The sequence below is a fragment of the Hylobates moloch genome, unplaced genomic scaffold (assembly GCF_009828535.3).
Source record: "Hylobates moloch isolate HMO894 unplaced genomic scaffold, HMol_V3 SCAFFOLD_19, whole genome shotgun sequence".
NCBI classification, from domain to species: Eukaryota; Metazoa; Chordata; class Mammalia; order Primates; family Hylobatidae; genus Hylobates; species Hylobates moloch.
Window position 1 is genome coordinate 33,562,014 of NW_026652294.1, and position 129,939 is coordinate 33,691,952.

The window sequence follows — 129,939 nt, forward strand, 5'->3', positions numbered from 1 at the left end:
AAAGACTAATTCGATTTTAAATCTCAAGCCCTAAGATTCAAGGACTCCAGAGATCTGGGGGTCTCTCCTGACGGCTCCCCTCTCCCTCTCCCAACGCCTCCAGGGAAGGCCGTCAGGGATTAGGTTCTGGACTCTGCCTCCCAGGGAGGCACATTTGCTCCCCTCGCCCTTCACCAGGGCCTCAGCCCTCTGTCCAGCCCCAGCAACTCCTGCTCCACACACGGCCCCCAGACCCAGCATAGCCTCACCCAGAGCCTTCTCAGAGGCAGAGGAAGGAACTCCTGGGGCGGGGCGGGGGGGTCTCAGCACAAGCCAGAGGGGCCACTGACAGCCCCTATTGACACATCCCCAACTCCCTGCTAGCTGCCCCAGAGGTGCCAGCGGGAGGAAGGGGATAGAAGGTGCCACCCCACTCCCAGACACCAGCGTCGTCTCTGTACAGCCCCTGAGTGCGGCTTGGGCCCGTCCATCAAAAGCCTCTCCCGTGGTGGCTGGAGAGGGGTGTCCTGACATACCCACAGGTCTGCAGTGTGTAGACAAGAAGCACCAGGGGTGCACAATCTGGGGAGGCAGAAGTCTTTCTCCAGAGCCCAGTGGGAGCAATTCTTCCCCGGCCTTGGCCAAATCCAGCTCCCAGCAAGCCGGGCAAGAGGCCCTCTGGCCTCTTCCACAGGACCGTGAGCCTTCCCATCCAGGCTCTGGGCCTGGGGAGACCAGCAACGAAGCCCAAGTGCATGGCCACAGGCCCGGGGGTTCATGAGGACCCGGGGAGCTGAGTGGGGTGAGGGGAGCCTCCAGGGCTGGTTGGGTCTCGGCTAGCGGGCCACAGGCCACCCCATCCACATTTTCCCCTCCGGCGTCCTTGCCCTTACTCTCACACTAACACGGTTAGCCCTGTCCATGGGGCCCACAAGGACCATGCCACACCACTAACCACATGGAAAACACCCTCACGGCCTCCGTGAATAGGCAAAGCCCCTCCTGCCCCTGTCCCACACCCATCTCAGAAGAGCCCCAATTCCTAGTCCTACTGGCCAGGGCTGCCAGCCGGCTCCCTTCCTGCCCATCAGCAGATACCCACAAGACCTGGCCAAGTCCGGGGAGCTGTTTGTCCAATGAGAAACCAGAACGGGGACTCACCAGGGCTTCCTGGGCATGGCAGGGACTGGCCAGGAGGAGGGCCAGGAGCACATGGGTCTTGGAGTCTGCAGACCTTGCCGCCTGGCAGATGGTACCTCCAGGAGCAGCCCCAGTGCCTGGCAATGAAATCAAGCCACAGCCAACCGCCGGCTAAGCGCTCGCCTTCCCTGCTTCTCCCTGCAGCCACTCACGCCCCGAGACTCCAGATCCCAAAACAGGCATGTTCATGGTTACCATAGGAACTCGCTAAAGCCAAAAAAGGTACCACATAGGCACCCACATGGGCCCTCAGCGCTCATGTCCACCTGCATGGGCGAGCGTGCATACACGCCTACACGTGTCTGCACACACCCACACGCACCCACACACGCCAACACTGTCCTCAGGCACAGGGCCCATCCTGAAGAAATCAATGAACCAGAGTCTGCCACTCGAGACAGAAATGGGCACGTTCTCCTCGATCCACCTGGAGGGTATCTAACAATGGGTTCTGTGGTGTGGCCAGCTGTCAGTCACGGGGCGGCCACACCGGCCAGTGCTCACCCAGAACTCACCTGCCAAAGGCACCCAGGAGCCAAGCCGGGCCAGCGAGGGGACGCCGTGCAGCTGCTTCCCCGGCTGCAGACCAGCCCCCACGGCCCTCGGGATGCTGCTGTCTCCTCTGCCCCCTTCCACAGGGCAGGAGGTATAAGGTGGGTCTCAGACAGACCGAACAGGAGAGTGGAAAGTGGAGGGAAGATTTTACATTCAGAGCCTTACTCCCTCCTGTAGGGACCAGCCCCACAGGGTCGGTGGGTCTCTCCCTGTGTGCGGCGACGAGAGAGTGTAGAAATAAAGACACAAGACAAAGGGATAAAAGAAAAGGCAGCTGGGCCTGGGGGACCACTACCACCAATGCACGGAGACCGGTAGTGGCCCCGAATGTCTGGCTGCGCTGTTATTTATTGTATACAAAGCAAAAGGGGCAGGGTAAAGAATGTGAGTCTTCTCCAATGATAGGTAAGGTCACGTGGGTCACGTGTCCACTGGACAGGGGGCCCTTCCCTGCCTGGCAGCCAAGGCAGAGAGAGAGAGAAGACAGAGAGAAAGACAGCTTACGCCATTATTTCTACATATCAGAGACTATTAGTACTTTCACTAATTTACTACTGCTATCTAGAAGGCAGAGCCAGGTGTGCAGGATGGAACATGAAGGTGGACCAGGAGCATGACCACTGAAGCACAGCATCACAGGGAGACAGGCCTCCGGATAACTGTGGGAAAGCCTGACTGATGTCAGGCCCTCCACAAGAGGTGGAGGAGCAGAGTCTTCTCTAAACTCCCCGGGGGGAAAGGAGACTCCCTTTCCCGGTCCGCTAAGTAGCGGGTGTTGTTCCTTGACACCTTTTGCTACCGCTAGACCACGGTCCGCCTGGCAATGGGCATCTTCCCAGACGCTGGCGTCACCGCTAGACCAAGGAGCCCTCTGGTGGCCCTGTCCGGGCATAACAGAAGGCTCGCACTCCTGGTCACACCTCACTATGTCCCCTCAGCTCCTATCCCTGTATGGCCTGGTTTTTCCTAGGTTATGATTATAGAGCGGAGATTATTATAATATTGGGATAAAGAGTAATTACTACCAACTAATGATTAATGATATTCATATATAATCATATCTAAGATCTATATCTGGTATGACTATTCTTGTTTTATATTTTATTATACTGGAACAGCTCGTGTCCTCGATCTCTTGCCTCGGCGCCTGGGTGGCTTGCCGCCCACACCCTCCTTCCCCGCCCAAACTGCCCAAACTCGCTAGTTCTCCGTCTCCATGAATGGGACCAGCATCCACCCAGCGCTCACAGGAAGCCTTCTGAGAGTCCTCCCCTGACCCTTCTTCTCACCTTCACCCACACCTCCCAAACCAGCCCCAGGCAGGGAAGGCCACTCCCTCCAGCCCCAGGCTATTGTAGGACTTTCTCCTGAGTTCAGCTCAAAACGGGGTCTGTGTCACATCACCAGGAAAGATTAGGCTCTTCGACACAACAGAAGGGTGAGAACAATGGGATTTATTGGGCGAAAGGAAAAAAACTCAGCAAAGCAAGAGAGGTTCCTGTTAACAGGCCCCCATCTCACAGGTTGGATCCCCAGGTTACCACCTCCAAACAGGAATGGCCAGGATCCTCCCGGATGCAAACAGCGCGAACTTCCCGAGGCCTCACCCCAGGGCACAGGCCAGCGGAGGGTCTCCGGGGACCTCTTTACGTGGCTGTCTCAATATCCCCTCCTAGCCTCCCTGCCTCCTCTCTAACCCTTCCAGTCAGCCAGAGGGGCCCTCAGACTGGAGCTCACCATAGCATTCCCCTAGCCCAAAGCCCTTTGATCCAGCCCAGCTTCCGGCACAGCTCACCTACCCTCCTAGACGTGGCCCGCCTTCCCCGAGCCCTCCGCACTCCCACCCTCGCTTCTGTCTGGTAATAGTAACTGCTCCCAGGTCCCGCCTGCTGAAGCTGCTTCACGCCCCACTGTCTTCATGAGGGTCGGGCTGCCTGGAGTGCATTGTCTCCTCCCTGCTGACCTTACACACCCCTGGAGACAGCTCAGGCATCACCAGGTCTCCAGGAGGCCCCCCTCCATCCTTTCTGTGGGCATCGCAGCCCTTGTCCTGTGCCATGGCAACTGTCTCCCTGCAGAGTGTAGGTGCCCAGTAAATGTAGGCTGAACTGACTCAGCTGTCTACCCCCAAAAACCTCAAGCTCCCCCTGACAACCCCAGCAAACTCTCAGCAGATGCCCTAGGTGTGTAGGAGAAGAGCAGACTAAGATGAGTTGGCCCCAGAGGGTTCTAGAACATCCTCGTGGTGCCTCAAGGATTCTTGTAATCTACAGTAAACAAAGACCCAGTGGCCAAAGGTGGGGAAATGAATTGGTAGGTGTGGCCTTCAACTGGTGAATGAAAAAAGTCATTAAATCGGAATCAACGGCCGGAGGCGGTGGCTCAAGCCTGTAATCCCAGCACTTTGAGAGGCCGAGGCAGGTGGATCACCTGAGGTCGGGAGTTTGAGACCAACCTGGCCAACACGGTGAAACCCCGTCTCTACTAAAAATACAAAAATTAGCCACAAAAATGTGCCCCGTGTTGTGCATAATTCTCACAGAATGGGGAGGGAAGCCTGAGTTTAAAGGGGTTGTGGCAGACCAGGCACAGTGGCTCATGCCTGTAATCACAGCACTTTGGGAGGCCGAGGCAGGTGGATCACTTGAGGCTAGGAGTTTGAGACCAGCCTGGCCAACATGGAAAAACTCCGTCTGTACTAAAAATACAAAAAAAAATAGTTGGGTATGGTGGTGCACACCTGTAGTCCTGAGGCAGGAGGATCACTTGAACCCAGGAGGCAGAGGTGTCACAGTGAGCCAAGATCATGCCACTGCACTCCAGCCTGAGAGAGAGTGAGACTCTGTATCAAAAATAATAATAATAAATAAAAATAATAATAATAGACCAGGCACGGTGGCTCACACCTGTAATCCCAGCACTTTGGGAGGCCAAGAAAAGTGGATCATCTGAGGTCACGAGTTCAAGACCAGCCTGGCCAACATGGCGAAACCCCATCTCTACTAAAAAAAAAAGTAGCCAGGCATGGTGGGGCGCGCCTGTAATCCCAGCTACTCGGGAGGCTGAGGCAGGAGAATCGCTTGAACCCAGGAGGTGGAGGTTGCAGTGAGCCAAGATTTCACCACTGCACTCCAGCCTGGGTGACAGAGCGAGACTCCCTCTCAAAAATAATAATAATAATAGTAATAATAATAATAATAAAAGGGTTGTGGCAGAGAAGAAATCAAGCTTCCTGGCTGTGGCAAGCCCCTGCTCTCATGGACAATGTCTCCAGCAGCTGACACTGGAGTCTCCAGGGACCTGGGAAAGCTGCCGGAAACGCACTGAACTCCCGTCCTTCAGGGCCCCTTCATTTCTAGCCGGATTTTCAATTCTTAGCTGGATAAATCTGAAACTTAGAATAGCGGTGGCTCTGTGGTATCTTCTGGCCAAACCACAGTAGAACTGACATGCTGGCCCAGCCAAGCAGGAGCTCCTCCAGGCCCTCCCCATCTTTCTCCTAAGGAAGAAATCACAGAGCACAGCCACACCCAGGTCCCATCACGGGCTTCATCCCTCTCCAGAGGTGCCACTTCTGGGGACCAAGGGCTGGAGCCACCCACTTAAAAGCTGGATTTTTTTCCTACAAGGCAATGGATTTTAGACTTCCCCACCCCTCAGGAGTGTGCAAGAGAGTGTGCTCCAGCACCAACTCTTGGTCCAGCATGAACCATCCACATGCTTACTCCAGGCCACCGCAGCCAGCCCCTGTGCATGACGGTCACCTCAGGTAGCTGGAGCCCATGCAGCAGACAGACAGACACACACACACACACACACACACACACACACATACGCGCGTGCACGCGTCTCTTTCTTTAGCAAAGATGCAAGGGTCTCTGTGGAGGGAGCGCAGGGGGCAGCAAAAAGGAGCAGAGGTTTTGGCCATGTGCAGTGGCTCATGCCTGTAATCCCAACACTTTGGGAGGCTGAGGTGGGTGGATCACCTGAGGTCGGGAGTTCGAGACCAGCCTGGCCAACATAGTGAAACTCCATCTCTACTAAAAATACAAAAAAAAAAAAAAAATAGCTGGGCGTGGTGGTGCACACCTGTAATCCTAGCTACTTGGGAAGCTGAGGTGGCAGAATCGCTTGAACCCGGGAGAAGGAGGTTGCAGTGAGCCAAGATTGCGCCACTGCACTCCAGCCTGGGCAACAGACCAAGATGCTGTCTCAAAAAAGAAATAAAGGACAAGAGGAGTGTCTCGGAGGCTCCCAGCTCAGATCCTCCCGCTCCGGCTGCTCCTTCAAGGAGCTCCACAAGAAAACCCCAGGCACCAGCCCGACAGGGACCTCACGCCCAGCTGGCCCCCAGAGCGGACTGGAGAAGAGGGATCCCCACATGCTGAGCCTGCCTCTTTCTCTCCTTCCTTCCACCTGCATGTGATGGGCCAACCATCACGACCCATCGTTGATTCCTTCAGCAAATACAGACTGAAAACCTGCTTTGTGCCAGGCACTGGGTAGGCCCTAAGGAGTCAGGGATGAAACGTACAGAGCCCCTGCTCTCAGAGACTTCCGTTCACACAGCCATGCATTCACTCACTCAACAGCGAGCCCCTACCATCACCAAGGTCCTGAGAAAAATACGAAAGGACCCAAGGCATGAATGCAAGATCCTAGAATGTCAAGGCTGGAGGAGAGCAGGCTGGACCTAATCCAACCCTCCCACTTTACAGACGGGGAAACTGACCCAGAGAGGTTAACGATCTGCCCTCCCCTCCAGTGTTCCAGCGTGGCTCTATAGCCCCTGTACCCCTGCACTGCAGTTAAGTAAATCCTTGCTTCTGAGTGTCCAACTCATCCAGGCACCACAGACCCCATTCAGTCCGGGCCTCCAGCAAGGGGATGGGCCCCAGCAAACCAGAGGCCTTCTCACCCACGGTGTTGCGGAGACGGAGGTGCATTCTGCGGCCACGGATTCTATATACACAGCCCCTGAGAACATCAGGGAAAGAAAATGGGAAAGTAGGGCGGGAGGCAGGTGTGAGCACCACTCAGCTCCACACACAAAGCACAGACCCAGATTCAAATCCCAACTCCGTGACTTCCTCCCTGAGGACCTTGAACGAGTTTCCTAAACTCTGTCTCCACTTTCTCATCTGCAAAATGCAGAGAGGACTGGTACCTGCTTCATGAGGTGGGTGCAAAGCCTCAGGAAAACAGTGCAATGAAGCCTTAGCACACAGTGAATGCTTCATAATGGTGAGGCCAGACCCCTGTCGTCAGAGCTGCAGGCCTCAGGGACGCCTGGGGAGGCGTCAAGGACACCAGGTCCTTGGGGAGGGGGCCAAGGCAACCAGGGAGCATGGGCTGCAGCCCAGCAGTATCCGCTACGTGGCGGGGAATGCAGTGAGCTGCTGTAGAAGGAGAGATGCCTCACCCAGCAGAGGCAGAGAGAGGAGGCATCTTGGTGACTCAGGAGCCTCAACAGTGGGCATTTGGCTGCCTCATCAATTCACCAGAAATGCAAGGGCTTATTTCTGAACTCTGAATTCTACTGGATCCATCTGTCTGTCCATCTTTATGTCCGTACCACACTGTCTTAATAACCATAGATTTGCAATACTTTTGTTTTGTTTTGTTTTGTTTTGAGACAGAGTCTCACTCTGGCACCCAGGCTGCAGTGTAATAGTGTGATCTCAGCTCACGGTAACCTCCACCTCCTGGGTTCAAGCAACTCTCCTGCCTCAGCCTCCCAAGTAGCTGAGGCTACAGGCGCACACCACCACACCTGGCTAATTTTTGTATTTTCAGTAGAGACGGGGTTTTACCATGTTGGTCAGGCTGGTCGCACACTCCTGACCTCAAATGATCCACTCGCCTTGGCCTCCGAAAGTGCTGGGATTACAGGCATGAGCCACTGCGCCTGGCCGCAATACGTTTTGAAATCAGGAAGAATGAGTCCACCAACTTTGTTCTTCTTTTTCAAGATTATCTTTGAACTTCTATGTGAATCTCAGGATCAGCTTATCAATGTCTGCAAAGAAGCTAGCTGGATTCTGATGGCAACGGGTTTCCAGTTCCTGGTTCAACCACTCCTGAACTCCGGCTCTGCTTCCTCCCCTTCAGTTCCCTGGGGCACCCTGCTTTCTTTCCCATAAATTCCATCTTTTGCTTAACCAGATGACACTGGGTTTTTGTTTCTTGCAATCAAAGGAATCTTAATCAATAAAACTCGGAACACAGTGCTACACACTGTCCCAAGCCATCATCCCAATATCACCTTCCCAGATAATCACTCAGAGACCCCACTGGGGTCCCAATCTCAACCTTGGCCCACGCCTCCAGCTTTTCACTCTAACCTATAACTGGTGCACTTCCAGGTTACAGATATTACATTTACAAACAGGCCCTCCCTGGATAAATGCGTGTGAAATTGAACTAGATGTCCCAAAACAGCACCAAAAGAACACTCTGACCACTGTACACCCCTTAGCAGCTCTGCTTCATGCCTGGCGTCTCACTCAGTATGCAAATATGCTCTAGAAAGCTCTAGGAAAATCAGACATTATTGTGTCCACTGGACAAAAGATATGGAAACTAAAACCCAGAGAAGGGAAGCGTCTTGTCCTGGGTGACTTGCCCTGACACCTCCAGATTGAATGGTGTCTGCATTGATGCACATACCATGCGAAGCCAGCACAGGCATGGGGGTCCTACTATCCTGCCTCATCTTTAAGAGCTGCTTTAGAGGCCACCTCCTCCAGGCAGTCTTTCGGGACTACTCCATGGCACTCTTGGCATCAGCTCTAGACTTTTTTTTTTTGAGACGGCATTTCACTCTTGTCTCCCAGGCTGTGGCGTGATCTCGCCTCACTGCAACCTCCACCTCCCAGGTTCAAGCAATTCTCCTGCCTCAGTCTGCAGAGTAGCTGGGATTACAGGTGCCCGCCACCGCGCCTGGCTAATTTTTTTTATTTTTAGCAGAGTTAGGGTTTCACCATGTTGACCAGGCTGGTCTCGAACTCCTGATCTCAGGTGATCCACCCGCCTCAGCCTCCCAAAGTGCTGGCAATACAGGCGTGAGCCACCGCATCTGGCCTCCTGGCATCAGCTCAACAGCAAAACTGAAAGCTCTTGAAGGGCAGAAACAGTCTGTCCTCCATCCCGGCCCTGCTAACTTCCCAGCCTCACCTTTCTGAGCAAAACCAACCAAAGCGGGAAGCCTCTTATTTTGACCCTCTTTTATGCCAACCCTCAAGACTGGCCGTACTTTGCCCAGGGACCTGCATCCAGGGGATACACAACCAGGGCTGGCAACTGAATGGCATGACAGAGGGAGACTAGGCAGGAAAAACCTTCTGCCGAGATGGGGGAGTGACAACCCAGAGAAGCTGCCTCGGAAGGAGGGCGACTCATTGGAGGAATTTTCCATGCAACAGCGAATTCACATGTGCCGGGAGAATATTTTGAGCTAGAGGCCAATGCTTTTTTCCGCCTAGAATTTCCCTCCTTTTCAATTCATTCCACTGGAGCAGATGGTTAGTCAGTACTCATTGCCCCACCGGAGGCGTGCAGCTGGAAGCAGGCTACACTTTGGTTAAGTCTCAAAGGAAAAAGGGGATCAGGATGCAGACAAAATGGTTTGGCCAGAAACATAAGAGGAAAAAGGAATGAACGTGGTGAGGAAAGAGAGGTCAGAGGTTCAAGGATAGGGCTGTGCCTGCTTAGGACCTCAGCAGACGGACCAAGAGACACACGGTAAACTGAGGCAGGCAATTCCCACACCCTAAGTCTGGCGTGGGAGCCTCAGAAAGCCCCAGGGCCAGGCTGCCCATGCTGACATACCTGGCAACAAATGACTTGATGAGCAGCTGACATCACACACATACACACACACACACACACACACATACACATACACACACACCCTGGAGTGTTTAGTCAGGTCCTAGTAGCTGCGGAATGTCAGAAAGTCACTGACAGGATTGGGAGTTCACATAAAAATTAAAGTGATAAAAAATATAATTTTCTTTTTTTTTTTTTTTTTTTGAGACAGAGTCTCGCTCTGTCTCCCAGGCTGGTGTGCAGTGGCACGATCTCGGCTCACTGCAACCTCCACCTCCTGGGTTCAAGTGATTCTCCTGCCTCAGCCTCCCAAGTAGCTGGGATTACAGGCACGTGCCACCACACCCAGCTAATTTTTGTATTTTTAGTAGAGATGGGGTTACACCATGTTGGCCAGGCTGGTCTCGAACTCCTGACCTCAGGTGACCCACCCATCTTGGCCTCCCAAAGTGCTGGGATTACAGTTGTAAGCCACCATGCCCGGCCCAATATATATCTAAAAATTAAAGTGACAGGAAGATAACGGGCCTGGGCTGGGTGCGGTGGCTCACACCTGTAATCCCAGCACTTTGGGAGGCCTCGGTGGGCAGACCACGAGGTCAAGAGAGCAAGACCAGCCTGGCCAACATGGTGAAACTCCATCTCTACTAAAAATACAAAAATTAGCCGAGCGTGGTGGCAGGTGCCTGTAATCCCAGCTACTCAGGAGGCTGAGGCAGGAGAATCACTTGAACCCGGGAGGTGGAGGTTGCAATGAGCAGAGATCACACCATTGCACTCCAGCCTGGCAACAGAGCAAGACTCTGTCCCAAAAAAAAAAGAAAAAGAAAAAGAAAAAAAAGAAAGATAATGGGCCTGAATGTTACACCTGCTACACACACTCCTACCCTTCTGGCCCCTGATGATTCCATTCCCACCTCTGCCTCTCCCTGAACACCCCAGGAATAAGAGTTTGCCCAGCCTCCTCCGATCTGGAAGCACCATGGACCCGGACTGGAATCTGACAAACACGACAGCCCCTCTTGTGTCTCCCACAACCTGGGGGGAGCGAGGGCCCAAAGGCGCTCCGATCCGCGTCATCTCTGACCTTTACAGAACAGGAAATTGCTACTTACTTGACCTTCAGACTTGCCAGCATGGTCTTGTCAATCCTGCCAAGATAAAAGCAAGGGCTCCAGTCAGTGCCGAGGCCGAAGGCTCCCACATAGCATCTGCATGGAAGGGGGCCCCGGGGCAGCCCACACCACCAGACAGCAGGGCTCTGTCGGGGACCGGCGAAAGGGGCCAGTTCTCCGCTAGCAGAGGAAGAGAGGCCTCTGAGTGCCGGGAGGGCTGGGGCCACACCCCACCCTATCACATGTGTATTATTATTCTCCCCATTTCAGACATGAGGAAACTGAGGCTCAGAAAGGTAAAATCACTGGCCCAGTCTGAATTCAGGTATCTCACGTCAGGCCCAGGGATGGTAAGCACTTCGTATGCAGCCTCTCCCTTTATTACGGCTACCCTCACAAGAGGACCCGGCAACCCAGCTTCATGGGTCAGCATGGATGTGGACATCCATATTTCCCAGGCATCTGCTTTGGGAAGACGCAAGCCTCACTCCTGCCCCAGGCAGACCCCGCTCCTGGGGCAGAGCCTGGTGGGTTGTATCAGGCACAGAGGTTCAGAGCGGGGAAGATCATGTTTGCTGCAGAACACCCTCACAGCCAGCTCCTCCACCCCCAGCCTGCGCCCGCCCTCACTGGAAGGGGAGGCAGCGCCGCCGAGCTTCTATTTTTACCCCCTGCATATGCCAGCCCTTATGGCTGGCAAGAAGAGGCCCCCTCCCTCTCCAGAGGCAGAAAGGTGGACAGGGTTCCCACTGTCAGTATCTCCTCTTGTAGAAGGGTCATGACCACCACTGTCACCAGCACTGCCACCAGCACCAATGCTGCCTTTGCAACATCACGATTCGTGTCACCATCACTGTCCATGTCACCACATGTCATCAACACTGTCATCAGTGTCACCATCACTATCAGCTGCACTAAAACTGCCACTGGCTCCAGGATGCCGGAAACACCTGGAAGCTCCAGCACCCTTGTCTGGCCGGCTCAGCTCTGCCTCAGGCTTCCCACAGTCACAACTCCAGGGAATAGGAGAGGACACGGGCTGAGCCAGCCCACAAGTCGCCCTCAGGCCTGGAGCTAGAGGCGGGGCCGTTTCACTCTGAGTAAACTCCCAGCACCTTCTGATCTCAGCTCCAACAGCAAAGCAAGCGGCACCCCGAGGGGCCTGGCGCACGTCTCTCCCAGTTTCTTCCCCACACGTCCTCTTGAGTCCCTTCCTTAGGGCTTCCACTACTGGTCCCTGAGGGTCTCACCCTGGAATCCCCACCCGTTCCGGGATGCAGACCCTCCTCTTACCCCATTCAATGCACAGACACCCAGATCCGAGCAGGACTCAGAGCCCCACACTCTGCTGTGACGCGTGCAACCCAGAGCTGCCGGATGGCAGCCCCTCACAGCAGGTGCTTAGGTTTTACATTTTCTCAAGGAATCTCTTAATTCTTATGACAGCCCTGTGTTGTGGGTAAGGCAGAAATCCCCCACTAACACATGGGGAAACTGAGACCCAGAGAGAGGAAGTGTCCCATTCGAGTTCCTCAATGGTCAAGGTGGAGTCAGCGCTGGAACCGGGGCTCCTGGTGCGTGCACCTCTGACCGCTGTCGGGTCAGCCCCGCCCACCGCACCGCCTACAGGCACCATGGTCACAGCAGCCCCGGTACAAACCACGCCTACACAGCAGCCAGCCCACCAGGGTTCCCACACCAGGGTGTGGCCTCAGGAGGGCGGGGCTCTGGTTTTGGAGAGGCTGAGACGGGAGATGGAGAGGACCGTGAGGCTGGGCCTTTCCCTTTCAGGAAGCCAAGGCTCCTGGGCACTCCTCCCTCCCCCATTCCATCCCACCCACCCTCATCACCTTGTCTGCCTCTGGTGCCCGAGGTTATCCACCCTGCATCCAATGGAGCTTGGAAAACACCGGCCCCAGAGATTCTGTTCACTGTCTGGAGGGACCAGGGCTCCAGGCATCCGTGACATCCCCTCCCAGCTGACAGCCATCCCAGATGAGGAGGCCCAAACCCCAGTCTCGCCCCCTTTCTTGCTGCCCTAACCTTCCAAGCCCAGAAGGCCCCGCCATCCCCTCAACCTCAAGGGGCCCCAAGCAGACACCTGCTGTGTGCAAAAGACCTCGGTGAGTCCACAAGCATTGACTGAGCCTGTGTGACACGCCAGGCTTCTGCGTGAACGCGACGGGGCAGGGCCTGCCCTCCTGGAACCCACAGCCCAGCGGACACTGAGTCAGCACACGGGGGCATCTGGGACATCCTAGGGCTCTTCCTCCACCTTCGGCTCTGCCTCGAAGGCAGCCCTGGGCAGCCACGCTCCTGTCTTCCCCCTCACCTGCCCAGATTCAAACCTCAGGCCTGGCTTTGCCTTGTGCTCTGGAGCTGTGGGTCTCAACACAGAGGGCTTCATATGGAATGAAGCTAGGCTGAGACCGGGACCTGTGCACCCAGAGCTTTCTGGCAACCAGCCTTCCATCTGCTCCACACCTCCCAGAGAGAGGCGGGCCATGGAGGAAACAATCTCATTGCCGGGCCCTGCCCTGCAAGGCCCACAGCCAAGACACACACACCCCTCCCAACCAGAAGCCAAGTCCTCTGCTGCCTCCCGGACACTGGCACCTACCCTCGGGGCGGCAGCTCCCAGACCCAGGCGTCAGGGAGGGCCCGAGAGCAGACATAGGCGATGCTGTGCCATCTTCTCATCTGCACCGTCCCATCTGCCAAACATGGAGTTGCCCACGGTCCCTCCCTGCCAGAGGATGGATGGCAAAGTGCTTTTGAAGAGGAGGAAGGGGGTAATAAGCCACACACACGGAAGCGAAAAATTACCGAGGAACACAGCCCCTCTCCCCCTCGCCCTTCGTGCCACCCCCATTAGCCCACCATTTTCCACACCGGGACACCCCCTGGCCACCTCCCTCGGGGTCCTCTCCCAGTCTGACAATGCCCCCAGCCCAGGCGCTGAAAGGAAACCGATCATGAAAACCACCAGACTCTGTTCCCCAGCTGCAGAGAAGCTGCCAGCACTGGGAACCAGAGACAAGCCTTTGGCCTTCGTGTGCCTACCTTCTGCCCCCCGCTGGGAAGAAAGAGCACATCCCTCGTCCCAGACAGAAGCTTAGAGGCAAGAGTGGCCAGAGGGCCAGGCAGGAGGCTGGGGACAGACGCAGCTGCTCAGGCTAGGACAGAGCTAGGGGGGGCTGCTTGGGGTGCAGGTGGGAGACCTTCTCTCACAACCCACCCCCAAGACAGCAGGCAGCCCAGAGGTCCAGCAGGTACGGACTCCCCTGCCACAAGGCCACACCAACAGCACAGACAGGAGCGTCACACACACAGACACACAGACACAAGCACACACAGACACAGAAGGCCAGAGGTGCAGACAGGCAGCTGCCCACATGCACAGGCACACACCTCACACACGGTCACACGGACTGGCAGTCACAGCCACACACACACGCCTGCACACACAGGCTCAAACGCGCACACACACACTTACACATAATCCCAGACACGCACACACACACACGGGAATCTGCGGACACAGACACACACATTCAACTGCAGTCACACACACTCATGCTATCCACCTCCCCACGGGCAGCCGGCGCAGACCTCAGGATTCGCCAGCAGATTGTGCCCAGGGACAGTGGGGAAGGCTCACAGTCTCTGATGTCCCCACCAGGATCCTGCATCGCGAACTGCCAGGGCGTCATCAGACCCAGCTCTCAGGCACAGCCCAAGCCCCTCTGTTCCCACGGCCGCCGATGCACTTAACAAGACTTCACTTCTAAGTTCTCTCCCATCGTTCCACCACCCTCCCACCTGTCACCCACCATCCGAAGCCCCCAAAGGAGACACTGCGCTTCCGGCCAAACATGGTTGTGGCTGCAGAGCCCGGTGTCCCAGCGATGTCCCAACGATGTCCCCGGGGCTGTCCGCAAGAGGGCCGTGGTACAGCGGGGTCAGTGCCGGCACAGGGCGGGGAGCCCAGTGTGGCACCTCCCTCTTCGCCTGCCCCCAACCCGAGCTTCCTGTGGGTGAGGCTGCAGAGCTGGGAGGTGTGTCCTGCACTCCAGGAGGCACCAAGATAGGCCGAGGAGGTTGTGGAGGGCAGCTTCCCCACACCCAGAGGAACCCACAGCTCCGGAAGGGGCTCGGCTGGCAGATTGCTCCACAGCCCCAGTTAGCAGCCCGGCCCACACGGCCCCAGCTTCCTGGAACCCAAAAGCGCCCCAAGGATTCCCACAGCCACGCCTAGGAGAGACAGAAAGATTCAGCTGGAAGCCTCAGGGACGCCTGAGCAATGGGGACCTTCACACCCTCTCCCGAGGGCTGCCTGAGACAGGGACCTTTGCCCGCCTGCCCCACCATGGCTCGGCACACGCCAGAGGAACCTGCCACACACGTCATTCCACTAGCACACGTGGATGTAAGTATACATGCACATGCATGGGCACAGGGGCACGTGGGATGCACACATGGACACACACCCACTTAGGATACCCAGGTACACACAGATACATGCACGCAGACATACGTATCATTAGACACCTGCACACACCTGAGCACAGCGTGGCACACACGCTCCTGTGCACAAATGCACACTCACACACCACTTCACACAGGCATCAATAGAGACACCTGCACACGCTTCTCACATACTGACAAAGCCCCACTGGACACGTGCACAGACATGAACGCATACACATGTGCCCGCAGGCACTCATCCGCATACTCAGACTACATCACACCGCAAGGGGCATTCGCATGTACACACACACGGGCACAGAGCTGTACCTGTCAGCCGCCCCCCACCCCCGCCGCCAAGTGTCTAGACAGAGGTCAGAGCAGTGGCATGCTTCACGCTGGCAGTGTGGGGTGGGTGGGCAGTACCCGTGTGCGGGTAGACTTGTCTTCCCAGCTGAACCACAGGGCTCGTCCTCATCTCTGCATGCTCAGGTGCTGGTCCTCATGCCACAGGGCTAGCGTGTCCTGCACACATGCCAGTCTGCACACCACAGGGCCAGTGCTCATCTCCGCATGCACTGGTGCTGACCACACCTGGTACACAGCAGGCACTTACTAATGGCAGACCCTCAAAGGGATGTGGCACATACACGACAACAGACACTGGGGTGAGTGGGCACAGATAGGGCCCCAGGCCCCACCCTATCCCTAAGCAGTGGAGAAAGGGAAGAAAACGTCTCAAAAAAAAAAAAAGAAGAAGAAAGGCCGGGTGCGGTGGCCCACGCCTGTAATCCCAGCACTTTGGGAGGCCAAGATGGGCAGATCACCTGAGGTCAGGAGTTTGAGACCAGCCTGGCCAACATGGTGAAACCCCATCTCTACTAAAAATACAAAAATTAGCCAGGCATGATGGTGGGCGCCTGTAATCCCAGCTACTCCAGAGGCTGAGACAGGAGAATCGTTTGAACCCGGGAGGTGGAAGTTGCAGTGAGCCGAGATCATGCCATTGCACTCCAGCCTAGGCAACAAAGAGCGAAACTCTGTCTCAAAAAAAGAAAAAAAAAAAAAAGGAAAAAAATGGCCCTAGCCAGTGCCATTGGCCTCTCTTTCCGGCCAACCCTCCCTGAAGTTTCCTCTCTGGCACCTGCTGCCACTGTGAAGGTCCTAGACTCCGTGCTGAGGTGCCAGGGGCCAACCCCAGCTTGTGGACCAAGGGCACAAGGATTTCTATTTTCTTGACTCCTTCACAGCAGGGGACACCACAGGGGCCTCAAACCCTGGGTGGGCTGGGGGCGCAGCTTCGGGGTCCTGGGCCAGAGCAGGCCTGGGGGCTGACTCTACCTCCAAGGCAGCTAGCCCCCAGCAGGAGCCCGGAGGCTTCCCCCCACCCTCACCTCTGCCCCAGGAAAGTTAGGATTGTATGGTTCATGCTCTGGGGTGGCTTCAGGCTGCTGGCTTCCCACTGGATGGCCACTGCAGAGTGCCACAAGTGCCTCTCTCCCCAGTGGCACCCACCCACACCCAGGACGTGCTCAACAGGTACCGTGGACACCTTGGGTCCTGCCTGCCCTGCCTCCGTCTGAGAAGAACCCTCTGCACTCAGTCCACCTCCAGGGTCAGGAGTGGGCACCTGACCAGGCCTGGCCAGCCAAGGCATTCGCTCCTGGCCGCAGGGACTGGTTCAGGAGACCTAAGTAAACCCAACAAGACGCCATCCCAAGAGGCTTCCCCTGCTAAAGCAGGAGATGAAAGCCTGGGGCTGTGGAGAGTGCGGGGAAAAGGAAACTGACTCATAGGGAGGCAGAGAAGAGAACTGACAGAGAAAGGGAAAGAGGAGAAAGATCATGTCTTTTTTTTTTTTTTTAAGAGTCTCGCTCTGTCACCCAGGCTGGAGTGCAGTGACAAGGCTCACTGCAACCTCCACCTCCCTGGTTCAAGTGATTCCCCTGCCTCAGCCTCCCACATACCTCAGTTTACAGGCACCCGCCACCACGCCCAGCTAATTTTTGTATTTTTAGTAGAGACAGGGTTTCACCATGTTGGCCAGGCTAGTCTCGAACTCCTGACCTCAGGTGATCCACCTGTCTCAGCCTCCCAAAGTGCTGGGATTCCAGGCGGGAGGCACCGGACCCGGCTGAAAGATTGAGTCTCAAGGGCATCATCTGAGCTCCAGGATCCAGCTGTGCCAGGAGCCAGCTGACCCCGGGTATAGGAGAGCCAGCCGTACGCCTCTTTATTCCTAAAGCCAGTATGACTTGGATTTCTTTCATTCTCCATTGATAAAGTCCCAACTAAAGAAAAGAGCTTGTCGAGTGAACAAGTGAAAGTGGCAACCGTCAGCCCACCTGGCCTCCCGCCGCTGACAGCAACGCCTGCTCTAAGCCAAGCACCACGCTGGCTGCAGAAAGCCCCAGGGTGAGCCAAGCACAGCCCACAGCCTCAGTCGGGAGGTGCTGGGGTTGGGGGGTGTTGCATAGGTCGCAAAAATTCCTGTTGCAGCCCGGGCACGGCGGTTCACGTCTGTAATCCCAACACTTTGGGAGACCGAGGCAGGGAGATCACCTGAGGTCAGGAGTTCGAGACCAGCCTGGCCAACATGGCGAAACCATGTCTTTACTAAAAGTACAAAAATTAGCCGGGCGTCGTGGCACATGCCTGTAATCCCAGCTACTCAGGAGGCTGAGGCAGGAGAATGGCTTGAACCCGGGAGGCGGAGGTTGCAGTGAGCCGAGATCGCACCACCACACTCCAGCCTGGGCGACGAGAGCGAAACTCTATCTCAAAAAAAAAAAAAAAAAAAAAAAAATCCTGTTGCAAATTACTTTTTAAAAAAATCAGTTAGAGGGAGTTAATGACAGGCCCGTCTTTGGAGTATACGTTGATGCGCTTTCATGCATGAGAGAGAAGCGGGGTGACAGTCACATCACGCTTGGGCACGCCCCACCACCCACATTGACCACATGTGAAAGCTGCCCACCGCATGCGTTCTCGGGGAAGACAAAGCTGACAGATGCTCTTATCTGGGGCCTCCGGGTCTATGGAGACAGCCAGGTAAATGCCCAGGTATGAACACCTGGATCAAGTGTTCCCAGAGCCGGGAGAGACTCCGGCCCAGGCACAGACGTCTGAACGGCAGCCTGGAGACAGGGAAGGGGTGCGTTTCGAGGCCTCCACTGCTGCCACCCTGAGGCTGGCTTCCCCCACCGGGGGGTGTGTCCTTGACAGCCACAAACAACACTCCTGAGTCAGACACCCGGCCAAGGAGCAGGACTGGCCCGGCTGCCTCCACAGGCCGGGGTGCAGAACCCACAGCAGCCTGGACTTCTTCGATGCCGCCGGGATCCAGGAAACTTGGAGAAACCAGGAGGATCCAGGGGCCCACATGTCCCCAGACCGAGGGCTGGAAAGGGGGAAGGGACTCTCCCAGATGGCTCATGGCACATCATGAGCCCTGCAGGGTGTGAGAGCCTTCCTAGGGCCTTTCCCACGCTTCCTTCCTCTCCTTCCTTGGGGCCCAGTGACCTTGGGCAAGTTACCCAACCTCTCTAGGCCTCGGTTTTCTCTTCTATAATTTGGGGAGGCTGCCACCACCTTCACGAGGCTATCAGCGAACAGAAACACTCGGCACGGGGCTCCAACGCCGTCTCGGGAGCTGCTGTCATTACTGTCGAGGACGATTCTGCCCCTGCTTCAGTCCTGCGCAGCTTCCTGAGCCCCCTGCTCTGACCCCGTGGTTCCTCTTCCATGTATAGTGCACAGCGAGGGGACTGTGGGCTCCCTGAGAAGGATTGTGAGTTAAGAGACAAGGGAAGCGGCCAGGCGCAGTGTCTCACACCTGTAATCCCAGCACTTTGGGAAGCCGAGGCGAGCGGATCACCTGAGGTCAGGAGTTCAAGACCAGCCTGGCCAACATGATGAAACCCCATCTCTACTAAAAATACAAAAATTAGCCAGGCATGGTGGCGGGCACCTGTAATCCCAGCTCCTTGGGAGGCTGAGGCAGGAGAATCGTTTGAACCCAGGAGGTAGAGGTTTCAGTGAGCCAAGACCGTGACATTGCACTCCAGTCTGGGTGACAGAGTGAGACTCCATCTCAAAAAAAAAAAAAAAAAAGAGAGAGAGAAAAGGGAAGCTCTCTGTGAAGCAGGCCCAGCCCTCCTGGCCCCATCAAGCACAGCCCAGCTTCCTCCCAGAGCTCAGCTGACTCTCAGCAGCCAGCGGGGAGAGGAGGATGAGCTGCGGGCACAAGAGAGCCAGGGCAGCACCGGCATCTGTGAGTCTCCTGTGGGCCAGCGCGGACCAAAGCGCTTAGCTTTTCAGCCTCACAGCCCCTCTGAGAGGGCGCCCTGTTATCCCATTTTACAGATAGGGACACTGAGGCTCAGGGAAGTGAAGGAATCCAACCAAATTAACCCAGCTTGATGATTATGAGCCCCGCTAATTCTGGATCCACAGAAATGCACAGTGCGTCAGTGCCCATGTTACAGACGGGAAAACTAAGGTCCTAAAGCAAAACTCAGCTCATCACTGGGGAGAGAATAATGAAGACGGAAAGAGCAAGTACCCAGCTACCCCCAATGCCTGGCTGGACGGGCTCCTTCTCTCTCAGGCTCGAAATGCTTCCCAGAGCCTGCTGTGGGTCACAGTTCACAAGGGCTGTGGGTGTTCCTCGGGGACCAGCCTGGGGCTAAGTCCCAGCCACAGTCCCAACCCCAGGGCAGAGCTCCAGGGAACCCACCCAGTTCTATGGGCATTTTTTTTTTTCTTTTTTAGAGATGGAGTCTCGCTGTGTCACCCAGGCTGGAGTGCAGTGGAATGATCTCAACTCACTGGAACCTCCGCCTCCCAGGTTCAAGTGATTCTCCTGCCTCTGCCTCCAGAGTAGCTGGGATTACAGGCACCTGCCACCACACCCGGCTAATTTTTGTACTTTTAGTGGAGACGGGGTTTTGCCATGTTGGCCTGGGTGGTCTAGAACTCATGACCTCAAAAGATCCGCCTACCTCAGCCTCCCAAAGTGCTGGGATTACAGGCGTGAGCCACGGTGCCCGCGGCGCCCGGCCTCTATGGGCTTTTGAGGCAGGTAGAACCAAGAAAGCTAGCTGGACTCAGAGGAGGGGGCAGTTCAGGCTCCTGTCAGCAGCAGTCCCTCCACTGTGTCCCCTGGCTCTCGAGGCACGACGGGAGGAAGGGACAATGTGGTTTCCTCTGCTAGGGCAGCTCAGACCTCACAGCCACCAGTGGGAGCTGAAAGATGAGACAAGCTCCTTCCCCAGGCATGGGGATGAGGCAGTTACAGGAAGCTCAGGAAACAGATGCCCCAAGTGAAGCAGGCACTAGGTGGTCTGACCCAGATCCTCCCCCATCCAGACAGTAGTACCCATCCAGCCCAGTACTAACCCCCTGGAGCTCAGCTCTCATCCCAGATCCACCTCTAAGTCACTAGGGCAGGCCACCTGCTCTTTTCAGACTTCAGCCTACTGGTCATCCAAGGGGAGACTTAGACTGGCCTCTGCTTCCTTCATAAACCACATGAAGATAAAGGGTGATGGAGAGGTCGGGCGCGGTGGCTCACACCTGTAATCCTAGCACTTTGGGAGGCCAAGACAGGAGGATCACCTGAGGTCGGGAGTTTGAGACCAGCCTAACCAACATGGAGAAACCCCGTCTCTACTAAAAATACAAAATTAGCTGGGTGTAGTGGCTCATGCCTGTAATCCCAGCTACTCGGGAGGCTGAGGCGGGAGAATTGCTTGAACCCAGGAGGCGGAGGTTGCAGTGAGCTGAGATCACGCCGCTGCACTCCAGCCTGGGTGACAGAGGGAGACTCCATCTCAAAACAAACCACCAAAAAAAAAAAAGGGATAATGGAGAAAGACGCTGGTCTCCAGGGAAACAGGGCACAGTGGGCATTCAGAGCCAGCAACCCCACATTAGTTAAGAATTCACGCCTCAGGGTCAAGATAAAAACAGCATCTAGCATCTGCATAGTGATTTACAGTCCACAGATCACTGCCCGCCTGCACTATCTCAAGGGCCAGACTAAATTTCCCATTGCACAAGTGCTGAAAAGCAAGATGATGGCAGATTGCAAAAGGAGGGGCTTGTAAAAACTCAGTTCCAAGAGCAGGGCCCAGACATATACCACGATTGCACAATTTATTTATTTACTTTTTTTTTTCTTTTTCAGATGGAGTCTCACTCTGTCGCCCAAGCTGGAGTGCACTGGTGCAATCTCGGCTCACTGCAGTCTCTGCCTCCCAGGTTCAAGCAATTCTCCTGCCTCAGCCTCCAGAGTAGCTAGGACTACCAGTACACGCCACCATGCCTGGCTAATTTGGGGTTTTTTTTGTATTTTTTAGTAGCGACTGTCTGTGAGTCATTTCGCCATGTTGGCCAGGCTGGCCTTGAACTCTTGACCTCAGGTGATCTGCCCGCCTCAGTTTCCCAAAATTATTGCAGTTTATTCTTATCTGTTCAGTAAGGTCCGTCTGCCAAGAGAGTTGCTAGCAACACATGGCTCTGAACTAAAGAAGCTACAAAGTTTACTACAGTTAAAAATTTTAAATAATAACAAGGTATCACTTTTACCCATCAGATAAAGTCTTTAAAAATTGATAATGCCGGGCACGGTGGCTCACACCTGTAATCCCAGCACTTTGGGAGGCCAAGGCGGGTGGATCACCTGAACTCAGGAGTTCGAGACCAGTGTGGGCAACATGGTGGAACCCCCATCTCTACAAAAAATACAAAAATTAGTGGGGCATGATGGCAGGCACCTGTAGTCCCAGCTACTCGGGAGGCTGAGGTGGGAGGATCACTTGAGCCCAGCAAGCAGAGGTTTCAGTGACCCATGATTGTGCCACTGCACTCCAGCCTGGGTGACAGAGCCCAGACCCCGTCTCAAAAAGAAAAAATTGATAATTGTGTAAAGGTATAAGGAAACGGGCGTCCCATTAATGTGTAGCTATTGGGCAATATCTCTGTGCTGGCTAAATTTATGTGTCAATTTGACTGGGCTAGGGGATGTCTCCATAGCTGTTAAAATATTATTTCTGGGTATGTCTGTGAGTTGTTTCTGGAAGAGATTAGCCTTTGAATTGGTAGACTAAGTAAAGAAGATGCCCTTTACCAATGTGGGCCGGCATCAACCGATCCATTGAGAGCTTGAATAGACGAAAAAGGTGGAGGAAAGGAGAGTTGATTCTCTGCCTGAGCTGAGACACCCATCTTCTCCTGCCCTGAGCTATCAACACTCCTCGTTCTTGTGCCTTAGGACTTGGACTAGCACTATACCACCAGCTTTCCTGGATCCCCAGCTAATAGACAGCAAATTGTGGGACTTCTCGGCCTCCAAAATTGCATTAACCTGGTGGGGTGCAGTGGCTCACGCCTGTCTGGGGCTCAGTAATCCCAGCACTTTGGGAGGCCGAGGCGGGTGGATCACTTGAGGTCAGGAGTTCGAGACCAGCGTGATCAACATGGTGAAACCCACGTCTCTACTAAAAATGCAAAAAAAATAGCTGGGCATGGTGGTGGGCACCTGTAATCCCAGCTACTCAGGAGGCTGAGGCAGGAGAACTGCTTGAACCAGGGAGGCAGAGGTTGCAGTGAGCTGAGATGGTGCCACTGCACTCCTGTCTGGGCGACAGAGCCAGTCTCCATCTCAAAACAAAAAAAACCCCACAAAATTGCATGAACCAATCCCTCATAATAAATCTAAACACACACATACATACACACACACACATCCATATACATATGTATATATTTCCTATTAGTTCTATTTCTCTGCAGATCCCTGACTAATACACTCTATCAAAATTGTTTAAGTGCATATTGTTTAATTGTTTAAGTGCATATTGTTTAATTGGCATACCCTTTATGCCAACAATTTTGTTTTTAGAAATTTACTGCACAGGTTAACTCATACCAGTTGACAAGATCTATGCATACAGATGTTAATCATATCATTATAATAGCAAATTCAAAAAATAATCTAAATGATCATCAACTGAGGATAACTACATTGCAGAATAAGCATACAATGGAATACTATCTAGTCACTGAAAATAACGAGGTAGCACTTAATATATGTTAATATATGAAGATATGCTAAAAATTCAAGTTTAAAAAAAACAGGCACAGGCCTGGCGCAGTGGCTCACGCCTGTAATCCCAGCACTTTGGGAGGCCAAGGCGGGCAGATCACGAGGTCAGGAGATTGAAACCATCCTGGCTAACACGGTGAAACCCCGTCTCTACTAAAAATACAAAAACTTAGCCAGGCATGGCGGCATGCGCCTGTATTCCCAGCTACTAGGGAGGCTGGGGCAGGAGAATTGCGTGAACCTGGGAGAGGCAGCTTGCAGTGAGCTGAGATGGTGCCACTGCACTCCAGCCTGGGCAACAGAGCAAGACTCCGTCTCAAAACAAACAAACAAACAAAACAAAACAAAAAAAAACAGGCTCAGTGTGCAGTGACTCACACCTGTCATCCTAGCACTTTGGGAGGCCAAGGCAGGAGGATTGCTTGAGCCCAGGAGTTTGAGACCAGTCCCGGCAACATAGTAAGACCCCATCTGTACAAAAAATTTTAATTAGCCAGGCATGGTGCTGTGCACCTGTAGTCCCAGCTACCCAGAAGGCTGATGTGGAAGGATCACTTGAGCCCAGGAGGCTGGGGCTGCAGTAAGCACCACTGCACTCCAATGTGGCCAAAAAGCAAGACTCTGTCTCAAAAAAAAAAAAAAAACAAAAAAAAAACCCAAAGCTGGGCATGATGGCTCACACCTGTAATCCCAGCACTTTGGAGGCCGTGGGGGGTGGATCACTTGAGGTCAGGAGTTCGAGACCAGCCTGGCCAACATGGTGAAACCTTGTCTCTACTAAAAACTACAAAACTCACCAGGTATGGTGGCATGCGCCTATAATCCCAGCTATTTGGGAGGCTGGGGCAGGAGAATCGCTTGAACCCGGGAAGTGGAGGTTGCAGTGAGCAGAGATCGCACCCCTGCACACCAGCCTGGGGACAGAGCGAGACTCCATCTCAAAAAAAAAAAGGGCTGGGTGCAATGGCTCACGCCTGTAATCCCAGCAGTTTGGGAAGCCAAGGTGGGTGGATCACTTGAGGTCAGGAGTTTGAGACCAGCCCTGCCAACATGGTGAAACCCCGCCTCTACTAAAAACTACAAAAATTAGCCGGGCACGGTGGCACGTGCCTGTAATCCCAGCTACTCAGGAGGCTGGGGCAGGAGATTCGCTTGAATCCAGGAGGCAGAGGTTGCAGTGAGCCGAGATCGCGCCACTGTACTCCAGCCTGGGCGACAGAGTGAGACTCTGTCTCAAAACATAAAAAAAAATAAAAATTGAAAAAAAAAAAAAGAAAAGAAAGGCTTGGACCGTGGGGGCTGTCTGAAGGAGCTTCTCACTAAAGGAGATCACACAGCAAACTCTGCCCACACCCACCCAGCTGGGTCACTCCCGCCCTCCCCTACTAAGGCAGGGCACCGGGCGCCTCCCGGGACCGGCCAGAAGGTGGGCGTTTGCGCCCTCTGCAGGCAAGCTTGGGTGGTGCGAGGAGGAAAGGGAGCGTCTTCCTGGGCTTATTTCTAGGATGGCAGCCATGTTGCCCTCTGGCGGAAGGGGTTGAAGGGAGGGGGAAATCCTCCTTGTTGCAAAAGATAAGCAACCACCACCTGGTGTCAGAACACACGGATTCCAGCCCCAGTTCTGACATTAAATGTAGCTGTGGGGAAACCACTTAAACTCCCTCTGCCTCAGGTTTTTCATCTGTGAAGAATAACTTCAGGCTGCGTGCGGTGGCTCACACCTGTCATCCCAGCGCTTTGGGAGGCCTAGGCGGGCAGATCGCCTGAGGTCAGGAGTTCGAGATCAGCCTGGCCAACATGGTGAAACCCCGTCTCTCCTCAAAATACAAAATTAGCCGGGCGTGGTGGCGCACGCCTGTAATCTCAGCTACTCAGGAGGCTGAGGCAGGAGAATCGCTTGAACCCAGGAGGTGGAGGTTGCGGTGAGCCGAGATCTCGCCACTGCACTCCAGCCTGGGCAACGAGCAAAACTCTGTCTCAAAAAAAAAAAAGAAGATGTCATACTTTTTACTTCCTTTCATCTTTACCATACCACAGCCTCTCTCCTAGTAAGTAACTGGAGCCTCAGAGAGGTTAAGAGACTTGTCCAAGGCCACAGTGTAGCAGGACGAGCCGCAGACAAAACTCTCAGACACCGGATTAAAGAAGGAAGAGGTTTTTATTCGGCCAGGAGCGTCGGCAGACTCGCGTCTTAAGAGCCGAGCTCCCCGAAAAAGAAATTCTTGGCCTTTTTAAAGGCTTGCAACTTCAAGGGGTCCACGTGAAAGGGTCGTGATACATCAAGCAAGCGTGGGAAATGTGACTGGGGGCTACATGCATCAGCTAACAGAACAAAAAGTTTTACAATGCTTTATTCATACGGTGTCCGGAATTTACAGATAACACCAGTAGTTTAGGTCAGGGGTTGATGTTATTATTATTACTTTTTTTTAACTCCTAGAGCCAGGTGGTGGTGCCAAGGTTGTCTGGCCATTTATCTTACTTTGCTTTCTCTCCTCTTTCTTTTTTTTTTTTTTTTTTTTTTTTTTGAGACGGATCTCACTCTCGCCAGGTGGATGCAATGGGTTTAGTAGAGACGGGGTTTCGCTGTGTTAGCCAGGATGGTCTCGATCTCCTGACCTCGTGATCCTCCCGCCTCGGCCTCCCAAAGTGCTGGGATTACAGGCGTGAGCCACCGCGCCCGGCCATTCTCTCCTCCTGTCTTGTGAACTAGGCAAGGTCGGGGGAGGAGGGCAGCAGGAGTAGTAGTGGTCTCCTTCCTTAACAGGGCTGGAAGGTGACAGCAGAATTCAAACCCAGAGCCCCCCTTTGAGCCCTTCTGCCATTCCCTCAGGGAAGGCTCACAGCAGAGCAGGCCCTAAATGAGGGCTACGTTAGATGGGAGACGCTGCCAGGCTGGGCTCCTGCAAACCCCCAGATTCTTCCTGGGCCCCCTGCCAATGCTCTGCTCATGAGCACCCCTAACCTGGGCCACAAGGAGCAAACCCTGAGATTCCTCCCTGAGGCTAGCAAGTGAGGCAGGGGGATGATGCCTCAGGCAGATGAACAGTGACTCAGGTGGAAGCAGGCGGCAGGGACAGGGAGAAGCGGAGAGCTCCCTCAGCTCAAACACTGCATGTTCAGGCCTCACCATCTTGATTTTTCCTAGATAAAGATGGGGGTCTGGTGGGGTTCATCCCAGCCCCAAGCCCAGAGCAATTCTGCCCGAGCCCCAGCCTCATGGTATCTCCATCAGCAACATGTGTCCCAGGCCCCTTGAAGGGAGCAGGGCTGACCTGGAATGAGATAATAAACTGGGACAGAAAAGTCCTTTTCCATTCAAGTTCCCCCTTCTCTCATTACGGGCCCCACCCTCAGCAGAGCTCTGCACAGTAAGATGCCTCCTGGACTACATGAGAGTAGGCAGGGATCTGGGGACAGACCCTGTCGTTTGGACAGACCCAAGCCTCACCTGTGGCCTGGGGACCAGTGAGCAAAACTGTAGCTGCTGCTGAAAGAATAAACTGCTGGCCAGATGCGGTGGCTCACGCCTGTAATCCCAGCACTTTGGGAGGCCGAGGAGGACAGATCACAAGGTCAGGAATTCGAGACCATCCTTGGTAACACAGTGAAACCCTCGTCTCTACTAAAAATACAAAAAATTAGCCGGGTGTGGTGGCATGGACCCGTAGTCGCAGCTACTTGGGAGGCTGAGGCGGGAGAATCGCTTGAACCCGGGAGGCAGAGGTTGCAGTGAGCCGAGATTGCGCCACTGCATTCCACCCTGGGCACCAGAGCAAGACTCCATCTCAATAAATAGATAAAATAAAAAGTGAAATAGTTTCCACCTGGCTCTCTTTCTGGGCATGCTTGTCCCTTAGCTCAGCCACCATGCTGGGAGGAAGCCCAATCTAGCATGTGGAGACAGCACATAGAGAGGCCCATGTGCAGAGGAACTGACGCAAAACCAACAGCCAGCAAGAAACGCCAGACATGTGAGCAACTGAGCCTTCAGATGGCTTCAGCCCCTAGACCTTGAACCACTCCAGACCATGCTGAGTGGAGAAGCATTATCCCCACTGAACCCTGCCCATGTTGCAGATTCATGGGCAAAATCAGTGTCACTAGTGTTTTAAGCCATAAGCTTCGGGTGGTTTGTCAAGCAGCATTAGATAACCAGAACACTGGCAGGACCAGAACTTGAACCAAGCAAGCTGGCTCCAGAGCCTGTGCTCCTGCCACTCTGCAACAGTCCCTGCTATGTAAGAGATAGTATATAGGAGGGATTTCAAGCTTAGGTCTGGAGTCAGCCCTCTCTTCATTCACTAATTCATTCATTCATCAAATGTTTATTGCATCCCTACTGTGTTCCAAGCTGTCTGCCAGTTCTAAGAATATTTTAGTAAGCAAGACAGACAGGTCCCTGCTCTAGGTGGGGAAGCGGGGTTAGGAAGTAGAGGATAAATGAGGGCTACCTTTATGCAGGTATTTACAATAGGGTGATCTGATCCAAATGGGACCAGATGGCTAGGGAGTCCTGTGTAGAGGGGATGATCTGGGATGGCCTCTCTGAGAGGGAGACTGCCAAGATGAGATGGACACAGCTTCACAGCTTAGTAAAGAGTGGAGGGAACAGCAGAACAACGGGTCTGGGTTCAGAACCCGGCTCCATCACTTATTAGCTGTGTGGTCTTGTGGAAGTCACCCAGGCTCTCTGAGCCTCTACTTCCTCATAAAATGGGAAAACTTCCCATAAAATGGGGATGGTTTGTTTGTTTGTTTGTTTTGAGACGGAGTCTTACTCCGTCACCCAGGCTGGAGCGCAGTGGTGCGATCTCGGCTCACTGCAGCCTCCACCTCCCAGGTTCAAGCGATTCTCCTGCCTCAGCCTCACAAGTAGCTGGGATTACAGGCATGTGCCACCACACCCGGCTAATTTTTTTATTTTTAGTAGAGACGGGGCTTCACCATGTTAGCCAGGCTGGTCACGAACTCCTGACCTCAGATGATCCGCCCACCTCGGCCTCCCAGAGTGCTGGGATGACAGGCGGGAGCCACCGTGCCTGGCCAGGGATGTTTTTGAACCCCCTAACAGGACCTACTACCCCTGGGATGGGACTGTTCTCAGGAGTAAATGAGCTGATGACATGTGCAGTGTGTAGTCCAGGGCCTGGTGCAGGAAGAGCTCCATTAGTACCAGTGATTATGGTGAGATCAATTATGCTAAGGCCAAGGCCCCCATTGGATGCCCAGAGCCCCAGTTCCCCATCAGAAACTGTGCCAACCAAGGCTACTGGGGAAGAGTATGAATAGCCAGGTAAGGGAGCCTCATCACAGCTGCACTGGTGCCCAAGCCACTGAGGGCGGGTCAGGTGGAGGGGGGCAAGAGCACACACTTCCCTACAGCATGCTGACACACAGGCCACTTCCACCCACCCCCTGCAGCCATCCCTGACCCATCTCCTCAACTCAGAGCTTGAGCCCATCACCCTCAGCTCAGACTCAGGGGGATGGGGCTGGAGGTTGGACTTGCCGTCTCTCTTCAGGCCATGCCCAGAAGGCAGTGGACGCCCACACAGCCAGACGGGGAGAAGCAACTTCCTCAGACAGAGGGAGAAACAGGATAAGGAAGCCTGGAGAGAGGGCAGGACGGGGCATGGCAGGAGACTCAAGGGAGCCTCCGTGGGGACAGAAAATCCTGCAGGGAAAAAGTATCACCTGCCATCCAGATGGGCACACTCTTGAGAACCCTGGAGACACCCGTTAGGTGGCTGGCACACATATCCAGAGAAAGTACCCATGAGCAACCCAGAGCACACAACAGTGCCCACACAGAGACGGGCGCACACAGAGATGGGCACACACAGAGACGTGCCCACACAGAGACGGGCACACACAGAGACCTGCACACACAGACACTACAAGGTCCACACAGAGACCTGCCAACAGAAGACAGACTAGACACACGGGATGCCCCCACAGAACTACACAGAGGAGACCTGCCCACACAGCAGAGACACACAAGACTCCCACAGAGGGTGCCCACACAGAACGGGGACACACAGACCCGACAGAGACTCCCACACAAGACTCACACACAGGACTCCCACACAATAGGGACACACAAGATGACACACAGGACCTGCCACAAGACGACACAAGAGTCAAAAGACCTGCCACACAACTCCCAGAGACCCACAGAGGTGACCACGAGGCCACCTACAGAGACGTGCACACACAGAGACCTGCCCACACAGAGACGTGCACACACAGAGACGTGCCCACACAGAGACGTGCACACACAGAGACCTGCACACACAGAGACGTGCACACACAGACGTGCCCACACAGAGACGTGCCCACACAGAGACGTGCACACACAGAGACGTGCTCAGAGACGTGCACACACAGAGATGTGCTCACACAGTGCACACACAGAGATGCGCTCAGAAGAACCACATATAGCCACCCAGAGATGTCCAGACACAGCAATCCAGCAACAAGCCCTCCAGGCCACACGTGCACACCAAGCACAGATGTGTCCACGTACACAGGCACACCTCAATGTTCCCAACTGCCTGTCACTCCCTGTCCCTCCCCTCCCACTCTTGGTCTCCACCAGCCATCTAATCGGCAGGGCCCTGACTGTACCAGTGTCCCCCAAGTGCCCATGCCTGCTGCCATCTGCTGACCCAGACCTGGCAGAGCCCAGCCAGCAGGCCCAGCATGGTCCAAGAAGGAGGCCAGTAATCCTGGATCTGAACTAGGGAAAGGAGTGGGAACCAGCTGGCCCTGAGAGCAAAAGCCGCAAGAGTCCAGAGCCAGAGCGTGGGCGGGGCCAGGGGCTCGGCAGAGCCTTGTCTCATTGGCATCACACCTGCTTGGGTGCCCCTGCGCCTGCTCCAGATCATGAGCAGGTAGACAGGAATCCCCTTAGAACCACCTGGAAGTCCTGAAGGGTTGCAACAAATAGAAAATCAGAAATACAAAACACACCCAAAAACAGTACAGCATGTCAGACTGAGATCAGACATGAGGCAGAACTTCCTACTGGACAGGCACCAAAGCACTGAAAGAGGTGTAGACAAGAACAGTACCATCCATGAGATGCCCTCTTTAAAAGGGGAGCAGATGAATAGGCTGGTATCATTGCTTTATTTTTCATTAAACTTATTAAAAACAAATTGCAGAGATCGGAGTAGACTTTAAATGACTGTAATGAAGATGGCGGCTGCTGCATCTCCCAGCGTAGGCTGGGTGTGACCTTGCCTGCAGGCAGAGGGATGAACGCAGTGACCTTTGTAAGGCCAGCCTGAGCTGGCCATGCATGAGCAAAGAGGCAGCTGGACACCTTCCCCAGTCTGTGAGCTCTCCTGGAGGGGGTGGCACATTGCTCAGAGATGGGAGAGGGTAGGGGGGCAAGGCCCACCACGGCACCATGGCAACAAGCCTTGGCAAAGGCACCTCTGGACCTTCTCCAGTCGCTGCTCATAACAGGAACTAAGTGTCTGCAAAGAGCTCCTCCCCTGTCAAAGGGGGTGGTGGCCTGGGAGGGGCAAGTGGACACCATGGAAAAAAGGATGAGGAGGCTTTGGCCAGGGGTGGTGGTTCACGCCTGTAATCCCAGCACTTTGGGAGGCCAGGGGATGCAGATCACCTGAGATCAGGAGTTCGAGACCAGCCTGACCAACATGGAGAAACCCCGTCTCTACTAAAAACACAAAAAGTAGCAGGACGTGGTGGCACACGCCTGTAATTCCAGCAACTTGGGAGGCTGAGACAGGAGAATCGCTTGAACCCAGGAGGCGGAGGTTGCGGCGAGCCAAGATTGCGCCATTGCACTCCAGCCTGGACAAAAAGAGCAAAACTCTGTCAAAAAAAAAAAAAGAATGAGGAGGCTTGTGGATGCTGAACCACGAACTATGAAGACTGCCCCAGTTTACGCCCTAGGAAGCCCCAACTAGATCTCACCTACTGCCTTCCCTTCCTTCGTACCACCCCATCACCCTCCCATTTGGTTACCACCACCCCAGATGCTGTGAATCCCCATATGCCAAGGCTGCCAAACCCACTCCCTGTCCCTGTCTCTTCCATCCTTCTTGGCCACCTTCTGCCGACCCGCTCACCTTCCTGTCCTGCCCTCCCCCAGCCCCCTGCCTTGTCCTCCCCCACTGACTATGGCCCAGACCCATGCCCGTGACCATATGCCAGCTCCCAATGCCAGAAATGCCAGCATCCACCCTCCCTCCACTCCTCCTTCAAGCACCTGCTTCAGAGCTGTCCTCTCCCCTCGCCCTCCTCTGCCCAGTGCTGGCTTCTGTGTCCTCCTGAGGCAGAGCCCAGGAAGAGGTATATCTGAGCAGCCAGCCCAGGAGCAGGACATTGCTGACTCCAATTCACAGGCTGTGAAATGGAAGCATTCAGGAGGTCTGGGAAACTGGGCCACAGCCCTAGAGGAACTGACCAGGTCAGCAGTCTGGCCCCTGAGCCCCAGGTGCTATGACCGGGAGGGGTCTTTAAAGGTCATCTTATGCGGACCCACCTCCACTTGAGCGAATGACTGTCTCAGCCACCCTGGGCATGTGGTCTTCCTGGCCACACAGAAATACCACGGGTGAAGCCCTTGCTATGGGCCCATCACCATGTTCAAAAATTCAAGAAATGCCTTATTAACACTTAAAACACCCAGCTAAGGAAACCGAGGCTCAGAGAAGTCAGGTAATTTGCCCAAGGTCACGCAGTGTTAGACACCTCAGTGTGCTGCTTCCAGCCCTCTTGGCCCCACCTCTCACTCCAAACACTTCTGCAATGACCAGGTCCCTGCAGGCTCCAAGCAGCATCTTACAGGCGCAATGGGACAGTGCTTCATGTCAGGCCACGCTGGGCCTTCTTGGAAGCTGCCGTGTGGAGTACCCACAGGGAACCACTTGAGCCCCACACACGTGCAATCTAGAAGTCCACACAGGAGTGAATGTCCACAGAGCCACCCTTGCCTGGCAAGGGATGGGGCTAATGGGTAAATGCTTCCCTGTTTCTCTCCCCAGCAGAGCGGTTCTGTCTGTAAGGCTCCTCGGGACACCGCCCAGGAGAGTGGTGGGAATAATCAAATCATTGCTTCCCCTTCCTCTCCTTCAAACCCCCTGTCCTCGTCCTTGTTTCCTGAGATCGCCTCCCAAATAAGCCACACCCTACAAGCCTTTCTCTCGGGCTCCCATTGAGGGGAATGCAGGTGCAGCCACAGCAGTATGTGATAAGCTGGGACTCACACCCAGGTCTGAGTGACAGCAGGGCCTTCAGGCTTAGCCACTATGCGACCCTGCCACCAACCCCATCCATACCAAGGTCCCTTTCCCTCAAGGCTCAAGTCATCCTGAGCCATGGTGGCTCAGCCAAAGTTGATCAGACAGGGTCATGGGAAAGAGGGTGAGGAGGGCTACAAGCGTGCCTCCAGCAGCAGGGTCCTCTTCTCTGGAGCTGAGGCCACCTCCCACCAAATCGCCTCAACATGCTGAGCTGAGCAGTCCCACTTAGACCTGCCCCGACCCTACCCAAGCTTAGCAACTGTCTCTGCCCAGTAACATCAGACACAGGGACCAAAAGTGGCTGCTGTAGCTCTTCAGCTCCAGACCCCACATCCCACCCCGCTACCAGGCCCCCCAGCCCCATTCCTCTCCAACTGCTTGACATCTGGGAAGGAAGGAGGGACCAGAGGCAGCTTCTTGATGCATGAACAGCCAGATCCAACAGATGCCCACCCCACCCTACCCCAGGACTCAGAAAACCCAGCACCACAGCTTGGAGGTGAGGGCAGAGCCTCCCCCAACTCCTGCCCAAGTCGAGAAGATGCGCCCGGACTTTCGCCTGAAAAATCGCTGCCCAAGACCTCACAGACCCTGAGTCACTCCCCGCCTCCCAGCCTCCCAGCCCCAGGCAGCTGTGCGAGCTGTTTACTCCCCACCCTGCAACAGGAAGAAGGGGGAGCGCCATGGGAAACTGAGGCCTATAGGGCTTGAGGAATGGCCCCAGGGTCACAACGCAGGCAAAGAACCCAAGAGCCCTGGCACCTGGCTCAGGACAACTCTCTCATTCCCCATGGAGGCTTCCCTGATGAGAGCCGCTCAACAGGGCACATCCCAGCAAACCCCACTGGCATATAAGTGCCCTTGAGGTTTGTTAACAAGGATGTAGGGGGAGCTATAGAAAACAAATGAGAGGAAGCAAGGGTATCCCTCAGCCAGCTCCCAGGTCCAGACACACAGCGCCTGGTGCTGGCAAAGCCAGAGGACGGTCTACACGGACCCCTGAGGTCTCCTGAACACACGCCTGCCCTGGACCCCCCACCCAGGGCCGGCACCCCCACACCCATCCAGGCCTCTGGAAATGAGGATCAGGCTGAAATCGGACCGCGCTCCCAAAGATCCCTCAAGGCCTCTCAGCCGGCACCCCACCTCCCTAGCTCCTCTTCCTGCAATAGGCACAGGCTGGAGCGAGGATGGGATGGGGGGTTTCAGCAAGCCCAGCCTAGCTCCAGGGTCCTCCTGGGGTTCCTGGCTGTTTTCCTTCCACCACCACCTGTAAACACCCTACCTCTGACCTCCATCCCGGTCAGCTTCTCTCGCCACATTCTGACAGGGGCTGCACACCTCACGCGCGCACACACACCCTATAGGTGGACGTGTGTGCAGCGCCCCGCCCGCGGGGGTTTCTGAGGACGGTCACCCCACCTCCCCAGCACAGCCCGTGACGCCGGATGGCTCCTCCGGAACGCAGTACCGGCTCGCGCTGTCCATACGTGCCGATGTCTGTCTGCAAACACACGCGTTCACACTCCACACACGCTCCGATTCCCCGTCAGTCACACCAGGACTCACGTCCCGATCCAGGCTGGCTGCGGAATCCCAGCCCCGGGGCCACTGACCTTCTGCGCTGCCTGGCGCGCGGCTGCCTCCGGACCCGGAGCGAAGGGCACCTCAGTCCCCGCGGTCGCCCCCTCCCTCGGCCCAGCCCCCTCCTCCTCCTCCTCCTCCTCCGGGGCGGCGGGGTCCCTCGCAGCAGCCCAGTCGCGCACGCGCGCACCCCGGCCCGGCCCCAGCGCACAAAGCCGCGCCCTCCGCAGCCGCCACCGCCCGCACACCTGGCGCCCCTCGCCGCCGCCGCCGCGCACGCGCAGCCGGAGCCCGCGCCGAACCAGGGTCCGAGGTCCTTGTGCTCCCGCCCTCGCCGCGCCTCCGCCACCCGGGGCGCGCCCTGGTCCCTGTGCCGCTGCCTGCGGATCGCCTGGCGCAGCCGCGGAGAGGGGGCGGAGGGGCGGGCACCGGGAGGCGGTGGCGGGGGGTACAGCGGGTCCTGAGCGCCCTGGGGGCTGCCCAAGGCGGCTCCTCCGGAACAAAGGCGCGGGGCGGGGCAGGTGCACCCAGAGGACCCGGGGAGAGAAGGAGCAGCCTGCCCGCCAGGGGTTCCTGGAAGATGCAATGGGGGCAATGGGGAACCGAGGTGCGGTGAGGCCTGGGGGCTCCTGCTCTACTGAGGAAGATACTCTGGGGCTCCTTCTAGCTCTGCGTTGCGCGGGACCTGGGACGGGGTACAGAATACTATGCTGCGAGTCCCCAGGACTGCTCAGACACCTGAAACTCCCCGCTGCCTGGGATCTGGAGGCTAGATTTTTTTGAGACAGAGTCTTGCTCTGTCGCCCAGGCTGGAGTGCAGTGGTGCGATCTCGGCTCACTGCAACCTCCGCCTCCCGGGTTCAAGCGATTCTCGTGCCTTAGCTTGTCGAGTAGCTGGGATTACAGGCACCCGCCACCATATCCGGCTACTTTTTGTATTTTTAGTAGAGACGGGGTTTCGCCATGTTGGCCAGGCTGTTCTCGAACTCCTGGCCTTAGGTGATCCACCCGCGTCGGCCTCCCGAAGTGCTGAGATGACAGGCATGAGCCACCGCGCTCGGCCTGGAACTTTCATTCATGCACTCCATAGACATCCCCCCAGCTTCCGCCAAACCAAGGATGCTCCTGAACGTGAAGGGGTTGAAGGAACGAAGGGTCCTCTAGCCAACCTTTGGGATGCTTGAGTCTCATCCTCAGTAACCTCCACGGACAGCGGCCTTTGACTATGGCTTGGTGATGGGAAGTTCTCTCCCTCGGGGCAGCCCACTCCATCCTCAGGCAGCTCTAAGTGCTAGAAAGCCACTCCTTTAATTGCACAGAAATCTTCGCTTCTGTCTGTGGGTCGTGGCCTCATGACCCTGTGGGTCATGACTCTGCTCTGGCTACAATGGCCTTCTGCTTCTAGAACAGCCTTGCACTTGCTGCTCCCCTGCAGAAGGACTCTTCCACCCCATGCCCTGTGCCCCCTCCCTACCATCCACTCAACACCTCTCACCAGCAGCTTCTTTATGTGGTCGCCCCTGTGCCCTCCAGGACTCAGCTCAAATGTCACTCTCTTGGAGAGGTCTTCCACCTCTTCCAGAGTCCCCACACATCCACTGGCTGCTCATGATCTCGATGCCCTGTGTGAGTTTCTTCAGCACGCTGGTCATACTGGGAAATTCTCTTGTCTCTGTGTTTACATGTTTATCGTCTGTCTCTCCCACTAGGATGTGTGGCCCATGGAGGGCAGTACCCTGGTCTTCCTTGAGGGCCTGACCCAGAGCAGGATCACAATAGACAGTTGTGGGAGAAAGAAAGGATAGCAGGGAGGCTGGGCGGGGTGGCTGGCTGGGCGCGGTGCCTCACACCTGTAATCCTAGCGCTTTGGGAGGCTGAGGGGGGTGGATCATTTGAGGTTGGGAGTTCAAGACCAACCTGGTCAACACGGTGAAACCCCTGTCTCTACTAAAAATACAAAAAAAAAAAAAAGCAGGGCGTATTGGCACATGCCTGTAATCCCAGCTACCCAAGAGGCTGAAGCAGGGAATTGCTTGAATCTGGGAGGCGGAGGTTGCAGTGAGCTGAGATCGCATCACTGCACTCCAGCCTGGGCAACAGACCAAGACTCCATCTTGGGGAAAAAAAAAAAAGGATAGCAGGGAGGCCAGGTATGGTGGCTGGCTGGGCGTGGTGGCTGGCTGGGCATGGTAGCTCACGCCTATAATCCCAGCACTTTGGGAGGCTAAGGTGGGTGGATCACCTGAGGTCAGGAATTCGAGACCAGCCTGGCCAACATGGTGAACCCGGTCTCTACTAAAAATACAAAAATTAGCTGGGCCTGGTGGGGGAGCACCTGTCGTCCCAGCTACTCAAGAGGCTGAGACAGAAGAATCGCTTGAACCGGGAGGTGGAGGTTGCAGTGAGCCGAGATCACACTACTGCACTCCAGCCTGGGTGACAGAGTGAGACTCCATCTCAAAAAAAAAAAAGGATAGCAGGGGTGACCAGCCCATAGTCCTATCAGCAGCCCATTCCATCACCCAGAAATACAACTGCTCAGCTGTTCAAGGGGCACATCTGGCACAACGTCTGGCAGAGGAAGAGTGTTCAATCCACGCCCACCAAATAAATGAAGAAGCAAAGGAATATTCCTCATACAGCCTTGGCCTCAGAACAGCAAGACCTTCCCTTCTCTCACTCTGGACTCTGCCCTGAGCTCTTGCAGCCTCAAAATGTAAGCATTTTCTTTGGTAGACACCTAACACATGGGGCCATACCCAAGCTTCTACTCCGTGGGAACCCTTCAGACAATTCTGATTCCTTCACCCTGCTGCCCAGGTGCAGACAGGATTAGAAACCAAAATACATTTATCCTTTACCCCTGTTAAATTGTGTCCACTACCTGGCCAGGTGTGGTGGCTCATGCCTGTAATCCCAGCACTTTGGCAGGCCAAGGCAGGCAGATCACCTGAGCGCAGGAGTTTGAGACCAGCCTAGTCAACATGGTGAAACCCCCGTCTCTACTAAAAATACAAAAATTAGCTGGGCATCTTGGCAGGCGCCTGTAATCCCAGCTACTCGGGAGGCTGAGACAGGAGAATTGCTTGAACCTGGGAGGCAGAGGTTGCAGCAAGCCGAGATGGCACCATTGCATTCCACCCTGGGCAACAAGAGCAAAACTGTCTCAAAAAAGAATAAATAGATAAATAAACAAATAAATAAATAGTGTCTACTGTGAGCATCCTTGCTAAAATGAACGAATGAATGAATGAATGAATGGTATCTACTGGACTTGGACCTGGAATTCAGCTTCCAGGGCACTTTGGGTCCCAATTCTGCCATCTTGCCTGCTGGAATGGTACCCAGGTTCCTGCCATCAGCAATGTCACCAGGACACTGGCCACACCCTCCCTCACCAAACCACCTTTCAACACACTGAGTAGAACTCAGCCGATGGCAGTCCATTCACCAACCTCCTTAGCTGTCCCATCCCCCTGCCCATGTGGCTGTGTGTCATCTGCAAGGCCCTGACCACAGGAAGAAAGAACAATTGCTTGCTGAAACTCAGAAGCAGTCTCCTGCTCCACCTCCAGGTCTAATTTTGAGTCTAGAAAACTAATCAGAAAAGCAAAAAGCTTCCCCTAGTAGGGTGAGTTCTTAGGGAACGCACTCCCCGATGTTGATCATCCATGTCTTCCTTGTCTAAGTGCCTCCAAACGTCCTCTTTAATAACTGACTCTGGAACTTGACTAGGACTGATGCTAAGTCCACCCATCTATAGTTTGTGGACACCACCTTCTTGCTCTTTGTAAAGAGGCTGGGCACAGTGGCTCACACCTGTAATCCAAGCACTTTGGGAGACCGAGGCAGGCAGATCATGAGGTCAGGAGTTCGAGACTAGCCTGGCCAACATGGTGAAACCCTGTCTCTACTAAAAATACAAGATTAGCCGGGCATAGTGATGCATGCCTGTAATCCCAGCTACTCAGGAGGCTGAGGCAGGAGAATCGTTTGAACCCAGGAAACGGAGGTTGCAGTGAGCCAAGATCGTGCCATTGCACTCCAGCCTGGGCAACAAGAGCAAAACTCCATCTCAAAAAAAAGAAGGAAAAAGAAATTACCGCCCCTTTCCCCCCACTTCAAGTACAAACCTTATTCTCTGAGAGGCAATGTGCATAGTAGTTGGGAGCACTGCCACTTACTAGCTGTAACTTAAACTCTGTGCCTCAGTTTCCTCATCTGAAAAACAAGGACAACAACAGTACCCAGATCCTAGCATTGCTATGAAGATTAAATCAATTTATTCCTGCAAAGCATTTGCATGACACGTAACGGGAACTAAAAAAATAACTATTGGCTGAGCACAGTGGCTCATGTCTGTAATCCCAGCACTTTGGGAGGCAGAGGCAGGAGAATGGCTTGAACCTAGGAGATGACCAGCTTGGGCAACATAGGAAGACCCCATCTCTACAAAAATTAGAATAAAATGAAATAAATTAGCCATGCAAGGTGGTGCATGCCACTCTGGAGGCTGAACAGGAGGATTCCTTGAGCCCAAAAGTTTGAGGCTGTAGTAAGCCATGATCATCCCATTGCAGTCCAGCCTGTGTGACAGAGTGAGACCCTGTCTCAAAATAAATTAAATAAAATAATTAGAAACTATTGTGTTCACGCCTGTAATCCCAGCACCTTGATAGGCAGAGGTTGGTGGATCATCTGAGGTCAGGCGTTCGAGACCATGGCGAAACCCCGTCTCTACTAAAAATATAAAAAATTAGCTGGGCGTGGTGCCACATGCCTGTAATTCCAGCTACTCAAGAGGCTGAAGGAGGAGAATCACTTGAACCCTGGAGGCGGTGGCTGCAGTGAGCCGAGATCGTGCCATTGCACTCCAGCCTGGGTAACAAGAGCGAAACTCCATCTCAAAAAAAAGAAAACTATTGTGGCTGAGTCAGGAGGATCACTTGAGCCCAGGGGTTCAAGGCCAGCATGGGCAACACAGTGAGACCCTATTTCTTAAAAAAAATTAATATTCTACCACAAAAATGAATTCAGTCACTTATCTCAGTGACTATATGGCAGACTCTTCTTCAAGTCCTCTGGCATGTAGCCTTCCCATGTATGAAATCTGAAGTTATGTGGCTGGGCACAGTGGCTCACGCCTGTAATCCCAGCACTTTGGGAGGCCGAGGTAGGTGGATCACCTGAGATCAGGAGTTTGAGACCAGCCTGGCCAAGATGGTGAAACCCTGACTCTACTAAAAATACAAAAATTAGCCAAGTATGGTGGCGGGCGTCGGTAATCCCAGCTACTCGGGAGGCTGAGGCAGGAGAATCGCCTCCAGGAGGCAGAGGTTGCAGTGAGCCAAGATCGCGCCATTGTACTCCAGCCTGGGCGACAAGAGCAAAACTCCATCTAAAAAAACAAAACAAAACAAAACAAACAAAAAAACGGCTTTGATGGGGAAAGTGGAAAGAAAGGCCCCAGGTTGGGTGTGGCAGAGGCCTTGGGAAGGGCTGTGGCTGCAGAAGGGTTGCCAGGATGCCTCTGTTGTGACTGCCGATGCTGGCCATACGTGTCCAGTACTGCGGGAATAGTGGGCAGGGGTCTTGGAGCAAGGATCTGGGTCAGGAAAAGCCCTCACCTCCCAGCCCCCTACCCAGACTCAGGATCCCAGCTGGAATCTCTGGCATGGGAAAGGAGGCAGACAAAGAAGGCAGGGCTGGCTGCAAGTCAAAGCAAAGGGTGCCCAGCAAATTGACCTGCCACTCTCCCTCCAGAGAGGAAAGAACCAGGGATCTCCAGTCTTTGGTCTTTTGTTTTGTTTTGTTGGTTTTTTTGTTTGTTTTATGTTTGTTTGTTTGTTTGTTTGTTTGAGACAGAGTCTCCCTCTGTTGCCCAGGCTGGAGTGCAGTGGTGCAATTGCGGCTCACTGCAACCTCTGCCTCCAGGGTTCAAGAGATTCTCCTGTTTCAGCTACTCAATCCCGAGTAGCTGAGATTACAGGCACGTGCCACCATGCTCAGCTAATTTTTGTATTTTTAGTAGAGACGAGTTTTCACCATGTTGGCCAGGCTGGTCTTGAACTCCTGATCTCAAGTGATCCACCCACCTCAGCCTCCCAAAGTGCTGGGATTACAGGCATGAGCCACTGAGCCCAACCAATCTCCAGGCTTTGTAAATCTCTGCAGTCATATTTCACTGGAGACTTATAATCTCCCAACCGAAGGCAGGGAAAGTATGATCCTATCCGTTTTATAGAGGAGAAAGCAGAGGCGGTGAGTTGCCTCAGTGCATTCGAGGTGGGACAAGCATCCAGGCCGATAAATTCTTTCCTAGAAGGCCTCCCCATCACTGAGGGCAAAGTTCCCCATGGTGGATTTGTGGACCAGCGCGGAGCTCACTTCGTAAGTACCAGCTGAGTGGCCTGGACCGAGGCCAAAGAATGTGAGGGTCAAGGCAGAAGGCCCCTTTACCTGGAGGGAGACTCGAGGTCAGCCCGGCTGAGGATGCGATGCTGCTGCGGACTGTAGAGCCACTGGAAGGCCGTCAGTGTCCTCTCCTCGATTCGGAACCGCCCTTCCTGCACGTACCTGTGGGCAGGACAGGAGAGAGTGAGGAGGTGACCGAGCTCTGCAGAGCTCCTTGGGAGAGAGTCAGCCCTGCTTGCCGGAGAGCTGCTGAGAGGCACCTGTTTACAAATATCCCTCCTGCTCATCTACCAGAAAGCCCTGTTTCCAGAGGGCCATCATTAAGATTCCCTGAAGAGGAGGCAGCTAGAAGGATCAGATTTCAACTCAATAAATGGAAAAGCTTTCTTTTCTTCTTTTTTTTTTTTTTTGTTTTTTTGTTTTGAGACTGAGTCTCTCTCTGTTGCCCAGGCTGGAACGCAGTGGTGCAATCTCGGCTCACTGCAACCTCCGCCTCCCAAGTTCAAGCAATTCTCCTGCCTCAGCCTCCCAGGTAGCTGGGATTACAGGCGCCCACCACCACACCTGGCTAATTTTTGTATTTTTAGTAGAGATGGGGTTTCACTATGTTGGCCAGGCTGGTCTCAAATTCCTGACCTCAAGTGATCCACCTGCCTCGGCCTCCCAAAGTCCTGGGATTACAGGTGTGAACCACTGCACCTGGCAGTAGATCGAAAAGCTGTCTAAAAGTTAGTTGTCTGAAGCTGAAAGAAGTCACTTGGAAGGAGTAAGTTCCCTGTCACTGGAGGTATGTAAGCAGAGGGCACGCAGGCAATTCAGGCATCAGACAAGGGGCCATCCTTTAAGCCCCCTTACAGGGCTAAGACACTGGACTTATTTTTTTCTTTTCTTTTCTTTTCTTTTTATTGTTTTTTTTGTTTGTTTTACCGATACTGGACCACAGCCCCCCACTAGTGGGATGGGCCCCCACTAATTTTTGTATTTAGTACAGATGGGGTTTCACCAAACATGGTAGAAAAAGCTGACCTCGTGATCCGCCCGCCTCGGCCTCCCAAAGTGCTGGGATTACAGGCATGAGCCACCGCGCCCGGCCCCTTTATTTTATTTATTTATTTTTTTTTAGAGAAATGGTTTCACTTTCTCATCCAGCCTAGAGTGCAGGGGCGCAATTATAGTTCACTGCAGCCTCCAACTTGTGGACTTTTTTAGAGACAGGATCTTGCTAAGTTGCCCAGGCTGGTCTTGAACTCCTGGCCTCAAGCGATCTTCCTGCCTGGGCCTCCCAAAGTGCTGGGTTTACAGGAGTGTGCCACTGAGCCTAGCCATGGACTTCTCGATTTCACAGCAGAAGGGCTGCTCTGGAGCAGGGGTCAGGAGTCAGCACTCAAGATTAGGTCTTCTAGAACCTCCATTGTCTCTCTCAGGCTCCCAGCTTCTCTATGGAAGGATCACGGAAGCTGGCCCGGCACAGTAAACACAAAAGGAAGGTGGTCTCCCTCCTACCCTGGCCAACCCCTCCTGAAAGAACCATGGATCTATTCATTAATTCAACTTTTTTTTTTTTTTTGAGACAGAGTTTCGCTCTTGTCACCCAGCCTAGAGTGCAATGGTTTGATCTCAGCTCACTGCAACCTCTGCCTCCCAGGTTCATGTGATTCTCCTCCCTCAGTCTCCTGAGTAGCTGGAATTACAGGCATCCACCACCATGCCTGGCTAATTTTTGTATTTTTAGTAGAGATGGGGTTTCACCATGTTAGCCAGGCTGGTCTGGAACTGCTGACCTCAGGTGATCCGCCCGCCTCGGCCTCCCAAAGTACTGGGATTACAGGCATGAGCCACCATGCCCAGCCTAATTCAACATTTATTGAGTGCCTATGATGATAAACAAAACTGACGTAGTCCCTGCCCTCCTGTGGGGAGAGAAACCATCCAATAATCACATGAATAAATGTATAATTACAAACAGGCACTCCGATACATTACCGGTGGGAATGTCACTTGGTACAACCGCTCTGGAAGACAACCTGACAACATCTGTCTGAATTCCAAATGCATTTCCCTTTTATCCCAATAATCCCCTTTGGGGAATTTATCCAGGGATTCCAGCAAGTGGACAATGCTTGCTGTGGGACTGTCTATAATAGGAAAAGACTGAGGGCGACCCATGCACCCTTCAGTAGGGAGCTAAATAAATTACAATAAAGAAATAAAAAGCTATAATAAATTGGCCAGGTGCAGTGGCTCACGCCTGTGATCCCAGCACTTTGGGAGGCCGAGGCGGGTGGATCACAAGGTCAGGAGATCGAGACCATCCTGGCTAACACAGTGAAACCTCATCTACTAAAAATACAAAAAAAAATTAGCCGGGCATGGTGGCAGGCGCCCGTAGTCCCAGCTACTCGGGAGGCTGAGGCAGGAGGATAGCATGAACCCAGGAGGCGGAGCTTGCAGTGAGCCAAGATCACGCCACCGCACTCCAGCCTGGGTGACAGAGCGAGACTCCGTCTCAAAAAAAAAAAAAAGTTATAATAAATTATGGTACATCCATATAGTAAAGCCATGTGTGGCCATAAAACATGTAAATGAGGGTGTTCCCATGTGCTATCCTGCCAAGATCTCCAAGGCACATTGTTCAGAGGAAAAAATCAAGTGCAGGGCCTCATGGGTGACTGAACTTAAAAAGGGAGGAGAGAGCCGGGCGCAGTGGCTCACGCTTGTAATCCCAGCACTTTGGGAGGCCGAGGCGGGCGGATCATGAGGTCAGGAGATCGAGACCACGGTGAAACCCCGTCTCTACTAAAAAAATACAAAAAAATTAGCCGGGCGTGGTGGCGGGCGCCTGTAGTCCCAGCTACTCGGAGAGGCTGAGGCAGGAGAATGGTGTGAACTCGGGAGGCGGAGCTTGCAGTGAGCCGAGATTGCGCCACTGCACTCCAGCCTGGGGGACAGAGCCAGACTCCGCCCAAAAAAAAAAAAAAAAAAAAAAAGGGAGGAGGGAATAAAGCAGGAATTCATATTCGCTTATCTTTACCTGTAGAAACTCTGGAGACACAAAAGCTAATAAAAGTCACCTCCTGAGTTCGGGGAAGAGAGAAGAGGGTGGATGAGGGCATGGGAAAGTGACCTTTTCACAACGTGTCATACAGGAAAGAGATTACCTATTCCAACATTTTTTTTTTTTTTTTTTTTGAGACAGAGTCTCACTCTGTCGCCCAGGCTGGAGTGCAGTGGCATGATCTCAACTCACTGCAACCTCTGCTGCCTGGGTTCAAGTGATTCTCCTCCCGAGCAGCTGGGATTACAGGCACCTGTCACCACACCCAGTTAATTTTTGTGTTTTTAGCGGAGACGGGGCTTCACCATGTTGCCCAGGCTGGTCTCGAACTCCTGACCTCATGATCCACCCACCTCGGCCTCCCAGAGTGCTGGGATTACAGGCGTGAGCCACCACGCCTGGCCACCGATTCCAAATCTTTAACGTGGGAGAAAACTGGGGGGGTGCCTGCCTGTCAGCCTGTATCATTACAAACTGGATAAAGTGCTATGAAAAAAAAAAAACTGTGCAGCTGCCCTGATGTTGCCCAGTGGGGCACAGGGGATTTGCTGGGGGAGGGGACTTCCCATAAGTCCTCTCCGGTGAGAGGCAGTTTGAGCTGAGCTCTAAAGGACAGATAAGGAGGACCCTGTTAGACAGTTGGGGATGCTACAATCAAATAGCATAGACTGCATGGCTTAAATGACAGAAATGTATCTCTCAGTTCTGGAGGCTGGGACGTCCTAAGATTGAGGTGCCAGTGCCTGGTGAGGGCCCTCTTCCTGGCGTGCAGACGCCCATTGCATCCTCACACGGCAGGGACACAGAGCATCCCTCTCATGCATCTTAATATACAGACACTAATCCCATTCATGAGGGCTCCACTTTTTTTTTTTTTAGACAGTCTTGCTCTGTCACCTGGGCTGGAGTGCAATGGCATGATCTCGGCTCATGGCAACCTCCACCTCCTGGATTCAAGCAATTCTCCTGCCTCGGCCTCCCGAGTAGCTGGGATTACAGGCATCCGCCTCTACGCCCAGCTAATGTTGTTGTTGTTGTTGTTGTTTAGAGACGAGTCTCGCTCTGTCGCCCAGGCTGGAGTGCAGTGGCACGATCTTGGCTCACTGCAAGCTCCGCCTCCTGGGTTCACGCCATTCTCCTGCCTCAGCCCCCCAAGTAGCTGGGACAATTTTTTGTATTTTTAGTAGAGACGGGCTTTTGCCATGTTGGCCAAGCTGGTCTCGAACTGCTGACCTGGTGATTCACCCACCTTGGCCTCCCAAAGTGCTGGGATTACAGGCGTGAGCCACTGCACCCGGCCAAGGGCTCCACTTTCAAGATCTCCCTCCCTCCCAAAGGCCCTGTCTCCTAAATCCATCACAGTTCAGGGCTAGGATTTCAACCTATGAATTTCGGGGGACACAAACATTCAGTTCGTAACAAGGACTCACTGGGAGAAAGGAGCCGTGGTAGAATGGGCCCCAGGGTGCAGAGGACGCACAGTGTCCTGGATCTAAAAGAGGTTGGGCTGCTGCAGAGCACAAGGCTGCCACCGCCCCCATGGCCGCCCAACCACAGCATCTGTCCTCGCCAGTCTCTTTCCACTCTCCTCCACATAATGCAGTGGGTGTGTTGAGAAGATCATCCTGGCTGCTGGGTGGAAAATAATAGGACGGCCAGGTTAGATGCTTTGTTTGTTTGTTTGGAGACAGGGTCTCACTCTGCCACCCAGGCTGGAGTGCAGTGGCGAGATCTCGGCTCACTGCAACCTCCACCTCCCAGGTTCAAGCAATTCTCGTGCCTCAGCCCCCCGAGTAGCTGGGATTACAGGGGCGCAGCACCATGCCTGGCTCATTTTTTTGTATTTTTAGTAGAGAGGGGGTTTCACCATGTTGGCCAGGCTGCTCTTGCTGAAACTCTTTTTTTTGAGATGGAGTCTCGCTCTGTCGCCCAGTCTGGAGTGCAGTGGCGCGATCTCGGCTCACTGCAAGCTCCACCTCCCGGGTTCACGCCATCCTCCTGCTTCAGCCTCCCAAGTAGCTGGGACTGCAGGCACCCGCCACCACGCCCGGCTAATTTTTTGTATTATTTTAGTAGAGATGGGGTTTCACCGTGTTAGCCAGGATGGTCTCGATCTCCTGACCTCAAATGATCCGCCCGCCTTGGCCTCCCAAAGTGCTGGAATTACAGGCGTGAGCCACCGTGCCCTCTCTGTTTGTTTTTTAGAAACAGGGCCTCAGTATGTTGCCCAGGCTGGTCTCCTGGGCTCAAGCAATCCTCCTGCCTCAGCTTCCTGAGTAGCTGGGATTACAGGTGTGAGCTACCACTCCTGGCTCAGGTAAGATGGGGCGACTTGAGAGTGTGCTAAGGAAGTGGTGCTGGCAGGACCTAGTGCTGGGCAGGACACAGGTGAGAAGACAGGCAGCAACATCATTCCCCCATTCCTGGTTTGTGCAGGTGGCTGGCTGCGGAGCCATCTGTACTGGATGAGGACAGCTTTGAGAGGAAAGATTACAGCTTCCATTTGGGACATGTCCCTCCTCTGTGACCTGCTTCCTGCCCCAAAGTGACTCCTCTCCTGTAAAACCTGGCTCAAAAGTAGGCTCCTCCAGGAAGCCCACCCTGATTAATCCCATCCTATTCTGAGCATAAGTAGGCTCCTCCAGGAAGCCCACCCTGATTAATCCCATCCTATTCTGAGCATAAGTAGGCTCCTCCAGGAAGCCCACCCTGATTAATCCCATCCTGTTCTGAGCATGAGTTTCCCTGTCTTCCCCCATCCTTGGGTTCCTCAGAATTCAGCCCTGGGTGACAGGCTCTTGCCATCTCTGTGGGAGAAACTGATAACACTGATGAACTGGTAAACCTGGTTGCCTCCGACGAGGGAGCTTAGTGCCTGGGGAGCCCTGTCACTGCTTTAGACCCTTTTGAATGAGAACCATGTGACTATATTGTATTTTTATGTTTTATTTTTTATTTTTTTTGAGATGGAATCTCACTCTGTTTTTATTTTTATTTTTTGAGACGGAGTCTCGCTGTGTCACCCAGGCAATGGCACAATCTAGGCTCACTGCAACCCCCACCTCCCAGATTCATGCGATTCTCCTGCCTCAGCCTCCTGAATAGCTGGGATTACAGGCGCCCGCCACCATGCCTGGCCAATTTTTGTATTTTTAGTAGAGACAGGGTTTCACCATGTTGGCCAAGCTGGTCTCGAACTCCTGACCTCAAATGATCCGCCCACCTCAGCCTCCCAAAGTGCTGGGATTACAGGCGTGAGCCACTGCGCACAGCCTATTTTATATTTTTTAAAAGGTAAATACCTTTTTTTAAAAAATTTAAGATCTCTTCTGATTATGACATCATCGTAGGTTGCTAGGGCCAGAAAAATCCCAAGAAGTCACTCATCTGGTCCAGCAGCTTTATTTCATAGATGAGGATGTGAAGCCCAGCACAGGCACAGGGTCTCTCCCGGGCTGACAGACCATACATCACATCAGGCTGTCCTTGACCCCACCGGGCACACACATGTCTCCAGGCTGAAAGAAGAGCAGGCTCACTCAGGAGCCATCCCCCACTCCAACCCCATCACTCACCCTTGCCACTGGTGGAATACAGCCTCGGCCACAGGCACAGCCTTCACCTCCTGGCCCCACCCAGCCTCCCCTCCCCTCCTCCCGCTCTCCACCCTCATCTCCCAGAGACTGCGAATGAGGGATTTTCTTTTATTCTTTTTTCTCTTTTTTTTTTTTTTTGAGACAGAGTCTCGCCGTGTCACCCAGGCTGGAGTGCAGTGGTACAATCTCGGCTCATTGCAACCTCCGCTTCCCAAGTTCAAGAGATTCTCCTGCCTCAGCCTCCCTAGTAGCTGGGATTACAGGCACCAGCCACCACGCCCAGCTAATTTGTATTTTTAGTAGAGACAGGGTTTCACCATGTTGGCCAGGCTGGTCTCGAACTCCTGACTTCAGGATCCACCTGCCTCAGACTCCCAAAGTGCTGGGATTCCAGGAGTGAGCCGCCGTGCCCAGCCTTCCTTAACCTTGATCACAGCATTTCTCTCTGCCTGCCTGGACATGAGTTATTTATGTGCCTGTCTGTCTCCCCACTGGAGTACAAAGGCTGTATCTGATCCATCTCTGAAATCCCCACAACATCCTTCCACAACCCTCTGATCTTCGAAGCCAGCCTGCTGTAAAAATCACGGCAACGACAGTGATCAACTTACTACATCCTCGGAATGCTCTGACACAGATGATCCCCACTAACGAATTCAACTTGTTAACGTAGAAAATATGTTTGCTGAACTGGATTGCATTGAATATAAGGAAAAATAAACTGCCATCCCCAACTATCTTCCCTATCACCTTGCCATGTGTCTGAACTCCCGCTGAACACTACACTGAGGGAGAGTAACTGCTACAGAGGGCAAACCTTTCCAATCACTATCAGCCACTCAAACTTCGACAAGAAGGCTGGGTGTGGTGGCTCACACCTGTAGTCCCAGTACTTTCAGAGGCTGAGGTAGGAGGATTGCTTGAGTACGGGAGTTCGAGACCAGCGTGGGTCAACGTGACAAAATCCTAGCTCTACAAAAGATAAATAATTAGCCAGGGATGGTGGCGTGCACCTATAGCCCCAGCTACCAAGGAGGCTGAGGCAGGAGGATCACTTGAAGTGAAGAGACCCAGTGCTATGGCCCAAATTTTGGTGTCCCCACGAAATTTCTATGTTGAAATCCTAACCCAAGCTGGGTGCAGTGGCTCACGCCTGTAATTCCACCACTTTGGGAGGCCGAGGTGGGTGGATCACGAGGTCAGGAGATAGAGACCATCCTGGCTAACATGGCGAAACCCCGTCTCTTCTAAAAATACAAAAAATTAGCCGGGCATGGTGGCGGGCGCCTGTAGTCCCAGCTACTCGGGAGGCTGAGGCAGGAGAATGGCGTGAACCCGGGAGGCAGAGCTTGCAGTGAGCCGAGATCACACCACTGCGCTCCAGCCTGGGTGACAGAGGGAGACTCCGTCTCAAAAAAAAAAAAAAAATATATATATAAACGGACAATAACTACATGAAAAGATGCTCAACGTCATCAGCCATCAGGGAAATGCAAACGAAAACCACAATGAGACACCATTTGGCACTCACTAGGATGGCTATAAGCAAAGATAGAGATAATAACAAGTGTTGATGGGGATGTGGAGAAACCGGAACCTTCATACACAGCTGGTACACATTACCATGCCCGGCACCAATTTATTCATTTTATTGTATTTATTTTCTCAAATAAATTCTGTGACCTGTACTTCACCATTTTACTCAAGGGACTAGAGCATCCTTGAATTCTGGTATCCCCAAGGGTGCTGAAACCAATCCCCCATGGATACAAAGGGACAACTGTATATACCTTTGATGATATGATGAAAATGGCACCCCCCTGGCGGGGTGCAGTGCCTCACACCTGTAATCCCAGCACGTTGGGAGGCCAAGGGGGGTGGATCACCTGAGCCTGGGCGTCTGAGACCAGCCTGGCCAACATGGAGAAACCCCATCTCCACTAAAAATACAAAATTAGCTGGGAGTGGTGGCACATGCCTGTAATCCCAGCTGTTTGGGAGACTGAGGCAAGAGAATCGCTTGAACCCGGTGGGCAGAGGTTGTGGTGAGCTGAGATCACGCCATTGCACTCCAGCTTGGGCAACAAGAGTGAAAATCCATCTCAAAAAAAAAAAAAAAGAAAGACCAAAAAGAGAAAATGGCACCCCACCGGCCAGGCTCAGTGGCTCACTCCAGTAATCCCAGCACTTTGGGAGGCCAAGATGGGTGGATCATTTAACGTCAGGAGTTCAAGACCAGCCTGGTCAACAAGGTGAAACCTCATCCCTAATAAAAATACAAAAATTAAATAGGCATGGTGGGTGCACACGCCTGTAATCCCAGCTACTCGGGAGGCTGAGGCAGGAGAATCACTTGACCCTGGGAGGCAGATGTCATAGTGAGCAGAGATGGTGCCACTGTACTACAGCCTGGGCAACAGAGCAGGTCACTGTCTCAAAAAAAAAAAAAAAGAAAGAAAGAAAGAAAGAAAAAAGGAAAGAAAAAAGAAAATGGGCCGGGTGGGGTGGCTCACACCTGTAATCCCAGCACTTTGGGAGGCCGAGGCGGGTGGATCACCTGAGGTCATAAGTTCAAGATCAGCCTGGACAACATGGAGAAACTAAAAATACAAAAAATTAGCCAGACGTGGTGGCGCATGCCTGTAATCCCAGATACTCGGGAGGCTGAGGCAGAAAAATCGCTTGAACCTGGGAGGCAGAGGTTGCAGTGTGCAGAGATCACACCACTGCACTCCAGCCTGGACAACAAGAGTGAAACTCTGCTCAAAAAAAAAAAAAGAAAGAAAGAAAGAAAGAAAGAAAATGGCACCCATCCCTGTGATCCTCCTCCTCAAAACTCATAACCCCAGTTTAATCATGAGAAAAACATCAGACAAATCCCAACTGAGCGAGTGGCAATCTACAAAATATGAGCAGTACTCCTCAAAAACTGTCAAGGTTATCAAAAACAAGGAAAGTCTGAAAAGCTTTCACAGCTAAGAGGAGCTCAAGGAAGCACAGGAACTAAATGTAATGTGGTATCTTGAATGGGGCCCTAGAACAGGGAAAGGACATTAGGGAAAATTAAGATTTACCGTAAGTAAAAATAAAAGTGAAAGTTGGCCAGGTGCAATGGATCACGCCTGTAATCCCAGCACTTTGGGAGGCCAAGGTGGATGGATCACCTGAGATCAGGAGTTCGAGACCAGCCTGGCCAACGTGGTGAAACCCTGCCTCTACTAAAAATACAAAAATTAGCCAGGTGTGGTGGCACACACCTGTAATCCCAGCTACTCGGGAGGCTGAGGCAGGAGAATTGCTTGAACCCAGGGAGTTTTCACCATACTCACCCTGACAAAGACAAACTCACTCAAAAAATCAATTAAGAGTCATTTTCCTTTTTTTTTTTTTTTTTGCCAGGATGGTCCAAGAGACCATTTTTCATCAGTGAGATTGGCCAAGATTTTAAAGTTTGTTAATCGCAGCATGAGCAAAATTGTGAAGAAACGCATGTCACACATCACTGGAGATAATATAAAATGGTACAACTTCTTTGGAGGTCAGGTTGGCAATATCTTTTTCAATATGCACATGTTTTTACCCTGCAATTTCACTTTGAAGAATATATCCAACCAGGCGCCAGGCGTGGTGGCTCAAATCTATCATCTCAACACTTTGGGAGTCAAATGCATCCCTTGAGCCCAGGAGTTTCAGACCAGCCTGGGCAACATGGCGAAAACCTGCTTCTATAAAAAATACAAAGAATTGTCCGGGCGCGGTGGCTCATGCCTGTAATCCCAGCATTTTGGGAGGCCAAGGTGGGTAGATCACCTGAGGTCAGGAGTTTGAGACCAGCCTGGCCAACATGGTGAAATCCCATCTCTACTAAAAATACAAAAATTAGCCAGGTGTGGTGGCAGGTGCCTGTAATCCCAGCTCCTCCTGGGGCTGAGGCAGGAGAATTGCTTGAACCTGGGAGGCGGAGGTTGCAGTGAGCCGAGGTTGCACCATTGCACTCCAGCCTGGGCGACAAGAGTGAGACTCTGTCTCAAAAAATAAAAAATAAAATACAAAAAATTAGCTGGGCTTGGTGGCACGTTGCCTGTAATCCCAGTTACTCAGGGGGCCGAGGTGGAAGGATCACCTGATCCTGGGGGTTAGAGGCTACAGTGAGCTGTGATTGAGCCACTGCACTCTATCCTGGGTGATAGAGCAAGACTCTGTCTCAAAAAATAAAAAATAATAAAGTATCCAAACACTATCTTTGCACAAGTATGCACAGATACAGATTCAAGAATGTTCATTGCCACAATGCTTGTAATATCAAAATATTCAAAATACTTGAAAGATTATCAGTAGAGGTTAGGTAAAGGAACGATGACTCAAGGCTAGGCACAGTGGCACACGCCTGTAGCCCCAGCACTTTGGGAGGCCAAGGTGGGAGGATCCCTTGAGCCCAGGAGTTTGAGACCAGCCTGGACAACATAGCAAGACCCCACCTCTGCAAAAAAAAAAAAAGATGTAAAAGTTAGCCAGACGTGGTGGCTCTCGATGGTAGCCCTCACCTGTGGCCCCAGCTACATGGGAAGCTGATGGAGGAGGATCACTCAGGCCTGGGAAGTCGAGGCTGCAGTGAGCTGTGATCGCCACTGCACTCCAGCCTCAGTGGCGTTGTTTGAGCTCCTGAATCTAGCTGTGCCTGAAACATGAAGAGCTCCTAGAGTTTTTCAGTTCAGTGAGTCAATAAATTCCCTTTTTCTTTGAAGACAGTTTCAGTTGATTTCTGCAATTTACAAGTGAAAGAATCCTGATTCATTAAAAGGGAAAGTAAACGGACTCAGTGGGAAGTCCTAGATCCAGGGGCCACGGCTGGAGCACGGCATGGATTCAGAGGGTATCTCGGCCTCAGATGTGCACCCTGCCAGGCTGCCTAACCACTCAAGTCACATCTTCAGGACCTTCTCAGAAAGATGAGCTTTTATCTGGGGTGAGGGGTGACCCCAAACCCAATTACGGCACTAAAAATGATTCATGCGGCTGGGCGTGGTGGCTCACACTTCTAATCCCAGCACTTTGGGAGGCCAAGGCAGGCGGATCACAAGGTCAGGAGATCAAGACCAGCCTGGCCAATATGGTGAAACTCTCTCTCTACTAAAATACAAAAAATTAGCCAGGCGTGGTGGTGCATGCCTGTAATCCCAGGTACTCAGGAGGCTGAGGCAGGGGAATCACTTGAACCTAGGAGGCAGAGGTTGCAGTGAGCCAAGATGGCATCACTGCACTCCAGCCTGGGCAACATAGGTAGACTCTATCTCAAAAAAAAAAAAGGGGGGGGGGACAGGCTCAGGTGCCGCCCAAGAAACAACCCAGCAGACAGTGCCAGGAGCAAGAGTTGGGAGGATGAGTCAAAACAGGCATCCAAGCTCTACACCTTAAATCTCTTCCTATTTCTTCTGTGAAGTGAGGGAACTGATGTGGAAGGTCTGGGGTGCTGGGGTGATCCTACTCTCTTTATACCTCTGCCTCCCTCTGTTCCAGTTTTAGTCCTTGTGGTGGCAAGGTGGTCATCAGTGGCCCAGATCAACACTCAATGGAGACAGAGCTTCCCTGTCTCAGTGGTTCCAGCCCAGTTCCCATGATGTCATGTCACTGGCCTGACCTAGGTCACATGCCCATCCTTGAGCCAGGCGCTGTGGTCGGGCAATGGAATGCTTTGTCATTTTGAGGAAAGGGACATTAACTGCCCACCTCCCCTGAGGTAATTCAAAAGTAGATTAACTCTGCCGGGGGCACGGTGGCTCATGACTGTAATTCCAGCACTTTGGGAGGCTGGAGTGGGTAGATTGCTTGAGCCCAGGAGTTCGAGACTAGCTATGGGCAATATGGTGAAATTCCACCTCTACAAAAAAATACAAAAATTAGCTGGGCGTGATGGCCCATGCCTGTAGTCCCAGCTACTTGGGAGGCTGAGGTGGGAGGATCACTTGAGCCTGGGAGGTGGAGGCTGCAGTGAGCCGAGATTGCACCACTGCACTCCAGCCTGGGTGACAGAGTGAGACCCTATCTCAAAAAAAAAATTAAATAAAGGAGATTAATTCTACTTTTATCTGGTTTCTCTATTGGAGCTTCACTTGAAGAGTGATTCCACTGCTAGCTAATATACTCGGAAACCCCTTGGCACCTCCTGCTCTGACACTGTGGAATTTTCTGACAATGTGAACTTGGATGTGTGGCCATGCTGGGTGGAACCATCCAGGAAATAAGCAAAACAGAGGAGCAGTTAAGCTCCTGAGCAAGAGCTGGTTCAAACCTTGCCTCTGCTATGCGCTTGTTGGGTGACCTTGAATCCTTTTCCCTCTCTGACCCTCGGCTTCCTCATCTTTAGTAAAATGGAGGTGCTAATACCTTCCTCTCAGTGTGTGCCTGAATCCTGACTTACTCCAGAGCCACGGGAGGTGCTGGGGAAGCCCACGTTGCTATTATCGATGACGTTATTGTTCATTGTATGCAGGCTACAGAACGTACCTTCAAAGGTGCTCTCTGACCCTGCTGTGAGTGGAATGATTTGGGATGGGGAGGAGTCCCAGGCGGACATTCTCTTTTGAATCTTGGAGTCCTCCGAGGTCCGGGGCGGGCTATGCAGGCTGCCCTAAGCTCCAAGTGCCGCCAAGCAGAGGTCAGGCCCCTGGCTGAAGCTGTCCTGAACATTCGGACACCTGGACCCCTGGGACGTGGGTTCGGGGGCCCAGCTCAGGTGACTCGACAGCGCTGCGTCTGAAACCTCTGAGCCTGCAGTCCGGTAACCTGACACCGCAGGCTCTGACTTCCCAGCGGTCCAGGACTGCGGAGGGGGAAAGGGCGACTGCCCCGCTACACGGGGACCCCTCTCCTGCCCTTGTCTCCTAGGCCTCCTTCTCTACGCCCCGTCCCCAGAGTGCACACCCCCAGGGGCTCCTGTGTTTTGGGGCTAAAGCACCCCTTTCCACGCGAGGGTTGGGGGCTGTGGGTGGTGCCCTCTCGGGGCCCAAGTCCAGAGCCCTGCCCCGGGCGGCAGAAGGAACGGGGGGAGGCACAAATGGGAAAGCTGAAGGGGGCGAAGGGGAAGGCGGAAGCCCCGTGCGAGTGTCAAAGCTGAAGGGCAGGGAAAGGGCGCCCCTGCGGGACGGGGACGGGGTCCCCCCGAAGCCTGACGCCTCGCACAGGGTCCCCGTCGCCCATCTCTTTGGAAAGCCGCAGAGACCCGGCGCGGGGACGCGGGGTGGTGGGGACCGGAGGGGGTGGTGGAAACCAGGCAGCCGGCGCCCCTCCGCCCACCCGGGCCCCGCAGCCGCAGCCCGGGAAGAAACTTTGGGCCCGCGCCCCGCTGCTTCCCGCGCCGGCCGGGCCTCGGGGTTCGCTCCCGCATTAGGCCCCGCGCCGTCCGGCGCCCACTCACCAGCGCACCAGCTGCCAGCGCTTCTCCCCCGGCGCCCGGCGGCCCGCCATGCCTCGCCCGGCCGCTCCCTGCCCTCCGCGGGCCGCACGGTGGAGGAAGCTCGGCTGCCGCAGGCCGGTGTCCGGGGCGCGCTCGTGGGGAGGGTGCGGCGCTCAGACCCCGCCCCTGGAGGCGGCTGGAGCCGGGTCAGCGCTGGCCCCGCAGAACGGGCGGGACAGCGGCCTCTCCCCGTCCGGGTCTCTCCCCGCCGCGCTGAGGAGCCGGGTTTCTGGGGAGCACTGGGCGAGGAGTCTGGCTCCCCGAGTCCTACTGACGCGCTGGGAGACCAGGCTGCTCATTCCCTCGTTCTGTGCCTTACTGCCTTAGGAAACCCGTTCTACCTACCCAGGAAGTGATGCGTAAAAAAGTAAACTACTCGGCCGGGCGCAGTGGCTCACGCCTGTAATCTCAGCACTTTGGGAGGCCGAGGTGGGCGGATCACGCGGTCAAGAGATCAAGACCACCCTGGCCAACATGGTGAAACCCCGTCTCTATTAAAAATAGAAAACTTAGCGGGGCGTGGTGGCGCCTGCCTGTAATCCCAGCTACTCGGGAGGCTGAGGCAGGAGAATCGCTTGAATCGGAGAAGCGGAGGTTGCAGTGAGCAGAGATCGCGCCATTGCACTCCAGCCTGGGCAACAGGGCAAGACTCTGTCTCAAAAAAAAACAAAAAAAGAAAAAAGAAAGAAAGAAAAGAAAAATATGTAGATAAGTATTGTCATTATATTAAAGTGAGAGTAGGTTTTTTTTTAAGCATGACATCAGTGGCAGAAGCCATAAAGGAAGAGATTAATGGATTTGACTAAAATAAAAATGTTTAATATCTGCACATCAAAAAACACAATAAGCAAAATTAAAAGGCAAATGTCAGCCATTTGTGGTGGTATATGCCTGTAGTCCCAGCTACTTAAGAGTCTGAGGCAGGAGGATCACTTGAGCCAGGAGTTCAAGTCTGTTGAGTGCTATAAACATACCTGGGAATAGCCACTGCCACTCCAGCCTGGGCAACATAGCAAGACCCTGTCTCTAAATATATATATATATATATATATATATAAAGTCAAATGTCAAACTGGTTTAAAAAATGTGTGCCCCATGAGGGGTGGCTCACGCCTGTAATCCCAGCACTTTGGGAGGCCAAGGCAGGCAACATGGTGAAACCCCCGCTCTACTAAAAATACAAAAAATTAGCTGTGCGTGGTGGAGGGTGCCTGTAGTCCCAGCTACTCGGGAGGCTGAGGCAGGAGAATGGTGTGAACCTGGGAGGCAGAGGGCAGAGCTTGCAGCGAGCCAAGATTGCGCCACTGCACTCCAGCCTGGGCGACAGCGCGAGACTACGTCTCAAAAAAAAAAAAAAAAAAATAGAAAGTGTGCCCCATGTTCACGGCAGCATTATTCACAATACCCAAGAGGTGGAAGCAACCTAAATGTTTATCAATGGATGAATGGATAAACAAAATGTGGTATGCATGGCCGGGCATGGTGGCTCACGCCTGTAATCCTAGCACTTTGGGAGGCTGAGGCGGGCAGATCACGAGGTCAGGAGATTGTGTCCATCCTGGCTAACATGGTGAAACCCCATCTCTACTAAAAAATACAAAAATTAGCCTCCACCTCCTGGATTCAAGCGATTCTCCTACCTCAGCCTCCCGAGTAGCTAGGATTACAAGCACCCACCACCACACCTGGCTAATTATTGTATTTTTAGTAGAGATGACATTTTGCCATGTTGGCCAGGCTGGTCTCAAACTCCTGACTGCAAGTGATCTGCCCACCTTGGCCTCCTAAAGTGCTAGGATTACAGGTGAGAGCCACTGGGCCCAGCCAAATTGTCCATTTTAAATGTGCCATCTGTTCCCTGCCAGGATGCTAACCAATACAGAACTGTTACCCAAACTAAACTGAGAAAGTCAGAATTTCTGACTGTCATGAAGAGATGGAGGAGCCTCTAGGCCTTCTCTGCCACCCAGGCCTCATTCCTCTAGCTGGCATTCCAGGCTTTGCACACTTTCGCCCTTATCTTCCCCTTAAGCTATGACCACTGTGGCTGCCACAGCTGGACTCATCTTCTCTCTGGCAGGCGTGAGGATGCAGTGGTTACAAGCTTGCCTCTGGCCCAGGCTGGGCTGGAGTTTGAATCCTGGCTCTGCCATTTCCAAGCTGTGTGACGTTAAATTCAACCTCATTTTCTCCACCTGAAAATGGGAATAAACCTTTCCAATACAATTTATCTGAAGTTTAAAAGAGATCCCATCGGTAAAGCGCTCAACTCAAAATAACCATTTCTAAACTTTAGTTTTCTTTTAGTTTGTTACAAGTTTAATTTTGGAAATGAAGCCAGGGTGTGGCACCGTGGCTCTAATCCCAGAAAAGCGCTGTAATCTCAGCACTTTGGGAGGCCAAGGCAGGTAGATCACTTGAGCCCAGGAGTTCAAGATCAGCCTGGGCAACAGGGTGAAACCCCGTCTCTACAAAAAACTACAAAAATTAGCCAGGCATGGTGGCACACGCCTGGATCCCAGCTACTTGGGAGGCTGAGATGGGAGGACCTGAGCTTGGGATGTTGAGGCTGCAGTAAGCTGTGTTTGCACGACTGCACTCCGTCCTGGAGAACAGACTGAGACCCTGTCTCAAAAATAAAAAGAAAAGAGAGCTGGGTGCAGTGGCTCACACCTGTAATCCTAGTACTTTGGGAGGCTGAGGCTGGAGGATGACTTGAGCCCAGGAGTTCAAGGCTATGGTGAGCTATGATTGCATCACTGCACTCCAGCCTGAGCAGCAGAGCTAGGGACTGTTTCTAAAAAAAAAAAAAAAAAAAAAAAAAGGAAAAGTAAAAAGAAAGAAAATAGAAAAAAAGGCCAGGTGCGGGGCGCCTGTAGTCCCAGCACTTTGGGAGACTGAGGTGGGCAGATCCACTTGAGGTCAGGAGTTCCAGACCAGCCTGGCCAATATGGCAAAACCCTATCTCTACTAAAAACACAAAAATCAGCTGGGCGTGGTGGCTATAATCCCACCTACTCGGAAGGCTGAGGTAAGAGAACTGCTTGAACCCAGGAGGGAGAGGTTTCAGTAAACTGAGATCATTCCACTGCACTCCAGCCTGGGTGACAGAGCTAGACTCCATCTCAGAAAAAAAAAAAAAAAAAAAAAGGGCCAGGCTTGGTGGCTCACGCCTGTAATCCCAGCACTTTGGGAGGCCAAGGTGGGCAGATCACTTGAGGTCGGGAGTTTGAAACCAGCCTGGCCAACATGGTGAAACTCCGTCTCTACTAGAAATACAAAAATTAGCCGGGCATGGTGGCGTGTGCCTGTAATCCTAGCTACTTGGGAGGCTGAGGCAAGAGAATCTCTTGAATCCAGGGGGCAGAAGTTGTGGTGAGCTGAGCTCGCTCCACTTCACTCCAGCCTGGGCGAAAGAGTGAGACTCCACCTTAAATGAATAAATAAATAAATAAAAGCCAGAGTTCCAGGATTCATCCTGACACAGATCAAAGAGAAGAACATTTGAGACTCGGTCATAACAATTCTATCCATGTGCACTTTATCAACCCCTTCACTTGTACCTTAAGACAGCCTCACAAGGATCCTCTTGGCAGAGTAAATGTTACTCTTCCCATTTTACTGAGAAGGAACTGGAGCTCTGAGAGGCTGAGACTTGCCCAGAATTACCCAAGTAGTAAGTAACAGAGCTGGGGCCAGAAGCCAGGTTTTCAGCCTCCTTCATATCACCTGTTTTTGGAGATACAAAACATACCTGTCATCGTTCTTACCGATATCTCATAAAATTGAGGGAATATGGATGGTTCATCAGAACTCACACTGCTGCTGGAGATACTGATATGCAGGTCCAAGGAGCACAGTCCAGGAATACTGCCCTCTAGGAAGGACAGCAAGAGACAGGAAGCGGGGTGAGGCTGGCCTTTCTGTTCCTCTCCCAAGGATCTCCTCAGACAGGATGAAGAGGGGCCACCCACAGTGCAGCTAGTAGCTAGAGTTCCTGCAGGGTGGGATTTGAGAGGCCTTTGAACAAAATTCAAACCCCACAGCCTGTCAAGCCACCTAAAAGAGTCATTCCTGCAACTCTCTGTTTGTTTGTTTGTTTGTTTGTTTGTTTTGAGATGAAGTCCCACTCTATCACCCAGGCTGGAGTGCAGTGGTGCCATCTCGGCTCACTGCAACCTCTGCCGCCCAGGTTCAAGCGATTCTCCTGCTTCAGCCTCCTGAGTAGCTGGGATTACAGGCACCTGCCACCATGCCCAACTAATTTTTGTATTTTTAGTAGAGACAGGGTTTCACCATCTTGGTCAGGCTGGTCTTGAATTCCTAACCTTGTGATCCACCCACCTCAGCCTCCCAAAATGCCAGGATTACAGGCGTGAGCCACTGAGCCTGGCCCCTGCAACTCTTTAGGATTAGGATTTTCCAGGAGCAGCTAAAGCTTTTTATTTGTTGACACCTGAGTCCAGTTAACCTTTGGAAAGCGGGGAGGACAGGGAGGAAAGGGACCCATAGAGAGACAGGGTGCACTTGAGGCTTCCCCAGGGCCTCTGTGGCAAGTGCCAGGTCTCCCAGCTCTGAAGGTACAGGGCTTCTCTGAAAATTTGGTCCAGGAGGAAAGGCCAGGGATTATTTGGCTAGCAATGGAGTGGGAAAAGTCAGGCACCAGCCCGTTAGCCTAAATCCACTCAGCCCAGTCCTCCAGGCAGGGACAGGAATGACTTACCCAGAGGAATCTCTGAGCCACCTGCCACTCACGCAATGCTACCTCATCCCTTGTCGTGAGCACAGAGGCCTAACAAGCACTCAGCAGTACTGTTCTGAGCACTTTACAGGAAGGAATTCATTTAATCCTCACAACAACCCAAAGATCACCATTATCCTCATTTACAGATGAGACCAAGCCCCCGGGAGGAGGAAGATATTAGGGCAGCCACTCTTGAGGAACACAGTGGGACTCCTGAAGCCTCCCACGTTTGGTGAAAACGGATCAACAGCAATGCCTCGCACGTGTTCTGAACTTTGGAGTGTTTTTGTTTATTTGTTTTTGACATAGAGTCTCGCTCTGTCACACAGGCTGGAGTGAGGTGGCACAATCTTGGCCACTGTAATCTCTGCCTCCCAGGTTCAAGCGATTCTCCTGCCTCAGCCTTCCGAGTAGCTGGGATTAGAGGCGCCCACCACGCCCGGCTAATTTTTGTAGTTTTAGTAGAGATCGGGATTCACCATGTTGGCCAGGCTGGTCTTGAACTCCTGACTTCAGGTGATCCGCCCGCCTCGGCCTCCCAAAGTGCTGGGATTACAGGAGTGAGCCACCGCGCCCGGCCTGAACTTTGGAGTTTATAAAGGATCTTCCCTTGGCTCTTGGGACCCTCATAGAACTTAAAGTATAATAATAATAATAAAAGAATTTTAGAAATAGGGCATCTTATCAACTGCGGCCCCGAGAGGTGATGTGACTCACCCAAGGCCACACAGCTAGTGAGAGGTCAGAGGCGGGTTTGCTGCTACCTAGACACGGGACGGATTCCCAGCCCACTGGTCAGATCGCGCTTCGCCCCAAGCCTTTCCTGCGCGGCTGCGGGCGCTGCCTCTCCTTCCTACGCCAGGGCGGGAGGGGCGGAGCGGATCGCGGCCTGGCGGCCTGGGCGCTGTCCGCGGTGCTGATCCTTCGCCGCGCCCCTGGGCGCCAAGGCACCGGCGGGTTCCCCAGGTCGCCCTTCCAACTCCCAGCCAAAGCCAGCTCCGCGAGCCCAGCGGCCCGCCGGGGGCCTCAGGCCCGGTTCCCGGGGCTCTCGGGGCTCCCGGGGTTCCCCCTCCCCCGACCGCGCGCAGCCGGCCTCCCCTCCCCCCGCCCCGCCCACGGCCCCTCCCCGCCCGTCTCAGGTCCCTCCCCTCCCCCTTTATCTCTCCCGCCCCCCGCACCCCTCCGGCTCGTTCGCCAGTTCCGGTCACGTTGCTGGGTGTTTACGCCTCGAGCCCGCCCCATACCCCCCTTCGGCGCCCCCGAGCCCCCCGGAACCCCGGCCCGACTGCCCCGCAGCCTCCCAGCAGCTGATGGCGCCGCAGCCGGGGCGGGCGCTGCAGATCCCCGGGCGCAGCTAGCGTGGGGGGAAGAGCGCCGCCCCCACCCAGCCCGGCCTGGACCCAGGGCCCCGCCGGCCGGTGACTCTCAGGTCCCGAAGGTGAGGAGGCCGGTCGGTGGGCGTGGGGGGTGTGGGCGCCGGAGCGGCCCCAGGGGGGAGCAGCGCGGCCAAGCTGCAGCTCCCCTGGGAGGGCTGGCGCGGGGCTGGGCACCGCAGCGCGCGGGAGGCGGGCAGGACTCGCGGCGGGCTGCTGGCAGAAGTTGTCCTCCACCGCCCAGACCCGGGCCCTGCCTGGCGCTGCCGGGCGTCCAGAGCGGCCCGAGGTCGAGCCCCGCCACCTCCCGCCACACACACCTTTCTTTCTGCTGCCTTTGCCCTCCTCTCTGCTACCTCGCTTCCCCGTCCTCCTTAGTCTCCACATCCCCCCCCCAACCCCTGCCTTCCCTGGGAGTCATATTGGAGGCATAATCAGGGCAGAACCTGAAGCCTGAAGGGGGTGGGGGGCTCCAGTTTCCCCGTACACCCCATTTCCTTCTGACTGGATCCTCAGCTTTGCTGAGGTGGGGGGTCCTGACCGCTTCAGTGCAGGGGGCAGCCAGAGTTGGGGGTTCGGGGGGGAGGGGCTCCGGAGTGGAGAGGACCACCACAAGGTCCTTGGGGAATGTGGCTCCACCACTGGCCAAGCGGCCCCACCTTGCAGACAGAGTCCTAGACATTTGTCAAAGGCTGAATCCTTGTTCTAAACTCCAGTCCCCAGGAAAGTCAAGGTTTTGGGGTTGGGGGACCAGCATACTTATTTTTTAATATGTGTATTTACTTGCCCTGGTGATTCCCAGTAAGACTCAATCCATTCTCCCTGTTTCAGCAACATTCATTGTGGGCCTGTTCCTTGCAAGAGATTCCCAGAGACAAAGCCTTGCCCTCAGGAAGCGTATGGCTTAGCACAGAACCCAGGTGCATTCAGGCACGTGCACACACACACACACACGATGAAGACTTATGGCTTAGCACAGAAGCCAGGTGCATGCAGGCATGCGTACACACACACACACACACACACACACACACACACAGAACAAAGAGTGATAATATGGCAGACTGTGGTGCTAGCTGCCACCCAGATTTCAACAAATTGCCTGGGGAACAGAGAGGCGGAAGAGAGTCGTTCCATCTTGGTGGGGGATCAGGGATGGCTTCATGGTAAAAGTCACATCAGAGCAAGGCCCTGAAGGATGGGTCAGGCTTCAAGAGGCAGAGATAGGGTTGATATAGTAAGTGAGGGGATGGCCTGGCTACTGGGCTACTGGAACAGTTTGTCATCAGAGCAGCAAGAGGTAGAATCCAAAAGAGGAGATCAGCCTGCAGATGTGGACTGCTAAATGCAGGCTGATCTTCTCCCCTTTGGGATTCTCTTATGAGAGGCCATAAACGCCAGGACGAGCACCCAGTGGGGTGCTTCTAGTTGCCAGGCACTGTAGTTGCATATACTGAGCAAACTGCTTTACCTTTCTAAGCCTGTCTCCTCATCGATAAAGTGGATACATTAATAGAATCTTCAACGTGGGGTTGTTGCCAAGATAAATGAGTTAATATATGTAAAATGCTAAGAACAGTACCAATTACTTATTATTATAAGTATTATTACTTATGCATTGATGCCATGTCCAAGAAAGGCTTCTTGAGTTCCTGCTCTCCTACTGCCCCAGGCCTCTTGAGTCAGGCCATGAACAGGAATAATGACTAAGAAACAAAGCTCATATTGATTATTTCTTTTGAGACAGAGTTTTGCTCTTATTGCCCAGGCTGGAGTGCAGTGGTGCGATCTCAACTCACTGCAACCTCCGCCTCCCAGGTTCAAACGACTCTCCTGGCTCAGCCTCCCGAGTAGCTGGTACTACAGGTGTGTGCCATCATGCCCTGCTAATTTTTGTATTTTTAGTAGAGACGGGCTTTTGCCATGTTGGCCAGGCTGGTCTCAAACTCCTGACCTCGGGTGATCCGCCCCGCTCGGCCTCCCAAAGTGCTGGGATAACAGGCGTGAACCACCGCACCTGACCTGATTCATTTATTTGTTCACTTATTGCCATGCCTGTCCTATCTAATATACCTGCCCTGACTATAAGAATAATAAAAATAAGTGTAACATTCTCCTTAAAACAAGAAAACATACATACTTAGGCCGGGCGTGGTGGCTCACACCTGTAATCCCAGCACTTTGGGAGGCCGAGTCGGGTGGATCACAAGGTCAGGAGATCAAGACCATCCTGGCTAACATGGTGAAACCCCCTCTCTACTAAAAATACAAAAAATTAGCCGGGCGTGGTGGTGGGTGCCTGTAGTCCCAGCTACTCCGAGAGGCTGAGGCAGGAGAATGGCGTGAACCCGGGAGGCGGAGCTTGCAGTGAGCTGAGATCGCGCCACTGCACTCCAGCCTGGACAACAGAGCAAGACTCTGTCTCAAAAAAAAAAAAAAAACATACTTAAAGAACTTTAACAAAACGTGGCTGTTGACTGTTAAGAACAGCACAAAGATATTTGTTGACTTGATAAATATTTTCAGTCCCAAACAGAAAAGAAACACTAGGAAAAGCTGAAACTGGGACAAGAGAATCCACCAGTGAGTGAGGGGTGGCAGACAATGCAAACCCCAGGCAAGCAGGTCACAAGAAGTGTGGGGTCTGGTTCCTCTCCCAGCGACCTCCTCTGCTTGAAGGAAGGAAAGAGGTGGCAGAGGCCAGGGGACCTTGAGCAGACGAAAAGGGTGTGGGGAAGATGAGATTTAGATACCCAAGGAAATACTGGACTGTAAAAGAGGTTTTCAAACTTCTGGTTAGCAGGCCAGGCGCTGTGGCTCACATCTGTAGTCCCAGCACTTTGGGAAGCCAAGGCGGGTGGATCACCTGAGGTCAGGAGTTCAAGACCAGCCTGTCCAACATGGCGAAACCCCGTCTTTACTAAAAATACAAAAAATAGCTGGGTGTGTTGGGTGGGTGCCTGTAATTCCAGCTACTCGGGAGGCTGAGGCAGGAGAATTGCTTGAACCTGGGAGGTGGAGGTTGCAGTGAGCCAAGATCGAGCCACTGCATTCCAGCCTGGGTGACAGACGAGACTCCGTCTCAAATAAACAAACAAAAACAAACAAACAAAAAACAGCTGAAGCGGGGAGAGAACTGCAGTTTCCCACTTGCCAAGTCAGTTGTAACTGGGTAGGGAAGTGGGTACCCAGAAGCTCCAAAGAGACAAGCAGGAAGAGAGGTCATTTTCAGGGATCAGGAGCCCAGACCTCAGAGTCCAAACTGTGCCAGGGTCAGAAGGTTCCTGAGCCTGACACTTTACCTGTGTTTGGGGACCTGAGCACAGAAGCCTTCTCCACCAGCTTCCCCAAAGGGAAAAGTATTTGTAACTTTCAGACACATCAGAGACATGTTAAAAGTACTTGGAATTAATCCTATAAATTGTGAACCTCGTGTTAGGGTCTTTTTAATATTTTTGGTAACAATTTTTTTAAATGAATATTTTTTCATCAAGCTAGAAAATTAACAGGAAAGGCCAGGCACAGTGGCTCACACCTGTAATCCCAGCACTTGGGGAGTCTGAGGCAAATGGATCACTTGAGGTCAGGAGTTCGAGACCAGCCTGGCCAACATGGCAAAACCCCATCTCTACTAAAAATACAAAAATTAGCCAGGCATGGTGGTGGGCACCTGTAATCCCAGCTACTTGGGAGGCTGAGACAGGAGAATTGCTTGAATCGGGGAGGCGGAGGTTGCAGTGAGCTGAGATTGTGCCATTGCACTCCAGCCTGGGCAACAAGTGCAAAACTCCATCTCGGGGGGGAAAAAAAAGAAGGAGAAGGAGAAGGACAAGGGCAAGAGAAAATTTACAGGAAAAAGAACTTGGACAACCAGAAGAAGGAGGGAAGCAGAAACAATGCAGGCTCTGAGGTGCTCAGGACAGCGGACAGAGGAGTGAGACCCTCTTCCCCGAGCATGTTAACTCAGGAGGCTGGACTAGATGTAGTGCTGTGTCGGGGGGAAAGATGGAGCTGATAGCTCCAGCCCTTCAGCTACTGTTACTAGCCTGGGCCGAGTCCTCGGGCATGAGCTTCTGAAGCCCAGATGTTCCAGGACTGCATTTCTGATGGGAAAATCAGATGTTTTCCTGGCTTGGGCCTTCTGAAGTAGTGCCTGCGACTGCCCACCCAGACAGAGAGATTTTTGTTGTCTCTAGTTCCCTTCCCCACTCTATCTCCCACCCTCCCCCAAACAAACTAAACAGTAATGTCTAAGAAAGAATATTTGCCAAGATCGTTTGTGACCCAAATTTCCGCCCTGAGAAAAGCAGCCTGCCTAGTTGGAAGCAAATACTCAAGTCGTTCTGGGAAAGCACAGAAACAGCTGGTTGGCTCCGCCTCTCACGGTGGCCAGGGTCCAGTCTCCAGAGCTGTGTGGGAAGGGTTTTTACTCTTCAGAAACATTTGCATTTCAGTGGCTGAGAACAGACGTTTTCTCTCTTTATCCTAAGCACAGGCCCACACACCGTCCTCCAGGTGTGCGCACAGCAGACACACAGCAGCGAGAGAACCGAGAAACACACACATATACTCCTTGAGGCACACACACAGGCTCAGGCACACATACAGATATGCAAGCACACAAACCCTGACACAGACTCACAGTCGCACAGACACGCAGCTCACCTGTTTCTCCTGAGTTATGCACCAGTGTATTATTATGTTTTTATTTTATCTTTTTTTTTTTTTTTTGAGACAGGGTCTCACTCTCTGTCACCCAAGCTGGAATGCAGAGGTGCAATCGTGGCTCACTGAAACCTCAAACTCCCGGGCTCAAGCAATCCTCCCACCTCAGCCTCCCGAGTAGCTGAGACCACAGGCACACGCCACCATGCCCAGCTAATTTTTGTGTCTTTACTAGAGATGGGGTTTCACCGTGTTTTCCAGGCTGGTCTCAAACTCCTGGGCACAAACAATCTGCCCACCTCTGCCTCCCAAAGTTCTGGGATTATAGGCATGAGCCACTGAGCCTGGCTGCACCAGTATATTGACCTGCCTACTTGACATCTATTTCTCCTTGTTTGAGGTGTTTTGGGCATATCACCCCTAACACATGCCCTCTTGATCTTACCTTGTGTCAATCTGCTTCTCCGTCAGTCTACCCCATCCCCACAAATTCACTCACTCTAAAGACATATACTGAGTACTTCCTGTTTGCCACATACTTTGCTAGGTACTAAGGAACAGGAGGAACCAAAGCAATGTCCTTCATCTCAGTTGCTAACAGTCTGGCAGGGGAAACAGACGATAAACAAAAACTGGGGGCTGGGAGCAGGATCTCACGCCTGTAATCCCAGCACTTTTGAGATGCCAGAGCCGGAAGATTGCTTGAGACTAGGAGTTCGAGGTCAGCCTGGGCAACATAGTGAGACTCTTGTCTCTACAAAAACAAAAATTAAAAAAAAAATTTAGGCCAGGTGCAGCGCAGTGGCTCACGCCTATAATCCCAGCACTTTTGAGATGCCAGAGAAGCTAGAGGATTGCTTGAGACCAGGAGTTCGAGGTCAGCCTGGGCAACATAGTGAGACTCTTGTCTCTACAAAAACAAAAATAAAAAAAAAAAATTTAGGCCGGGTGCAGCGCAGTGGCTCACGCCTGTGATCCCAACACTTTGGGAGGCTGAGGTGGTTGGATCACGAGGTCGGGAGTTTGAGACCAGCCTGGCCAACATGGTGAAACCCCGTCTCTGCTAAAAATACAAAAATTAGCTGGGCGTGGTGGCACGTGCCTGCAATCCCAACTACTCGGGAGGCTGAGGCAGGAGAATCACTTAAACCCGGGAGGCGGAGGTTGCAGTGAGCTGAGATTGCGCCATTGCACTCCAGCCTGGGCAACAGAGCCAGACTCCATCTCAAAAAAATAAAAAAATAAAAAATAAAAATAAAAATGTAATATATTCATGTGGTAATACATTCATGGAAGAAAAAACAATGCAGATTAAGGGAATGGAGAGTAACAAAAGCTTCTATTTTAAATTGGGTGATGAGAGCAAGTCCCTGAGGAGCTGACATTTGGAGAGTCCTGAATGAAGGAGGGGAATAGGCCTTGAGGAGATCTTGGTGAAGGGCATTTCTGGCAGAGGGGACAGCATGTACAAAGTCCCAGAGGCAAGAGTGTGCTGGGCACATTCAGGAAGCAGCAAGGTCGGAGTGGCTGGAGTGGAACCAGCAGGATGAGGACGGAGGGAGCCAGGGCAGACTGTGCAAGGGCTCATAAGAACTTTGGGTTTGTTTTAAATGTGATGGAAAGCCACACTGAGGGTTCTGAGTGGGGTTTGGGGACATATGATCAGACTTATATTTGTTTTTGGTTTTGTTTTGAGGCAGAGTCTCGCTCTGTTGCCCAGGCTGGAGTGCAGCAGTGAGATCTCGGCTCACTGCAACCTCTGCCTCCTGGGTTCAAGAGATTCTCCTGCCTCAGCCTCCCAAGTAGCTGAGACTACAGGCATGCGCCACTATGCCTGGCTAATTTTTTGTATTTTTCTTAGAGACAGGGTTTCACCATGTTGGCCAGGCTGGTCTCGAACTCCTGACCTTGGGTGATCCTCCCGCCTCAGCCTCCCAAAGTGCTGGGATGACAGGCGTGAGCCACCGTGCCCGACCCGACTTATATTTGTTAAAGGAATTCTGGCTCCTGCATGGAAAACATGGGGCAAGAATGGAAGTGAGATGACAGTCAGAAACCTACTGCAATGGTACACCAGGATGCTGCTGGCTTGGACTTGGGTGATGGCGATGGAGATAATGAGAAGTGACTGGCTTTGGGGTATGTTTTTTTGAAGGTAGAGCAAACAGGATTTGCAGATGGATTGACTATGGAATATAAAGAAAGAGAGGAATCAAAGATGACTCCCAAGTTTTTGGCCTGAGCAACAGAATGAGTGGGCAAATAGCAATGTGGTTTATCAAGATGGCAAACGGTGGTCAAGAGCTGGTTTGCAGGAGGGAATGCAAGTTCAGTATTGGGACTTGAAAGTTTGAGGGCTATCAAGGCCGGGTGCGGTGGCTCACGCTTGTAATCCCAGCACTTTGGGAGGCCGAGGCGGGCGGATCACAAGGTCAGGAGATCGAGACCACGGTGAAACCCCGTCTCTACTAAAAACACAAAAAATTAGCCGGACGTGGTGGCGGGTGCCTGTAGTCCCAGCTACTCCGAGAGGCTGAGGCAGGAGAATGGCGTGAACCCGGGAGGCGGAGCTTGCAGTGAGCCAAGATCGCGCCACTGCACTCCAGCCTGGGTGACAGAGCGAGACTCCGTCTCAAAAAAAAAAAAAGAAAGAAAGTTTGAGGGATATTCTCACTGGATATCCAAACGGAGGTGTTAGGTCATCAGTCTAGCAGCCAGGGAAGAGTTATTTTGGGGGTCAATAGCATATAAATAGTATTTACAGCCATGGGATGGGACAAGAACACCCAGAGAGTAATTATAGATAAAGAAGAGATTCATGGTGAAAGAGGAGGAAATGGGGAAAGATCTAGCGAATATGCCTTCATTCTTGAGTTGCTTAAGCTGGAAAACTGGAGATATCTTAGCCGTCCCCCTCCCTATCATCATTAATTAATCCAATCCATCTCCAAGTCCTGCCAGTCCCACCACTAAAATACAGCGGGGACCGCTCTCCGCCTTCACCTCCATCATCTCATCCAGGCCACCATCACCTGGCACCTTGACCACTGCTCTGTTCTCCCAGCTGACCTCCCCACATCCACTCTGTTGGCTCTAGACTGCTCTCCCCACAGCAGCCAGAGTGATATTTTAAAAATGCAAAGGATAGCCTGGGCAACATAGTGAGACCCCATCTCTACAAAAGTGAAAAATTAGCCGGGCATGGGGGCACGAGCCTGTGGTCCCAGCTCCTTGGGAGGCTGAGGTAGAGTCTCAGCCTGAACCTGGGAGTTTGAGGCTGCAATGAGCCATCACTGCACCACTGCACTCCAGCCTGGGTGACAGAGCGAGACCCTGTCTCAAAAAAAAAAAAAAAATTGTAAATCATATCATGTTCTTCCACTGGTTAAAATCCCTTAAGAACTTCCAAATTTACTTAATATTAAATGTTCTCTTTTTTTTTTTTTTTGAGATGGAGTCTTGCTCTGTCCCCCAGGCTGGAGGGCAGTGGCGTGATCTCGGCTCACTGCAACCTTCGCCTCCCAGTTTCAAGAGATTCTCCTGGCCGGGCGCAGTGGCTCATGCCTGTGATCCCAGTACTTTGGGAGGCTGAGGTGGGCGGATCACGAGGTCAAGAGATTGAGACCATCCTGGCTAACACGGTGAAACACCCCATCTCTACTAAAAATACAAAAAATTAGCCGGGCGCGGTGGCGGGCCCCTGTAGTCCCAGCTACTCAGGAGGCTGAGGCAGGAGAATGGCGTGAATCTGGGAGGCAGAGCTTGCAGTGAGCCGAGATCGCACCACTGCACTCCAGCCTGGGCGACAGAGCGAGACTCCATCTCAGAGGAAAAAAAAAAAAAAAGAGATTCTCCTGCCTCAGCCTCACGAGTAGCTAGGACTACAGGTGGAAGCCTCAATGCCTGGGTAGTTTTTGTATTTTTAATAGAGACAGGGTTTTGCCATGTTGGCCAGGCTGGTCTCGAACACCTGACCTCAGGTGATCTGCCCGCCTTGGCCTTCCAAAGTGCTGGGATTACAGGCGTGAGACCCTGCATCCAGCCCAAAAATTCTTTTTTTTTTTTTGTTTGTTTGAGACAGAGTTTCGCTGTCGCCCAGGCTGGAGTGCAGTGGTGTGATCTCGGCTCACTGCAGGCTCCGCCCCCCAGGGTTCACGCCATTCTCCTGCCTCAGCCTCCCGAGTAGCTGGGATTACAGGCGCCTGTCACCATGCCCAGCTAATTTTTGTATTTTTAGTAGAGACAGTATTTCACCATGTTGGCCAAGCTGGTCTCGATCTCTTGACCTCAAGTGATCAGCCTGCCTCAGCCTCCCAAAGTGCTGAGATTACAGGCATAAATCACCGTGCCCAGCCTCAGGGTTTTGCCTAATTAGGTCAGGCCCACCCAGAATAATCTCCATTTGATTAAATCAAAGTCAACTGATTGGAGGCCTTAATTACATCTGCGGAATCCCTTTACCTTTGTGTATAGCCTAATCACGGGTGAAATCCGTCATATGCACAGGCCCACCCATACTCGAGCAGAACAGCTGCATACCAGAGGCTGGGAATCTTGGGGACCGTCTTAGAACTCTGCCTGTCACAAGGCATCAGCCTAAAAGTTACTTCCTCAAAGAGAACTTTCCTCACCCCAAATCTAAAGTAGGTTCCCCTCCTTATTCTTTCACAATACCTTGCAGGTCTCTTTGATGGCCCTTATCACAGATTGTAATTCTATCCTTATTTGTATTATGTTTGACACATTATTTACGTGTTTGATTCCCTTCTCTTCACCCCGTGAGATCCATGAGAGCAGGGACTTCATTGTGTTCGTTACCGTGTTCCCCGAACCCAGGACAGTGCTTCGCAATAGCAGATCACTAAATGAGTGAATGAGAAAGTGAGCAAATCAAGACAGGAATTAACCTACTCACACATTAAATGGACAGGGAAGAAGAGGAAGAAGGGAGGTAGCATTCATTGAGCCAGGTCCTGTGCTAAGCACTTTACATTTCTTTATTCTTTTTCTCTCTCTCTCTCTCTCTATTTTTTTGAGACGAGTCTTGCTGTGTAGCCCAGGCTGGAGTGCAGTGGCGCAATCTCCGCTCACTGCAAGCTCCGCCTCCCGGGTTCACGCCATTCTCTTGCCTCAGCCTCCCGAGTAGCTGGGACTACAGGCGCCTGCCACCACGCCCAGCTAATTTTTTTGTATTTTTAGTAGAGACGGGGTTTCACTGTGTTAGCCAGGATGGTCTCGATCTCCTGACCTCGTGATCTGCCTGCCTCCACCTCCCAAACTGCTGGGATTACAGGCGTGAGCCACCACGCCCAGCCTGTTTGTTTATTTTTATTTTATTTATTTATTTTGAGATGGAGTCTCACTCTCTCGCCAGGCTGGAGTGCAATGGCGCGATCTCGGCTCACTGCAACCTCTGACTCCCTGGTTCAAACAATTCTCCTGCCTCAGCCTCCCGAGTAGTTGGGATTACAGGCGCCCACCACCACGCCCAGCTAATTTTTTGTGTTTTTAGTAGAGACGGGGTTTCGGAGCCAGGATGGTCTAGATCTCCTGACCTCGTGATCCGCCCGCCTTGGCCTCCCAAAATGCTGGGATTACATGTGTGCGTCACTGCGCTCGGCCTATTTATTTATTTTTGAGACAGTCTCGCTCTGTTGCCCAGGCTGGAGTGCAGTGGCTCGATCTCAGCTCACTGTAACCTCTGCCCCTTGAGTTCAAGCGATTCTCCTGTGTCATCCTCCTGAGTAGCTGGGACTTCAGGTGCATGCCACCATGCCCGGCTGATTTTTGTATTTTTAGTAGAGACGGGGTTTCACCATATTGGTCAGCCTGGTCTCAAACTCCTGACCTCAGGTGATCCACCTGCCTCAGCCTCCCAAAGTGCTAGGATTACAGGCGTGAGCCACTGCGCCAGGCCTTATATTTCTTATCTCATTTAATCCTTACAGCTATCCTAGGACGGTAGGATTTGCAGTCCCATCTTACAGGGGGAAGGAAAATGGCTCAGAGAGGTTAATTTTCTTGCCAGAAGTCTCACAGCAGGTAATTGAAAGGGCCATAAATCAGCTGGGTCCAGCGGCTCATGCCTGTAATCCCAGCACTTTGGGAGACCAAGGTGGGAGGATTGCTTGAGGCCAGGAGGTGGACACCAGCCTGGGTGTAGAGAACCCTGTCTCTACAAAAAATTTAAAAAATTAGCCAGGCATGGTGGCGGTCACTTGTAGACCTTAGCTACTTGGGAGGCTGAGGTGGAAGGATTGCTTGAGCCCAGGAGTTTGAGGTTGCAGTGAGCTATTATCACCCCACTGCACTCCAGCCTGGGTGACAGATTCAAACCTAGGACTGTTCCCAGTGTAAATATTCGTGCAAATATTGGGAACCTTCTCTGGATTCGAAAGACTTGGTTGGAGAATTGGCTCTGCTGCCACTTACTGAGCATGTGAAGTGGCACAAAAGCCTTTTTTTTGTGAAGTGGGGTGGTAATACCCGCTGAAGTGTGGTTGGCAGAAGTAAGATCATGTGTATAATGTTCCCTGAACATAGCAGATGGTCAGCACATGTAGCCAGCGATCCCCACAGGCCAAAGGGCCACCCCTTGCTGAAATGAAAGGCCTATTTGGATGGCCGGGCGCGGTGGCTCACGCCTGTAATCCCAATACTCTGGGAGGCCGAGGCGGGTGGATCACGAGGTCAGGAGATCGAGACCATCCTGGCTAACACGGTGAAACCCCATCTCTACTAAAAATACAAAAAATTAGCCAGGAGGCTGAGGCAGGAGAATGGCGTGAACCCGGGAGGCAGAGCTTGCAGTGAGCTGAGATCGCGCCACTGCACCCCAGCCTGGGCGACAGAGCGAGACTCCATCTCAAAAAAAAGAAAAAAGAAAGGCCTATTTGGTTGGATTAGGGGGGTCAGGGGAGTACCAGAGAAAGGGGCCCAGAGAGAGGAGTGCCCTGAGGATGGGAGTTCTCAGGGGGGACCTGCTCGATGTGACCCCACAAATGAAAATCTGGATTTTTCTGAGTCTTACACGGAAGCGAGTCTGGAAGGGACCGTTTGGTGAACAGAATTACTCCTCTTACTGGCCTGTCTCTCCCACTGCCCAGGACATTCCAGGGGCAGGTGAAGGCAGTTTCCTCAAAAGCTCAGGGAGTTCTTGGCTGAGAAAGCAGGAGCTCTAAGTCCTGGGCTCCAGTGTGTGCTGTCTGCCTCTGCTTGTCCAAGATGCTGATGATCACAGAACAGATTCATCGGGAAGGGGGCGGAGCCAGAAGAAGCAGAGCTGGAAAGCCAAGCCACCCTTAGGATTCAGGGATGCGTGCCTCTCATCCATCACTGCAACTCAAAGTTCCACCATGGGAGTCACTGCATGGGTCTCTTTTCCCCCTCTCCTATTTCTCTTTTTTATTGTATTTATTTATATGTATGTATGTATTTAATTTATTTATTTATTTTTGAGACAGAGTCTCACTCTGTTGCCCAGGCTGTGGTACAGTGGTGCAATGTTGGCTCACTGCAGCCTCCACCTCCTGGGTTCAAGCAATCCTTGTGCCTCAAGCCTCCCAAGTAGCTGAGATTACAGGCACCTGCCCCACCACGCCCAGCTAATTTTTTGTATTTTTAGTAGAGACGGGGTTTCACCATGTCGGCCAGGCTGGTCTCGAACTCCTGACCTCAAGTGATCCGCCGACGTTGGCCTCCAAAAGTGCTGGGATTACAGGCGTGAACCACCGAGTCCGGCCTATTTATATATATTTTTAGAGACGAGATCTCTCTCAGTTTGTTACCCAGGCTGATCTCAAACTCCTGGACTCAAGCAGTCTTCCCACATCGGCCTCTCAAAGTGATGGGATTACATGAGTGAGCCACCACGGCCGGCCTATTTCTCTTTAATTTAATTAATTAATTAATTTATTTATTTATTTAGAGAGAGAGTCTCACCCTGTCGCCCATGCTGGAGTGCAGTGGCATGGTCTCAGCTCACTGCAACCTCCGCCTCCCGGGTTCAAGCCATTCTCCTGCCTCAGCCCCCCGAGTAGCTGGGATTACAAGCACATGCCACCAAGCCCGGCTAATTTTTGTGTTTTGAATAGAGACAGGGTTTCACCATGTTGGAAAGGCTGGTGTTGAACTCCTGACCTTGTGATCCGCCTGCCTTGGGCTCCCAAAGTCCTGGGATTACTGCACCTGGCCCGCCTTTCTCTTTTAAAAAGGGACTCCACCACCTGCCTTCAGCCGAGTCAGTGTCAGTGAAACATTCGCCAGATCTTCCTCCACTGCCACTTGGAGGAGCCCGAAGCCCTGGACTGTGGTTAAGTTGAAGTGGAGTTGAACTAACGGAGAATAATATTCAGAACAGCCATGTAGCCCTTGGGCTGAGATATTTGTGGGATATCAGAACTGGAAGAGACTCTAGGGCTCACTCACTCCACATCTCCCTCATTTTCCCCCTGAGAAAATTGAGAGCCCACAGAGGGAAAGGGTCCACCCAGGTCACACTGGTAGGGTGGGAAGAGCAGGCTAGAACCCAGGTTCTCTGTCTCTCTGTTGACTTTGCCACTCCATTTGTTTTCCTGTTTGAGAAGTAGAAGAGGCTAAAGTTAAATGGGCCTGGGCGCAGTGGCTCACGCCTGTCATCTCAGCACTTTGGGAGGCCAAGGCGGATGGATCTCCTGAGGTTAGGAGTTGAAGACCTACCTGGCCAACATGGTGAAACCCCATCTCTACTAAAAATACAAAAATTAGCCGGGCATGGTGGCAGGCGCCTGTAATCCCAGCTACTCGGGAGGCTGAGGAAGGAGAATTGCTTAAACCCGGGAGGTGGGGGCTGCAGTGAGCCAAGATTGTGCCACTACACTCCAGCCTGTGCGACAGAGCAAGACTCCATCTCAAACAAACAAAAAAGTTACATGGGAGCAGGAGAAGGAAGCCATTGCCGTCTGGGCCTCTGGTTCTCCATCTGTTAAATGGGAGTAATGATGCTTTCCTGCCAACTCCCCTGCTTCTTCATGAAGTCTGAATGAGGGAATAGTGGGGAGGTGACAGCAGTGGCAGAATCATCTTCCTGGTGGCAACATGAGCCAGAGCGGAGGAGACGGTGCAAGAGCTGAGGGTGGGGCAGCGCAGATGGGCTCGGAAGAGGTAGGTTCACCTTGTCGTCCTCCCTAGGTGGGGCCCAGGCCTGGGTTGCCATGGATACCGTGTCCCTGGAGCATCAGATCCAGAGCGTGCAACGCCACATCAGCTTCCTGAAAAAGGAGCAGATGGCCCTGCTGCGAGACCTACACCTGGAGATCCTGAGGCTGCAGAAACGCTGCTCAGGTGAGGCCAGGAGAGGTGGCTGGACGGGTGGGGAGGGGTCGCTGTCATCATCACAACCACTGTCTCTGGGTTGTACCCACCAAGAGCCCCTGTGAGCCTCACACTGCACCAATTCCGCTGCCTCTCTTTCTGAATAAGGAAACTGGGACTTGGGGAGGTAAGATGGACAGAGAAGTTGGAAAAGTTCTAGAAACATCTGAAAGTTTCATAGCAAAGAGCTCTGGTTAGGGCCGGGCGCGGTGGCTCACACCTGTAATCCCAGCACTTTGGGAGGCCGAGGCGGGTGGATCACGAGGTCAGGAGATCAAGACCATCCTGGACAACATGGTGAAACCCCGTCTCTACTAAAATACAAAAAATTAGCTGGTTATGGTGGCGGGCGCTTGTAGTTCCAGCTACTCGGGAGGGTGAGGCAGAGGAATCGCTTGAACCCAGGAGGCGGAGGTTGCAGTGAGCTGAGATCACACCATTGCACTCCAGCCTGGGCTACAGAGACTCCATATGAAAAAAAAAAAAAAAAAAAAAAAAAGGCGCTCTGGTTAGGGAGTGGAGGACTCCTAGGATCCAAATCCCGGAGGTCGCCATCCTTTCCGAGTCACTGTTCACCAAGCAACTCCCAGCCCTCGGTCTAGCTGGGGAGACACACAGCCAACTGGTGATATTAAGGTAGAGCAGAAATCAAGCAGGAGCATGTCCAGCTTGAGGAGCAGGTGCTGAAGGAGGAGGCCCAGCATCCAAGGCTCCCCAGAGGAGGGGTGTTTCAACTCCCTGGAGGCTGCCTAACATGTGGACATGCCGAGATATCACAGGGGAAAGGGGAGAGAAGACAGCATTCCAGATGGAGACAGCACGGCAAAGGCCGGAAGCTGGGAAGCCAAAAGCTCATGGAAGGTTCTAGTTGATGGATAAAGCAGCACTTAAAGGAGACAGATAAGAAATCCAGCTGGAGGCCAGGCACAGTGGCTCACACCTGTAATCCCGGCACTTTGGGAGGCCGAGGTGGGTGGATCACCTGAGGTCAGGAGTTTGAGACCAGCCTGGCCAACATGGCGAAACCCTATCTCTACTAAAAATACAAAAATTAGCCCGGCGTGATGGCACATGCCTGTAATCCCAGCTACTCAGGAGGCTGAGACAGGAGAATCGCTTGAACCCGGGAGGCGGAGGTTGCAGTGAGCCGAGATCATGCCACTGCACTCCAGCCTGGGCAGCAAGAGTGAAACTCCATCTCAAAAAAAAAAAAAAGAAGAGGAAACCCTAAGACACCATAGCAGCTCCTGTCATTTCTTTCTGTTTTGCCCTAATTCTGAGAACTTGTGGTCGCTCCTTTGAGGACACAGGCCAGATCCCAAAATGTGGAGCAGGCAGGAACAGAGTGCCCTCATCCACACCACCCTTCTCAGATGGGTATGGGCCTGAAACCTCTTGGGTATTTTTTTACTAGTTTTTCATTTTTTATTTTTATTTTTATTTTTTATTTTTTATTTTTTTTTTGAGACAGAGTCTCGCTCTGTCGCCCAGGCTGGAGTGCAGTGGCGTGATCTCGGCTCACTGCAAGCTCCGCCTCCCAGGTTCACGCCATTCTCCTGCCTCAGCCTCCCGAGTAGCTGGGACTACAGGCGCCCGCCACCACGCCTGGCTAATTTTTTTTGTATTTTTAGTAGAGACGGGGTTTCACTGTGTTATCCAGGATGGTCTGGATCCCTTGACCTCGTGATCCGCCCGCCTCGGCCTCCCAAAGTGCTGGGATTACAGGCGTGAGCCACCGCACTGGGCCTTTTTTTTAATTTTTAAGACAGAGTCTTGCTCTGTTGCCCTGGCTAGAGTACAGTGGCACGATCTCAGCTCACTGAAACCTCTGCCTCCTGGGTTCAAGCGATTCTCCTGCCTCAGCCTCCCAAGTAGCTGGGATTACAGGTGCCCACCACCATGCCTGGCTAATTTTTGTATTTTTAGTAGAGATGGGGTTTCACCATGTTGGCCAGCCTGGCTGGTCTCGAACTCCTGACCTCAGATGATCTGCCCACGTTGGCCTCCCAAAGTGCTGGGATTACAGGCATGAGCTACCACACCCCGCCACCTCTTCGTTATTGATTAAGATGAAAATAACTGGGCTAGGCTAGAGCAGCCACTCTTGGGGCTGAAATGACTGAACAAGGCCTTTCCCCCAAGGAGGAGGTGATGAGAAGGGAGAAGATAAGGGGAAGGAGATTAGAGAGGGACCCAGAGCTGGGAGGGGGTTGGTTGAGGGGAGAGGCTGGTGTAGGAGCCAAAGGGATAGACTGCCCAGGGAGCTGGCTGAGGATGGATGAGGACTCAGAATGAAGGGCTTGAGAGGTGGGTGCATCCTGGGGTGGTGAAGCAGCCTGACTGATGACAAGAACTACTCACACGCGTTCAGCACCAACTCAGCCCTGGGCCACGCCCGCTGTTTTTCTCATTTAATCCTAGCGACAGCCCCTTGGAGAGGTGCTATTGTGCCCCCATTTTCCAGATGAGAAAACTGAGGCTCAGAGAAGTGCTGTTACTGGCCCAAGGTCACACAGCATATCTAACCTCACAGGATGCTCATCTACAGCCCAGCTGAGATTTTTATCTCCCTACCCCCAAGACCTGTGTTTAAAGGCTGAAGAGAAACCACCCACAGGGAGTTAATGGCAGAGCCAAGGTGTCCCTGCTCCCAAATCCCTGAACCTAGGCCAAGGTCCCTGGGTTACATCACAAGGCCTTGGAGGAGGAGCCAAGTTGGTCCCAGGAAGCCCTGGAGGTAGAAGCATGAAAGTCCTCACAGGGAACAGGTTCAGACTCTGGTCACAGCAGAAGGCTCAGGCACCCCGAGCTGCCTGCCTCCTAGCAACAACCAGCCTCCCCAGAGAAGGCACCTCTGGCAAAGCCCTGGGTCTCTGGAAGAGCCGGTGAGGGCAGTGAGGAGGAGGGGCAGAGGGGTCACAAGGCCCCTGAAGGTGCTGCTGGGTGGTGGTCCCAGAGATGCGCCGCCTTCCTCCCCCGACCCCCGGTTCACACCTTCTCCCCGTGGGCACCAGACTGTGTCCCTGCAGGCGTACGCAGGTGCCCCCGAGTCGGTCTGCATCACAGGCAGCTGTGGCTTCTGGCTTACTTCTGCCCTTGTACCAGTTCTTGAGCCCTGGTGGAGTTGGGGGAGTGGGAGTGGGGCTGGAAAAATTATCAAACTCACCCGAGCTGAGAAATGGGGCTTGGGGGCACTAAGGAATGGAGACTGGGGGGACAGGCAGGCAGAGGGGTGGTGGCTGGGCTGCAGCACCCAGGAGGAAACTGCTCCTGCACCAGTGCCCTTGAGTGGCTCCTGGGCTGCCCGCTCCGCCCCCTCAATGCCAAGCCAGGCCATCACTAGATGGCACTGTCCTGCTCAAAGCCCCTCTCCCTGCTGTGGGGAATATGGCGGAACTGGGGCTTGGGAAGGGGCAGGGCTGATGTTCAGATAATAACACAGGCTCAACGGTATTGACTGTCAAAATAGTGGAAAGCAAGTGTCCAGACTGGTCAGTAGCCACTGCCGAGCCTGCCTCCAGTGCCAAGCAGTTCTGGACACTCCAGCGGCCATCAGCTAAACAGGAAAGGGTCAAAGCCCTGCACAGCAAGGGTCCTCCAGAACTGCTTTGATTGGCTGGCATATCACCCCAGGAAAGGCAGATAGTCCCCCAGCCCCAAAACAAGCCAGGCTCCTCAGTCCCACGAGGGGTGAACTAAACTCCAAACCCAGGCTCAAAGCTTGAGCTGGGAAGATTCCTGAGCTTGGAGTCAAGCTGGCCAGGTTAAGGCTGTGCCCTGGACACATCTCTTCATCTCTTCCCATTGCAAGGTTGCAGTAAAATAGTATGGGGGTGGCTTCTAAAGATCCTTATTGCCACTTTTACTGAGCTGTGATTCCATGATCTCTCTTTCTCACATACACACACACACACACACACACACACACACAAACTGCCTTTTCTTTTCTTTCCCCCCAGAACTGACCCATGACCTGGAAATGAGAGAGGCCCAATCTCACCAGCAAGGTAAGAGAAGGACCACTGGTGGGGAAGTGTCACAGGGCCCAACAGCTGGAGTTTTTCCCAGCCCTTAGTAGGACCCAAGCCTTCTCTGTCCCCAGCCTAGACTTGGGGACAATCACTCCTTGGCTGGTGAGCAGAGTGCAGGATGTCAGCCACACTTGCCCAGTGGATGACATTGTGAAATGCCTTGTGCAGTGAACAACCTCCACCACCTCAGTTGGATGACCTTGTGCAGTGAACAACTTGCACCACCACACATAGTACTCTGTATCCATGTCTCTGTCCAAAGTGAGGAAAGAAAAGAAGGAAGGAGATGGTAATGTGGCTTTACTTCCCCTTAGCCTGCTTAATTCCTTGCTGTGACCCACCTTCCCAGTCTTTCCCATCCTGGCACAAGTGATCACATGGTCAGTGTCAAGATTCACTGAACTGAGTGATCACAGGCCAAGTGTCAAGATGCATGTCAAGATGGGCTCCTTGACTTCAAGGAACTTGGTCTATAGAACAAAAGAAACACACACACATTAGTAAATCCTGCATTTTACAAAAGCATGACTTCTTGCCGTTGTAGAAATTCCTCTAAAATATTTGTTTACAGAGTATTACTTCACCTATAAAATGGGGGGGGGGCTGGGGGAGTTCAATGGGTGTAGACGTTTAGTTTTGCAAGATTAAAAAGTTCTAAAGATCTGTTGCACACCAACATGAATATACTTAATGGTACTGAATGATACTCCTACAGATGGTTCAATGCTAAATTTTGTCGTTTTTCCCCCACAATTAATTTTTTTAATTGCATTGATGAGATCTTTATCATCAGATTATAAGATCTCAGATCTAGGACTGAGTGTTACCCATTGTCTCTGAAGTGCAAGGCTCATTATCTGACTTGGAGGGACACAGTAATTTTTTTTTTTTTTTTTGAGATGGAGTCTCGCTGTGTTGCCCAGGCTGGAGTGCAGTGGCACGATCTCGGCTCACTGCAACCTCCACCTCCCGTGTTCAAGTGATTCTCCTGCTGCAGCCTCCCAAGTAGCTGAGACTACAGGCGCACACCACCATCCACCGGCTAATTTTTTGTATTTCTTAGTAGAGATGGGGTTTCACCATGTTGGCCAGGCTGGTCTCAAACTCCTGACCTCAGGTGATCCACCCGCCTCAGCCTTGCAAAGTGCTGGAATTACAGGCGTGAGCCACCGAGCCTGGCCAGGACACAGTAACTATTTAATTAAAAATGAATCACAAGGCCAGGTGTGGTAGCTCACGCCTGTAATCCCAAGACTTTAGGAAACTAAGGTAGGAGAATCACTTGAGCTCAGGAGTTCAAGACCAGCCTGGACGAAATAGTAAGAGTCTGTCTCTATCATTGTTTTTAAATATTAAAAAAATGTTAAAAGGAATCATAAAAACAGTCTTTCTTGGCCAGAAGAGTTCTTAAGAACAGACTCTCTTCCAAATTGATGTGTTGCTTATAGATCAAATGCTACAGGCTGGAAGTTTAAGCTATGATGTTAGGAACCCTAGAAACTGCTTTGTGTATTCATACATGAAGATCAGCTAGGGATCATCTAAACACTTACGAACTTGGACTAATTCTGCCCTCTTTAGAGGACAACCACGGGCAACCTCTTGGTGCCTAGGTGGCTGGAGGAAGGCAGCACATGCTCCAGACACTAGATTAGGACAGTTCTGTGACAAAGCCACTTTCACCCCACTTACTGTCCTTTGTCTCAAAGGGCTTTTGAGATGACCTGGGCCCAAGCCACTGCCCCAATCCAATGTCTTCGTTTTTATCTTCTTTTTTTTTTTTTTTGAGACGGAGTCTCACTCTGTTGCCCAGGCTGGAGTGCAGTGGCACGGTCTCGGCCCACTGCAAGCTCTGCCTCCCGGGTTCACGCCATTCTCCTGCCTCAGCCTCCCGAGTAGCTGGGACTACAGGTGCCCACCACCACGCCCGGCTAATTTTTTGTATTTTTAGTAGAGACGGGGTTTCACCGTGTTAGCCAGGATGGTCTAGATCTCCTGACCTCATGATCCACCCACCTCGGCCTCCCAAAGTGCTGGGATTATAGGCATGAGCCACCACGCCCGGCCTTTTTTTTGAGACATACTCTGTCACCCAGGCTGGCGTGCCATGGTGCCATCTCTGCTCACTGCAACCTCTGCCTCCTAGGTGGGCTCAAGAGCTCCTTCCACCTCAACCTTGAGATTAGCTGGTACTACAGACACATGCCACCACGCGCAGCTTTTTTGTAGAGATGGGGTTTTGTCATGTCACCCAGGCTGGTTTTGAACTCCTGAGCTTAAGCAATTTGCCCCCCTCAGCCTCCCAAAGTGCTGGGATTACAGGCATGAGCCACTGTGCCCGGCATGTCTTCTCTTTCAGTGGGCTTTGAGAACTCTTTCTTTTTTTAGAGACAGGGTCTTGCTCTGTTGTCCAGGCTGTAGTGTGCAGTAGCACAATCATAGCTCACTGCAGCTTTGTACTCCTGGGCTCAAGAGATCCTCCCGCCTCAGCCCTCCCCTGAGTCACTGGGATGAGTGTGTCAACCCACTGGGCTTAAGAACTTTCTTTGTCCTTTTTTTTAAGATGGATTCTCGCTCTGTCACTCAGGCTGGAGTGCAGTGGCGCGATCTCAGCTCACTGCAACCTCTGCCTCCCAGGGTCAAGCAATTCTCCTACTTCAGCCTCCCAAGTAGCTGGGATTACAGGCGCGCACCACCATACCCAGCTAATTTTTGTGTTTTTAGTAGAGATGGGGTTTCGCCATGCTGGCCAGGCTGGTCTCGAACTCCTGACCTCATGATCCGCCCGCCTTGGCCTCCCAAAGTGCTGGGATTACAGGCGTGAACCACCGCGCCCAGCCCTCCTTGTCCTTTTATCACTTGGTGATTTTCATCCTTCCAGGGTCACTTTTTGCCACTTTCGGCTGTCTACGTCCCTACACTCACCTGAGCCAAGTCCTAGGATATGGTCCTGCCGAGATGGAGCTTCCAGGAGGCAGGGGTCCTCCACTCACGCTGCACACGAGAACCACCGGGGAAGATTTAAGCAACACCAGTTCCCAGGTCCAGCTCCAGGGATGCTGGTCCAATTGGTCTTTCGTAGGGCCCAGGAAACAGCATTTTTTAAAGCTCTCTGCGTGGATCCAATGTCTATCCAGGGTAGAAACCTGCTGCAGTGGCAAAGGCCAACAATAAACAAGTAAACAAAAAATGACAAACGTGTGGCCAGGCACGGCAACTCCCACCTATAATCCCAACACTTTGTGAGGCTGAGGCAGGAGGATTGCCTGAACCCAGGAGTTCGAGACCAGCCCAGGCAACATGGCAAAACCTCATCTCTACAAAAAATGTGCATGCCTGTGGTCCCAGCTCCTGGGAAGGCTGAGGTGGGAGAATTACTTGAGCCCATGTGATAGAGGCTGCAGTGAGCTATGCCACTGCACTCCAGCCTGACAAGAGGGAGACTTTGTCTCAAAAAAAAAAAAAAAAAAAAAGGCTGGGCGTGGTGGCTCACACCTGTAATCCCAGCACTTTGGGAGGCTGAGGCGGGCAGATCACAAGGTCAGGAGTTCGAGACCAGCCAGACCAATATGGTGAAACCTTGTCTCTAAAAATACAAAAATAAATTAGCCACGTGTGGTGGTGGGTGCCTGTAGTCCCAGCTACTCAGGAGGCTGAGGCAGGAGAATCGCTTGAACCTGGGAGGCGGAGGTTGCAGTGAGCCAAGATCACGCCACTGCACTCCAGCCTGGGTGACAGAGTGAGACTCTGTCTCAAGAAAAAAAAAAAAAAAGGCTGGGTGCAGTGGCTCACGCCTGTAATCCCAGCACTTTGGGAGGCCGAGGCGGGAGGATGACCTGAGGTCAGGAGTTCAAGACCATTCTGGCCAACATGGTGAAACCCCGTCTCTACTAAAAATAGAAAAATTAGCCGGGCGCGGTGGCTCACGCCTGTAATCCTAGCACTTTGGGAGGCTGAGGCAGGCAGATCACGAGGTCAGGAGATTGAGACCATCCTGGCTAACACGGTGAAACCCAGTCTCTACTAAAAATACAAAAAAAATAAGCCGGGCATGGTGGCGGTCCCCTGTAGTCCCAGCTACTCGGGAGGCTGAGGCAGGAGAATGGCTTGAACCCAGGAGGTGGGGCTTGCAGTGAGCCAAGATTGCACCACTGCACTCCAGCCTGGGCGACAGAGCAAGACTCCGTCTCAAAAAATAAAAAAAAATAAAAATTAGCTGTGTGTGGTGGCGTGCACCTGTAATCCCAGCTACTTGGGAGGCTGAGGCACGAGAACTGCTTGAACCCGTAAGGCTGAGGTTGCAGTGAGCCGAGATTGCACCACTGCACTCCAGCCTGGCGACAGAGCAAGCCTCCATCTCAAAAAAAAAAAAAAAAGAAGCCATGTGATACATGCCCTGTGGAGGAAATAAGGGCTCTGACTCCCTTCCTGTGCACACTCGCAGCTCTTTTAGTCCCTTGCTCTCTGGACTTTTACACAAGCTGTTCCCTCCGTCTGCAGGATCCTTCTTTCCTGTCTTCACTACTTAACTCCTGTTTATCTTTCAGATCTTAGCTCAAGTCTCTTCTGCTGGGAAGACTTCCCTGATTAGGTCACATTCTCCAGTTACAGTCACATTTGCAACCTCACACGTATTTGTGATTATTTACTATGTCTCTCCCACTATGCGATAAGCTTCATGGAGACCGTTTTATTATGCGCCCTATCTCCAATACCTAACACAATGCACAAAGTCAGGGCTCCACAAATTATCTGTGGAATGAATAAAGGGCCAGGAAGGGGTTTGCACTTAAGCTGAAACCTGAAGAATTAAAGACCAGGCCAAGCAGAGGGTAGAATAGGTACGAGGGCGGAACAAGGAAGGCCACTGAACCGCCGCGTGGGGAAGGAGGGGGAGCGCCGTAGGACGTGCAGGTGGGGACGTGGGGAGGAGTGGGGCTTTGTTTTGGTTTTTTGGTTTTGCTTTTTGAGACGGAATCTCGCTTTGTCACCCAGGCTGGAGTGCAGTGGCGCAATCTCGGCTCACTGCAACCTCCGCCTCCCCAGTTCAAGCGAGTCTCCTGTCTCAGCCTCCCGAGTAGCTGGGATTACAGGCGCCCACCACCACCACGCCCGGCTAATTTTTGTATTTTTAGTAGAGACTGGGTTTCACCATGTTGGCCAGGCTGGTCTCGAACTCCTGACCTCAAGTCATCCGCCCATCTCGGCCTCCCAAAGTGCTGGGATTGCAGAAGTGAGTCCCCGCGCCCGGCCTGGGGGTTTTGTTACACGGAGCTCTGAGCCGTGCAGGTTCTGTTCCAACCCAGGGGGAGACTGTCACCTCTGGCCTCTGCCCCGTTCCAGAGGCGGCGTCCCGGGAGCTGGAGAGCAAGTGCCGCGCGCTGGAGTCGCAGCTGGAGGCGCGGGCCGCGGCCAACGCGGAGCTGCGGCGGGAGGTGGCGCAGCGGGAGGCGCTGGTGTCCGCGCTGCGCTGCAGCCTGCGCACCGAGGAGCGCCGCTTCCTGGAGGAGCTGCGCCGCCGCAGCCACCGCGCCACCGTGCTGGGCACCGAGCTGCAGAAGCACACTGAGGCGGCCGCCTACCTCTCCTGCCAGCTGCACGCGGCGCGCCAGAGACTGCAGGCCCCGCGCCCGGGCCCCGGCGCCACCGCCGAGCCCCGGCCACGCCGCCGCGCACCGCGAGCCCGCCGCCCGCCTGCTGCCCACGAGGCCGCCGCCAAGGGCCCTGGCCGGGACTGGGCCGCCTGGGACCGCGGGGCCGGCGCCCTCGACGACGCCGACCCCATGCCCGACCCCGCGCTCTTCCTCTATGCACGGAGGCCGCTGCGGCCCAGCGCCCGCAGCCCGCGCCAGCCGCCTCCCCAGGAGTCCCCGGACCGAGCCGGCCCGCAGCCCGCGCCCAGCCAGCCCAGCGCGCCCGGGGACCCGGAGTAGGCGCCGGGCTGGCCGGGGTGACGCGGGACGGACGGGGAGGGTCGGCCAGGGACGCAGCTCGGGCCCCGCAGACAGGTCCCGGGTCGGAGGGCAGCCGCCCCTCCCCCAGGAAGCGGGGCGAGGCGGCCCCGGCTCCCCGCAAACCCCCCGAACCGCCAGCCTTTTGTACTTCCCGACTTTTCCAAAGCTTCGAGCGCTCTCCTCGCGCGAGAGTTCCTCCGCGGGGCCGAGCGGGGGCACCTTCTCTACCGAGAGGACTCGCCGTCCCGATCCTGGCCTGGTCCCACCTGCCAGTGAGACAGGAGGGGCGGGGGCCACGCCCTGTCCCGGGAAAGCCGACAATCCTTGGTGGGGAGGGGAGGGCTGGGCTGGCCTACGGAAAGGTACGCAGAGTGGCACTGGCGCCCCAGGCCCTCTAGCTCCCCCGGCCCTCTAGCTCCCCCCGCCTCCTCCACCCCCGCGTCCACGCCCTTCCCGCCAAGCCTTCTTCCCCAGGAGAGGCCCAGGCTAGGGGCTGGTCCTTCTACCCCCACCCCGACCTTGCCGATAGGTCCTTGCAGGTGAGCACGGAACACTTTAGAAGACACGTCCTCCCAGAGCCCCTGGTGGGAAAAGTGCGCCTGATGGAAGCGTAACTTCTGGAAGGTAGCATCCATGGGCCCTGGGAGAGGATTACAGAACCGCCTGGGTGGCCGGACTTGGTCTAGAGCCGTCTCCAGCTCAGCTCTTCCTGAGTCGCCACCCCCCTGGGTACGCAGGGACTGGGAGCTGTGCTGGCGAAGGGAGGTGACAGGCCTGCTGCCGGCCAGGCGTCTGGTAGGCAGGAGCTGTCCTCCCCCTCAGGAGGCAGCCCCAGGCGTTTTCCTCGTCCTGTTTATTGGTGCTAATTTTGCTAGGCTTCCTAATCATCTGGCTGCACCCAGAGACAAGAAGAGGGCCTTGGCTGGGCGCGGTGGCTCACGCCTGTAATCCCAGCACTTTGGGAGGCCGAGGTGGGCGGATCACCTGAGGTCAGGAGTTCGAGACCAGCCTGGCCAACGTGGTGAAACCCCGTCTCTACTAAAAAATACAAAAATTAGCCGGGCGTGGTGGTGCATGCCTGTAATCCCAGCTACTCGGGAGGCTGAGGCAGGAGAATCGCTTGAACCTGGGAGGCAGAGGTTGCAGCGAGCCGAGATCGTGCCACTGCACTCCACCCTGGGCAACAAGAGCAAAACTCCATCTCAAAAACGAAAAAAAGAAGAAGGGCCTGGCTTCTTGGAAGTGGCAGCTACTGATAGGAGTTTGGGTTTGGGTTTGCTGGGGGGATGGTGGGAGCACAGGTTAGTCCCCATCTTGGTCCCCTCCATGGATGCCCCTAAACCTCTCAGAACCTGGCAGTGGCGGGCTGCCCAGTTCCCTGCTGTCTAGCCTGGGGAATGCCAAAGTGGAAAGGGGAAAGCCCCACCTCCTAACGCCCCTTCTAAGCTCCCTGTCCACCACCAAAGGCAGGAAGGACAGTTTCAGCACAGCTTATTGCCCCCACCCCCAGCCCAGCCTAGAAGGAAACACAAACCCCTCCAGCCCATGCCATCCCTCCTGTGTGGGTCCTGCATCAAGTCCTAAGTGCCTGTGAGGTCTTCCAGGGACTTCGAGGGGAGGACGTGGGGCAGGGAGAGGCCTTTACCTCCCTCACAGACACTCCTTTCCTGACAGGTCCTGACCCTGGCTGAGGCCACACATTCTGTGTGACACAGGGGTCTGGGAGGTGAGCAGAGTCAAGCTCTAGGGGTGACGAGCTTTTCCCCATCACAGCCCTATGAAGAGGGGGGAGTCCCAGATCACACCCCCTTTCTCTCCATTTGTTAGAGGGAGCAGGAAATTGGCAAGAAGTAGAGACCAGTGAGCGAGCACACTCAGGGCCAAGCAGTGTGCGGCTCTCCCAGCTGACCCCACCCGGGACTACCCAGACCACTGAGCAATAACCACGCCTGGTCTGGGGTGTCCAGCTCCTGGATTCAGATGGCTGAGGTTGGGGCACCCTTGGGACAGTGCTCTCCAGTCTAACACGGACCAAGAAGCTGGCCTGGGGTCCTTGCTCCACCTGCCCCCACCTCTGCCCTCTACTAGTGGTTGCGCCTGTGTCATCTCTGTCCCCCCTCAAGTGTGTATAACTCACTGCACCCCTATTCTGTCCCCCTCCCTTTCAGAACCTGTGTGTGAGGGCCTCCTCTCTCAGAGGTGCCCAGAGGACCGTGGGAAGGAGGGCAAAGTGTCCTTCCAGAGGAGCCCACACAGACCCTCATCTCCCACGACCACACTTTTGGGGTGAACAGGGTGACTTTGTTAGGTGGATTCTTCTGCAGAGATGGTGAGGTACTTTTTCTGCCCACTCACTAAAAGCCATAGCTCCGTCCGCCTGGCCTTCCCCCAGCTCTATAGCAATAGCCCCCTTCCCCCTTCCCTCCTGGGCATCCAGGGTGTCCAGCTGGGGGCCCCCACCGCACTCCGGCCCCAGGGATCTTCCAGTGGCCTGCCTGCCTCTCCGAAGTGACCCCATCAGCGCCACCCAACTCCCATCCCTCTTCCAGCAACCACAGATAATGACAATTGTTTGTGAGGTGCTTGGAGATCCCCTAGCTGAAAGGTTGTGGGTGTTGGGGCAGCTGACTCACTGACTCTCAGCTGAGGTGCCGGAGGTGCCTGGGAAAGGAGATAAGCTGGAGGAGCGCCTGTGGCAGATACAGGGTTCCAGTTTTCACAGAAATTCCCCTCCTCGCCCTGCTGGAAGTAATGGAGGCTTCCCTCCACCCGCCTGCACAGAACCCTCTGTGCAGCAGCATGAGACTGGGAGCTGGAGTCAGGGGCCCGACACTCCTCAGCCTCAGGGCCCTGCAGAGGCCCCACCCTCCCTGGATCTGGCTTGAGAGCCCACCTGGCCAAAGGGAAGCCTCCCACCCCCACGCGCTCCCGGCCCCTGGAATGTCTTGGTGACTAAGAAGGGAAAGGATTGTATTTCTCTCTCCTCTGCTGCACGAATCCCCATTGGGAGAGAGAGAGTGTTGAAGAGGACACTCAGGGTCCCTAGGTGGAGCTCCTGCCACACCCCAAGTGTGGACAGCTCCAGGACAGAGAGCTGCAGGTGGGGGCCTCCCCCTGCTCTGGAAATCAGCCAGGGAGCACTGGGCAATGCGGTTTGAGGCTCTGTACCCCTGGTGCCCACAGCCCAGCCACAGCACCCTCTAGCTTGGGGGACTAGTCCAGGCCCAAAATGGGATAACCCTTCCCCATATAAGCAGTAGGATGGCGTCCCCCCGGTGGAGAGCGGAAGGAGGCCTAGAGGGTGTGGGGCAGCTTCTCAGTGCGGGGAGCCGGGGGTCTCCAAGCACCTTCTCCCGGACATGCCAGCCTTGAATGGGGGACGTGCAGGGCTTCAAACCCACCTGGCAGGAGCCCTGTGGACAGGACAGGGCAGAGGGACCCTGCTCCAAATTCTCTGTTGGCTGCGCTTTTGTATCCAATGCTTTTCAGAGTGTATTCACTCACCCACAGAAATAGAGCCCTGTGCTTTAGGGGTGACTGTCATATGCCTTATTCTTAATAAAATCTCTGAAAAACACGTGAGTCCAATCTCTTACATTGGGCACTCGGCCCCACCGCACCTCGGTTCTTGCAGGTGTGGGAAGAGCATGTGGAGGAGCCAGGAGGTGGTTCAGGGTCAGCCAGTGGGTACGATGAGACCAGGAGCTGAGACTGGGGTCCCCTCAGTGGATACGCCTCAGATTGGGTGCGGTGGCTCACGCCTGCCATTCCCAGCACTTTGGGAGGCCGAGGTGGGCAGGTCACTTGAGGTCAGGAGTTCAAGGCCAGCCTAGCCAACATAGTGAAACCCCCGTCTCTATCTAAAAATATAAAAAAGCCAGGCGTGGTGGCGCGTGCCTGTAATCCCAGCTACTCAGGAGGCTGAGGCAGGAGAATCCCTCGAACCCGGGAGGCGGAGGATCCAGTGAGTCGAGATTGCACCAATGTATTCCAGCCTGGGTGACAGAGTGAGACTATCTCAAAAAAAAAAAAAAAAAAGCTATTCCTCAGATCAAGTATAAGGCACCCATCTGAGGTGTCCTCACCCTCAGCCAAGCCCTGCCCCTCTCTCCATGCCACCCCAATCCAAATGAACAAACAGCATCTTAGATCACAGGCTTCTGACTAGAGTGGAGAGGAGAAGATCGGAAGGGTCCAGTGCCTGGAATTGCCCACTGTCCTTTCCCAGAAGGAATCCTGGGTTCTGGCATCTTTGGCCATGCTGGTGCCCTGCCCCCCCACCTGATCCAGCTGCAAGAAGCCCAGCATCCCGGCAGGAGCCCTATTCTTATCCTCCACTAATGAGGGTTATCCTGGGACTGCAGCTTTAGGAGCTCAGCGCAGCCAGCACCCATGAGAACTCAAGCCAGTACATTTTCAATGCAGGTCTATGTTGGGGATGACTCAGAGAAAAAGGCAGCAGCTCTGTGTTCTAAGGACACAGGGGACCAAAACCAAAACCAAAACAAAACAAAATGGCTTTGCTTGCACCCCTCCTGATAACAGGACCCATCTCTTCCTTCTGGGGAACTGCTCTGTACCCATCTCAGTCCACGTGTGGGGAGGGCGGACTCCACCCGTGTGGCCCAGGCATGGCAGGTCACAGTGATCGGGCTGAAGAAGACATGCAACTCCATCTGAGCCAACAAGAGTCAATGTTGGCCTTTTGCTGGAGCTATTCATTCAGCACCTCATGTTAGGTGCTGTTTGGTTCAGCAGTGAACAAAGCAGGACTATGGAGAAGGACAAACTCTTGGGTGGCTAAAATGGCACCCAAGAAGTCTGGCAGGTCATTTGCCACCACAAGGGGTAAGGCTGCCTGAGTATAAAGCTACCACAAGAGAAACAGAACGGCCGGGTGCGGTGGCTCACGTCTGTAATCCCAGCACTTTGGGAGGCTGAGGCGGGCGGATCACGAAGTCCGGAGTTCGATACCAGCCTGCCCAACATGCTAAAATCCCGTCTCTACGAAAAGTACAAAAAAAAAGCCGGGCATTGTGGTGGGCACCTGTAATCCCAGCTACTCGGGAGGCTGAGGCAGGAGAATCCTTTGAACCTGGGAGGCGAAGGTTGCAGTGCGCCGAGATCATGCCATTGCACTCCAGCCTGGGCGACAGGGCGAGACTCCGTCTCAAAAAAAAATGCACTCCAGCCTGGGCGACAGGGCGAGACTCCGTCTCAAAAAAAAAAAAAAAATAAGAGAAATGGAACAAAGAGATATGGAGACAATTCCAGATAATCAAGTCACTTGGATCCAGCCATGCCCGAAGCTCACAGACTCCTACCCTTTTCTGTTACATGGATCAATAAATCCCCTCCCCCTCCCAAACTTAGGTGTGGAATTTTTTTTTGTTTCCATTGGTTTTGTTTTTGAGATGGAGTTTCACTCTTGTTGCGCAGGCTAGAGTGCAATGGCACGATCTCAACTCACTGCAACCTCTGCCTGCCGGGTTCAAGCGATTCTCCTGCCTCAGCCTCCTGAGTAGCTGGGATCACAGGCACCCACCACCATGCCCGGCTAATTTTGTATTTTTAGTAGAGATGGGGTTTCACTATGTTGATCAGGCTGGTCTTGAACTCCCAACTTCAGGTGATCCACCCCCTTGGCTTCCAAAAGTGCTGGGATTACAGGCGTGAGCCACCAACTCCCTGCTGTTTGTTTTTTTAGAGACAAGGTCTCACTGTGTTGCTCAGGCTGGACTTGTACTCTGGTGTTCATGGGGATGCTTCCACCTCAGCCTTCTGAGCAGCTGAGAGTACAGGCCTAGCTAACAACACACACACACACACACACACACACGTATATGTATACTCAAAATATATACAGTTTTTTCCTACTTTGTATTTTGAACTCAGTTTCTTGCTTAAGCCTCTAGACTCAGGTTTGGGCCCAGGATGGGCTGGGACCAGGACCTGCAGCAAGCCCAGGAAGCCTGGCCCAGGTCTCTTCTTGTTCTTAACCTTTTATCTCCTGGGGCAATGAGGGAACCGAAGGCCCAGCCTTGGATAAACATCTGCCCAAGACCCTTGAGTCTCATGTACAATTTCAGAAAAGGAGAAAAGAAAGGGCGCGTTGGCCGGGCGCGGTGGCTCACGCTTATAATCCCAGCACTTTGGGAGGCCGAGGCGGGCGGATCACGAGGTCAGGAGATCGAGACCCCGGTGAAACCCCGTCTCTACTAAAAAATACAAAAAATTAGCCGGGCGTGGTGGCGGGCGCCTGTAGTCCCAGCTACTCGGAGAGGCTGAGGCAGAAGAATGGCGTGAACCCGGGAGGCGGAGCTTGCAGTGAGCCGAGATGGCGCCACTGAGAGGAGATCTGTCTCAAAAAAAAAAAAAAAAGAAAAGGGGGCAGTAGTCATGCCTGTAATCCAGATCTGGGGGCCAAGGCAGGGGATCATGGCAGGAGAATTGCTTGAACCTGGGAGGTGGAGGCTGCAGTGAGCCAGGGTCATGCCACTGCACTCCAGCCTGGGCAAGAGAGTGAGACTCTATCTCGAAAAAGAAAGAGAAGGGAGGGGGAGGGCAGGGCACGGGCATTAGAGTTCCCCAGACGGACCCCTGGGGATGCTTGACTAAGCCCATCCCAGAGTCACAGTTCAGGGTGGAGATATGGAATGTCAGAACCAGATAACTGTTTTGTTTGTTTGAGACGGAGTCTCGCTCTGTCACCCAAGCTGGAGTGCAGTGGCACCATCTCGGCTCACTGCAAGCTTTGCCTCCTGGGTTCACGCCATTCTCCTGCCTCAGCCTCCCAAGCAGCTGAGGCTACAGGTGCCCGCCACCACACCCGGCTAATTTTTTCTATTTTTAATAGAGACGGCATTTCACCGTGTTAGCCAGGATGGTCTCAATCTCCTACTTCATGATCCGCCGGCCTCGGCCTCCCACAGTGCTGGGATTACAGGCGTGAGCCACTGCCCGGCTGTTTGTTTTTTTGAGAGGGAGTCTCACTGTCACCCAGGCTGGAGTGCAGCGGCACAATCTCGGCTCACTGCAACCTCCTCTTCCCGGGCTCTAGTGATCCTCCCACCTCAGCCTCCCGAGTAGCTGGGATTATAGGTGTGCACCACCCATGCCCAGCAGATTTTTTTTTTTTTTGTATTTTAGTAGAGCCGGGGTTTCACCATGTTGGCCAGGCTGGTCTCGAACCTCTGACCTCAAGTGATCTGGCCACCTGGGCCTCCCCAAGTGCTGGGAATATAGGCAAGAGCCACTGCGCCCGGCCTCAGATAACTCTTAAAGATCATCTATGCAACCCCTTCATTTTACATATGGGGAGACTGAAGCTCAGGGCATCTTACTGGCGGTTATCCCTTCCTTCCTGGCAGTTCTGCCCGTGCAGTTTTGGGGTTCAGGGAGGTGGAGCACTTCCTTTCTAGGGGTTCCCAGAGATTGGCCAGGGAAGTAGGGGACTCTGTGCCGCAGTCCAAGGGATTTGGGTTCCCTAGTCACCTCTCCAGCCCCCTAGGGAACTATGCAAAGGAGGGGGAAGTAGGAATGTAGGAATGGCCAGCTGAGTGAGTGTATCCATGATAACGGTAATTAGGGAGGTGAGAGGCTTTGAGCGGGCTAATTATGCAGGCTGGGTCTCAGACTAGATAACCCTCCCTTCTTATCTTTATGCAGGGACCCAAATGATAGGAAAACTGCTGTGCTCAGGAGTGCCACGAGGTAGCCCTAAGGATGCCTGCTGTGCAGCAGGACCCTGCGAGGGAAAGGGGAAGGGATCCACCAAAGATAAACTGCAGATTATTTTGTTTGTTTTTGTTTTTTGAGGCGGAGTCTTGCTCTGTCACCCAGGCTAGAGTGCAGTGGCACGATCTCGGCTCACTGCAATCTCCGCCTCCTCTCAGTTCGAGCTGTGATTACGGTACCGCCACCTCACCAGGTTAATTTTTTTTTTTTTTTTGTCCCCCAGGCTGGAGTGCAGTGGCGCATCTTGGCTCACTGCAAGCTCCGCCTCCCGGGTTCACGCCATTCTCCTGCCTCAGCCTCCCGAGTAGCTGGGACTACAGGTGCCCACCAACATGCCCGGCTAATTTTTTTGTATTTTTAGTAGAGATGGGGTTTCACCATGTTAGCCAGGATGGTCTCGATCTCCTGACCTCGTGATCTGCCCGCCTCGGCCTCCCAAAGTGCTGGGATTACAGGCTTGAGCCACCGCGCCCGGTCTTTTTTTTTTTTTTTTTTGAGACGGAGTCTCGCTCTGTCGCCCAGGCTGGAGTGCGGTGGCGCCATCTAGGCTCACTGCAAGCACCGCCTCCCGGGTTCACGCCATTCTCCTGCCTCAGCCTCTCTGAGTAGCTGGGACTACAGGCGCCCGCCACCTCGCCCGGCTAATTTTTTTGTATTTTTAGTAGAGACGGGGTTTCACCGTGGTCTCGATCTCCTGACCTCGTGATCCGCCCGCCTTGGCCTCCCAAAGTGCTGGGATTACAAGCGTGAGCCACCGCGCCCGGCCAATTTTTGTATTTTTAGTAGAGACAGGGTTTCGCCATGTTGGCCAGGCTGGTCTCGAACTCCTGACCTCAGGTGATCCGCCTGCCTTGGCCTCCCAAAGTGCTGGTGTTACAGGCATCAGCCACCGCGCCCAGCCTTAAACTGCAGATTCTAAAGCTGCTGGGACTGGTTCGTCACTAGGCCCACGGACAAACTGGTCACCGGTCCCCATGCTGAGCAGGAGGCACTTACGGACACTCACTGACCCTAAGGAGGACAGGGAGAGGTGCCTCCACTGGGCATCCTCCGTGGGCTCAGGCTGGTGGGTCTCAGTCAGGCATTAGGGAAATGATCTGAAGTTCTAGACACAAAGGTCAAAGCATACAGTACACAAAAGGAGTGTCTGAAAGGAAAGCCAGCTGTTATAAATAATGGGGGACTCGGCCAGGCGCAGTGGCTCACGCCTGTAATCCCAGCACTTTGGGAGGCCAAGGCAGGTGGATCACGAGGTCAGAAGTTCGAGACCAGCCTGACCAACATGGTGAAACCCCGTCTCTACTGAAAATACAAAAATGAGCCAGGCATGGTGACGCATGCCTGTAATCCCAACTACTTGGGAGGCTGAGGCAGGAGAATCACTTGAATCCAGGAGGTAGAGGTTGCAGTGAGCTGAGATCACGTCACTGCACTCCAGCCTGGGCGACAGAGCAAGACTCCATCTCAAAAAAAAAACAAAAAATAAAAAAGTCCCCGGGTCTAGCGGCTGGACTCCTCACCCAAGACCCAGACATCCCAGTATGGCCAAGAGGGTCTCAGTTTATGCCTATTGCCCCTGTGTCATTATTAATAGGGTCCACTTGCACTCTCAAAAGTGTTCTGGTTTTAATGATAAACTATGCAGTCACCTTAACCATAGCACATTGTTATAGGCAATTGTGGAAATAGCCGGGGAAAATGGGAGTATGTGCTGTTAACACTATGATGGAGGCCGGGTGTGGTGGCTCACGCCTGTAATCCCAGCACTATGGGAGGCCAAGGCGGGCAGGTCACCTGAGGTCAGGAGTTGGAGACCAGCCTGGCCAACATGGTGAAACCCCCTCTCTACTAAAAATACAAAAATTAGTCGGGCATGGTGGCGGGCGCCTGTAGTCCCAGCTACTCGGGAGGCTGAGGCAGGAGAATCGCTTGAACCCGGGAGGCGGAGGTTGCACTGTTCTCCAACGTGGGCTACACAGCAAGACGCTGTCTCAAAAATAGACTGTGACGAAAAGACTTTGGTGGAAGTAGCCGGGCGCGGTGGCTCACGCTTGTAATCCCAGCACTTTGGGAGGCCGAGGCGGGCGGATCACGAGGTCAGGAGATCGAGACCACGGTGAAACCCCGTCTCTACTAAAAATACAAAAAAATTAGCCGGGCGTGGTGGCGGGCGCCTGTAGTCCCAGCTACTCGGAGAGGCTGAGGCAGGAGAATGGCGTGAACCCAGGAGGCGGAGCTTGCAGTGAGCCGAGATTGCGCCACTGCACTCCAGCCTGGGCGACAGAGCGAGACTCCGTCACACAAAAAAAAAAAAAAAAAAAAAAAAGACTTTGGTGGAAGTAGTGTGAAAGCAAGAATCAGTCTGCTTAATGTGTGGTCAGAGGTCAGACCACCGGACTACGGAGAATGTGATCAAAGGATGATGTTTGTTTTTTTTTCCTTTCTTTTTTCTTTTTTTTTTTGAGACAGGATCTTGCTCTGTCGCCCAGGCTGGAGTGCAGTGGCGAGATCCTGCAGCGTCGACCTCTTTGGCTCTAGTGATCCTCCTACCTTAGCCTCCTGAGTAGCCGGGACTATAAGCGCACACCACCACACCCAGCTAATTTTTGTATTTTTTGTAGAGATGAGGTTTTGTCATATTGCCCAGGCTGGTGTCCAACTCCTGAGCTCATACAGTCTGCTCTCCTCGGCCTCTCAAAGTGTTGGCATTACAGGCGTGAGCCGCCGCACTCGGCTGGATGATGCTTTTTATACGTGTCTGTTTCTCTAACCCCAGGCTTGCTGCTCTTCCTCAACCCCCAGGGTTAAAACTGAGTTTCCTATTATGAGTAGCATTACCAACATGCAAGGGCTTCCAACTTCAGCTGCACTGGACCACTAGACTAGGTACAACTCTCAAAAACCCTTGAGTTTCATGAATACAAACTAAGTACCCATCAGTCAGGTGACTGGCTAAAAGAATTATGGTACAACCACACAATAGAACATTATCCAGCATAAATGGAATGAGAACACCTACTGAAAGCGTGTAAAGTAAAAAAAAAATCAGAGTGAAGAATAGCAGGTACAATTTACTGCACATTTGTGTAACAAAAGAGGAACGAGTGTGTGTATACACATACGTATATACACACACACATATGTATATATATATATATATATATATGCACACTTTTTTTTTCTTTTTTGAGACAGAGTTTCCCTCTTGTTGCCCAGGCTGGAGTGCAATGGCGCGATCTCGGCTCACCGCAACTTCCGCCTCCTGGGTTCAAGCGATTCTCCTGCCTCAGTCACCTGAGTAGCTGGGACTACAGGCGCGTGCCACCACACCTGGCTTTTTTTTAAACAATATTTTTTGTAGAGACGGGGGTTTTGAAATGTTGCCCAGGGTGGTCTCAAACTTCTGAACTCTGAACTCAAGTCATCCGCCTGGCTTCGGCCTCCCAAAGTGCTAGGATTACAGGCGTGAGCCGCTGCACCGCCTGGCCGGCCGAGAAGAATCTTACCACTTCTCATCTTCCTTCCTCCCGTTTAAATGCTCACATCACATCGCTGGCTTTCCTCACCACGTGCTCTCCAGAACAAGGTGGGCTTTCCTTTGCAATTTGTGCGAGGCCCTAGGTAGGGCCCTCCCAGCCCACCTCGGGAAGCTGAAGCTTTCCAGTTCTCATTAGAGCTTGACAAACGCTCCTAAAGTTATATGCCTCAGGTGCGTCACAAAGGCCCCCTGGGGCCTGGGCAGGAAAGACCCACTGCGCGCTCTCTGCCCGGAGCACTTCAACTCACTGCAAGACCTGGTTCCAATGTCCCCTCTGCAGCATTCTCTGACCTCACTGTTCAGTCCCCGTCAAGCCCCAGCCAAGTGAAAAATACGAGTTACTGTAAAGCGTCCTGGCTGTGGATGGAGTCAGACCCGGCTCTACCCCTTGCTCTCTGTGTGACCTTGGTCTCGGCCTCCTCCACTGTAAAATGAGGACACCAGCCTGGAGGTGAGGACCCATGGGTAGAGGACGCGGGTAGCGAGCCCGTTCTGGCTCGGGGCAAAGTTTGGCGGGTCCATTCTGACACTTGATCCCCATTAGCCATGTCCCGCCCTCGCCTCTCTTGCCCGTGCCCTATGCGACCCTCCACTCCCTCAATAATCCAGTCGCACCCATTCGGCGGGAAAGGGCCTGCCCGGTGGGGAGGGCGCTGAGGCTCACGCGAAAACCGCAGATGACAGACTGCGCGGTCATTTAGCAAATTTGCAAAAGAAAACAGGGGATCATTGGAGAGGGGAGGGTTAGCCATGGCAGACCCAGACCAGTTTCCACCCAAGGTCACAGTGCCCGCCCGACGGGCAGCGAGCGGCAGGGAGTCTCCCCGAGGCCCCGCCCCGCGAGGGCACCCAGCCTCCCTGGGCCTTGAGTCAGAGTGCGTTGCCTTTAAGACGTTCTGGAAAGTCACCGCGTCCGTGGGCGGGGAACGAGGCGCGGTGCGTTTTGTCCCTCGCGGGCCGCCGTGGGCTGGGCCGGGCGCGAGGGCGGGGCAGGGAAACGGCGGTGGGGTCAAAGGCCACGGCGCGCACCACGTGGGCCGGTGACTCCGTCCTTCCCGCAGCGGCCGCGGCGCGCAGGGCACTTGGGTTAGTGGCGCGGCGGGCGGCGCGGACAGCTGAGGCGGACGCCCGCTCCCGCCACCATGGTCATCAAGACGGACGAGTTGCCGGCGGCCGCCCCGGCCGACAGCGCCCGGGAACACGGCTCGCAGGCCGGGGGCAAGGGGCGGCCGGGCGCGGCCGGTGAGCGGGGCCGGGACCAGCGGGCCGCAGGGCGGGGGGCGCCGGACCAGGGCGGGCGGGTTCGGGACTCCGCGGGGACCGCCGCCTCCCCCTGCGTCGGGCCCGGTTGTATCTCGCTGGGGCCTCCACCGGGTCGCCCCCACCCTGAAGGTCACCTTCACAGTCGCCCCCGGCTGCGGCCCGGGCTTCGCACGTGCGGTCCTGGGGAGGGCACCCTCGGCTGGCACCCTCGGCGGGCGCACGCGCGCCTCATCGCGGGGACACGTGCGCGCATACGCGGTTTCGGGGTGCGCCGCCGCCGCAGACCGAGAGAATCGGCGGCCCCACCCCCTCTGCGCCCGAGCATGGGAGCTCTCTGAGCTGGGGTCGCGCCGACGCTTGCGGGACAGCCCCCTTCGGCACCTGCTCCGCGTCGGCCTCCTAGGCATTCCCTGTGCGCAGGGCTGCAGCCCTGGGAGTGAAGCTCCGCTCGAGGCTTCCCAGGCTTGGTTTGTGGGAAGAGCACGAGGTGTGGGGTGTGCGTTGTGAGGGGCGTCCCTGGTTCATGCCCTGAGGCCAGGCTGTAACCGCAGGTCTTCAGGCTGTGGCGGCGACTCTCAGGTGTGTTGGCCTGCTCGGCCGACCTGGTGTAGGGGGCGTTTGCGTTTGCATGGGGCAAAGCCAAACTCCTTGGCAGGGGGAAGTGTTTGTGCCAGAACTTGATCATTAACCTGCCTTATTGCGAAAATTGGGTCAGACCAGAGTTGCTGTTTTTAAGGCAAAGGTCGTTAGTGTGGAGTCAAGCTCCCAGCGATCCCCCATGGGGGCTGTATGGTGGTGACTGTGGCAGTGGCTGCAGCTTGTCTCGGGTGGGGCCTGCTTTCCCTTTCTCCTGAGCCCCTTCTCTTCCCTCTGTTTCCTCCACCGTGTCTCAGACTCCAGCCTTGGAGCTGGAATCCCCTTCCCAGACCCTCAGTCGTCATCTTCCTCAGGCCTGGGCTGTCGACTGTTCTCAGTTGGGACTTGTGGTCTTAACGCCTCGTCATCTCCCTTCCCAGCTTCAGTGAGTGCGCCAGACCTGACTTGGGAATCAGGATGGGGACAGCGTTCAGCCCTCCGACCCTGTTACCATCATAGCGGAGTTGCCTTGGGGTGAGGGACAGGTGCTGGGGCAGTACTGCTGATTGTCTAGACAAGGCCAAGGTTTGGGCAGAACAGCAAATGCTCATCGCCCCAACCTGCCAGGCTTTGTGCTGCTGTGGTTCTGAATCAGTGGAGGCAGGCTGGATAAGAGAAGGTTGGCTGATTTCCCCTCTAGCAGAGACCTGAAGAGTCGAAGTGACTTGCCCAAGGTCACACAGCGATTTAGTTGTTAAGGGGAGTGTTTGGATTCCAGCTCATGGCCAGCAAGCCAAGGCTGCCGAGGCCTGGCCCAGAGGAAGCTGGGACAGGCAAGTTGGTTTGGATCCCATGCTGAGAACGAGGGGGCCGACGAGGGTCTGTTGGAAGATTTCTGTGAGGGAGTCAGTGAAGCCCCTTCCTAACTCTGCTGGGGGAAGGGGGGCTCTGTCTGGGGTAAACTGAGTCAGGGAAGGGCACAGCTATGTGTTTTGGGGAAACTGGGAGCATACTCATGGGCAGGACATGGGCTCCTACGTCCCTGGGAAGCTAGTACAGGTAGCTAGGACTTATGTTACAGCCAGCCTGGATCTATTAAAAGAAGGACGGAGCCTTAATGAAGACCCCCCAGCTGGGGCCCACCTGAGCATCAGAACCAAGGCTCCTGACTTCTGAGATCCAGCTCTGGAAGGCTCTTCAGCCGCCTTAGGAAGGAGGTGATCTAGGCCATTGAGGGTTGGGGGCAAGGGTTGGTTACCTTCCTGGGAATACAGCGGCTTTTAGGGGTTAAGAGAACAGGCAGGTTTTTCAGGTCCACCATGGTGCGTCAGGTTCCTTCTGCCCAGGGGAGGGCTCCCTGGAGTTGAGGCCCAGAGCGGGAGGAGGAGGAGGCTGGCAGCTGGGGAAGGAGTCTAGGGGCTTATGGGAGCTGCGCAACTGGATCTTGGATGGGATGTGGGGAGAGCAGCCTGAGGAACTCTGAACTGCCTTCAGGCCCTGAACACCTGCTTCTGGCCTGGGTGGGACAGGAAGGAGGCAAACAGGTGCCTGGTCTGTAGGTTCTTTAGTAGGCCGCCTGCCCGCCCCATTGCCTTTCCCTGAAACCCTGGGCTCCTGGGACGGGTGATGTACCTTTTAGGACCCTACTTCCTGCTGGAGCCTCACTTGCTGAGGCCTTGGCTGGGGCGTGGCCTGGCTTGGGCAGCACACAGGCCCTCTGGGGAGGCCTAAGTTTCTTTTCTAGTTCCTCCTGTCTGCCGCCTTTGGGCTCCCTGCGCCTCCAGGCCGGGGCAAGAGTGTGCTTTGTCTCTTCACTAGCATCTGAGTTTGCGTGTATGCAGTGCTGTTGGGGCACGGCTCTCCCGCTCTGCAGAAGACCTCCTTTTCCCCTCCCCTAAAGCTCACATCCTCAGAGGTGCCCCTGGGCTATGAGAGGAGGGAGCATTGGCCCAAGGGTGTAGAGGCCTTGGGGAATGCTGTGACGGATAGATCTGCCCCCTGAGTAGAGTCCTGAGGCCTGGAGGAGGAAGCGGGTGCAGCCTACCTGTGGGTGCTGCCGGGCCCCTTGGGAGGGGGTGGGTGGGCTGCGCCGAGTGGGAGCGGGTCCATGGGAGCGGCCGGTAGCCTGTGGGTCGGTAACCTGCGCTCAGTGCGAGTGACTCAAAAGCCATGGGCTTGGGCGTCTGACACCCCTGTTGTTCCTTTTCTTTTTTTTAAACTTAATCCCAAATACGATAGTAACACCTGGTTTTCTCTTGCTCTGGGTTGGCTCCTCTTGCCTCTGTGACCTTGGGCAGCTGCTTCCTAGCCTTCTGGAGCCTCCGTTTCCTCAGGTGAGATGGGCTGGCACCGCGGTTTAGGGAGCTGCCGTGGGCTGGGCCTAGCTTGAGTCCTGGCTCTGTGGTAATCAGAATGCAGGTGGTTGTCAACACTCCTCTGGGGTCACTGCCAGGCTGCCCTGCCCCACCCCTCTCTCCGGAGGGTTAGGGTGCATTTCAGGAGAGGGTAGGAGCAGAGGGGCTCTGTCCAGGCCTGGTCCTTCTCCTCTGGTCATTGTGTGAGACCCAGAACCTTCCATGGGGGCTGTGAAGCAGCCCAGAGTCTGCCTGATCCCTGGTCCTGGAGGGGAGGGGATGGAGTGAGAGCCTGGCTCCCGCCCACCCTGGGTAGGGTGGATGCTGGGGCAGCCCTCACTGGGCCCTGGCAGCATGTCAGAGGCCCTGGGAAGGCGCCCTGGCCAGCTGGGTGGCTCCTCCCCCGCCGTTGTGGCCACCGGCCTCTTGCTGCCAGCTCTGTTCTCCCCTGGGAGAGACTTGGTTCCCTCCTGGCAGGGCCAGGGCCGCTGGGAAGGGAAGATGGAGTCTGCCAGCTTCTTGATGGAGCCTGGAGGCCAGGGGCGCGGGTGCAGTTGTCCTCTGGGAAGGTGGGGGTGCATCCCCCTCCCTTCCACTGGAACCAGTGACTCCCAGGAAGGGGCTGGCAGCCAGGTCACCTGCAGGGGGCAGCAGGAGCCAGAGGTCCCAGCCAGGCCCTTGGCCCAGGGACAGTGGGGTGCTCAGTGTCTGGGACTGGTGGGCAGAGGCAGCCACCTTATGGCCTGGGCCCGGGTCTGTGCCAGCTGTTGGCGGCAGCTGGCGGAAGCGGTCCTGTTCACCCCCACTGGGGTGGCAGCTGAGGAGAGGACCCCCTTGCTGGGCCCTGCCCCTGCCAGCCAGTCTCCTAGGCCCTCAATCTTGAGGGGTCCAGGTACCCCAATTTCTGGGTTCTCCGATCCCCCTAGCGGCTTTGCCGGCAGTGACCCCCTCTCTAGGGGGCAGAGGGAGGTGGGCCTGAGTGCTGATAGCAGCTCCCCCTGGGGTCCTGGGGCCACTGGGTTCTCCTGGCCCACAGCCGTCCTGGCCGACCTTGAGCGGGATGCCAGGCAGGGGGAGTGTGCCCTTCCTGGGGCTGCCGTGGCAGGCCTGGCCCCACTGAAACCCGAAGCCAGCTGGAGCTCCAGCCCCGGGCCGACTGGCTGCATTAGGGCAAGGGTAGCGGCAGAGACTGGAACGAGGAACCCGGGCGATGCTGGGGCTGAGCTGGAGAGCCGGCTGCCTTGCTGCCACGGCCATCCTGAGACTCCAGAGCCGAGGGGAGGGCAGCTGCCAACTGCACCAGGTGAGCACCGGGACCTGGAGAGCCAGCCAGCTGCCTGCGGGGGAGATCACTCGGCCTTCATCCAGGGGTGGGGAGACCTTTGGGGTTCCTAGGAGGAAGGATCAGGGGCAGCACATGCTGTCCTGGGGAGAGGAGGCCCCTGGGGAGCCAGGTGCATTCCTTTGAAACGGGATAGGGAATAGGTACCCCCTGAGGGTCGTCTCCCTGGGCTGGGGAAGGAGAGTGGGAGCCATGGCCACCTTGCCTTGTCCTCCCTCCTTTCTGTATCCCATTCCAGACATGCGAAAGAATACAGGCTGTCTCTGTCTAGGTATTTGACTCCCCACTTCTGGGATCTCATAGCTCAAAACCACTGTTCTATATTGGGTGGGGGCCCTTCCTGCTTCTCCCCTTATTCCCGGGGCTTGGCAGCCAGCACAGCCTTTCTCAGGGACCCTGTGGGGGGCAGTTCCTCCACCTGGCTGCCCCGCCTCTTGCTGTTTGCAAGCTGACCGACCACCGCCCCAGCTGTCTGTCTGCTCTGTCACTAGAGTCAGGCAGGTATGTGGGGCTGCTCACGTGCTAGGGGATCACGTGCTGGTTGGATCCTGGAAGGGAGGTCTTTGTGTGTCCTCATGGTTCCTGGGAGTCCACTGCAGGCTTGGAGAGGGTGGGGTGGGGATGGAGAGCCATGACATGCAGTTACTGAAGGTCCTCAGCGGCCAGAGTTGAGGGCAGTGCCGCGGTATAGGGTTCGGGCTGCAGGAGGGAGTCTGGGGCCCATTCTGACTCGGTTGACCTTAGGCCAAGCTCCGAGCCTTTCTGGGCTTCAAATACCCCTCTTTGGGGTAAGGGGGAAGAGACTTTCTGAGCTCTTAGAGGTCCTGTTTCTCATTTATTTGTGGGGGTCCAGGGAGAGGGAGTGACTCTCTGCAGGCCCCCCGGCCTCTGCCTTTCCGTACCGGCCTCATCCCTTCCCTGAGGCTCCTGCTCCGCGTTTCTGGTGGGTCCGGATTGGGAACACACAGTTCTGGGAAATGTACCTGTCCCCAATTCTGAGAGCTGGGTAGGGAAGGGGAGGTGGGGTCTAGAGGGGATGGGCAGAGCTGGGCGAGCTGTTCTTTCTGGAAGGGAACCCAGGCCCTCCTCAGAGTTGAGACCGTTGAACTTCAAGCCAAGCCAGGCAGGTCAGCCTGGCCGATGGGCAGACCCTAGGGGCCAAGGTCCTCATCTCCCAGCTGGGTGCCCAGGCAGGCCCGTGTCTGCTGGAGGGTTACTGAGAGGCAGTCCTTGGCTCCTCAGCAGAACAACGGGCCCTCCTTTGTTTCGCTGGTACCTGGGTAGGAATGCAAGGTTTTGCCACCTGCTCCCCGCCCTGCTTACAGCATGTGGATTGGGTGCTATCTACAAATATTAGACATGGCTAGAGGTTTGCCGTAAGTGCTTTACTTGTTGCCTTTTTTGTTGAGACTGGCAAGATAGAAGGTGGTGGGTAGAGCTGCTGGTGAGGACGCCACCCTGGGTGCAGCCGAATGTCTCTGGGAATGAAAGGGGGAGGGAGTGTGATTCCGCCGTTAAGGGTCATTTGGGCAGGCTGTTGAAAAGGTTTATTTCTCGCCGGGCGCGGTGGCTCACGCTTGTAATCCCAGCACTTTGGGAGGCCGAGGCGGGCGGATCACGAGGTCAGGAGATCGAGACCACGGTGAAACCCCGTCTCTACTAAAAACACAAAAAAAATTAGCCGGGCGTGGTGGCGGGCGCCTGTAGTCCCAGCTACTCGGAGAGGCTGAGGCAGGAGAATGGCGTGAACCCGGGAGGCGGAGCTTGCAGTGAGCCGAGATTGCGCCACTGCACTCCAGCCTGGGTGACAGAGCGAGACTCCGTCTCAAAAAAAAAAAAAAAAAGAAAAGGTTTATTTCTCCTAGGCCTTGAAGGGTGAGTCAGTGTTTGCTGTACAGTATGGGATGTCAGGGGCAGCACAGACACAGAAGCACAGTGGTGGGAGGGCGGTGGGCGGTACCAGCCTTCCATGGCGTGGTGTCCTTAGACCTCAGCAGGGAGCAGGCAGGAGCCGAGGTTGACTTCAGGTGGGTGCTGAGAGCGCTGGCCTAAGAGGCTTGGTCTTGTAAGCAGTGGGCTTCCTAGCAGGGTTGTAGGTGGCACTGCTGAAATAGAGGAAAGACCCGCCCCAGGGCAGTGGCTGCAGAGGCCAGGTCCCGTGGGTGGGCTGGGGGGTTTGGGGTGGGTGACTAGATAGAGCAGGTGCCAGTTTGAGGAGGAAGATGAGTTCCGTCCCTGCGAGACGAGACTTCAGTGATGCCTCAGGGACAGCCGCATGTTGATGCCTGGGAGGCAGCAGTCTCCTTGGTCCAAAGGCTGGAGAGAGGACAGGATTGGCCGTGTGAGCCACGAGGCAGGAGTGTATGGGAAGGGGTGGGGTCAGAAAGAGGAGAGGCTGGGCCCAGGCCCACCCCTGCCGCCCCCCTGCAGCCCAGGACCACAGCTCAGGAGGGATGGAAGAGGATGGAGCTGGAGAGGGAGGGGTGAGGGCACCTTGTGGGTCAGAGAAGAGGAGAGGAAGAGGGGAACTGCTGCTGGGAAGCCAGGTATGTTAGGGCCGGAGGAGACCCTTGGGCTTGGCTTGAAGGGTGGCTTTGGTGACCCTGGGGACAGTGGTTTGGGCCGTGTGTTCAGGTGCAAGCCATACCACAGTGGGCCCGGGAGCAGCGGCTGGGAGGGGTGGCCGGGTGTGGAAGTGGCCTGCAGGTGTGCAGAGGGCGGGGCGCGACCGTGAGGCTGAGGCTCACGAGGGCGTACAGATGCCTTTCCAGAAGGCACGTGGGGTCAGGGGGACGGCCCCGCTGACCAGTGAGGCTGCCTGATTCTGATCCGTTCTTGTCACCCACAGAGCTGCCATCAGTCATGCTCTTAAACGGGGACTGCCCAGAGAGCCTGAAGAAGGAGGAGGGGGCGGCTGAGCCACCCAGGGAAAATGGGCTTGACGAGGCCGACCCGGGAGATGAGACCACCGGCCAGGAAGTCATTGTCATTCAGGACACGGGCTTTTCTGTGAAGATCCTCGCCCCTGGGATCGAGCCCTTCTCCCTGCAGGTAAGATGGAGGAATGGGTGCTGGGGGCCAGGCCTGAGCCTGCTGGGGAGGGTGAGCTGGAAAGCTTAGCCTTGCTCGTGCTCCTCCCAGCCCCACTTTGTGGCAGGAAACTGAGGATCCCGTGCCCTCCCCAGAGTCACTCAGCTAGCGTGGTGGACGTGAGAGTCAAGCCCAGGGTCAGGTCATTGCCCCATTGTTAGAGGACAGCAACCAGCTGGGCCTGCCAGCCCTATGTGGGGAGGGGAGTGATAGTGGCTGGGTAATGTTGGCATCCCAGGACTCCCCAGCCTCTTGCTCTGTGCCCTCAGGCAAGTCACCTCTCTCTGGACCATGATTTTACCATCTGCCAGAGGGGAGGGTAGTATTGGGTAATCTCCAAGGGCAGAGCCAACGTGGAGGTCTTGCAAGCTGGTGACTCAGTGGGGAACGAGGCGGGGCCGTCGTATGTCTCAGCACCGACAGGCTTGGGCCCCAGAGCACCCCTTCTGGAAGGTGAAAGCCATTTGCCCCAGGCACCTTAGCACTGGGCAAGGCCGGGGGCGAGCCTGCCGTCTTCTGTCCCCCTGTTCTTCATCTCCCTTCTCTGCTCGGGCATTGCTCTTGGTCTGCAGGCTGAATCAGTGGGCCAGGCTCCAGGCTGCACACACAGGGCGTGGCATGTGTGGACACAGCCTGGATTTAAAAGCCAGAAAGTGGGATAGCCGAGTATTTGGGGCATTTATTCTGGGGAACCAAGGTACTTTGGGCTAGGTACAAGGGGGTATTGCCCTTGCTGTCCTCTATGTGGCCTCTCGCCAGGGTGCTCAGGGCCTTCCCTCTCCGCTATGTGGCCTCTCACCGGGGTGGACGGGGCCTTCTCCCTGCAGGTGTCCCCCCAGGAGATGGTGCAGGAGATCCACCAGGTTCTCATGGACCGTGAGGACACGTGTCACCGCACCTGCTTCTCGCTGCACCTGGATGGCAACGTGCTGGACCACTTCTCGGAGCTGCGCAGTGTCGAGGGGCTGCAGGAGGGCTCCGTGCTGCGTGTGGTGGAAGGTTGGTCTGGAAGTTGGGCAGCCTGCCCGGGGGAGGGCCCACGGAGGCAGAGGCAGGCAGCACCATCCATGCCAGGGTCCCTGTGTCACGGATGAGCTCATGGAGGCAGGATTGGAGCACAGGTCTGCTTCTCAGGCCATCACACCTATATCAGCCAGTTTCATGGCCCATGGGTTAGAGAACAGAGCCGTGGGCGGGGCACGGTGGCTCACACCTGTAATCCCAGCACTTTGGGAGCCAAGGCAGGTGGATCACTTGAGGTCAGGAGTTGGAGACCTGCCTGGCCAACATGGTGAAACCCCATGTCTACTAAAAATACAAAAAGTTATCCGGGCGTGGTGGCACGCATCTGTAATCCCAGCTACTCGCGAGGCTGAGGCAGGAGAATCACTTGAACCCGGGAGGCGGAGGTTGCAGTGTGCCCAGATCATGCCACTGCACTCCAGCCTGGGCAACAAGAGCGAAACTGTCTCAAAAACACAAAAAACAAAAAGAACAGAGCTGTGATTCTAAAAAAAAATCAGGCAGTACCATGCCAGGGCTTGAAGTCAGCCCAGTCCAGTTCTGTAGAGATCCGTGAGAAGTCCCAAAAATTTCCTAGCCCTAGAGTGGGGAGGTTGGGCATGGGGAGGTGCCATCAGGTTGGCCCGTGGCCTCAAGTTTTCTGGGTAGAAGCCGCTCAGGTTCCCCACCCAGGGCCTGTCCGCCTGTTGAGAGCAGTGACGGAAAAGGTCTGTAGCTCAGCAGCGCCCACAGTTGATCACGGGACCTCTCTTCTCCACCAAAAGAACTGCCATTAAAATCCCATGAAACCATGTAGGGGGCAGTGTTGACATCGGGGGCCTTGGAAAGTCCTCAGGCCACCCTTACGTGAGGCTGCCTCGGGAGAGCAGGGCAAGGCTGTGGTGTGGAAGTCCCAAAGCTCCAAAAGCCCTGCCCAGCCGGGACACTGGCGCACAAAAGCAGGTGGCCTTGTGGACGCCTGAGGCCTGTGTGTGCTTCAGAGGCATTTGGCAGGAAGTTCTTTATGAACAAAGATCCCTGCTCACCAGTAGGCAGAGTGTGTGTGTGTGTGTGTGTGTGTGTGTGTGGTGTCAAAACCAGAACTCCAGCTTGTGTGTTCATAGTGGAATTTCAAAACGGAAACTTAAAGTTGAAAATGAAAACCACTGCGTTAGCACCCCCAAAACCTGTTTCGTGCTGAGCAGGTTGTTCAGGGTGCAGGGCCCTGCTAACGCCGTCCCCTCCCTGCTTTCCTGACAGAGCCGTACACGGTGCGTGAGGCCCGCATCCACGTGCGCCATGTCCGAGACCTGCTCAAGAGCCTGGACCCATCCGACGCCTTCAATGGGGTTGACTGCAACTCCTTGTCCTTCCTCAGTGTCTTCACCGACGGCGACCTGGGAGGTGCGGGAGGCATTGGGGCCGGGGATCGAGCCGAGGGGCAGGGAGCACGGAGGTGGGGGGCTGGAGAAGGGGCCGAGGGGCCTGGGCCTGAGGCACCCAGACCAGGGCCCGTCAGCAGGTAGGGAGACAGCTGGCCCTGGGTGGCCCTGTGCTGACCACCAGCCTCGGGTCCCTCAGACAGCGGGAAGCGGAAGAAGGGCTTGGAGATGGACCCCATCGACTGCACGCCACCCGAGTACATCCTGCCAGGGAGCCGGGAGCGGCCACTGTGTCCCCTGCAGCCCCAAAACCGTGACTGGAAGGTAGGGTCCTGGGGGAGGGAGGACGAGGGTCCCCGGCGGGGTGGAGGCCCCACACCAGAGGCCTGGCCCCTCAGGCTCGGCCGCTCCCGCAGCCCTTGCAGTGCCTGAAAGTACTCACCATGAGCGGCTGGAACCCGCCCCCGGGGAACCGGAAGATGCACGGGGACCTCATGTACCTGTTTGTGATCACGGCTGAGGACCGGCAAGTCAGCATCACCGCGTCCACACGGGGCTTTTACCTGAATCAGTGAGTCCCCGCCAGCCCCCCACGCCCCCCGCGCCATGCCGGCTGTTCCGGGTTCTGGGCAGACACCTGGGTCCCCGCTCAGTGCCCGCCCTCTCCCTGCAGGTCCACGGCTTATCACTTCAACCCCAAGCCCGCCAGCCCCCGCTTCCTAAGCCATTCCCTAGTGGAGCTGCTCAACCAGATCAGCCCAACCTTCAAGAAGAACTTCGCTGTGCTGCAGAAGAAAAGGTAGTGCCTTCGTCCCCTCCCGCTTTGTCTCATGGCACACGGGGGCATGGGGTGAGCCGGCCCACCTGCACTCCGGTGCTTCTGTCTGAAGAAACCGCCCTGGGCCCCCAGTGTTGGAGTCCCCACTCTAGGGAGCTGTCGGCCAGTGCCGAGACAGCAGCCGCAGGAGAGGCCCGTGCACTTCCATCTGACTTCAGGGCAGTGTCTCAGGGCGGGAGATGCCAGAGCAGGCGGGGGCCTCAGAAAAGGGGCCCGTGGAAGGGCTCTGAGCTTGGTGGGCTGCCCCATCTCCCCCTCCCCTGCCTGCCACAGGGTCCAGCGCCACCCGTTCGAGAGGATCGCCACCCCATTCCAGGTGTACAGCTGGACGGCCCCCCAGGCGGAGCATGCCATGGACTGCGTGCGCGCAGAGGACGCCTACACCTCGAGGCTGGGCTATGAGGAGCACATTCCTGGACAGGTGCCTGTGGCCTAGCCCTGCCCTCGCTGGGCACCCCCGCCCTCCTGGGTGCTGGGCTGGTTCCATGCACTTCCCCGGAGGCCCCATGCTTCACTTCATTTGGGAGTCTGGGGCTCTTGTCAGGAAGGTAGAAGGAGGGACTTCCGGGAGCAGGTCACAGGGCACAGGCTGAGCTGGTTTCTCCCCCACTGATCTCTCTGCAGACCCGAGACTGGAATGAGGAGCTGCAGACGACGAGGGAGCTGCCTCGCAAGAACCTGCCTGAGCGGCTGCTCCGAGAAAGGGCCATATTCAAGGTGCCTGCAGCCTCTGGTGACCGGCAGTCTCTGATGGCCAGCAGTCTCAGGCCCGGCAGTCTCAGGCCCGCTGTCCACCTGCTGACGGGTTTTCTCATGGAGAGGAGGAAAGCAAGGGAGGCAGGGGCAGCCCTAACCCTGTCGGGTTCCGCGAAGGCCAGTCAGCATCTCCTGCAGGGTCTGCTAGCCTTCCAGCAGACCATCCCACTACCTTTTTCTGGCCTCTCTGAGGCTTTGAGTCCCCGGGAGGAGCAGGCCCTACTTCCCGTGGGGACTGAGTGTCCAGGGCCGTCCAGCTTCGCGCCCTCCACTGACTGCTGCAGGGCTTTTGCCTGGGCGAGCACCGGCCAACCATGGCCCTTCTAGGGCGGGAGCTCATTTGCATAATACTTTTAGTTTGCTGGGGTTTAAAAGTTATTAGTACTGGGTTACTAAGAGAAATGAGGAAAAGCAGTTGCTTTAAAAAAAAAAAAAACTCAGGCTGGCTTCGGTAGCTCATGCCTGTAATCCCAGCACTTTGGGAGGCCGAGGCGGGCAGATCACAAGGTCAGGAGTTCAAGACCAGCCTGGCCAATATGGGGAAACCCCATCTCTACTAAAAATACAAAAATTAGCTGGGTGTGGTGGCAGGTGCCTGTAGTCCCAGCTACTCGGGAGGCTGAGACAGGAGAATTGCTTGAACCCAATAGGCAGAGGTTGCAGTGAGCCAAAATTGCATCACTGCACTCCAGCCTGGGCGACAGAACAAGACTATGTCTCAAAAAAAAAAATAAATAAAATCTCAGCCAGGCACAGTGGCTCACGCCTGTAATCCCAGCACTTTGGGAGGCTGAGACAGGCGGATCACTTGAGCCCAGGAGTTGGAAACCAGCCTAGACAACATGGTGAAACCTCGTCTCTGCAAAAAATACAAAAGATTAGCCAGGCATGGTGGCATGTGCCTATAGTCCCAGCTACTCGGGAGGCTGGAGTGGGAGGATGGCCTGAGCCAGGGGAAGTCGAGGCTTCCGTGAGCTCAGATCTCGTGCCACTGCATTCCAGCCTGGGCAACAGAGTGAGACCCTGTCTGCAAACAAACAACAACCTCCCATAGTTTTACTGCCTAGAGATGATAATTGTAGAAACAAAAACTCATTTCTCGGGTACTGACTTCACCAGAGATGGTGCCAAGTGCGTTATAGAGACTATTTCCTATAATATTTTGGACAACTTGTAAATGTCAATACCTTTATCTGTTCCAGTTCACCTGGCACGTAACTGTTGGATCCGAAACCTGCTCACACTTGTTAATCACTAAGCTCTGCTGTCTCCCTCAGCACAAGTGTATTTTCAAAACATGGAGGTTTTTGTTTGCTTGTTTGCGCTTTTTTAGTCTCACTCTGCCCCTCAGGCTGGAGTGCAGTGGTGCGATCTCGGCTCACTGCAACCTGCACCTCCCAGGTTCAAGCAATTCTCCTCCCTCAGCCTCCCAAGTAGCTGGGACTACAGGCGCGCAACACCACGCCTGGCTGATTTTTTTTGTATTTTTGTTAGAGACGGGGTTTCACCATATTGGTCAGGCTGGTCTCGAACTCCTGACCTCAGGCGATCTGACCGCCTCGGCCCCTCAAAGTGCTGGGATTACAGGTGTGAGCCACCGCGCCCGGCCAAAACATGGTTTTCTTGCCCTTTTCTACCTATGAGGAAACTGAGGCTGCGGGTCCCTGGGTTCCCAAGGCAGGCCTGGTTGCCTCCGCGGTCTGGGTGCGTGCGCTTGGCCAGGGGGATGCAGGCTCTTGTGGGCGGGGCCTCTTACCCTCCGCTCCTCGACCCCCGCCAGGTGCACAGCGACTTCACCGCGGCAGCCACCAGGGGCGCCATGGCCGTCATTGACGGCAACGTGATGGCCATCAACCCCAGCGAGGAGACCAAGATGCAGATGTTCATCTGGAACAACATCTTCTTCAGCCTGGGCTTCGACGTCCGAGACCACTACAAGGACTTCGGGGGGGACGTGGCAGCCTACGTGGCGCCCACCAACGACCTGAACGGCGTCCGCACGTACAACGCGGTGGACGTGGAGGGGCTGTACACGCTGGGCACGGTGGTGGTGGATTACCGCGGCTACCGGGTCACGGCCCAGTCCATCATCCCCGGCATCCTGGAGCGGGACCAGGAGCAGAGCGTCATCTACGGCTCCATCGACTTCGGCAAGACCGTGGTGTCGCACCCGCGGTACCTGGAGCTGCTGGAGCGCACGAGTCGGCCCCTCAAGATCCTGCGGCACCAGGTGCTCAACGACCGTGACGAGGAGGTGGAGCTCTGCTCTTCGGTCGAGTGCAAGGGCATCATCGGCAACGACGGGCGCCACTACATCCTCGACCTGCTGCGCACCTTCCCCCCGGACCTCAACTTCCTGCCCGTGCCTGGCGAGGAGCTCCCTGAGGAATGCGCCCGCGCCGGCTTCCCCCGCGCGCACCGGCACAAGCTCTGCTGCCTGCGCCAGGAGCTGGTGGACGCCTTCGTGGAGCACAGGTGAGGGGCGGCCCTGCCGGACCAGGGCCGGGGCCAGCTGCAGGGAGTGCGGGCGCCCTGGGTGGGGCTGGGTTCTTGAAGGGGGAAGCGCTGGAGAGTGAAGAAGGGCTCTGTCTGGCCCCAGCCATTGGAGACCCGTCCCCACCTGCCCTGCTGTCAGGCTCCCAAGCGCAGAAACCCGGGCTGCAGACTCGCCAGCAGCCAGGGCGGGTGATGCGGCTGCAGCGGGCGCTGTTCTCTTAAGGAACACTTTTAAGTCTGGGTGGCTGTGACTGTCCCAGTGCTGGGGCGGGCAGGTGGGGCACCGGGGGTCCCTGCCGCTGGTGTTTAGTGCTTAGGAAATGGGGAAATGGCCATGTCAGAGGTCCCACAGCATGAGTAACTCTCTCAAATGCCAGTGGTTTCCTGTCACTGTTGAGAGCCCTGGCCTGGACGGGGAGCTCCTCTTTCCCATCTCCAGAACCCAGCTGCGTTTTTTTTCTTTGAGACGGAGTCTTGCTCTGTCACCCAGGCTGGAGTGCAGTGGCGCGATCTCGGCTCACTGCAAGCTCCGCCTCCCGGGTTCACGCCATTCTCCTGCCTCAGCCTCTCCGAGTAGCTGGGACTACAGGTGCCCGCCACCACGCCCGGCTAATTTTGTTTTGTATTTTTAGTAGAGATGAGGTTTCACCGTGGTCTCCATCTCCTGACCTTGTGATCCACCCGCCTCGGCCTCCCAAAGTGCTGGGATTACAAGCGTGAGCCACCGCGCCCGGCCTCTTTTTTTTTTCTTTTGAGACAGAGTTTCACTCTTGTTGCCCAGGCTGGAGTGCACTGGCACGATCTCGGCTCACCGTAACCTCCGTCTCCTGGGTTCAAGTGATTTTCCTGCCTGAGCCTCCCGAATAGCTGGTATTACAGGCGTGCACCACCGTGTCCAGCTAATTTTTTGTATTTTTAGTAGAGATGGGGTTTCTCCATGTTGGTCAGGCTGATCTCGAACTCAAGTGATCCGCTTGCCTCGGCCTCTCAAAGTGCTGGGATTACAGGTGTGAGCCACCGCGCCCCGCCACCTTCTTCTTCCTGTCTTGGGAGATGTTGGTTTTTCTGCGCTGACTCATGCACACCGGCCAGGAGGTGCTCTATGCCTGCAGGGTGTGGAGCCCCAGCTGCCGGGAGCCTTGGGCCAGCAGAGCTCCCCTCTGTGATTCCCAGCTCCTGCTCTGCCGTTTCCTCTGCTCCAGGTACCTCCTCTTTATGAAGCTGGCTGCCCTGCAGCTGATGCAGCAGAAAGCCAGCCAGCTGGAGACCCCCTCCTCCCTGGAAAATGGTGGTCCTTCCTCCTTGGAGTCCAAGTCTGAGGACCCTCCAGGACCGGAGGCGGGAAGTGAGGAGGAGGGTAACAGCGCCAGCGGCCTGGCCAAGGTGAAGGAGCTGGCAGAGACCATCGCCGCAGACGACGGCACAGGTGGGGCTGCCGCAGATGGCTGGGAGAGAGCCCGGGCTGGCCCTGCCAGGGTGGCTTATGACCCCATCTGGGAGAGGCTGGCAGACGTCTCTGCAAGGAGCTAGGGGGCGAGGCTTGGGGCAGCCCAGCTCCACCGGTGGCAGAGTGGACCCTCGTCTCATGGGGCCATGTCTCCACAGCAGACCCTCGGAGCCGGGAGGTGATCCGCAACGTGTGCAAGGCGGTCGGCTCCATCAGCAGCACCGCCTTCGACATTCGCTTCAATCCTGACATCTTCTCACCAGGCAAGTGGTAGGGGCCGGCCAGCGCAGGAGCCCTCCAGGGCCGGAGCTTCGCTGGGGGGCCGGGGCCCTTGGGGCTGGTGGGTTCGCCCCCCATCTGAGCGCTTTCCCCGCCAGCCCCAGGTGGCATTTGTCTTGCCACTGCCTGGCTCAGCCTCTCTGCTCTCCTCTCTGCTCTCTCTCCTCCAGGGGTTCGCTTCCCCGAGTCCTGCCAGGATGAAGTTCGGGACCAGAAGCAGCTGCTGAAGGACGCGGCCGCCTTCCTGCTCTCCTGCCAGCTCCCTGGCTTGGTGAGGGAGGGGCCGCGGGGCTGGGCGGGGCTTGTGCGGAGGGTGCTGGTCCCTCATCCGTCTCTGAATTGGAGGCCCATGAACACAGGATCGCAGGAGCGGTCTTCAGCTTTCCCTGAGTGGGCATCCCCGTTTCACAGATGGGGAGCCTGACCCCCAGAGGTCAAGGGCACAGGCCCTGCTGAGCCCACCGCATGGGCTGGCAGCTGGGGAATCCAGTCTTCTGAGCCCTGGGTGGTGGCACGGCTGGGGGATGGGGCCGGAGCTCAGTGGGGGCCACCCATCCTCCTCCCGCAGGCTCTGCGCCTGGTCCCAGGATGCTGGGTGCTCCCCCAACACCGTGCCTCCAAGCCTCAGGACACGGGGCTGTGGGTCAAGTAGTTGCCCCGAGCGGGCACCTCTGCTTCTCCCACGTGGTTAGAGGGGGCCTGTGCCACCACTGGGCTCTTGGTTCTTGGCCTGCGTTCCCCTGGCCCAGCCTCCCTGTGCTCCTGCCAGAGGCTGGGCACATTCTGACACCCTGACTGGGAGCTGCAGCCTTAGGGGTCCTTCTCCAGGGGCTCCCAGGATAGCTGTGCTCCCGCAGAAAGACTCAGTTGGGTGGAGGCAGAGGAGCTGGGTGGGGGCCTGAGCTGCTGCAGCCCGCAGGTGAAGGACTGCACGGAGCACACGGTCCTGCCCATGGATGGGGCGACGCTGGCAGAGGTGATGCGCCAGCGGGGTATCAACATGCGCTACCTGGGCAAGGTGCTGGAGCTGCTGCTGCGGAGCCCGGCCCGCCACCAGCTGGACCACGTCTACGTGAGTGCTGCGCGGGGTGGGGCAGAACGGGAGCTGCGGGGCTGGGATGGAGGCCGGGGGCCTGACCAAGACCTCCCTTCTGAATCCTTCCAGAAAATCGGCATTGGAGAACTCATCACCCGCTCGGCCAAGCACATCTTCAAGACGTACTTACAGGTACCACCTGTCCGCTCTGCTGCCGGCCAGGGCCTCCCAGGGTGGTGTGGGGCGTCGGGAAAGAGCCCGAGGTGGGGCTGAGGGCCCTTATGACTTGGATCCAACCTGCCTTGCAGGGAGTCGAGCTCTCCGGCCTCTCAGCCGCCATCAGCCACTTCCTGAACTGCTTCCTCAGCTCCTACCCCAACCCCGTGGCCCACCTGCCCGCCGACGAGCTGGTCTCCAAGAAGAGGAATAAGAGGAGGAAAAACCGGCCTCCAGGGGCTGCAGATAACACAGCCTGGGCTGTCATGACCCCCCAGGAGCTCTGGAAGAACATCTGCCAGGAGGCCAAGAACTACTTTGACTTCGACCTCGAGTGGTGAGTGCGGGGCAGGGCGGGGCAGGGGCAGCGGGGTGGGTGGGATTGGGCAGATGAGGCGGCCACCACCCCTCCCAGATGGCGTCTAAGGCCTGTGGTCGTAGGCCAGGGAGTCGGAGGAGAGAAGAGGGAGCAGCTGTGGAGATCACTGGGTGCTGGAGCTGGGAGGCTCCTGGGGGCCGGGTGGGGGCAGCGTTGGGGAGTGGGGTGGGGCTGGGGCAGTGTTGGGTGGAGGGTGGGGCAGTGTTGGGGAGTGGGGTGGGGCGGTGTTGGGGAGTGGGGTGGGGTGGTGTTGGGGAGCTGCATGGGGCGGTGTTGGGGTGGGGCTGTGGCAGTGTTGGGGAGCTGGGTGGGGCAGTGTTGGGGGGCCCGGCGGTGCTTGGGCTGCTCAGGCCCCCTGCTCCCTCCTCAGTGAGACTGTGGACCAGGCTGTGGAGAACTACGGCCTGCAGAAGATAACGCTCCTGCGGGAGATCTCGCTGAAAACAGGGATCCAGGTGGGCATGGCTCACAGCGTCCCCGCTACGTCCCCGCTGCAGGCTCCCACTCCTGGCCAGGGCCACAGGGGAGGTGGCTTTTTCATAGTAGCCATCTGTGCACAAGCATTGGTGGGTTGGGAGTTGCCAACCCGCTGAACCTGGGGCTGAGGCTTCCTGTGTGGGGGGCTGCCGCCAGGTCCTGCTGAAGGAGTACAGCTTCGACAGTCGCCACAAGCCCACGTTCACCGAGGAGGACGTGCTCAACATCTTCCCCGTGGTCAAGCACGTCAACCCCAAGGCCTCGGATGCCTTCCATTTCTTCCAGAGCGGGCAGGCCAAAGTGCAGCAGGGTGTGTGGCCAGGTGGGGCTGGGTGGAGGCGGGGGCTCCCCATGGCCCGTCCTGACCTTGCCACCCCTGGGGGTGCCCTGCAGGCTTCCTGAAGGAGGGCTGTGAGCTCATCAATGAGGCCCTGAACCTGTTTAACAACGTCTACGGAGCCATGCACGTGGAGACCTGCGCCTGCCTGCGCCTTCTCGCCCGCCTCCACTACATCATGGGCGACTACGCCGAGGTACCGTCTGGGCTGTGGCAGCAGAGGCCTGGCCTCGTGTTGGGGGATGGGGAGTGAGGGGGTCCCCGATGGAGGAGTGGGTAGAGAGTCCAGGGAGACCCCAGGAAGTCGCTCGTTCTGCCCAGGCCATCCCTGGCTCCACCCCTCTGTAACTGTGTCCTGGGGAGAGCTCGGGAGCCCCCTGTGCTGCGGTGAGGTCAGTTCTGGGAGGCGATGGCAGGGGACCCCACACGGGGCGTCAGCAAGGACGCATCCTGAGACTCTGTGAGTGGGCAGGAAGCACGCCACCGAGCTCCCGCGTCCTCTGTGCCCGGTGCAGGCTGTGGGGTTCTGGGTGCCCTGCCTGGCTGGGGCTGGTGGAGGCTGTGGGGTTCTGCGTGGCCTGCCTGGCTGGGGCTGGTGGAAGCTGTGGGGTTCTGGGTGCCCCGCCTGGCCGGGGCTGGTGGAGGCTGTGGTGGGGTTCTGGGTGCCCTGCCTGGCCGGGGCTGGTAGAGGCTGTGGGGTTCTGGGTACCCTGCCTGGCCAGGGCTGTTTCAGGGTTAGCATGTCTTAGGATCCCTACACCCTACAAAGGGACTGTTTTTTTTGTTTATAAATGGGTTTTTTTTTGTTTTTGTTTGTTGTTTTTTCTGAGACAGGGTCTTGCTTTGTCACCCAGGCTGCAGTGAAGTAGCGTGATATCGACTCCCTGCAGCCTCAACCTCCAGGGCTCAAGCGATTTTCCCACCTCAGCCTCCCGAGTTGCTGGGATTACAGGCGTGCGCCACCACACCCGGCTCATTTTTGTATTTTTAGTAGAGGTGGGGTTTCATCATGTTGGCCAGGATGGTCTCAAACTCCTGACCTCAAGGGACCCACCCCTGCTCAGGCTTTTTTTTTTTTTTGGTAACATTTTTAGTAGTTTTAGGTTTGTATTTGGGTGTTTGTGGAGATTTTGTTGGGCGTAAGACCATGGGTGTGTGGAACTCTCTGTGGGGCGTGACCCGCCCCTCAAGGTATGGCAGCAGCTGCTGTTGACCCCCCTGCTGCCTTGTGCAAGGGACAGATCCAGGGCGCAGCCGGAGGGGACAGGAGCCTGCAGAGCGGCACCGTGGGCTACTGGGCCGGGGCCAGGCGGGCTCTGGGTGCCCGGGGGGTTCCCACGCCGCAGCGACCACCACTGTCTCCCCCCAGGCCCTGAGTAACCAGCAGAAGGCGGTGCTGATGAGCGAGCGGGTGATGGGCATCGAGCACCCCAACACCATCCAGGAATACGTGAGTCTGCGAGTGCGCCCGCGCCGGGGCTGCCAGGGGCTGGGTCCGCGGCCGCCCTGACCTGTCTCGGCCCCGCCCGCAGATGCACCTGGCCCTGTACTGCTTCGCCAGCAGCCAGCTGTCCACCGCCCTGAGCCTGCTGTACCGCGCCCGCTACCTCATGCTGCTGGTGTTCGGGGAAGACCACCCCGAGATGGCGCTGCTGGACGTGAGTGCTGGGGCGGGGGCGCGGCAGGGATCCAGCTCCATCCCAGGGGACCGGGAGCTGACCAGGGCCCCCCACCGCCTGCCCCCAGAACAACATCGGGCTGGTGCTGCACGGGGTGATGGAGTACGACCTGTCGCTGCGCTTCCTGGAGAACGCGCTGGCCGTCAGCACCAAGTACCATGGGCCCAAGGCCCTCAAAGTGGCCCTCAGGTGAGGGGCTGCCCGCCCAAACTCCCCAGGCCCTCGGAGGCCTGCGGGGCACCCAGTGTGGGCGGGGGAAGAGGCACAGTGCTCTTGTCTTCCTCCCACACCCGAGAAAATTTCTCTCGACCTCCCCCTCTTCTCTGAGCCCTGAACTTGATCTTCCCCTCGGTGGCTTCCAGGGAGGGATCTAGAGGAGACCCCCGGCCCCTGAGTCAGGCCCCCACGCCCAGCCCACTTATGCCCTTCCCTCGCCCCGCACCACACCTCCCGGCAGCCACCACCTTGTCGCCCGAGTCTATGAGAGCAAAGCTGAGTTCCGGTCGGCCCTGCAGCACGAGAAGGAAGGTTACACCATCTACAAGACGCAGGTGGGCAGGGCGGGGCTGTGGCAGGGGCGGGGCTGCGGGCGGCCACGGGTGGCCTGATCCCTTCCTGCCTCTGCCCGCCTCCCCGCAGCTGGGCGAGGACCATGAGAAGACCAAGGAGAGCTCCGAGTACCTCAAGTGCCTGACCCAGCAGGCCGTGGCCTTGCAGCGCACCATGAATGAGATCTACCGCAACGGCTCCAGCGCCAACATCCCGCCCCTCAAGGTGAGTCCGGGGCGGAGCGGCCCCTCCAGCCTGGCAATCACGGGAGCCCTGCTCACGGCTCGTTTCCCCGCCCCGCAGTTCACAGCCCCCAGCATGGCCAGCGTCTTGGAGCAGCTGAACGTCATTAACGGCATCCTCTTCATTCCTCTCAGGTGAGGCCTCTGCCCCACTCAGAAGTGTCTCCTGGTTGGTTGTTTTTTTTTTTTTTTGAGATGGAGTCTCGCTCTGTCGCCCAGGCTGGAGTGCAGTGGCGCCATCTCGGCTGACTGCAACCTCCGCCTCCCGGGTTCAGGGATTCTCCTGCCTCAGCCTCCCCAGTAGCTGGGATTACAGGCACCTGCCACCACGCCCGGCTAATTTTTGTGTTTGTAGTAGAGACGGGGTTTCACCACGTTGGCCAGGATAGTCTCAATCTCTTAACCTCGTGATCTGCCCACCTCAGCCTTCCAAAGTGCTGGGATTCCAGGCGTGAGCCACCGCACCCGGCCCGCCCCCCTTATTTTACTCAGCATCCTCGCATTCCACGAGTGAAGACCTTGGTGTTTCTGCTTCACGCAGTGTATCTTGGCGTCTTCCCATCAGTACCTAAGAAGCGGCTTCATTCCCTCCCCACCGCTTCCCATTCTACGGCGGGGTGTGCCTGAGGAGCAGGCCCCAGGCTCCCCGGTGCTCACAAGCAGTGTGGCCTCATGTGGGGAGTGGATTTGGTCAGCAAGGCGTGGGAGCAGCCCCCCAATTCCACTTTCCTCCCCCTGCTCTGGAGGGAGGCCACAGAGGGCAGTGACGGGAGCCCTGAGACAGGTCAGGTGCAGGGTCCTTACCTTCTCCGTGTTCAGGGAACTTCGCCTTCAGGAGGGAAGCGCTTGTTCACACACATTTCCCACTGAACAGAGCACAGAGCCTGAGCTTATCCCACAGGAAGGCCGGGAGGGTGGTGGAGCACCCAGGACTCCTCTGAGACCCACCTCCATCCCCACCCTTATCCTCAGCCAAAAAGACCTGGAGAATCTGAAAGCCGAGGTGGCGCGGCGGCACCAGCTCCAGGAGGCCAGCAGAAACAGGGATAGGGCCGAGGAGCCCATGGCTACCGAGCCCACACCCGCGGGGGCCCCAGAAGACCTGGGCTCCCAGCCCCCGGCTGCCAAGGACCCTTCTCCAAGCGTGCAGGGATAGAGAGGGAGACAGACGGACAGTCAGCCAGCGGCCCCGTCACCAGGGAGCCAGACTCCAGGAGAAGGGGGCGTGCCTGCGGGCGGAAGAGGAAGCAAGGCCCTCTTCCACGTTTCACCCCACCCCACCCCCGTATCCTCCTGGGACCCTGGCCTGCCTGCCCCACAAAAGGTGTTTTTGCACTGGTTCAATGAATATATGATGCAGAGGCCCCATTGAAGACACGTGAATGGCGTGTGCGGCCATCAGTTCCCGGCGGGGGGGGGGGGCAGGTGTTGCTCCGGCCCCCACCCTCCGGCGGGCATGTGCGAGTGCATCCCTGGCTGTGAGTGTTGACCGTCCCTCTCCCCTGTACATAGCCCGAGCCAGTCCTGAGTGGGTGGCTCCTGAGTGGGTGACGCGCAGACGAGATTTCTCAGGTCATTTGTATGGTCTACATGATGGCTGCTGCTTTTGCCGCCACTACCCCCGGGCCCAACCTGTCTGAAAGTTCAGGTTTTAAGCCAAAAAACATGGTGGGGAGGGGGCTTTCCTGTGTCCTGGGATGGGCAGCCAGAGCTCTGTGGCAGGGCTGGAGGGTTGGGGTGCACTTTAGTTTGGGGCGGGATGGGAGCCGCAGTTGTGACTGGCCTGGTCTGGCTGTTGCTTCCGAATGAAGGGGTCGGGGTTGGCTGTGCTGGGCCCTCAGAGCCCAGTGGGTGGCGCTGCCACAGGCTCCGACTCGGCTCCCTACTCCCTGCACCCAGCTGGGCAGAGCCTTGGGGTCTGCAGTCTGAATGTATCCCTCTCCTCGTTTTAACCTGAGCTGCTTAACGCACAGTGGGCCGGGGGGCGGGGCTGGGGGAAGCAGGGCCAAATTATGGATCCCGGGAGTTACAGGTGCCGACGTGATGTCACTTCTCTGGATCCCAGCTCCCTTCCTGGTCTGAGACTAGCTCTGGGGGTGGCAGGGGCCCCCACAGGCCCCGCTGCTCCTGCTCCACCCTGCCTGTGCTGCTGCTCTGTGCCTGCTGTCAGAGCCCTGGTGGGGGAGGGTGTGGCCACCCAGAGACCCAGAGGAGACGGGCGTCTGCCTGGGTTTGCGGAGAGCCGCTTATGGGTGTGGTCTGTCCAGACACCTTGTTTCAAAGGGGATGGGCGTGAGCTAGCAAGCAAAGCATCCCCACCGCTGAGCAAGAACTTTTTCTTGTTTTTAAACCATCACGTCCTCATTTCACATTGGAATAAAGTGAGTTTTTGAAACCTGCGGCCCCAGGCTCACGTGTGTGTTCTGTAACCCGGTCTGGGTGGATGGTGAGGGCTGACAGGCATGTGACTGGGAGAGAGATAGATACAAACGAGGTCAAGTTCGAGGTCATGCTTACATTGTCACTTGAGTGGGAGGTAAGGGGTGGAATCAAAGGCACTCAGCTGGAATTCACCGAGCTTTCAGTCAGTCGCCAGGCTCGTGGGAGTGTCGTGCAGGCGAATGTCACCTGTCAGGTGCAGAAGAAACCGCAGTGAGGGCCAGGTGGGGAGAGGTGTTGGGCTGTGGGGCCAGGCCCTGTGCATGCTGGACCCGTGAGGTCACTGAACACCTCCCTGGCTGGCCACCTGCCCCTGTCCCTTCACTCGAGGTAGGAAGGAGGGTGGGCAGCACCTCCCAGAGGTGGGACACTGGGGGCAGGCAGGAGGGCCTCAAGTTCGCCACCCTCGGGTAGGATTTAGAGAGCCGAGACCCAGGCGGACTTGAGAGGCAGAGCCTGTCTCTAGAGGGGAAGTTGAGCACTCGACAGCTGCTGGACGCTGCTCGCCATCCGTCTCCAAGAGCAGGCCCTCAGCCCCACCAGGAACATACGCCTTTTGGGATGCTTGGAGAGCTCTGTACGTCTTGGAAATTATGAAAAGAAAAAAATTCCAACCCTGAGTCTGTCAGTTTTCCTGAGCCAACTGGAGAACAGGTGCTTCTGACCTGGAAGTTTTAGGTGACACCCGGGGACAGCCACCAGCGAGTGAGTGCCCTGCTACAGAACCTCAGACTGCCCAGCAGCCCCAGCCCAGCGGCAGCTTCTTTGGCTCTCACCGATGTGTCCGAACATGCTTTCCCCTCTCCTGAGCGCTGTCAACGTGGGCCACACGTTCATGCACCTCTCAAAACGGGGCCTCCTGTGAAGCTGAGAACCGATCGGGTTTGATCACCGTTGTGCCTCCTGGTCACCTGAGAGGCCAGTATTTCCTGGCTGATCCTTTAAGCGTATTAGTGCCCTCAGACATCTTTTGACGACCCAAATGACAAGGGGCTGTTTTCATAAAGCAAATGGAGGCTCTAGAGTGAAATCCACTCTTTCTCCTTCCCTTCTTTTAGGTGACAGGTTTCAATTTTTTAAAAAGTGGGGTCCTGGGCCAGGCACGGTGGCTCAAGCCTGTATTCCCAGCACTTTGGGAAGCCGAGGCTGGCGGATCATTTGAGGCCAGGAGTTCGAAACCAGCCTGGCCAACATGCTGAAACCCCATCTCTACTAAAATTACAAAAATCAGCCAGGCATGTGATGGCGGGCACCTATAATCCCAGCTACTTGGGAAGCTGAGGCAGGAGAATCACTTGAAGCCCGGGAGGCTGAGGTTGCAGTGAGCCGAGATCGCGCCACTGCACTCCAGCCTGGGAAACAAGAGTGAGACTGTCACACACACACAGACTTAATTGAGGAAATTCCTATATATCCTGCAGCTGGAGAGTGAGGTATCCTGATGTGGCCCAAATCTTCCTCTCCCCTACCTCTAAGGTCTAAACCACCAAATCAATCAGGACCCCCCCCCCCAGAGTGCAGGTCCAGCCATCCTTGAATGGCAGGTGAAATGCCCTCGTTCGTGGGAGTAAGCCATTATTTTATTTTTCAGACAGAGTCAAGGTCAGGTGACCAAGTGGGAATGAAGATCATAGGACATCGTCACAAAGGGACAAACTCCACATGTTCAAAGTGAAGATAGGCCAGGCACGGTGGCTCACACATGTAATCCCAGCACTTTGGGAGGCCGAGGCGGGCAGATCACAAGGTCAGGAGTTCAAGGCGAGCCTGGCCAACATAGTGAAACTCTGTCTCTACTAAAAATACAAAAATTAGCCGGGCACAGTGGCGCGCGCCTGTAATCCCAGCTACTTGGGAGACTGAGGCAGAATTGCTTGAACCTGGGAGGCAGAGATTGCAGTGAGCTGAGATCACCCCACTGCACTCAAGCCTGGGCAACAGAGTGACACTCCGTCTCAAAAAATAAACAAAAATAAATAAATAAAAGGATGAAAGAGGAAAGATTGGGATCCAAACCTGAGCTGCGGGGCCAAGGGACCAGTGATGTGCCCCAGTTTCTTTGGTGAGAAGCTGAATCATTTAGCTCGGTGGTTCTCAAACCTGAGCCTGCCTCCATCATTGGAAGGGCTTGTTAAAATAGATTATAAATAAATCAAGCAAGCAGGCTGCATCGTTTCGATTCGGGGGTTCTGAGGCGGGGCCTACGACCTGCGTCTCTAACGAGCTCCCAGGTGCTGCTGCTCTGCTGAACCAGGGAACACACTTTGAGGATCCCTGTCCTAGAGCTTCTGGTATATCAGCAGTTAAGAAGTGTCTGCACACAAGTCGGGTTTCACCAGGCTAGGCAGGGACAGACAGAGCTGCCACAGCCAGCTGCCCTCCCCCTGCATCAAAGGCCATACGCAGTCATGACTCCTGGAAGGTTTGAGGCTGTTACATGCTAGCGAGTTACTTGCCAGGTTTTGAACAGCTAACAGCATTTCTGGATAGTGATACTAATGTTAGAACTCTGCCCCTGGGGCCCTGTCATCTGGATCTCAGCCTGGAACAGTCTTGCAAGGAAATGGAAAAGCTGCAAAAGTGCAGGGAACTAACTTCAGGCCAATTTCTTTGTTTTTTCTTGCTTTTTTGAGCCAGGGTCTTGCTTTATTACCCAGGCTGGAGTGCAGTGGTGTGATCCCGGCTGACTACAACCTCCGCCTCCCAGGTTCAAGCGTTTCTCCTGCCTCAGCCTCCCAAGTAGCTGGGACTACAGGAGCCTGCTACCACGCCTGGCTAACTTTTTGTATTTTTAGTAGAGACGGGGTTTCACTGTATTGCCCAGGCTGGTGTCGAACTCCTGAGCTCAGGCAATCTGCCCGCCTCAGCCTCCCAAAGTGCTGGGATTACAGGCATGCCACTGCGCCCGGCCCGTTCCTTTTTTGCTCTGGGCCAAGCTCCTATTTTGGGGGAGGCTACTACTCCCAATAGGAGGCAGGAAAACAGCTGAGCTGTAAGAAAGGAACCAGCACATCACCAAACTGTCCTTTGTAGGGTACCCTGAATACACCACAAAGATATAACCACGTGTAAAGTGCAGAGCTGGGGTTTCTGGGACAAAGATGAACACTTAGTATGTTTCAACCAAAATTCAACAGTATTAAGGATTTACCTTCATGAATCCGAGACCACTGAGCAAGAGGCTCACTAACAGAACAAAGGGAGTAGGACCCCGTATCTTTTGTTTTCATTTTTGTGGAGAACGGGGTCTCGCTATATTGCCCAGAGGTCCTGAACTCCTGGGCTCAAGCTATCCTCCCGTCTCTGCCTCCCTGAGAGCTGGGATTACAGGCGTGAGCCACCGCGCCCGGCAGGGCCCCTTATCTCTAGACTCTGTCCCCAAGAATCTAGTCTTGGGCCTGTAACCGGCCATCCTGGCTTTGGCTCTCTGGCCACAGCGATAGCCACAGTCGGAATGGGCTGCTGGGAGGGTGCGGGAGAGCTGGACTGTGCCGCAGACGCACGCCACCGCAAGGCCCAGGGTGCAGCACTCCCTCCTCCACCCAGGTGAAGGGGGACAGCAAAGCCAGTTTGGGTGCTGCCCTAAAGGAAAGCAGCTCATGAGGCCTTACCGCCCTGACACCAATTCATGTCACTCTTTGTGACTGGAGCTACACTCAGCCCCACTTTCTATCAGCATTTCCCCTGTGCAAAGGAAGACAAAAAAAAAAAAAAAATCACATCTAGTTTTATAGGCATTTAATAGTTTACCAATTGGTACAATAAGATTTTTTAATATGCAGAAAACATGAATAAATTTTGTTTTACACAGTCTGAGAGCAACAAATCTTACTGTAAAACACGAGAGCAATATTATATACATTCCTTTACTGATTTTTTAAAATTGTGTCAATATCTTCAGTGAACTCTTACAATCTGGGGAACTGTTTTCCTCAATTACCACTTCTGCAACGTTCATACGAGATCAAGGCTTGCGTTCATGTCAGTGTCGGGATCAACTTTAACTCGAAGAGTTTGTGTTTGTCTCTAACATCTTCAGAGTGAGCTTTAGGGATGCCTGAAGGATGGACAGTACAAGCAAGCAGCGACTTCCATGATACAGTGGGAAGATAGAAAGGCCTATTCAGTCCAGCCGTGACCTGTAAATCCAGCTTGCCCTCCCCCCACCCCACTGGAAAAAAAAAATCCAAAACCTTTTTCCACCAGTTTTTTACATGTCGCTTCTCTACCAGGAGATTCTTCTTTGCGTCATCTAGATTAATGAACACACTGGACTTACATACAGCTGGACAAGAAAGAGTAACCAATTTAAGTGCCTTTTCCTTCAACAATTTTAACTTCAGTTGCTTAAGGATGATCAAGCCACCAATGTCAACAAAATATCCTTTACTTTTAAATAGTTTTTCTTTAAATAAGTTTAAAGAAAATCTATTTAACGAGTGGTATTACTGGGAAGTTCACACAGAAACAGAAAGAGGCGAATGGGAGAGCAGGGCACTGGCAGTGGGGAGACCGGGCTTGGTACATCTAAAGCCAAAGCTTCCAAAGACTACAGCGAACGCTCCCCAGCCCGGGACGACTTGCTAACTAACTAGTGATTTTGAGAGTAGTGCTCTGGGCACACCATTGGTCACACCACACACAGATGAACCAGGACGGTCTTAGTCTCCTAAAGTGCAAGATGCCATGACAACAGGGAACTAGGCTCCACGCGATGTCTAAACCAGTCTCCGTGGCTTGCACTCTCAAGAGCGCAGCTAGGATTTCTTGGGCACGTTACAGATACATATTTGGGTGGCACTGGAATGTCTATTTTCACACACACACACAGTCAATAATCATCTGAGGATGCAATTCTACCAGCTTTTTATTTCTTAAATAAGTGGCCAATTTGATTGAGAAAGTGACAAAGCAGCAGTGAACCTCTAAACCAATTAATAAAAGTCCTCTACTTACAATCCAAACCAGTAACCTCATCATTGTCCTTATCCCAGGCAAGGCACAGGGTTAGACAGCAGACAGAGAAAACAGAGAACACAGTCAGAAAGGGCATCAACAGGACAGTGTCAGACAGCAGTGCAGGAAGCCTTTGCAAATCTGATTCCAGGTTGTAGACAGACTGCTCTCCCCCACCCCTTCGTTATTAAACAGGGCTCATTACATGTGGACCCAGTTGTGGGCCATCCCTGAGATTCAATGTTCGCTGCTTCTCACATGGAGGATGTCTGGTAACTCAACTCAGCAGCAGGCTGTGGCAATCTCCCAAGTAAGGATAACTTTGTTTACAGAGTAATCGTTTCCTCCTCCTTTGTCAACGCAAGTCGCTGTGTGCTGCAGGGGAAGACACGCTTGCTTCCTCCTGCATCGGTACCATTCTCCTTTATTGTTCAATATCTGAGTGATTTCTAGATGTTGTGGCTTACCCTTAAACAATTCATGCTAAAAATGAATTAAAATACAAGACATTTATACATGTACAAACAAATGTTAAGATGCACCATTTCTATGTATTTATATTTCTCAAAATGGGACAGAAAATAGCAGCAAACAAGAACAAAGATATTTTCCATAGTTTTTGTAGAAAAATCCAGTCAGAAGAGCTAAGGGAGAAAGACTTTTCAATGTAAGCAGGGTTGTGAGGCAATATTGTCCTGAAAATTCACCTACTGTATGTATTTAAGGAATTAGCTTAAGATGTAATTTTTGTCCTCAAAAATAGCCATTAGTTCTCAAAACTTTCCCTTCCAGAGACATCTCTCAGGAATCTAAAAACAAACAAGCAAAGAAACAAACAAAAAGACACAAGCTAGACATAAAGCTGCTTCTAGTTAATATACGGCCTAGTCTCTGTGTGTATCTACAGGACGCTAACTCTCACCCTTTGTCTTTTGAAGGAACCAAATTTCCATTAAATACTAAAGGGGACATTTAAAAAATCACATAGTACACAAATGAATAAAATGCAATTCAGAATTTTATCTTTGTTAAACTGTCACTGTTATCTCATTGTTCTGTTAACTTTTCAAATAACTTCCTTGGAAACAAAAAAAACCTGTTGGTTAGCTAAGCAATGGAATTCTTTATTAATAATTGACAATGGAATAGTGCTCCAAAAGTCATGGGTAAAAATTCTCTTAAACCTACTTGTAACTTTGGGTCAAAATATACAACATATCTAGGCTGTGTAAAACGTCGAGCGGCTAAACTAGAGGGGGACATAACGGAAGTGATTTTCCTTCGGCTGGAAAAAAATCCCCAGAGTCAGACCTAGTTTTCAGAAGCATTAAGATGAAAAAGGGTTTGTCTAAAGCATGGCATTCCACAGCAAGATTTATTCTACTTGTCCGTTTTAGCACTTTTTCAAAAACCCAGGACTAAGGACATGGAGGTTGATGTGTATGATACACACATATAGACTTATCCACTTACAGATAGGCCCATATACTTACAAACATTTACATATAAACAAAAGGTGAAAACAGTACATTTGTATGCACGCTCCATTAAACCCTGCCATTTTTTTAAAACCTGTAAGTGAAACACAGTTTAAATCAATATCAGATTCATGTTGAAAAACAAACTGCTGTATTCCTCCCACTCCTTTCAAATGGGCACACAGAACCTTCTCAGTATTTCTCTGTCATTATGTAATGCACATTGCACATCCCTAAAAAACACCAAAAACAAATAGTGATTTGTACCATGACACACTCAATGGGAAGATTAAATTCTACTTGGAAGTCACATCACTACACAGTCTAATAGTATGGAGAATACAACTAGAAGGATGTCTAGTGTGGAAAATAGAAGCTTAGAGTATGACAGTATTTTTTGACCTGTTTACAAAGCATTAAGACCAAAATGAAATAAATGAGTTGCTATTAGCTGCTGAGATTTTTCTTGAGATTTACAGTCATTTTCTTACATAAATATACCACTAGCCTCTGCGTGATAGGCTGCCAAAACAAATATATCCTACTGATTTGGCAAATGTGTCATGACAAAAATTCCAATGTATAATCCCCATTCATTACATAGATGGTTCAGAAGATTTTGAATTGTAGCCTTATTATCTAAAATCCTTAAAGAAGATTTATTAAGCACACTTAAGTGATGTTACATAGATACACATTTCAGAAAAAGCCCTAATAACCACCACTTTTCCCCAAATGAGGCCATCAAGTCAGGCACCGACAGATAGCAGAAAGAAAAACAGGAATTAATAATCCAACATAAAATGACACTGTCAACTATTCAGTTTAGTGCCCTAGTTCAATTGATTCAACTTCTGCCTTCGTAGGCCTGGTGTGACCAATGCCAGCCCAGGTTTTTAAACCCCTATGGTACTTCTAGACAACGTATGTAAATTTACAGTATACAATTTGGATTCACCATGCATGAATACTTTGTGTGTAACATTTAATAAGCTCAATCTACATCCAGAATAATTTACATGAAAGGACAATATTTATTTAAACAGAGCTCAATGGGGTAACCACGGTATCATCAGAGTGCATCCAGAGGAAAAGAGGGAGGAGGGGCCGAAGGAGACGCAATCAACGGCACTCCCACACTTTTACTGTTTGATCTACGCTGCCAGTGACGACATAGGGTGCCGTCTTGTGGAAATCTGAAAGAAAAAGAAATGGTTTATTTAAAAATCAGACGTAAGCCTGGGCAACAAACACAGTGAGACCCCCTCTCTACAAAATACAAAATTAAAAAAAAAGTTAGCCGGGCATGGTGGTGTGTGCCTGTAGTCCCAGCTGCTCGGGAGACTAACGCAGAACTGTTTAAGCTGGGAAGTCGAGGCTGCAGCGAGCCATGACTGCACCACTGCACTCTAGCCTGGGTGACAGAGCAAGACCCTGCCCGGTCCCAACCCTCCATCACACTGAGCCAGATAAAATTTTTAATGAGCCACAAAACAAGAAAGTCCAAATGCCAGGAGTGTTCGTGTTTCTCTAATACACCATAACCCAAGAAGGTATCTAGTTTGCCAATTCAGTTAGGGAAGTTGAGACTCAATGATCAAATCCTGTATTAACATCTCAATGAAAACGCCTGTTCCTGTTTGGCCCATCCCAAATGGGGCTCAAATCTTTTTTTTTCTTTTTCGAGGGGCAGGGTCTCACTATGTTGCCCAGGCTGGAGTGCAGTGGCTGTTTCAAGGTGTGATCCCACTACTGATCGACAAGGGAGTTTTGACCTGCTCTGTTTCCTTGGGCAACCTGGGAGTCTCCTGTTCCCAGGAGGTCACCATATTGATGCTGCACTTAGTGCAGACATCCGATCAGCACAGCACACTGTAACCCAGAACTCCTGGGCTCAAGCAATCCTCCAGCCTCAGCCTCCTGAGTAGCTGAGACTAAAGGCACAGCAGGGCTCAAATCTAACAATACAGAGTCTCGCCATATCCATTTACTGAACATGTTCCAGGCATGGCATACATGCTCCATCTTTGTGCCTAATCCTTGAAGCAATCCTGTGAGGCAGGTATTAGCCCATCTTACCGAGGCTTCGGTCCATTATACTTTAGTGCATTTATTATGCCTGACTGTATTCAGTACCTTAAATTCCAGATTCAAGTCCAGATGACAGTGAGGATGTTTACTCAAATCAAATACAATTTCCTGAGTTTCTAGTATCTGATAGTATACACCTGCCAGAGGGAAAGGCTGAGGAAAATTTTGTTTGAGAAACAAACTAATAGGGGAGAAAAATTAACCATCAGAGTGGTAAGTAACCTCTTCACAAATTCTGGTTTCCAAAACCAGTGTTGTGCAGTGGAGAAAGTAATGTTTTTACTGTAAGGCTAACAATGGAAAGAGTTAAGAGGAAAGGGGAATTTAAAACAAATGGTAAGAATCCACAAAATTTTCATCTGTCTTCTCTCTTCTGCTCTGAAAGCACAGTCATTTCTTACCTGGCAAAGTCCACATGATTATGTAAAACACTGTTTGTCTGGCACTCCAAAATCTAATGTTCAGAGACCTCACGAGGCGTACATACCCAAGGAGGTAACAAAGTGTTCATGCGCATTGAGGGTCTTCATGCATCGCTTGTTCTTGTAATCCCACACGCGTAGGGTCTTGTCATCAGCACAACTCAAAATAAACTTCCCCCCAGAATGGAACAGAACTCCACGTACCCAGTTATCATGACCCACCTTAAAAACAAAAGTTATTTGACTCAGTAAAAGGCAAAATGTTTAAATAGCATCTATTTCATAATACAATAAAACTATACATACCAAAAACATCAAAAGACCAAAAGAAAATAAAAGTCTAGGGGATTCTAGATTAAAGGAAATTGAAAACCCATAAGACATGAGCATCGAATATAATGTACAATCCCTGACTGGGTCCTGGATGAGGGTTAAAAAGAAGTCACACAGGGCATTATGGAAATAACAACAACAAATCTGATTATGTAGTCTATCAATGGTAAATTTCTTGAGTGTGATTAATTTTATTGTGGTTATTTATATACTATCCTTGTTCTTAGGTGGTTCATGCTAAAATACTTGGGGGTAAAGTGTTACGATGTCTCCAAAGAACGCTCAAATGATTTCAGCAAAATATACACACATACATGAAGGAAAACCAACAAATGGTAACTAGGTGAAGGATATACAGGCATTCACTATATATCCATCCATCCATCCATGCATGCATCCATCCATCTAATCATCCATCCATCCATCCATCCAATCATCCATCCATCCA

General features: G+C 54.2%; 4 protein-coding genes and 1 long non-coding RNA gene across 15 annotated transcripts in view; 2 read left to right on the forward strand and 3 right to left on the reverse strand.

The window, feature by feature from the left end:
- The window catches only part of RAP1GAP2 (RAP1 GTPase activating protein 2), a 261,713-nt gene extending 227,239 nt beyond the window's left edge, over positions 1-34,474 (reverse strand). The window contains exons 1-2 of one of the 3 annotated variants that reach the window (XM_058431162.1): positions 34,370-34,474; positions 10,680-10,715 (exon numbers count right to left, since the gene is read on the reverse strand). In XM_058431162.1, coding sequence (XP_058287145.1) covers positions 10,680-10,702 — 23 coding nt within the window. In that variant the 5' untranslated portion in view covers positions 10,703-10,715; positions 34,370-34,474. The other 2 variants (XM_032137937.2, XM_032137939.3) reach the window with 2 other exon arrangements.
- A 26,069-nt stretch (positions 34,475-60,543) lies between these two features.
- On the forward strand, positions 60,544-88,334 carry CCDC92B (coiled-coil domain containing 92B). Of its 2 annotated transcripts, none has more exons than XM_032139300.2 (4): positions 60,544-60,821; positions 74,590-74,742; positions 78,732-78,779; positions 84,147-88,334. In XM_032139300.2, exons 2-4 carry the CDS (start codon positions 74,613-74,615, stop codon positions 84,734-84,736), a joined length of 768 nt encoding a protein of 255 aa, XP_031995191.1. In that variant the 5' UTR covers positions 60,544-60,821; positions 74,590-74,612; the 3' UTR covers positions 84,737-88,334. The 2 variants fall into 2 exon arrangements, with proteins under 2 accessions (XP_031995191.1, XP_058287146.1); XM_058431163.1 differs by lacking the exon at positions 84,147-88,334 and adding an exon at positions 81,685-82,486.
- LOC131381935 (uncharacterized) lies at positions 72,742-96,138 on the reverse strand. The gene is made up of 3 exons (XR_009211011.1): positions 96,001-96,138; positions 81,729-81,952; positions 72,742-72,756 (listed from the first exon to the last, which is right to left on the reverse strand). It is a non-coding gene; the product is annotated as an uncharacterized LOC131381935 (long non-coding RNA).
- Positions 96,139-96,298: 160 nt separating this feature from the next.
- On the forward strand, positions 96,299-120,171 carry CLUH (clustered mitochondria homolog). Of its 7 annotated transcripts, none has more exons than XM_058431538.1 (26): positions 96,299-96,483; positions 104,416-104,618; positions 105,485-105,656; positions 106,920-107,063; positions 107,241-107,365; positions 107,440-107,612; positions 107,715-107,840; positions 108,153-108,300; positions 108,504-108,596; positions 110,416-111,110; positions 112,334-112,557; positions 112,737-112,841; positions 113,028-113,128; positions 113,777-113,929; positions 114,023-114,085; positions 114,202-114,446; positions 114,859-114,943; positions 115,122-115,275; positions 115,359-115,498; positions 116,672-116,752; positions 116,835-116,960; positions 117,049-117,170; positions 117,439-117,532; positions 117,621-117,755; positions 117,834-117,907; positions 118,745-120,171. In XM_058431538.1, the coding sequence occupies exons 2-26, from the start codon at positions 104,430-104,432 to the stop codon at positions 118,926-118,928; spliced, it is 3,951 nt and encodes a 1,316-aa protein (XP_058287521.1). In that variant the 5' UTR covers positions 96,299-96,483; positions 104,416-104,429; the 3' UTR covers positions 118,929-120,171. The 7 variants fall into 7 exon arrangements, with proteins under 7 accessions (XP_058287521.1, XP_058287519.1, XP_058287520.1 ...); XM_058431536.1 differs by lacking the exon at positions 96,299-96,483 and adding an exon at positions 97,058-97,274; XM_058431537.1 differs by lacking the exon at positions 96,299-96,483 and adding an exon at positions 97,058-97,274 and having other exon boundaries at positions 112,740-112,841.
- A 7,440-nt stretch (positions 120,172-127,611) lies between these two features.
- Positions 127,612-129,939, reverse strand: part of PAFAH1B1 (platelet activating factor acetylhydrolase 1b regulatory subunit 1) — a 91,656-nt gene continuing 89,328 nt past the window's right edge. For both annotated transcript variants that reach the window (XM_032139304.2, XM_032139305.2), the window contains 2 exons: positions 129,224-129,380; positions 127,612-127,841 (listed from right to left, as the gene is read on the reverse strand). In XM_032139304.2, coding sequence (XP_031995195.1) covers positions 127,768-127,841; positions 129,224-129,380 — 231 coding nt within the window. In that variant the 3' untranslated portion in view covers positions 127,612-127,767. The remainder of the gene's footprint in view (positions 127,842-129,223; positions 129,381-129,939) is intronic.

What these genes read in the sequence shown, in the direction of transcription:
- CLUH (XM_058431536.1), top strand. Translation starts at nt 97,175, where the DNA reads ATGGTCATCAAGACGGACGAGTTGCCGGCGGCCGCCCCGGCCGACAGC. An exon ending in TCTTCAAGACGTACTTACAG is followed by an intron (nt 114,086 to 114,201) that starts GTACCACCTGTC and finishes CCTGCCTTGCAG; the next exon opens with GGAGTCGAGCTCTCCGGCCT. An exon ending in CGCTGAAAACAGGGATCCAG is followed by an intron (nt 114,944 to 115,121) that starts GTGGGCATGGCT and finishes GGCTGCCGCCAG; the next exon opens with GTCCTGCTGAAGGAGTACAG.
- CCDC92B (XM_032139300.2), top strand. Translation starts at nt 74,613, where the DNA reads ATGGATACCGTGTCCCTGGAGCATCAGATCCAGAGCGTGCAACGCCAC. An exon ending in GCTGCAGAAACGCTGCTCAG is followed by an intron (nt 74,743 to 78,731) that starts GTGAGGCCAGGA and finishes CTTTCCCCCCAG; the next exon opens with AACTGACCCATGACCTGGAA. An exon ending in GGCCCAATCTCACCAGCAAG is followed by an intron (nt 78,780 to 84,146) that starts GTAAGAGAAGGA and finishes GCCCCGTTCCAG; the next exon opens with AGGCGGCGTCCCGGGAGCTG.